At 15.8% G+C, this 129,965-nt stretch overlaps 24 protein-coding genes across 24 annotated transcripts, besides 161 other annotated features; 13 read left to right on the forward strand and 11 right to left on the reverse strand. All coding sequences in view use genetic code 6, as the record gives it.

The window, feature by feature from the left end:
* The first annotated feature begins 238 nt into the window (after nt 1-238).
* Nucleotides 239-267: a microsatellite.
* Nucleotides 268-808: 541 nt separating this feature from the next.
* Nucleotides 809-839: a microsatellite.
* Nucleotides 840-1,032: 193 nt separating this feature from the next.
* Nucleotides 1,033-1,091: a microsatellite.
* Nucleotides 1,092-3,131: 2,040 nt separating this feature from the next.
* Nucleotides 3,132-3,170: a microsatellite.
* Nucleotides 3,161-3,212: a microsatellite.
* A 1,358-nt stretch (nt 3,213-4,570) lies between these two features.
* Nucleotides 4,571-4,671: a microsatellite.
* Nucleotides 4,571-4,673: a microsatellite.
* Nucleotides 4,586-4,673: a microsatellite.
* Nucleotides 4,628-4,697: a microsatellite.
* A 585-nt stretch (nt 4,698-5,282) lies between these two features.
* Nucleotides 5,283-5,338: a microsatellite.
* Nucleotides 5,287-5,425: a microsatellite.
* Nucleotides 5,344-5,428: a microsatellite.
* Nucleotides 5,429-5,565: a microsatellite.
* Nucleotides 5,440-5,516: a microsatellite.
* Nucleotides 5,479-5,575: a microsatellite.
* A 58-nt stretch (nt 5,576-5,633) lies between these two features.
* Nucleotides 5,634-5,670: a microsatellite.
* Nucleotides 5,671-5,784: 114 nt separating this feature from the next.
* Nucleotides 5,785-5,850: a microsatellite.
* Nucleotides 5,851-6,013: 163 nt separating this feature from the next.
* IMG5_194590 (hypothetical protein) lies at nt 6,014-7,725 on the forward strand. Its single transcript, XM_004024867.1, has 3 exons — nt 6,014-6,066; nt 6,113-6,435; nt 6,564-7,725. Exons 2-3 carry the CDS (start codon nt 6,285-6,287, stop codon nt 7,379-7,381), a joined length of 969 nt encoding a protein of 322 aa, XP_004024915.1. The 5' UTR covers nt 6,014-6,066; nt 6,113-6,284; the 3' UTR covers nt 7,382-7,725.
* Nucleotides 6,450-6,552: a microsatellite.
* A 57-nt stretch (nt 7,726-7,782) lies between the features above and the next one.
* Nucleotides 7,783-7,854: a microsatellite.
* A 472-nt stretch (nt 7,855-8,326) lies between these two features.
* IMG5_194600 (hypothetical protein) lies at nt 8,327-9,075 on the forward strand (the record flags this gene model as incomplete). Its single annotated transcript, XM_004024877.1, has 3 exons — nt 8,327-8,689; nt 8,742-8,951; nt 9,046-9,075. Exons 1-3 carry the CDS (start codon nt 8,411-8,413, stop codon nt 9,073-9,075), a joined length of 519 nt encoding a protein of 172 aa, XP_004024923.1. The 5' UTR covers nt 8,327-8,410.
* A 165-nt stretch (nt 9,076-9,240) lies between these two features.
* Nucleotides 9,241-9,540, reverse strand: IMG5_194610 (hypothetical protein; the record flags this gene model as incomplete). The annotated part of the gene is made up of 1 exon (XM_004024885.1): nt 9,241-9,540. The coding sequence occupies one exon, from the start codon at nt 9,538-9,540 to the stop codon at nt 9,241-9,243; it is 300 nt and encodes a 99-aa protein (XP_004024933.1).
* A 1,705-nt stretch (nt 9,541-11,245) lies between these two features.
* On the reverse strand, nt 11,246-20,989 carry IMG5_194620 (hypothetical protein; the record flags this gene model as incomplete). Its single annotated transcript, XM_004024893.1, has 22 exons — nt 11,246-11,544; nt 11,728-12,398; nt 12,491-12,647; nt 12,703-12,908; nt 13,001-13,923; nt 13,980-14,135; nt 14,195-14,500; nt 14,555-14,613; nt 14,663-15,062; nt 15,630-15,734; nt 15,825-15,893; nt 15,945-16,025; nt 17,127-17,208; nt 17,719-17,757; nt 17,869-18,029; nt 18,354-18,361; nt 18,524-18,731; nt 18,990-19,077; nt 19,448-19,512; nt 20,069-20,164; nt 20,208-20,315; nt 20,942-20,989. 22 exons carry the CDS (start codon nt 20,987-20,989, stop codon nt 11,246-11,248), a joined length of 4,335 nt encoding a protein of 1,444 aa, XP_004024941.1.
* Nucleotides 12,427-12,487: a microsatellite.
* Nucleotides 12,924-12,970: a microsatellite.
* Nucleotides 12,929-12,996: a microsatellite.
* Nucleotides 12,951-13,003: a microsatellite.
* Nucleotides 16,440-16,484: a microsatellite.
* Nucleotides 17,665-17,699: a microsatellite.
* Nucleotides 18,175-18,209: a microsatellite.
* Nucleotides 18,288-18,338: a microsatellite.
* Nucleotides 19,874-19,924: a microsatellite.
* Nucleotides 19,879-19,943: a microsatellite.
* Nucleotides 20,166-20,195: a microsatellite.
* Nucleotides 20,167-20,206: a microsatellite.
* Nucleotides 20,169-20,206: a microsatellite.
* Nucleotides 20,453-20,500: a microsatellite.
* Nucleotides 20,801-20,843: a microsatellite.
* A 2,128-nt stretch (nt 20,990-23,117) lies between the features above and the next one.
* Nucleotides 23,118-26,581, reverse strand: IMG5_194630 (hypothetical protein; the record flags this gene model as incomplete). The annotated part of the gene is made up of 10 exons (XM_004024902.1): nt 23,118-23,151; nt 23,711-23,808; nt 23,860-23,993; nt 24,047-24,081; nt 24,460-24,666; nt 24,714-25,449; nt 25,489-25,634; nt 25,777-25,843; nt 25,886-25,956; nt 26,010-26,581. The coding sequence occupies 10 exons, from the start codon at nt 26,579-26,581 to the stop codon at nt 23,118-23,120; spliced, it is 2,100 nt and encodes a 699-aa protein (XP_004024949.1).
* Nucleotides 24,167-24,194: a microsatellite.
* Nucleotides 24,317-24,363: a microsatellite.
* Nucleotides 25,660-25,729: a microsatellite.
* Nucleotides 25,691-25,715: a microsatellite.
* Nucleotides 25,719-25,758: a microsatellite.
* Nucleotides 26,582-26,661: 80 nt separating the features above from the next.
* Nucleotides 26,662-26,698: a microsatellite.
* Nucleotides 26,699-28,633: 1,935 nt separating this feature from the next.
* Nucleotides 28,634-28,722: a microsatellite.
* Nucleotides 28,661-28,742: a microsatellite.
* Nucleotides 28,673-28,743: a microsatellite.
* Nucleotides 28,684-28,722: a microsatellite.
* Nucleotides 28,744-28,937: 194 nt separating the features above from the next.
* Nucleotides 28,938-28,979: a microsatellite.
* A 289-nt stretch (nt 28,980-29,268) lies between these two features.
* Nucleotides 29,269-29,428: a microsatellite.
* A 2,091-nt stretch (nt 29,429-31,519) lies between these two features.
* Nucleotides 31,520-31,595: a microsatellite.
* Nucleotides 31,523-31,552: a microsatellite.
* Nucleotides 31,524-31,596: a microsatellite.
* Nucleotides 31,524-31,621: a microsatellite.
* Nucleotides 31,547-31,596: a microsatellite.
* A 3,065-nt stretch (nt 31,622-34,686) lies between the features above and the next one.
* IMG5_194640 (hypothetical protein) lies at nt 34,687-35,351 on the forward strand. Its single transcript, XM_004024910.1, has 2 exons — nt 34,687-34,841; nt 34,900-35,351. Exon 2 carries the CDS (start codon nt 34,902-34,904, stop codon nt 35,205-35,207), a length of 306 nt encoding a protein of 101 aa, XP_004024958.1. The 5' UTR covers nt 34,687-34,841; nt 34,900-34,901; the 3' UTR covers nt 35,208-35,351.
* Nucleotides 35,352-35,688: 337 nt separating this feature from the next.
* Nucleotides 35,689-35,747: a microsatellite.
* Nucleotides 35,697-35,745: a microsatellite.
* Nucleotides 35,748-35,866: 119 nt separating the features above from the next.
* Nucleotides 35,867-35,910: a microsatellite.
* Nucleotides 35,911-38,153: 2,243 nt separating this feature from the next.
* Nucleotides 38,154-38,192: a microsatellite.
* A 99-nt stretch (nt 38,193-38,291) lies between these two features.
* Nucleotides 38,292-38,329: a microsatellite.
* Nucleotides 38,296-38,338: a microsatellite.
* Nucleotides 38,339-38,502: 164 nt separating this feature from the next.
* Nucleotides 38,503-38,550: a microsatellite.
* A 192-nt stretch (nt 38,551-38,742) lies between these two features.
* Nucleotides 38,743-38,783: a microsatellite.
* Nucleotides 38,784-39,015: 232 nt separating this feature from the next.
* Nucleotides 39,016-39,056: a microsatellite.
* A 2,141-nt stretch (nt 39,057-41,197) lies between these two features.
* Nucleotides 41,198-42,092, forward strand: IMG5_194650 (hypothetical protein). The gene has a single exon (XM_004024918.1). It carries the CDS (start codon nt 41,581-41,583, stop codon nt 41,920-41,922), a length of 342 nt encoding a protein of 113 aa, XP_004024965.1. The 5' UTR covers nt 41,198-41,580; the 3' UTR covers nt 41,923-42,092.
* Nucleotides 42,093-42,744: 652 nt separating this feature from the next.
* Nucleotides 42,745-42,769: a microsatellite.
* Nucleotides 42,770-42,911: 142 nt separating this feature from the next.
* Nucleotides 42,912-42,937: a microsatellite.
* A 1,262-nt stretch (nt 42,938-44,199) lies between these two features.
* Nucleotides 44,200-44,239: a microsatellite.
* Nucleotides 44,240-46,015: 1,776 nt separating this feature from the next.
* On the forward strand, nt 46,016-48,442 carry IMG5_194660 (ubiquitin-conjugating enzyme family protein, putative; the record flags this gene model as incomplete). Its single annotated transcript, XM_004024920.1, has 2 exons — nt 46,016-46,861; nt 47,183-48,442. The coding sequence occupies 2 exons, from the start codon at nt 46,016-46,018 to the stop codon at nt 48,440-48,442; spliced, it is 2,106 nt and encodes a 701-aa protein (XP_004024969.1).
* Nucleotides 46,558-46,583: a microsatellite.
* A 128-nt stretch (nt 48,443-48,570) lies between the features above and the next one.
* IMG5_194670 (zinc c2h2 type family protein, putative) lies at nt 48,571-49,267 on the reverse strand (the record flags this gene model as incomplete). Its single annotated transcript, XM_004024921.1, has 2 exons — nt 48,903-49,267; nt 48,571-48,842 (listed from the first exon to the last, which is right to left on the reverse strand). Exons 1-2 carry the CDS (start codon nt 49,159-49,161, stop codon nt 48,571-48,573), a joined length of 531 nt encoding a protein of 176 aa, XP_004024970.1. The 5' UTR covers nt 49,162-49,267.
* Nucleotides 49,268-49,419: 152 nt separating this feature from the next.
* Nucleotides 49,420-49,472: a microsatellite.
* A 403-nt stretch (nt 49,473-49,875) lies between these two features.
* IMG5_194680 (major facilitator superfamily protein, putative) lies at nt 49,876-51,464 on the forward strand (the record flags this gene model as incomplete). The annotated part of the gene is made up of 3 exons (XM_004024922.1): nt 49,876-50,233; nt 50,288-50,683; nt 50,728-51,464. The coding sequence occupies exons 1-3, from the start codon at nt 49,987-49,989 to the stop codon at nt 51,462-51,464; spliced, it is 1,380 nt and encodes a 459-aa protein (XP_004024971.1). The 5' UTR covers nt 49,876-49,986.
* Nucleotides 51,465-51,667: 203 nt separating this feature from the next.
* Nucleotides 51,668-51,721: a microsatellite.
* A 1,077-nt stretch (nt 51,722-52,798) lies between these two features.
* Nucleotides 52,799-54,950, reverse strand: IMG5_194690 (hypothetical protein; the record flags this gene model as incomplete). Its single annotated transcript, XM_004024923.1, has 5 exons — nt 52,799-53,042; nt 53,083-53,552; nt 53,608-53,871; nt 53,916-54,455; nt 54,639-54,950. 5 exons carry the CDS (start codon nt 54,948-54,950, stop codon nt 52,799-52,801), a joined length of 1,830 nt encoding a protein of 609 aa, XP_004024972.1.
* A 265-nt stretch (nt 54,951-55,215) lies between these two features.
* Nucleotides 55,216-56,219, reverse strand: IMG5_194700 (RNA binding domain protein; the record flags this gene model as incomplete). Its single annotated transcript, XM_004024924.1, has 3 exons — nt 55,216-55,848; nt 55,891-56,105; nt 56,201-56,219. 3 exons carry the CDS (start codon nt 56,217-56,219, stop codon nt 55,216-55,218), a joined length of 867 nt encoding a protein of 288 aa, XP_004024973.1.
* A 702-nt stretch (nt 56,220-56,921) lies between these two features.
* Nucleotides 56,922-56,975: a microsatellite.
* Nucleotides 56,922-56,995: a microsatellite.
* Nucleotides 56,937-57,000: a microsatellite.
* Nucleotides 57,001-57,129: 129 nt separating this feature from the next.
* IMG5_194710 (hypothetical protein) lies at nt 57,130-59,009 on the forward strand (the record flags this gene model as incomplete). The annotated part of the gene is made up of 7 exons (XM_004024925.1): nt 57,130-57,215; nt 57,280-57,336; nt 57,386-57,440; nt 57,824-58,013; nt 58,157-58,410; nt 58,466-58,550; nt 58,606-59,009. The coding sequence occupies 7 exons, from the start codon at nt 57,130-57,132 to the stop codon at nt 59,007-59,009; spliced, it is 1,131 nt and encodes a 376-aa protein (XP_004024974.1).
* Nucleotides 59,010-59,397: 388 nt separating this feature from the next.
* Nucleotides 59,398-59,444: a microsatellite.
* A 222-nt stretch (nt 59,445-59,666) lies between these two features.
* Nucleotides 59,667-59,729: a microsatellite.
* Nucleotides 59,667-59,758: a microsatellite.
* Nucleotides 59,732-59,845: a microsatellite.
* Nucleotides 59,742-59,856: a microsatellite.
* Nucleotides 59,784-59,873: a microsatellite.
* A 110-nt stretch (nt 59,874-59,983) lies between these two features.
* Nucleotides 59,984-60,025: a microsatellite.
* A 29-nt stretch (nt 60,026-60,054) lies between these two features.
* Nucleotides 60,055-60,087: a microsatellite.
* Nucleotides 60,088-60,394: 307 nt separating this feature from the next.
* Nucleotides 60,395-60,445: a microsatellite.
* Nucleotides 60,446-60,514: 69 nt separating this feature from the next.
* Nucleotides 60,515-60,547: a microsatellite.
* Nucleotides 60,548-60,699: 152 nt separating this feature from the next.
* Nucleotides 60,700-62,838, forward strand: IMG5_194720 (hypothetical protein). Its single transcript, XM_004024926.1, has 2 exons — nt 60,700-61,765; nt 61,839-62,838. Exons 1-2 carry the CDS (start codon nt 61,384-61,386, stop codon nt 62,087-62,089), a joined length of 633 nt encoding a protein of 210 aa, XP_004024975.1. The 5' UTR covers nt 60,700-61,383; the 3' UTR covers nt 62,090-62,838.
* Nucleotides 60,702-60,730: a microsatellite.
* Nucleotides 60,955-61,037: a microsatellite.
* Nucleotides 60,972-61,032: a microsatellite.
* Nucleotides 62,343-62,375: a microsatellite.
* A 245-nt stretch (nt 62,839-63,083) lies between the features above and the next one.
* Nucleotides 63,084-63,133: a microsatellite.
* A 4-nt stretch (nt 63,134-63,137) lies between these two features.
* Nucleotides 63,138-63,176: a microsatellite.
* A 1,992-nt stretch (nt 63,177-65,168) lies between these two features.
* Nucleotides 65,169-65,201: a microsatellite.
* A 566-nt stretch (nt 65,202-65,767) lies between these two features.
* Nucleotides 65,768-65,818: a microsatellite.
* Nucleotides 65,819-66,311: 493 nt separating this feature from the next.
* Nucleotides 66,312-66,358: a microsatellite.
* A 424-nt stretch (nt 66,359-66,782) lies between these two features.
* Nucleotides 66,783-66,851: a microsatellite.
* A 139-nt stretch (nt 66,852-66,990) lies between these two features.
* Nucleotides 66,991-67,060: a microsatellite.
* A 1,185-nt stretch (nt 67,061-68,245) lies between these two features.
* Nucleotides 68,246-68,383: a microsatellite.
* Nucleotides 68,384-69,110: 727 nt separating this feature from the next.
* Nucleotides 69,111-69,157: a microsatellite.
* Nucleotides 69,143-69,196: a microsatellite.
* Nucleotides 69,197-69,271: 75 nt separating this feature from the next.
* Nucleotides 69,272-69,322: a microsatellite.
* A 276-nt stretch (nt 69,323-69,598) lies between these two features.
* Nucleotides 69,599-69,728: a microsatellite.
* Nucleotides 69,612-69,718: a microsatellite.
* Nucleotides 69,672-69,766: a microsatellite.
* Nucleotides 69,676-69,761: a microsatellite.
* A 36-nt stretch (nt 69,767-69,802) lies between the features above and the next one.
* Nucleotides 69,803-69,924: a microsatellite.
* Nucleotides 69,812-69,909: a microsatellite.
* Nucleotides 69,867-70,037: a microsatellite.
* Nucleotides 69,868-69,936: a microsatellite.
* Nucleotides 69,889-69,969: a microsatellite.
* Nucleotides 69,889-70,045: a microsatellite.
* Nucleotides 69,904-69,961: a microsatellite.
* Nucleotides 69,910-69,971: a microsatellite.
* Nucleotides 70,046-70,254: 209 nt separating the features above from the next.
* Nucleotides 70,255-70,295: a microsatellite.
* Nucleotides 70,296-72,550: 2,255 nt separating this feature from the next.
* Nucleotides 72,551-72,585: a microsatellite.
* A 1,817-nt stretch (nt 72,586-74,402) lies between these two features.
* Nucleotides 74,403-74,429: a microsatellite.
* A 3,485-nt stretch (nt 74,430-77,914) lies between these two features.
* Nucleotides 77,915-77,944: a microsatellite.
* Nucleotides 77,945-78,491: 547 nt separating this feature from the next.
* Nucleotides 78,492-80,221, forward strand: IMG5_194730 (hypothetical protein; the record flags this gene model as incomplete). The annotated part of the gene is made up of 3 exons (XM_004024927.1): nt 78,492-79,372; nt 79,427-79,818; nt 79,884-80,221. The coding sequence occupies 3 exons, from the start codon at nt 78,492-78,494 to the stop codon at nt 80,219-80,221; spliced, it is 1,611 nt and encodes a 536-aa protein (XP_004024976.1).
* A 209-nt stretch (nt 80,222-80,430) lies between these two features.
* On the forward strand, nt 80,431-81,316 carry IMG5_194740 (Ras-related protein ric2, putative; the record flags this gene model as incomplete). Its single annotated transcript, XM_004024928.1, has 3 exons — nt 80,431-80,561; nt 80,657-81,115; nt 81,157-81,316. Coding segments are annotated over 3 exons (708 nt in total), but the record flags the coding sequence as incomplete, so codon positions are not given.
* Nucleotides 80,437-80,470: a microsatellite.
* A 183-nt stretch (nt 81,317-81,499) lies between the features above and the next one.
* Nucleotides 81,500-81,551: a microsatellite.
* Nucleotides 81,552-86,165: 4,614 nt separating this feature from the next.
* Nucleotides 86,166-86,211: a microsatellite.
* Nucleotides 86,212-86,222: 11 nt separating this feature from the next.
* Nucleotides 86,223-86,514: a microsatellite.
* An 80-nt stretch (nt 86,515-86,594) lies between these two features.
* Nucleotides 86,595-86,653: a microsatellite.
* A 2,018-nt stretch (nt 86,654-88,671) lies between these two features.
* Nucleotides 88,672-88,713: a microsatellite.
* A 2,682-nt stretch (nt 88,714-91,395) lies between these two features.
* Nucleotides 91,396-91,423: a microsatellite.
* Nucleotides 91,424-93,207: 1,784 nt separating this feature from the next.
* Nucleotides 93,208-93,284: a microsatellite.
* Nucleotides 93,236-93,299: a microsatellite.
* A 1,112-nt stretch (nt 93,300-94,411) lies between these two features.
* Nucleotides 94,412-96,033, reverse strand: IMG5_194750 (thioredoxin family protein, putative). The gene is made up of 2 exons (XM_004024929.1): nt 94,569-96,033; nt 94,412-94,513 (listed from the first exon to the last, which is right to left on the reverse strand). Exons 1-2 carry the CDS (start codon nt 95,513-95,515, stop codon nt 94,480-94,482), a joined length of 981 nt encoding a protein of 326 aa, XP_004024978.1. The 5' UTR covers nt 95,516-96,033; the 3' UTR covers nt 94,412-94,479.
* A 176-nt stretch (nt 96,034-96,209) lies between these two features.
* Nucleotides 96,210-96,239: a microsatellite.
* A 167-nt stretch (nt 96,240-96,406) lies between these two features.
* Nucleotides 96,407-96,445: a microsatellite.
* Nucleotides 96,446-96,494: 49 nt separating this feature from the next.
* Nucleotides 96,495-96,546: a microsatellite.
* A 269-nt stretch (nt 96,547-96,815) lies between these two features.
* Nucleotides 96,816-96,874: a microsatellite.
* A 2,473-nt stretch (nt 96,875-99,347) lies between these two features.
* Nucleotides 99,348-99,391: a microsatellite.
* A 2,483-nt stretch (nt 99,392-101,874) lies between these two features.
* Nucleotides 101,875-101,918: a microsatellite.
* A 1,171-nt stretch (nt 101,919-103,089) lies between these two features.
* Nucleotides 103,090-103,235: a microsatellite.
* A 1,832-nt stretch (nt 103,236-105,067) lies between these two features.
* Nucleotides 105,068-105,128: a microsatellite.
* Nucleotides 105,129-105,581: 453 nt separating this feature from the next.
* IMG5_194760 (hypothetical protein) lies at nt 105,582-106,600 on the forward strand (the record flags this gene model as incomplete). The annotated part of the gene is made up of 8 exons (XM_004024930.1): nt 105,582-105,608; nt 105,654-105,696; nt 105,781-105,984; nt 106,031-106,234; nt 106,285-106,380; nt 106,419-106,474; nt 106,521-106,541; nt 106,577-106,600. Exons 1-8 carry the CDS (start codon nt 105,600-105,602, stop codon nt 106,598-106,600), a joined length of 657 nt encoding a protein of 218 aa, XP_004024979.1. The 5' UTR covers nt 105,582-105,599.
* Nucleotides 106,601-106,857: 257 nt separating this feature from the next.
* On the reverse strand, nt 106,858-107,061 carry IMG5_194770 (hypothetical protein; the record flags this gene model as incomplete). Its single annotated transcript, XM_004024931.1, has 1 exon — nt 106,858-107,061. One exon carries the CDS (start codon nt 107,059-107,061, stop codon nt 106,858-106,860), a length of 204 nt encoding a protein of 67 aa, XP_004024980.1.
* Nucleotides 106,936-106,994: a microsatellite.
* Nucleotides 106,945-106,994: a microsatellite.
* A 733-nt stretch (nt 107,062-107,794) lies between the features above and the next one.
* Nucleotides 107,795-107,859: a microsatellite.
* A 43-nt stretch (nt 107,860-107,902) lies between these two features.
* Nucleotides 107,903-107,963: a microsatellite.
* Nucleotides 107,907-107,963: a microsatellite.
* Nucleotides 107,907-107,974: a microsatellite.
* A 3,921-nt stretch (nt 107,975-111,895) lies between these two features.
* Nucleotides 111,896-111,934: a microsatellite.
* A 912-nt stretch (nt 111,935-112,846) lies between these two features.
* IMG5_194780 (peptidyl-prolyl cis-trans cyclophilin-type family protein, putative) lies at nt 112,847-113,436 on the forward strand (the record flags this gene model as incomplete). The annotated part of the gene is made up of 1 exon (XM_004024932.1): nt 112,847-113,436. The coding sequence occupies exon 1, from the start codon at nt 112,852-112,854 to the stop codon at nt 113,434-113,436; it is 585 nt and encodes a 194-aa protein (XP_004024981.1). The 5' UTR covers nt 112,847-112,851.
* Nucleotides 113,437-113,525: 89 nt separating this feature from the next.
* Nucleotides 113,526-113,570: a microsatellite.
* Nucleotides 113,571-114,050: 480 nt separating this feature from the next.
* Nucleotides 114,051-116,292, reverse strand: IMG5_194790 (hypothetical protein; the record flags this gene model as incomplete). The annotated part of the gene is made up of 2 exons (XM_004024933.1): nt 114,051-114,078; nt 115,685-116,292. 2 exons carry the CDS (start codon nt 116,290-116,292, stop codon nt 114,051-114,053), a joined length of 636 nt encoding a protein of 211 aa, XP_004024982.1.
* Nucleotides 114,519-114,566: a microsatellite.
* A 168-nt stretch (nt 116,293-116,460) lies between the features above and the next one.
* Nucleotides 116,461-116,507: a microsatellite.
* Nucleotides 116,491-116,543: a microsatellite.
* Nucleotides 116,541-116,591: a microsatellite.
* Nucleotides 116,592-116,756: 165 nt separating this feature from the next.
* Nucleotides 116,757-116,795: a microsatellite.
* Nucleotides 116,796-116,814: 19 nt separating this feature from the next.
* IMG5_194800 (WD repeat domain phosphoinositide-interacting protein 3) lies at nt 116,815-117,879 on the reverse strand (the record flags this gene model as incomplete). The annotated part of the gene is made up of 1 exon (XM_004024934.1): nt 116,815-117,879. The coding sequence occupies one exon, from the start codon at nt 117,877-117,879 to the stop codon at nt 116,815-116,817; it is 1,065 nt and encodes a 354-aa protein (XP_004024983.1).
* A 20-nt stretch (nt 117,880-117,899) lies between these two features.
* Nucleotides 117,900-117,930: a microsatellite.
* A 532-nt stretch (nt 117,931-118,462) lies between these two features.
* On the reverse strand, nt 118,463-119,525 carry IMG5_194810 (hypothetical protein; the record flags this gene model as incomplete). Its single annotated transcript, XM_004024935.1, has 4 exons — nt 118,463-118,994; nt 119,208-119,305; nt 119,384-119,468; nt 119,515-119,525. The coding sequence occupies 4 exons, from the start codon at nt 119,523-119,525 to the stop codon at nt 118,463-118,465; spliced, it is 726 nt and encodes a 241-aa protein (XP_004024984.1).
* Nucleotides 118,566-118,650: a microsatellite.
* Nucleotides 119,174-119,205: a microsatellite.
* Nucleotides 119,308-119,335: a microsatellite.
* A 328-nt stretch (nt 119,526-119,853) lies between the features above and the next one.
* Nucleotides 119,854-119,887: a microsatellite.
* A 2-nt stretch (nt 119,888-119,889) lies between these two features.
* Nucleotides 119,890-119,942: a microsatellite.
* A 310-nt stretch (nt 119,943-120,252) lies between these two features.
* Nucleotides 120,253-120,293: a microsatellite.
* Nucleotides 120,294-120,722: 429 nt separating this feature from the next.
* Nucleotides 120,723-120,780: a microsatellite.
* Nucleotides 120,781-122,357: 1,577 nt separating this feature from the next.
* Nucleotides 122,358-122,385: a microsatellite.
* A 434-nt stretch (nt 122,386-122,819) lies between these two features.
* IMG5_194820 (hypothetical protein) lies at nt 122,820-124,161 on the forward strand (the record flags this gene model as incomplete). Its single annotated transcript, XM_004024936.1, has 2 exons — nt 122,820-123,415; nt 123,456-124,161. The coding sequence occupies 2 exons, from the start codon at nt 122,820-122,822 to the stop codon at nt 124,159-124,161; spliced, it is 1,302 nt and encodes a 433-aa protein (XP_004024985.1).
* Nucleotides 123,921-123,950: a microsatellite.
* A 231-nt stretch (nt 124,162-124,392) lies between the features above and the next one.
* Nucleotides 124,393-124,454: a microsatellite.
* Nucleotides 124,395-124,444: a microsatellite.
* Nucleotides 124,404-124,454: a microsatellite.
* A 186-nt stretch (nt 124,455-124,640) lies between these two features.
* Nucleotides 124,641-124,742: a microsatellite.
* Nucleotides 124,647-124,733: a microsatellite.
* A 613-nt stretch (nt 124,743-125,355) lies between the features above and the next one.
* Nucleotides 125,356-125,401: a microsatellite.
* A 268-nt stretch (nt 125,402-125,669) lies between these two features.
* Nucleotides 125,670-125,719: a microsatellite.
* Nucleotides 125,720-126,895: 1,176 nt separating this feature from the next.
* Nucleotides 126,896-126,944: a microsatellite.
* Nucleotides 126,945-128,297: 1,353 nt separating this feature from the next.
* Nucleotides 128,298-128,348: a microsatellite.
* Nucleotides 128,349-129,388: 1,040 nt separating this feature from the next.
* Nucleotides 129,389-129,434: a microsatellite.
* A 476-nt stretch (nt 129,435-129,910) lies between these two features.
* Nucleotides 129,911-129,945: a microsatellite.
* Nucleotides 129,946-129,965: the final 20 nt, after the last annotated feature.

Below are 129,965 nucleotides of genomic sequence, written 5' to 3' on the forward strand. Positions count from 1 at the left end.
ATAATTAAATAATTTATATATATCTTTTTTATTAATAAATAAAAAAAATATTTAAAATAATAAATATTTAAAATATGAATTTATTATATATATTAAAATTATTAAAAATATAATATCTTTAAATTTTATTATATGATTAAAAATATAATTTAATTTTAATTTTATAAAAAATTATTATGATTTATAGTCAAAAAATATAGATTATCATTTTAATATCCTTGTCTTTGTAGAAATCAACTAATTTTTACATATAATTTTTAATATAATGTACATGAATAAAAAACAATTTATAAAATATTATATAATTATTTTTATAATAAAATAATTTGTAAAAGAAAATATTTGGTACTATTAAAGATCAAGTAATTTTAATAGATTAAAAACTAACTAAAAGAAATATAATATAATTAAATATATAAATATATATTTTATATATGTATAATTGCAAATACATAATAAATTTAAAATAAAATAAAATTATTTTAATTAAATTAATTATTATTTAAAGTCCATAATAATTATATATAATTATTTTAATTTTATTATAAATTAAAATATTAATTAATTACATAATAAAATAAATAAAAAAATATATCTTACGTATAATTTTATTTCAAAAAAATATTTAAAATATATTTTTATTTTTATTCTATTTAAAAAATTTACAAATCTTTTATATTTTAAAATTTAATTATTATTATATTTTTATATGTATATATAAAAAATAATTATTAAAAATATAAATTCTACTATGTTTTTAAAAATTTATAGTTATTTTTATGTCTTTTAATAGTATTTTAGTTTAGTCTTATATATAATAAATTATATCATAATAAATTTTTATTTAAGTATTTTTTATGTCTTTTTAAAAATAATAAATTTTAATCTTATATTCTATATTGAATTTTTAAATAATTCTAACTTTTTTATTTTTAATTTTTTTTTTTTTTTCTACAATATTTATATAGAAACGCTATAATTTTTTCTTATATGTTGTTATTTATTTATATATATTTTTTCAATAAAATATTAATTATTTATTTAGTAATATTTTTTATTTTTTTTTATTGAATATTTTATTATATTATTTAAAAAATATATATAAAAAAAGAATTTTTTTTTTTTTTTAATTATAATAAAAAAAACTTATCTTTTTTTATACCAAAATGCAAGGGCATATTATTAAATAATTAAAGCAAAAAATTCAGAAACAATTTATTTAAAATAATTTTGTGCAATAAAATCGTATTAATGATTAAAAATAAGATTAATTAGAATAATCAAAATCCCAAAATAAAAATTTACTTGAAAAACTAAATTAAGTATTACAAAAAAATAAAAATTAGCTTTGTGAGATTGATAGAGAGATGAAGTTTTAAAAAAGTACTACTAATAAATAATATAAATTCCCGAGAAAAAATTAATAAAATAAATCTTAATTTTCATCGGATTCTTAAAGTTCTTCATTATTATCTTTAGAAAATATTTTTGTTTATAATTTACACGAATAAAATTTAAAAAATTATTAAAAAGAGTATTTAAAGCATAAAGGTTTGGATAAAAATATTGTACATAAATAATAATATTCAACTGATTAAATAAATATAAGGGAAAACAAAAAAGAAGAGATTAAAAATAAAGAAAATAATAATTTGCAATAGTTAAATTATTCTTTATTATAAAATAATAAAGATATTATATAAAAAAAACACAATTAAGAATCATAAAATTAAAAAATAAACCTAAATAAAAGCTTTGAAGCATTTTAAAAATAAACGAATTAAAATAATTAGAAAAAAATATAAGGGTAATTATTTATATGTATGTATTTTTTTTCTAATTAAATAAAAAGGAAAAACAATGTCCCTATGAATATAAAAAATATACAAAAAATTAATAATAAAACTCATTTTAAAAATTTTTCTAAAAATAGTTCTTCTTAATAAAATAAATAATAAAGGTTTAATAGTTTTCATTAAAAAAATAATTAATTTTTGTAATGTTTTCAAAATTAAAATATTAATAGAATTATTAGTTCTAATGTTTTAAATTATAATAGAAATAAAGATTTTTCGAAATATAAAAATAAAAATCAAGTTATTAAACATCTGAAAATTTATACTGAACCTACAAATGAAGATTTTAATAATCTATCTACTTTTACAAAAATTACTTCTAAAAAAAGGTTTTATTTTAAACAAAAAAATAAATATATTAAATATTAAAAATTAGTTTTGTATATAATAATGAAAAAAATTCAACAAAACCTAAATTATAAATTAATTGTAAAATAAAACGGTAATCTTTAGAAGATAATATGAAGAATTAAAAAAATTATTAAATACAAAATTTCTTAAATAAAAAATAAATTTACTAAAAATAAATTAAAAATAATAATTTAAGTTAATAATCAAAACCAGTGATAAATATGCAGTAAAATAATTAATAATTAGGAAATAATAAGAGCATTTAATAAGTTTAAAGCGTTTAAAAAAAATAAGTAAGGTGAAATAAAATTTATCTAATTAAATAATTTTCTATCATTTTTATACAATTTATTTAATTATATTGTAAGTGTTTTATTTTATTTTGCAAAAATAAATTTGAATTATTACTTTTTTTAAGGTAAATATATTTATGTCTTTTAAAAATTAAATATATATATATATTTTTTTTTTATTATTAATGTGGTGATGTGATTTTTTTAATATTTTTCAAAAATATATACACAATACAAAAATATATATAATAATATCATTTATATTTAAAAAAATATAATAGTATAATAATAATTTAAAAACATTTAATATATTTTTATTTATAGTTAATTTAAGTATATATATTATTATAAAAAAGTTTTATCTAAAATTTTATTATTTATTTAAATTTTAAATATAATTATTCTTTTATAATAAAATATTTAAACATTTTATTATTAAAAAATTATTATTATAACTTAATAATCAATATAATTAATCATAATATTACTTTAGTCCTATTTCATAAAAAATCAATTATATAAGACTTTAAATTTAATATATTATATAAAACATTTTTTGACAAATTTCAAGTTTTATGTAATTAAACAAAAAAATATTATTAATAAAAAAATAAAAATTTAAATGAATTTTAAATTTAATTTAGTAAAAAAATTTAAATTAACAAAAAAAACAATAAACAAACTAAAAAACTAAAAAACAAAAAATACAAAATGAATCGATAAAACAGCTAATAAGATTTATTTTAATAAACTATATAATAAAACATATAAAATCAAAATTATAAGGAATAAATAATAATTTAAAAAGAAAAATAAAAAAAACAAGAATATTAATAAAAAAATTTAATACAAAAACAAACGTAATTAAATTAAGATTAAAAAACTTAACATGTAAAATAAAGAAGTAATTACTCTAATGTATTTAACAGTGCTTCAGATATAAATTAAATGAAAATTAATATAAATATAATAGATACATATATATATTTAATAAAGCAATTAAATTAAGTAAAATATATATTAAATTTTTTTATTTAAAATATAAATTATTTAATAAAAAGGAAAATATTGAAGAATTAAAAAAATTTATACCTATAGAAGAAAAAAAGATTCAATATTAAAATACGAAATTTAATAAATATTAAACTTTATTAAAACTATATTTGATTATTTAATGAAAAAAATAAAGAAATTAAAATTTTTTTTGAAGAAGAAAATAATTGTTAAAATTGTAGTGTATATGAATAATAATTATAAAAACTAGAAAGTGATATTAGACTACACATAAGAGTATTTTTAATTTTTTATATATATTATATGTTTAAGTATAAATGTATTATATTAAATAATAAAAGATTGAATAACAACTAAAAATACATTTAGAAAATTTGGAATAAAAAGTAGAAGAAATAGAAATCGAAAAAAAAAAAATGAAATGAAATTTTAATTAGAAATTAAAGAAAAATTATTGAAATAGAAAATTTTGCAAAAAGTTTGGATGATAAAGAAAAAGAAATTTTAAGAATTAATAACATTAAAACTGAAATTGAAAAAAGATTAGAATCTTTATAGGATAAATTTAAGTTTTTAGATTAGAAATTGAAAAAAAATAGCATTATAGATTAAAAAAGTAATTAGAATTTTCCAAAAAGCTAGTCTAGGTGCCAAACTGCGAGATTAGAAGAGAAAAAAAACAATGATTCTTTTTAAAAAAGCATTATTATGTATGAAAATATAAATTAAAATAATAATTTAGTTAAAAAATTTGAAGAATAAGCTAAAATTGTAAAAAACAAATTGATTTAAAAAAGTTAAATTGAAAAAAAATAAGATTAAACGTATTTATTTTAAAATTATTTTATTTTTTAAAAAATAATAAAATAAAAAAGAAAAGATTATAAAAAAAATTTAAATATTTCTAAAAATCAAGAAAATCTAGATTTTTTATAAAAAAATTATCAAATAGAATAATAAAAAGAAAATTGTAAAAATATGGAAAATTTAAATTAATATTAATAATAATTATTAATTTTTGAAGAAAAAGCCTTAAGTAAATCTAATAGTGGAATAAATAAAAATACTTAAAATAATAAAAATAGTAATAATAATAAAAATAATAATAATAAAAATAATAATAATAATAATAATAATAATAATAATAATAATAATAATAGTTATACTAATTGTAATAGTAATAACAATTGTTTATTAATAAACAAGCTTATTCATAATAAAAATACACATTTATAAACTGAAGGTGTAGCTTAAAAACAGAATTTGTCGTCTTTTAACATAAATTCGAATAATACTTTAACTACTTCAATTAATTCAACTCTTTAAAATACTAAATCTACTTTCGGTTATAATTATAAATCTTTTGAAGTAAATAATTCGTTTGTTATAAATAATATTTCAAATGTTTCAGTCTAAAATAATTTAATAAATAAAGATGTATCACCATTTAAAATTTAAATGAGAGGAATATAAAAATAAAATAATGAAATTATAAAATGTTATGATTAATGCAAAATACCTATAAATGTACTAAATAAAAAAAAATCTAGTGAAAAATTAAAAGAATTTATGAATCTACGAAAAAAAGTTAATGAAGAAGTATTTAAATAATTTTTTTATTAATTTTATATTATTTGATTAAATTTTATTTTTTAAGAAAAATAATAGTTATAGGAATTTAAGTATGGATGAAAAAAATTATAGAAATATAAATAAAAAAATAAATTGAATTTTTAAAAATAATTAAATAGATTTATTGATTAATTAAATTAAAATATATAAAAAATATTAATATATATATATAATATAAAAATTAAAAAAAATGTATGTAAATAAATATATAAATAAATAAATAAATAAATAAATAAATAAATAAATAAATAAATAAATAAATAAATAAATCAATAAATAAATTTTATATAATATTTTTCTTTATTATTTATTTATCAATTTTTTTTTTATTATTATTAATTATCATTTTTTTTTATTATATTATATTTATATTTAATTTATATCATTTATTTAATATAAATATTTTTTTTTTTAATTATATCTTTTTTTCATTTTTAATTTTTTTATTTTATTTATCTATTCTAAATTATTCATAATAATATATTTAATTTTTTATTTTTTATTTTTTCTTTTATTTTTTATTTAAAATTAAAACTAATTATAATATTTTTTTTATAATATTTTATTCAATAAATTATATATATATTTTTTTTTTGATATTTTATTTTTCAAAATTACAAATAATAATTTATTAAGTCTATTTAAATTTCTATTTTATTTAATATATTATTTTTTTATAAATATTTTTTTTATTTAAATATTTTCTAATTTTTTTTTTATATATTTTAATTGATAATTTATTTATATATATATATAAATAATAAAATCATTTAAAAAAAAAAAATTATAACTTTCATTTTGATTTTTAATTATTAATTAAATACAAAAAAAAAAATATCAATATATAAAAATATTAAAATATTTATGATATTAAGAAAGCAACGTTTACATGAAACTGGTAAATCAAATTTAGATTTCAAGTATTAACATAAAGAAATAATAGAATTTTATCAAAAAAAATATAAGATCAATAGACATATAAAGATCTGAATTTCTTCCAAGACTCACATTTTTAGCAACAGCGAAAAGCAAGAATTTAGCCGAAACAATTGCAAGTAAACTAAACAAAAAGCCACCTCCAATATCCCAATCTTAAACAAGTTTCTACTAAAAAAACAATTTATAGATAAAATAAAAAATGCATATATCGAATCAGCGTTTTTCTAACTTAGAAGAAAAAGAATTAAGAAAAAGAGTATTTACAGGAGAATCGAACACTATGTATAGAAAGGATATTTAACCTCAATCTACTTTAGAAAAACGGTCAACAAAATTATTATAAAATGCAAGTAAATTAAAAAAAATATATATATAAATAAATATATATTATATACATATTCATTAAATATATATATATATATATATATATATATATATACATATTTATATATATCTATATATTTATAAATTAAAAAAGCGTTTTAAGAAAAATTAATTGATGAAAAGCATGAAGTTAATGCCACAGCAATAGCTGAAACATAATTTGTAGGTTTTGATTAATATAATAAATAAACATTAGAAGGAAAAGTTGATTTAGAAAAAGTACGAGAAATAAGAAGAGCAATAAGAAGAAGGTATGCAAATAGAACTAATTTTTAAAAAATTTTTAATTATTGGGATTATAATTCTACAGGGAGTATTAATACGAAAAATGCTTATGATATGATAAAAAAGATGGGTATAAAAATTAATTATGACGAATGTAGGGTACTTATTGCCAGTTCTGACTAAGATTAAAGTGGAGATTTGAATTTAAATGAATTTATGGACCTCATATTTAATAGTAATGACACTTTGAACGTAAATTTAAAATCCCTTCCAGTAATTTCGGAAGAAGAATATCCTACTTCGACGGTTGATGATGTACTTGAAAAATTAAATTAGGATGCTTAAAAAACTAGATTGGATAAACATGTGAATTAAATGAATGTTATTTTAAAAAATAAACTTCCGATTTTAAAAATATATGTGCTTTAAGCTGATAGCTTAAATTAAGGTTTTGTTAGTACTGAAAAATATTAAGAAATATTAAAAAAATTAGCCATTCCTGAAAGTATTTTATCAAAAAAGGATATTCAGTATATTTTTGATAGACATAAAATTGATGAATATAAATTTGATTATAAAAATTTTATTGATTATTTGAAAAAATATGAGTTTGTTCCTGAAGATATTTACGTATCTATAAATTTATTTTTTGTTATATATATAAAAAATTAATAAAAATAAGATTGACCCAAGTTTAACTGAAAAAAAAAAGATGAAAAATAAAAATTATTAACTTAATTTAATTATGAAGAAGATAAAAAAGTTCATATTTTTGACTCTAACGACGTTAATTCTTGTCATTTAGAATAAATAAGGAAATAATCAATTAAAGTTTTTAGAATTATAGAAAGATATTTAAATAACAAAGAGGATTTTGATAAATTTTTAATGAATTAAATGAAATCTGATTCTTTATAAAATAAATAAATATCAAAAAAGGAGTTAACGAAAGCAATGTAAAACTTATTTCTTAATGTAGGCGAAAAGGATGTTAAAAAAGAAGAAATATAATCTTTTTTGTCGCTTTTTTCATATAATACACATGATCATACAAACGCATTTGAAATTTCAAAAACAATATACGAGTAATATATATATATATATATATATATATATATATATATATATATATATATATATATATATATATATTTATATATGTTTATTTAATAAAATAATAGGGAAACAGATGGTGATTGGTTCAATAAAATTTAATGGAAATTAAGAAGACCTCCACCTCCTCTATAATATTAATATGATGAAAATTTTTAAAAAGAAAAATAAATACAAGAAATAGAAAATGTTTAATAATAAGAAAGTAATAATAATTAAATAGAATTTCAAGGACTAATAAGAAATTCTACTGCCACTTATTATCCTAAAATGCTTCATTAAGTTTTGGAAAAATTCGAAAACAGAATTTTTTGTGGCAGTAAAAAATCTTACGAAATTTTTAAATAATTTGATATTGATAATGATGGTTTTTTTTTTTCTTAAAATAAAAATAAAAATAGAATAATTTTTTTTTTTAAAAAAAAAATAATAATAATAAAAAAGGATATGTATCTCATAAAGATTTAGTTACAAAAGTTAAAGAACTAAATATTTTAAACAATTAAGAAATTGCATTACTATTGAATTACTTTGATCCAGAAAAAAAAGGCTATGCTGATTTTAGAGAATTTAGTTAAAAGTTAAAAAACGGAATGATAAATAATGATAATATGGGAAGACAATTAGTAATTCCTTTAACAAACCCTTTTAAAGAATAAACTGAAGATATTAAAAAAATGTTACCTGAATTATAACCTAAAGTCGATTCTTTAAGGAAAAGTTATTATCCTTCTGAACGTAAAATATATTTTTTAATATAATAAATATAAAAATAAAATAGACTTAGGTACTTATACAAGATTTAGTTCTACTCCTGCTTTTAAAAATACATTTTAGAATTTTTAAGCTTAATAAAATAGTGCTATGTTTTAAACTTCTATTGTATTTTTTTATTTATAATAAATTTTCTATATTTCACTTTACATTTTTTTAGGATAGATTTAATTTTAGAGATAATCATAGGATATAATTTCAAATAGATGAAAAAAATCTCAAAAAATAATATTAATAAGGTAGAATTAATAGAAAATGTTAGAATTAAACAAGTATAGCAAATAAAGTTTAAAAATAAATTGAAATTGAAGATTTTAAAAGCGAATAAAAAATAAAAGCTAAAGGATTACGTTAATGGACTTATGAGCATGTAATTTAATAAGATTTTATTAAAAATTATTTATTATATTTTTATTTTTATTTAAATAAAATAAAACAAAAAATAAAAACTAAAAACTAAAAAGAGGGCACATTTGTAAAATAATTGGAATTGAATTTTTTTCATATATAAAAATTATAATTAATGCATTTTTTTTTATATATATCGTTTTTATATAAAATTAAATAACTTTTTTTAATTTTTATTTAAAAGAAGAAAATATTCTTTATATTTAAAAAACAAAGAATATGTTTAAATTTATAAAAATATTTCATATATCTCATTTTCTAGTACAATCACAAGGTTCATAATATTCTTTTTCTATTATATTACTACATGAAGCGCATTTTAAGACTTAATCTTTACATCTATTACAGCAAAAAGGTATTAATCCTGGAATAACTGCAATAAAACACCAAATTAAACAGCATAAATATGTTCCTGTTCCTGCTTAATGATATCTTATTGGCTAACCAGATGTGTGGCAATATTTGCATTCGTAATTAATAAGAATAGCTTAATATTTATTTTAATTTTATCCATTTTATAATCCAGTTTATTCACTTGGAGCTGAATTCATTTTTTTATTTTTAAATTGTAAAACTTGAGTAAAAAGATTATTTTTTTTTATATTTATTAAAAAGAAATATTATATATTTTTTTTATATAAATTTAATTATTCTATTTTCGGTTTTTTAAAATATTATTTTTTTTAAAAAACGGATATATGGAAAGCCAAATTCATATATATATATATATGATTGTTTTATCTCGAAAAGAAAAAATATAATAAAAGTTTTTAATAAAAATTAAAAGTTTTAGAAATAAAGATTTACCAAATTTAGACAACTTTATTGATATCTAACTAAAATATGTAATATATTATTTTAATATATATAGCCAAACATATATACTAGCAATAAATATAATTTTTTTTGACTAATTTATAAAGATTTAGTAATTATTTTATTTTTCTATAAAGTTAGATAATTTTCTATATTTAAAAATATAAATATACTTATAATATAAAAAATTAAACTAATATAGTATATTTTTTACCGTAAAAAATATTTATAAAAATAAAATAAAAAAATTAAATAATTAATAAATCACTTCACAATTAAATAAAAATAATATTTATTTAAAAACAATAGATTTATTTCAAAGTGTATTAGAATATTTACAAAACAAACATTAATTTTAATTATTACTATATATATATATAGAGAGAAAGTTCATAATTTTATATATAAAACTAATATATTTATGATAAACAAAACTATAATAATTAAGTATAATATTGTCCTATCTAAAACTATTCTTTTATTTAAAATATTAAGTATCATATTTGATTTTTTTAGTTCTCCTTAAATATCATTAACCTAATAAAAATTAAATTAAATTAAAATTAAATATATAAATTTTTTAAAATATAATTATTAACATATTCTTTATTTCTATTTATTATTTGCCTGTCATCAAGTAACCTTGATTATACATTATAGACTATACTTTCTGTTTCTTCTGCCATTTTTTCTATATTTTCTATTATTTATCCATGTTCTAATAATTAATCTCCCTTTCTTATCATATTTAATTTTTATTAATTTTTTTATTAAATGGAAGACTTTTTATTTTTTATAATTTTAATAAAAAAATAAATGTTTAGATTTACATTATTAGTTTCTTAAAATAAAAGAATTTTTTAAAATTTTTGTAATATTTCATCAAAACTATTTCTATATTTATTTATTAAAGGAGTAAAGTTTTTTTTAATTATGCCTGGCAAACATTATAACTCAAATTCCATTTATTTTAACTTATTTTTTGTTTATTGATCAATTTTAGAAAAAAAACAAAAAATTACGCAATTTTAAGCATCATTTATTTATCTTTTTATTAATCCTGATTAATTATCTTTATTTTTATATTTATATAAATACATTTATATGTTGCTTATTTTATCTTTTTTACTATAATTAATTTATCCTTAAGTAATTTATTTATATTTCTAATTCAAATCTTTAATTATATTTTAAAAATCTTCTTCATAACTTGTAAATAATTCAGATATTTCCAAAGGATATTATTCTTCCATTTTTCTATAAAAAATAATTAAATATAAAACAATAATAATAATATATTTTTTTTAAAAAAAAAAATATAATATACTGAATTCAAACAAAAAATATAATAACAAAATTTTGTATATTTTTAGTTTTTTTGTTAAAAAAAAGTAATATATAATAAAACAAATAATACAAAATAATTCAAATAAAAAAACATCACCAATCATCCCCACAACCAAAGCTAAATTCATTTTTAAAATCTGATTCATCATGAGGGACAGTAACATGCAAACTAGGAGTATTAAGTGAATAAATTTTCTATATAATATCATCTTCAGTAAGATCTTCATTTTTATTAAAATTAATTTACCAATCATTAAGCCATCTGACATATTATTTTCTTAATTCATTAAAATCCTACCAAGATTCAAATAGATATTTTAAAGATTCTCTTGGTATTCTTAATTTTTCTTTTTATTGATCTTATTCATTATAAAACCTATAAATTTTAATTCCTTTAACATTTTAATTTTTTGTAATTTTTTTATTATATTTATGTTTTTCGAATAATTATTTTTATTTCTTTTATATTTCTTCCTAAATTATTTTTTCTAAATTTCTTGCAGGACTTTTTTTTAACGCATTTTAACTTTAGAAGCTTTCACTTCTTTTAAGTTAACTTGTATCTTCTAAATTACCTTATATTAACTAATTATCGATTTTTTATATATTATTATTCTCATTTATTTGGCTTATATGGGGATTTCTAATAAAATTAGCAGAATTTCTCCTTTAAATTCTATTTTTCTTCTTCATTTTTTTCTACTATTCTTTTTATTCTTATTCTAAATTATTCTTAATATCACTCAAAATACTATCAATATTTGAAATACTACTTATTTATAGACTATTACATTCTAGATCCACCATATTTTATTGAATAATTTCATTCTTTTATTCCTTTTAATAATTTTCTGTAAATGAAGAATCTTTCTTTGTGTAAATTTATAACGAATTAGCAGATTGCTTCCTTGAAATAATAGTTAAATTTAAAGATTCTAATAATTAATTGCTTCCATCATAAAAATTATTATTTTCTGAGCTTTCCTCTTAATTATTTATTTATTTTATTTATTTCTTTTTCTATAATATTCGTTTCTAATAAAGTTTAAATTTTAATTTCTTTAAATTCTTCTTTAAAAAATCATTCTTTTTTTTCACTTCCTTGTATCTTTTATAAGCCTCTTCCAATATAGCAATCATTCTTTAATAGTCTTAATAAATTAATTCGTTTGTAAATGATGTTTTATCTTCCTAATTTTCTAAATATTTCTTTTAGTTTAAACTTATAAGTTATTTTTTTAATAAACTATTTATTATAAAATAAAGATAAAGATTATAAATATAATATATATTTAAATAATATATATATATATATATATATATATATGTATATATTACTCAAGTTTATTAACATATCTATGTTATTTATGTAAATGATATATTTTGTATAATAAAAAATTATGGAAAACTTATCTTACACTTCTTGACCAATGCATGAATAATTTAAAAAACATATTAGTGAATATTATTTTGCATAAATATCTTTTTTATTAAACTTATTTTTATTTTTGTTATATATAATTTCACATTAATATTATTTATATAAATACTAGGGAATAAATTATAGCAATAATAAAGCATCCAAATAACTTTTGATAAAGAAATAAAGTTTTCTCCTTCAAGAATAAGTTTGATTCCTCTAAAAAAGAATTCATAATCAAAATTGATAGGAATATTTTTACCCAAAACCTTTAATTTCAAAAAACAAGCACTTAAAATATCAAATGTAAAAAACACATTCTAAGCATCATAAATACTTTTTTTATTTAAAAAAATTATATAAATATATATATGTAAAATATATATATATATATATATACATATATATATACACTTATATATATTTACTTAGTTTTATTATAAAGAATTCTTAAATAAATATTTATGTGATTTTCATTATGTAATAAAGCCAAAATAGTATCTTTTAATGTTTCCGAAAATTATTTAGTTTCCAACTATTGCATTCTAATAAGGAAACTTTTAACAAGAATTTCACATCCGGGTATTATTTCCCAAGGTATAAGATCTTTTTCATCGAATTATTTGTGTACATACCTACACCATTCTCCAAGGAAACTAAAATAGGCCACTCCTACTTTAGAAATTCTTTTTTACCAATTTTATTTTGTTAGTATTTATTATAACTACTATTAATATTCAATATATTTTTAAAACTTCATTAAATAATCATTATAATTTTTTTCCCAAGAGAAAAAGTTTCCAATATAAAGACATTTTGTATTCAAATGACTAAAGTTATTCAAATTAACCATCCATTAATCAATCAAGGTATTTTATTAATCTTGTAAACTAGCCTAAAGACATTCAATGAACTTTTCTTTGAAAGGCTTAATTCTAAAAAACGCCAAGGCACAAAAATTTTCCACGAATTGCCTTTCTTTTTCAGTAATACCTTTCTAATCTAATTTTTATAAAACCAAATCTAAAGTTTCAATCAAATAATTTTCATATTTTAAGCAAATTCTTATTTTTTTTAAAAGTGGTAGTTTTTCTTAATCTAATAAAATTTCTTTTAAATTATGAATTTATTTTCCATATTTCTCCAATTCTTATTTATGACTTTATTAGAATCCCATATGACTTAAATCAAGCTCTTCCCTATTATTTATTAATATTAAAGATTCATAATATAACTCTCTTAATGATTAATCTACTTAGTCTGCATATTCTAACAAATGTTTTGCCAAATCAATCAATATAAACTAGGCTCTTATTAATTCATCTTCGTTACTATATAGATTTTTTTAATACTTTTTTATTTGTTTTTTTTTTAAAAAAAAAAAACTAAAAAAATAATCTTTTTTACTGTTTATGAATGTATGTGTAAATATTCTATTATTTTACTTAATATTTGCCTTATATCATCATTTATTTTTTATCTATCTCTAAATGTTAATGAAATATCATAAAGCTTAAATACAGAACCTTCTAAAGCCAATTTTTAATTAACAATATTTTTAAACTATTTAAAAAAATAAAATAAAAAACATATATACATGATTCAATATAAAAAAAATTAACTTCTCTAGGAATACAAGTCTTTTATGTAAAATTTTCTTTTTTTATATATAAAGATATTGCTTTTACAATACCTTCCTCAGTTCTTACACCTGCTACTAATTATTTCAAAAAAGGCTAATTAGTAACTATAAATTCTCCATTACAAGTACCTACTTATTAACCTTAATACCATAGTTTCATTTCTTACATATGAACTTCACTAATAATGAATTAATCTCGTTCAATTTTCACTTCTACATCTTCAGAAAGAAATCTTATCATTGAAATATATTCACGACCAATTAATTAATATTCAACATAAATTTCCTTATTTTTTTATTTATTTTTACAAAAAACATAATTATAAATTAATTTTTTTACCTTCCCATTTTATTAGCTTTTTTATTTCTTACAATTAGGAATATGATTAATTTAATCTTCTTTTTTTAATTTTTTGTTATTATATTTTTTAAATTAAAAAAATATTACTTTATTATTATCTTTTTTATAAATCATTCGCATCTTGAATAACTTATTCGATTTCCGGATTTTTATGAGCCCAAAGAATAAACTAAAAAGTCGAAGAAGCGAATTCATCTGCATAAATTTCAAAAGAAACACTTGGAGTTTCTATATTTTGAAGATCAATAAATTCCCATTTCATATCTTTATGAGCCTAAAGTTACTCAAAAGTAGTATGTGAATGCATATGATTATGTAAATTATTTTGATTATATGGAATTTCAGTCTCACTTCTAGCAGCGGTTTTATCTTTTCTAATCATACTTTTGGTTTTATCATTTAAATTTAATTTATAGTCTTTAAATTAGAAGGAATCTCCACTAGCAATATGTTTGAGACTTTTTTCAATCTTAATGGAATTATTTTCCTTTATTTTTTTACTTTCAGGATTAAAATTATGTATAATTTTATTCTTTTCTTTCTTTTTTATTGGAAGTGATTTCGGAATAGTATTTTTTTTAGTATACTCAATAGTATTTTTTAATCCGAAATTTTCCTAGCAAGTTTCATCATATTAAGTACCTATATTATGTAAAATATCATGATTCTATTATAATGAAAATGCATATCTTGGATTTAAATAATTTTATGAATGTTCGCTTTCAAAATCTTGATTATAAGTCTTTTTTTTTTTTTTTTTTTTTAAACAACAAAAAAATATTTAACTTTTATTTTTATAGAAAAATTATATGCTTTTTCTTCTAAGTTTTCATCTAGTATGCAATGTATGGATTTACAAGAAATGTTTATTTTTAACATTTATGCCATTTTTATATCAAATGTAACTCTTCCATTTTCTTTTTTCTTTAATTCGTTTTAAAAAGTTTAGAAAAAATAAATGATTATATATTTTATTATTTTTATTAATTTATTGTATATAATAGAATTTTATTCGATTATAATATTACAAAATTTATATTTTATATATAATTACTTCTTTAGTTTCTAAAAAAAAATCATTATGAACAGGTCCTGTACAAATATCATATAAAAGTACTTATACTTAAGAAATTATTTGATTTTAATCATCATAAATTATCTTTTATTATATATATATGTATTTTGTTTCAAATAATGTAAATCAAAAATAAATATGATATATATAAAAATAAATTAATTTTTAAATCACTAATTTAAAATGGCTATTTTTCAAGTCTTCAGCTTCGCAGTTATATACAAATTCTTCAGATATTTTCCACTATAAATATTATAAAAAATAATGTCTTAATTTTTTATAATATGAATATACATGTGGATTATTATTATCCGTAATAAGCTTTGTCTTAAATTATTGTTATATACCAAACATCATAATTAAATATGAAGATTTCTTTATTTAATATAAAAATAAAAATAGCAACATAAAAGAGATTATTACAACTGGCAAATTCTTAGCTTTTATATTTGATATTTTAACATTAAAATATAATCTATTTAAATTTTATTTATTGAATAATAGCTTTTCATGAGCTGTTTGGATAACGTTAGTAGTTTTTTCTACTTTCTTTGTTTTACCTTTGCTTGTACAAATTCCCATTTTTATAATATTTAACTTATTTTAATCTATTTTTGTTGTAATTTAATTTTTTAATTACTTATTAATAGTTATATAGCAAAAATTCGATTATTTTATATATAAAAACATTTAAATTTACTTTTATAAATTTTCGGAAAGCTTAAGATAATAGTTTTATTGAATATTTGATTATTTTTTTATAAAAAAAAGTAAATTTTTATTGATATATAATGTGTTAATATTAATTAATTGTTAATTTTAAATTAATTTTAAAAATAATTCAAAAAATATACTATAAAGTTATTTTTTTGTTATAAAAAATGATTATTTTTATAATATTTTTTTTTTTTTTAAATAATTTAAAAAAATATTTTTTTTTTTTTTTTTCAAAAAATAAATAAATTTATAAAAAAATATTATATAATAATAATTTTTTTTCTAATATATTTATAATAATTTATATTCCAAATTAATTCATTAAATCTATTTTAAAGCAAGTTTTTTAGTTTTTTATTATGATTACATAAGTGTTTCTTAAATTTTTTGATTTAAAATAATTAATCTTTGGTTAACAGCCGAATTTCCAGAGGATACTTTTTAATTATCAGTTCCATTTTTTTTTATATCAGAGGAATTTTTTCCATTCTCATAAACATTTTTTTCTTTGAATCCTTAAAAATTCTCAATCCCTTTCTAAAAATTATTTCTATCTATAAATTATTCCGCATTATCTTTAACTTATTTTTAGTTTTTAAATTATCCGTTTCTATTTTTTCCATTCAATTCCATAAATTATTAATCTTAATTAGTTCCAACTATAATTTCATGTAAATTAGTTAAATCAGTACTAGGATGTAATTAAGTAGGCTCTGTTTAATAAGGAGGAAATTATTAACAAAGAGGTTCATTTTTTACAACAAATTATATTTGTCCCCAATCCAATCTATTCTTGGGGTCAATTTCTAACATTGCTCTAATTAAATTGCAAATATTTGTACTATATTTATTATTTAATTAATTTATAAGATTATTCAAATTTTCTATTTTTAATTTCCCATATTAATAGCATTATGCTTATACATTAACTAAATTTGCACACTCTAATAATGTTATACCGAAATTCCAAACATCAAGCTTATATTTATTTTAATAAGTAGACATTTCTATACATTCAGGCGGCAAAATACCATTATCAAATACAAAGTTTTGATTTTTTTGGATATACATGTAATATTTGTCACTATTTATTAATTAATTATCATATATTCTATATAATAAATATTCATCGTCAAAATAAATATTGTATTTGGTTAAATCGCCATGATGTACATTGTTTTCCATTAAAAATTTTATTCCAGAACTTATTTCTTTTATTAATGCCCATAATTCTATTTCAGGAAATGAATAATCATTTTAAATTCTTTTTTAAAGAAACTTTTTATTCATTTTTTTTTATATATATATAAATATATATTTATATATATATATTTTTTTTTTTTTTTTTTACTGAATCTAAAGATGGGAAATTGTATTCAAAAAAAACTTTCTAAAATTATTATTTAGTTATATTAATATTAGTATTTGCTTTTTTTATATAATAGAACAAGTTTGGATGGTTAAAATTTAATCTCTTATTTATATTTTAAATTAAATATACAGGCAAAAGCTTACAAGCTACATATTTTACATAAGGATGTAACCTATGTAGTTATACTTCATTTAATGAGGAATCATTTATGCTTTCTACAAATTTTACTTCCACATATTTTTCTATTATTTAATTTTTTTAATGTATCGCAGGCGCTTATCCTTAAACTTCTTACATTTTATATTTAAAATATTTTACAAAAAAAGATAATAATAAAATTAAATATATATATTTTTATATAGATTAAAAATTTAATTATAAAATAATTTAAATTTATAAATGTCTTCAAATATTTTTAATAATTTTATAGCATTTTATAAATATATATATATATATATATATATATATATTTCTTATTTTTAAAATAAATTTGCTATTAAATATTTAAATAATAACTATATTTTATAATTTTTTAATAATATAAATTCTCTTTAAATAATTTTAAAAGCATTATCTTTAAATTTTTTAAATAACTTTATTATTTAATTTATTACATTAAATACTAAAATAAAACAAAAATAAAAAAAATTTATATAAAATCATTTTTATTATTTATATATAGTATAATATTTTTTATCTTTTTTAAGTTTTAAAACCAATCTACTTTTTTTAATATACAAATTAAAGCAAAATCCTGAAATTAATAAAAAAATAAAAAATATACAAATTAAAACCGTAACAATAACATTAATATTATTAGAGTCAATAAAACTTTCTTTTGTTTAGAATTATAAATTCATACTAATCTCGCACATATTTAAAAATTTATTTAAATCATTAGAGACTTCTTGGTTTTCTTTTTTATCACAATATTTACTTCTTGCAATAACCTTATACTTTTAATTTACAATTTAATCAGAAGTACAAATAATCTATAAAAAAATAAAATATATAAATATGTTTAAAATAGTCATTTTTATTTTTTTATTTATTTTTTTAAAAAAAACTTTTGTTTCAATATTTTTTAAAGAAAACAAATAGAAATATTTTCTGCCCAAAACAAAAATATGAGTATCATTATTAATTAAATTAATAAACTTAATTTAAAAATCGCCTACAATTTCAAAATTATTTCCAATATAATTTTTATTTCCTTATAAATATTAACTATAAACTCCTAAATAAAAAACTTATTATATATCATCACTAATCCATATTCCAATATTGCTTTATTTATCTAGTTTTACAGACTAAAAATTTAATTCATTATCTTCATATCTAAATATATAAATAATTATTTATTTTTTTTAAAACAATAGTTTACCTATTTATAATATATTAATTTTAATCAAAAAATATTTCGATTCCAAAATTATAAGTTTATGTAGATATTACAGCTGCTAAATAAAAGTTGCAAGCATCAAAATTTTTTATTTAATTAATTTCAATAAAATATTTATAAGTTAATTGCTCGTTTTATAAATGTAAAACATGAATTCCAACATTTTTTTCTTATAAAAGTAATAAAAAAATGTTTCCTTATTAAACTACAACCCCACCTACTATATTAAAATCATATTTTGCAAATTATGTTTAACTATCTTTTTTATAATTTTATTTTAAAACTAAATTGCCATAATTATCTAACTTATAAATATCGATGCCTTATATACCAGAGAATACATATATTTATTAATCATTATATTTATAAACCTTTATTAGATTTTAATTTATAAATTAATCAGATTAATAAAAAAAAATATAAACATTAAAAATTTAATTTCTTTGCTAAAAATCTGTCTATATAATTAAATCAGTAATATCTTCTATTGATTTATCGCCATTAAATTTCAAAGCTCCGTCTTTGCAAATAATGTATCCATTATTAGAATTTTAGAAAGTAAAAATTGTTCCTAAACTAAAATTTAAATTTGATTACCAAAAAATATTTATGATTTATTAAAAATTATCTTTCATTTTTTGTTAAATCTTAATATATAAAATTTCATTATTTTCATTTATTTAATAACTTAACTAAAAAAATATATTAATAGAAATATAAATATATAAAAAAATATATTATATTATATATATATATATTTATATATATTTATATATATAATATTTTTATACTGTATATATTTCGTATGTATTTGTCACTAAAAACATTTTTTAATATTTCTCAAAATTTATTAAATCGTTAAATTTTTCATTTTTTTATGTATTTTGACTAAATTAAGTTGTTAATTTTAGTCTTTAATTTATTTACATCTCCTGTTAAATAGGTATACATCCATTTATATCTTTATATATTTAATTCTATTTAATCATTATTTTCATCTATTTTTCTATTTTTTTCCTAATCCTATTTATTATTTTTTATTTATTATTATTTTTAAATTTATTACATTTTTATGGTATTCAATTAAACTTATAGAATAAATGTTATATTCTTCTTAATTAAAATTATATGTGTATATTTCCTTTGGGTATATTTTTACGTTTTAATCTTATAACTATTTTTTTTAAGATTTAATTTTTATTGTTTTTTCAAGTTAATTAGTAAATATTATATATAAAATGATAAATAATATAAATATTATAGAAAAAGCCATTTATTTTAACTAAATCTAATTAAATAAAAATTAATATAATATTTCTAATATATTTTAATATATTTTGATATTTTTTTTAATATATTAATAAAATAGTTTTTAAAATTTTTTAATAGTAAAGTTTACAAGCTTTTGTTATTTTATTTATATTTCAATCAAAACAAACTTTTTTTTATATATATTTCATTAGTATTTTTATTCTTACTTAATATGAAATGATTTTTATTTTAATTCACAAAACAAAAAATTAAAGTGTTTATAATTGAATATATATTTTTTTTTGTAATTAATTATTTTAGATATTTTACTTTATCAATTTTTTTTTTTAAAAATAATGATATAAGAATATGAATAAACAGACTCAGATGAAATTTTATATTTCGAAAAACAAATAATCAATTTTTAAAATATTCAAGTTTAACAAATATTAGTAGGTTATTATTATTTCGTTATAGTATCATTTAGTGGTTCATTTTACATAAAAAGAAAAAATTTTGAAAGTAAGTAATAAAAATTAAAAGATTTACTATTTTTAGATTTTGAGCACAAAATAGAGCTTCCATTCTGCAAAACATAAATATTAAATGAAACTTTATAAAAAATAACTTTATTAATATGTGGTAAAAAGGCCGAAATAACATAATTAAATATAATATTGGATTAAAATAAAATAATAGATAATTATTAATAAATAATAAGTCAATAATGCAATTTTATTTAGAATTTAAAAAATGCAAAGTTGATTTATAATAATTAAAAATTATTATTAATTTCTTAATTTTAAATATATTTACAAAATATCCATAAATAAAAAAATATTGAATTAATATTTGAAAGTGAAGATGAAATTGATTAAATAGATTATGATAATTAAAACATGATTGCAATTTCTACTTTAAAAAAATATTTTGTTTTTAATTTATTAGAAAGATAATTAATTAAACTTGGATAAAAAGATAAAAATGCATTTCTTGGAATCACATTTTTCCCTTAAAATTAATGTAATTATTTATTTATATATATATATTAATAAGAATTTTATATATAAAAAGCTGAATATGCATTGGCTGCTCGACCAAACGGTTATATGTGGAAAGTAGATGTTTAAACAGGAAATGTATTAAAAACTTATTAATTTAGGGATGAAAATAATTAAACTTTAAATTTTTCAAGACTTTTTTCGTTCGATAAATATATATTATCATCAATTGGTTAGAGTTTATTAATAATAGATATGGATAATAAGTCTTTAATGGTAAAAAACATATAAAATAGTTAATAAATTTAACTTTTACATGATCATTACAGTGAAGAAAAAATATTTTATATCTATTATATCGAAAATAATAAATATTTGATTCTTGAAAAATGTTCTATATAAAACATTTAAAAAAGCTTTAATTAAAGTTTAGATTTAAATTATATTGAATAGTGTATTGATTTGTTCGAAAAACATGAAAATATTTAAAATTTACCAAATGTTAAACTTATTCTTTAAAAATTAAATTAAAATACGACAAACAAAATAAAAATATCAGAAAATTTTAATGATATGGTTAAAAAAGTAAAAAAAATTAATTTTTTTGTTTTAAATGTTTCAAATTTTAGATTGAAAACGATTATTTTAAATGGGAAGTTGAATGTTAATTATAAGAAAATAATATTCCTCTAAAATAAAATAATAGAGGAAAAGAAAAAATTAATAAAACAATATTATCATTAGAAAAATAAGAAAAATAAATATTAGTTTAAGAAATAAATTTAAAAAAATCATTATAAAATTTTAATTATAAATAATAAGATATTTAAAATTAAGAAGAACTTTTGAATATATTAAAGAAAAGAAATATTAATAAAATAAATATATATAATTAGATTATAAAAAAAATTATTAATAGAAATTAAAAACTTATGATAAAGCAAAAATTTATATATATTTTAAAATAAAAATATAATATACAAATTCCTCCCTAATAAAAATAATTGTAGAGTATTTTAATAAACTTAAATTTAAATATTTTAAATGATTTTCTATTGGAACACAAAGATATGATTTGCATCAATTATATTTAAAAACAGATTAGTTTAGTATTATAGTAAAATATAAAACATTCATTATAAAATGATATAGATCTAATAAATTATTATAATAAATTCTTTATTATATAAATTTTATAATATTATTTAGGAGAAATTAATATAGATGAATGTATTTATAATAAAAATATAAATGATATTATTATTTAATTTAATTTTTTATTTATTGAAAATTGAAATTTTTTTAATAAAAAAAAAACCATTAAATTATAATTATAATTATATTTCTAATTAAAAAACAAAACAAAAAATTAATATAAATATAATATTAAAAATCTTCTTTAAAAATACTATATTAAATTTTTTTATAAGTTTTCTTTTTTTAATTTATTTTACATAATTTCTAAAATAAAAGAAATATAAGATTATAGAAAATATTAATATATAATATTTATTTATTTTAAAAAAAATATCTTTATAAGTGTTTAACATAAATGCAATATTTAAATATAATATTTAATTTTTATTTAATATTAAATAAATCATCTTGTTAATATAAAGTTAAAAACTTATAAAATTAAAGGAAGTAGATTTTACATTTTAGATTTACATATAACTTTACAACTTCCGTCTTGAATTGGTTAAACTTCTCCACAAAATTCATGATCACCAATAATTTTACACGAAAAGAAGTAAGATTCTAAAAAATGAACATATAAATATAATAAAAAAAATATAAAAAACTTACACATTTAATTATTTAAAGGAGGCCTCGTAGCTACATAAAAAATATTATTATTTTTAAAATATTTTTTTATTTCAGGTTCATTCAGATATTTTTTATTAAAGTTATTTTTAATTTCAATTTATCCTTCTTAATTAGACGACCAAAATTTTTTAAAAACGTCTTTTTACATTTCTCCATCTTTAACCTTAATTTTATTTTTATTTATTTATTAAATTTTATTTTATAAAACAATAAAAAGTAGAAAAAAACCATAAATATATGAAGTAAGCAAGGTATTTAAAACATAAAAACATCATGAGAGCATTTTAATCCGAAAATAAACATTAAAGGAGGTTAAGGTATATTAATATCTTTTTAAACATTATATTAAAGTTGAACTTTAACCACTATATTACTTTAAGATTATAAACTAATTAGAGGAAATGAATCTTAAGGTTTTAAACCAAAATAATTTTATTTAATTTATAATAAAAAGTTATTTATAACGTGTTAAGTCTAATTAAAAATTTACATATTTATATATATATCATCATTTTCTCTGCTAAAATTAGCTAATATTCTTAAACCGGATTAACCAGATGTTCCTTTTTGATCAAATTTTAAAACTTCCTATATAAATTGTTTGATTATTTAATTATTTTTTTTTAAAAAAATTATTACTTCTGTAGGAATTTCTGTAAATATTTAAGAAAAAGTTTCATTTTTTATAATAGGATCGCCAAACATATCAAACTCTTAATTAAATTAAGGTTATGCTTAAGTAATTTATTATATATTTTAATTATCAACATTATCTATAATTTATGTTTATTATTATTAAGGTAATATATATTCTTCTTTTTAATACATATCATAATGATTATTAAGTTCTTAGTTTTTATTCTATTATAATTAATCAGATTAAGAAACTATATGTTCTTCATTATCATATAAATCAAAAATATTTTTAGATTCTAAATTATTTTTCTATTATTATTATTATTATTATTATTATTCATCTAAATCAAGTAAATCATCTTATTAATATATTAAATTATTTTAATATTATTTATCATTTTACTATATATTAATATCATCGACATCACCAAGTAAATCGATATTTTAATTTTAATCTTACTTATTATTATTATTATTATTATTATTATTATTATTATTATTATTATTTTTGTTTTTTGTAACTTATTATATTTTTTTATTTGTATATATTCTTTTTTTTTTTTATAAAAAATATATTTTTTTATATAAATTATAAAAATATACTTTCTATCAATTATTATTTCATGCTTAAATAATTGTTCAGGATCTTTTTATAAAATAGAACTAACACAAGGAATTGTATGAATCATTTTTTATAAAAAATCAACATCTTTTATAATTTTATTTTCTTCAATTTTCGGTTTACTACACAAGACCGTATCTTTTGTTTTTTAAGGATTTTATGAAAGCATTCTCCAATACATATAAGCTCTTTAATATTTAATAAAAAATAAAATAAAAAAAAAAATTATTAATACCTATCTCTTACATCCGAATTATCAGTTTCTTCAGCCGCTACTTATAAAACATGAATTATAAGATCTTTACATTCATTAGGATATTTTACAAAAATCTTAACAGCAGTACTTAATAAATCAAGTTATACTTTTCTTTGTTCTTATAAAAAGTTTCCGGTCATTTTTTCCAAAATCTATAAGGAATTAGGAATATATTCAGCATATTCACCTAAAATCCAAGCTGCTGCTGCCTTTGCGCTCTAATCAAAAGCCTAAGGAATTATTTTAGTAATTAATTCCATATCGTTTTTATTCTAATTATTAATAACTCTATGTTTTCTAAAAACTTTTTAAAGAGTAATTAAAATTTCCTAAATATATTCACTTCCTGCTGATTTATTAGTGCTTAAAAGAATGTTTTTAATTATATCAATAATAATTTAAAAAGCCTTATTACAAGCCTTATTAAATTTTATAGCGATATTTCCAATTGCAATAATTGATCTTTTCACAAATTCTGTATCCGGTTCAGTTACATAACATTAAAGTTCGTTTAGAAGAATGTCTAAATTTTGTTCATTACATATTTTTACTAAAATACTTAATTTTTCATTCTTAACGTAATAGGGCTCATTGTAAAAGCAAAAAAATGATTTTAATTAATTTTCTAATATTAATGGTCGTTTTTATAAAATATGGATTATAACTTTCAAAATTATGTATTTTACTTCTGGTTTATCCCATGTTAATAAAGAAACTATATTAAAAATAAATATTATTAATATTATAATATTACTTAAAGGTGGAGTTAATTTTTTTTAAATTCCATTTACTATTTAAATATTATCAATTTGATCTAAAAATTTTACAATTACTTTTATAGCACTTAATACAACAGCAGGATTTATATGGTTTAATCTTGGCAATACTCTTTCTATTATTCTGTTATATAATAATAAAAAGAAAAATATAGAAAAAAATATAATTTATATATAAAGAAATATAAATAATAAATATAAATAAATATATATATATATTTTTATATTATATTTATATTTATATTTATTCTTTTTTTTATTATTACTTTTCTGCTTCTTCTTCTGTTGCTTTAAAATCTACTAATTAATCTAGTATTAATATTTATCCCCATTCTTTTTTTATATATTAAACTAAATAAATATTACAAAAATTACCTACACATTCATTTAATGCTAATAGAATTTTTATTAAATTTTCTGAAGTAATCATAACTAATTATTATTTTCTATTTAATAAAAATAAAAAAAAATTAATTCACAAATTCTAATAATATTATACTTTAAAAATGATATTTCCTATAAAGAAATTAATAGATTAGCAAGAACTAGTCCATTAGATTCTTTTTATAATAAACATTACATCATATCAATTAGTCCAGCTTATTCAACAATTTAAGGTGAAACTTCATATACTTTAGGTACACATAAAGCAGCAGTTTTTCTAACATATGGTTCTTGATCATTAAGTGAATTTTTTAAAGGGACAACTAAATATTCATTTAATTTATGTACTCTTAAACATCCAATAGTTCTTACAGCTAAAGCTCTTAATAAAGGATTTGCTTTATTATCCATATCTTTTCTAAATAAATTAATTACCATAATAGCATCATCAGGCTTTTCTCTGGAATAGTTAATAATATATAAATAAACTAATTTTTTTAATTTAATGTCTGGATATTCTAAGCATTTTATGACTGGTTAAAATAATGCTGAAACATCTTTTCCTACTGTCATATTTGCTATTACTTTTTTTATAGCATTTAATTTTACTTAAAAATCATTAGATTTTAATTCGTATTCTAAATCATATAATTCTCCTTTTCCTCCTTCATTATTGAAATAAGACATTTTTTAAATTTTTTCTTTTATTTTGTTGTTTATTTTTTTTTTCTTTTATTTATAAAAAATCTTTTTTTTTTTTTTATTTAATTTTATATATTAATAATTATTTTAAATAATAATAATAAATTAGTATACAATAAAATTATATTTATACATATTTATGAAAAAAAAAAAAGAATACATTTAAACATATTAATTAATCTATTTAAAATTTATATATATATAATATATTATATAAAAAAAAATTAAATTATGGTATTTAGTCATTTAACATATTTTTCAAAATTTTCTCATAATTCCAAGAACTTTTATTTAACAAGACTAATATTTACATTTTATTTTTAGCTTTTAATTAAAATTTATATGATACATATTTCTACTATATACTTTATAGCCTTATTTAAATTTTACATTTCTAAAGGATAATTCTATTCATGATAGATCAAAGCATTAAAATTAACCGGATTCTTTAAAATTTTTGAACAATAATCATGCATTTAATTTTTATTAGGATTTCCAAATACCGCTCTATTAGTGAAAAGTTCCAAAAGTATAATCCCAAAGCTATAAATATCAAATTTTTTACTTAATTTATTATATATAACAGATTTAGGGTGTGCATATTTATGGGTTAAATAGATTTAATTCCTTCGTATAACTTTTTGGTTAAATGAGATTTTAGAAAAGCCTGAGATAAGTAAACTATCATTAAAATCAATTAGTATATTTTACGGTTTTAAATTAATATGTTATATATTATTATTTTCTAAAAATTCTAAAGAGTCAAGAATTTAAAGCATCCAGTTAATTTTTTGTTAATAACTAATTAAAACTTATTAACTTAAAATTACATATTTTAATGTATATTTACACAAACTCATCCAATATCCTATTAATATATTTTGCCGTTACATATCAACATAAAAAGATATTCCTAAAATTGGCATTACATGCTTTAAACTAATAAATTTCTATCTATTATTTGCTTCTTCAAAAATTAACTAAAATTAATCAATATCCATTTTATTTTTATAAATTTTTAATGCATAAAACATTCCTTCAAAACAAATTCTATAAACAGTCGCATTTTTCCCTTTTTTTATTAATATTCTATTATTTAAATACATATTTTGGTGAGCAATTATTTTTATATATCCTCCTTGCTATTATTATGTAAAATATTACTCTATACCTTCTTGAGTAGGAAAAGGTATCTCTTAAGAAACCGAATGTTTATATTCTTAGGATAAATATGATTAATTATTTATTTTACTTTCTTCTGTTTATCATAATTCATCCCTTAAACAACTTACAGCATCTACATATTTATTTGTTTATAATAAAATATTTATTTATTAAAAAACTGTCTAAAAGCTTAAATTCGTATTCTAATATTCTAAAATCATTTTAAATAAAATATCAATTGAAAAATTTTTATAAGAAGAAACAGGAACATACAAAATATTTAATTCCTAACATTTAATTTTTAAATTTTTCTCCTCTTTATAATTCCTTATTTCTCTATCACATTTACATCCCACTAAAATTATTTTAAATCTCTTTTCTGGATTTAAAACTATATATTGTAAAATTATTTCAAAGTAATCATCACAAAAACCATGTATAGTGCATTAACTTGAAAGATCTACACATAATATTATTATATCCTAATAATTAAGAAAATTAATACTGGTTATTCGAAAATAATCTGGGTCACTTTTTGGAAGTCTAATAAATTATATATTGTAATCTTCATATTACATAAGCCTACTTAATTTTGTATCCATTATGCTTTTACCTTTTGTTATTAAGGCTGAAATAAGCAAATCTTTACCAACTTATTTATTACCCAACACTAATACATTAATTTATTTAAATTGATTTTTTTAGTTAGGCAAAATGTTTAGCCCATTTTTATTTTATTATAGAAATATTAAAAATATATTTAAATTAAGTATTATTGGTATAATATAAAAATTACTTCTTTTTATTTATTAAAAAATTGGTTATATAAAATTATTAAATTATATAAGTAAAATTATTATTTACATAATAACATATATATAAATAAATTAATTTATAAAAATATAAATATAAATATAATTTTTTATATATATATATAAATATATTTATATTTATATATATATTATTTTAGTTATATTTATATTTTATATGCTTATAACAATTATAATTATTATTAAATAAAGAATTATTTGAATAATATTAATTATTTTAATTTTCTAATATATATAATTAATATATGAAATTATTTATTTATTTTTTTTATTTATTAAATTAATATTCTTTAAATTAAAAATAAAAATAATATTTTTTATATTAATAATATTTTTGTTTTCATAATAATAAAATACTATTATAAAAAAATATATTATTAAAATAAAATTTAAAAAATAAAGATATTAAATATTTAAATAAATATACTTAATTAAAATAACTAAGAGAGTGATTAAAAATTAAATAAATATTTTAATTATTATTATCATTATTGTTATTTTTTATTTATTATATATATATCACTACTTTTCTATTCTTTGTTAAAATTAATTTCATCAGTTTAATTAAAAAACTCTAATAAGTCAGGTGAGTGTTAAACATAAGATTACTTAATTCCTTTTTAGCCTGGTGAATTTTTCTGATTATGATTATGTATAGGTGATTACAATTTTTTTAATTTATTAATATTTTTATTATTGTTATATTGTTATTATTATTATTATTATTATTATTATTATTATTATTATTTTTGTTATTATTATTATAATTATTGCTACTATTTTTTTAATTATTATTATAATTTTATTAATTATTTATAATTTATGTATTATTATTATTTTTTTCTCATTTTGTACATTTTATTTATTTCTTAGCATAAAGAAATCATTTTTCTGTTTTTCATTACCACTATTTTTCGAATTTTTTTGCTTTTCTTCTTCTTCTTTATCTTCCTCTCTTTCAAATTATTCTTCAATACATAAAACTTTACCCCCATGATTATTTATTTTATAATCATTATTAAGTAAAGCACTTAAATTTCCTATATTTTTTAATGATAAATAATTTATTATTTTTATTATTTAAACTAATAAAAAGTTAAATAAATTTAAACCTCTTTTTGTAAGCATTCCTTTTTTAGTTTGTTTTTATTCTCCTACCTATTACTATTAATTATTTACTACTTTACATTATTATTATTAATTTTTTGTTTCTTCTAAATCTTCTAATTAAGAAAATGGATAAGGCACCCATTAAACATCATACAAATCAGTATGCGAAAAATCGCTACTTTTTAGAAGTTCTCCTTTATAATTAAAAACTCTAAAATTGTTTCCCATTCTAAGCTTTGGGAAAAGAACATTACATAAAATAAAAGCTCCATTCATACTCCATTAACACGCAACTGTGCAATTAGCATTAAATTTACCTACTTACTATTTATCTTAGACATTCCAAACTTCGAAATCTCCACTAAGGTTACCAAAACCTCCTAAAATAATCATATGTGAATAAGGATTCCAAATCACTTTATTTACATGATGTCTCCCAAATTCATAAATAGGTTAGCAAAGCTTTTAATAAATATATAAATATTATTTTTATATTTTATATATTATAACTTTATTAAATAGAACAGAATGAGAAGGCATTCCTCCTCCTATAACGACAAAATATTCTCCATTAGGTGACCATTATACATCATGTATAACTCCTTTGTAAAACTTTATTATTTCTAATTTATTATCTTTAACTTAATAAAGAATATGTTGCCCATAGTAAGTATTTCCTGTTCATCATGTATAGTTTAGCACCACATAAGTAGCTTTTCTCCATTTGGTTACCATTTTGGAACTATTTCTTAACTTTTACTTAATTTTTCGTCTAATATTTATTTAGAATGATCATTTAAATAGAATAATTTTATTTAAGCAGGAATCATTTCATATCCTTTCGTCAACTTTTTGTTTTTATTTTTAAAAATAAAAATAATATTTGTATTATTACTTCTGGTGTAAAAAAAAGCAATTATAAATTTTAATCATTAGGAGAAACATATTAATGTGTATATTTTTCTGCATTTATTTTTTAAACTACTTGAAATTAATTAGTCTCATAAACAATTAGTTATTTTTGCATCCTTACAAACAAAAACTAATCATTTTTATCAAATTATATTAGATTATTTCTAGATTTTTAATAAAAATTAAATTCAAATTACTTGTACTAGAAAAATAGTTTCATCATTAAAAAAGAAAAAATATATAAAAAAAATTACTAATTAAAAATTAAAAGCGTCTATAACTGAACATTCAATTTAGTCTTGCTAGTTTTTGTCTATAATTACAATAAATTTGTTTTATTTAGATAAAAATACATTTTAGATTTCATTTTTTTATAATTAATGAAGTAATATTTTTTTTTAATAGAAAAAATTCCAATATTATTAGTATTTTAAGCCTTGATTTAGAAATATATTTTTTTTAAAAAAAAAAAAATAATAAAATTTTATATATTTTTACAATTAAATAAAATCCATCCTATATTAAAAAATGTTTATCATTCCAAGTTGTAAACAAAAATTAATTTTATAAATTATCATTTTCTTTATAATTTTATATATAAATCCCTTATTTACAACGGATTAAAATTTGACTTTATTCAGATTCATTTTGCTAATTTATTTTTGGAATGCTATTTTTTTAAAATTAATCAAAAAAGGCTTCAATATTAGTTATTTCTTTTTTAATAGGCTATTAGTTTTATTATTTTTCTAATTAACTTGAATCTATTATATTTATTTTTTCATTTGGTTAAGTATTAAATTGATTTTATGCAAAACTATTTATCAATTTTATTGGGTCGTAGCTGGCTAATTAAGGAAAATCTTCTTATTAAATTTATTTTTTATTATTGTTTATTTATTTAATAAATATATTATTTTCATTAATATTATTTTTATTATTGTTAATATTATTATTATTAATGATATTATTATTATTAATATTGCTAATATTTTTATTAACATTATTATTTACATTATTTTTTTTTATTTTATTTTTAGTACGATTGTTTTATTTGTTATTATTATATATATAATTATCCAGTGAAGGGAAATCGTTTTATTAATTTTACTCTTCATCTTTTTTTATTTTAAAAATATAATTTACTTTACTATATTACTTTAGTTAAAAGTGCTATTGCTCATTTTTTTAAATTTTTTTAAGTATATATATATATATATTTTTTTTTGAGTGTTATTTATTGTGATTATAATAATTAATTTACACGTAGTTTTTTAAATATATAATTTTTCTTATTTTTATCTTAAATTAAAAAAAACAAAAAAAAATCAATTTTATTAAAATAATAAAAAAAATATTAGTTAGCATTACTATTTCATTTTAAAAAGGAAAAAATATAATATATAAAATAATTAAAAATTTATTGTTGAATTTAAATTGTAAAAATATTATTTGCTTATATTTTTTTTATTTCAATGAAACAATTAATATAGAGAAATAAATTTTTAATATATTAAATATTTTTGAATTAAATCCATATTATTTTTTTAATTTCATTTATTATATTTATAAATTATGTTATTAAATACTATTATATTTTTTATGGAATTTAATATTTTTTATTTATAAAAAAATATTTATATAATTAATTAATTTGTGGGTTTTTTAATTTTTAATTATTGATTAAATAAAATATTTGTTAAAATTTATTTAATATGAATTACAATTCGAACTAAGATTCACCTTCAGAATTATAATAGTATGATAATTGCGATAATATTTAATATGATTAATAATAACTTAATAATAGTTAAAATATCTATTAAGAAATTCCAAATGAATAATTTGGAAATACATTCAACAGTTCTACTATGAGAAGGAAATACCCAAAAAATAAAAATAATTAAAAAGCTGAATGGATAGGAGTAGAAAAGCATTTACAAGAAGTAAATTAATAAATATCTATTAATGAAAAGGAAATAAATCGTCTCAAACAGAAAGAATTACTGTATTTTCTTTTTTTTAGATAAATATATATAAAAATATTTTATTTATAGAAATGAAATTGAAAAAAAAAATAATGCCAACTTGAATAAAAACAATTTGAACTAAATTAAAAAATAAGAGAATATGAAGAATCTTAATAGAAATTTGCTATTTATTAAGAAGTATAATTTATATATTTTTTTATTATTCCTAATTTAAATATTTTTATGAAAAATAAGGAATAAAATAAAAATAAACTATATAAAAAATTGATGTAATAAAATATGGCTGAATAATATCAAAAACAAAAATAAGAATAGTATGAAAGGCAAAATAATTAAAAGAGTTAAATATAAGATTGGGAAAACAAAGTATATTTTTTTAAAAAAATATACTATCTTAATTTTTTTTTTAAACAAATAGCTTTTAGATTATAATTAACAAAAAATAGAAGAAGAAAAAGTTTATAATAGATAATAAAAGGTATTTTTAATTTTTATAATATTTATAATAAAACATAAAAGGAATATCTAAATCAATTAGCTTAATAAGAACTTTAAAGAAGTTATGACAAAAAAATGTTTGAAAAGAAATAATATTTTTAAAATTAAATTGAGTCTAACGATTTAATGAGAATTAACACAGAAAGAGAAACAAATAAAGAAGAAAATTATAAAAATGTATTATATTGAAACAAATAAATATTTTTATTAAATAAATAAAAAGTTCTATAAGTAAACTTCTTAAAATCAATAAAAATTATAAGATAATTACTAAGATAATGTAATAAAACCATTGAATAAAAAAATATAAATATTAGAATATCAAATAAATTAAAATATTACAGAAGTAGAAAGAAAAAACTTAGAAAAAGAAGTCACAAAATTACAATAGTAAAGAATTGTAAAAAATTAAATAAAAAAAAAAAAATTGAAATTTATATTACTAAAAGGATTTAATAAATACATAATAAACAAACTTAAATTAAATAAAATAAAAATAATAATTATAGTATATAGAAATATAAGATAAACAAAATAATATAAAAGAAAGATTGTAAGATGTAAACATCTAAAAATAAGATATATATTTATAATTTTAAACTATTTTATTAAAAGTTAAAAAATTAGTAATAATTCTAAACTAGTAAAAAATAGTAACTTTTAGAAGAAAAGAATAAATACAAATAATTTTTGGATTTATAAACTAAAGAAAAATAGGAAACTATACAAAATTATTTAAGAATGACTAAAAATGAAAAAGGTTTAAATAAATTAGATTTATAAGTAATTAATAAAATAAAATAAAAAATATGAATTTTAAATAAAAAGGCTTATAAAATAGGAGATAATAAATTGTACACAATGTTGCCTGGTTGGTCTCCTTAAGTAGGATAGCTTCCTCCACGCTAAAAAATTATTTCTTAATATTAAGATAAAGTTATTCATACAATTTCGGGAAAATATACAGATAGTACAGAAAATAGTCCAATCAATAATAGCCTTTAAGCAAACAATCATTCTCCAATTAGCAAATTTAGCAATATAGGTTAATAAAGTTTAAAAAAAATAGGAGAAACATAATAAAAGTTTGAAAATTAAATTAATTATGGAATGTAAAATAATAAAAATTAAATAAATTAAAAACAAAACAATCTCGTCTTTGGACATAATCCTTTAACAAATCCTGTTCCTTTTAATAATTAGAATCCATATATAACAAAAAATTTATAAAAAATCTTAAATTCATGAAAAAGAATAAAATATTATACTTGAAAATTTATAAATATAGTATATATATAATAATAAATCCATTTAAAAAATAAAATAAATAAAAAAATAAATACAATATATATAATCTTTCTAATCAATTTTCTTATTTTATATTATAAATTAAATAAATAATCTAAATATCTGAATAAAAATTTTTAAACATTAAATAAAAAAAAAAATGGACTCCTTTTTAAGCTACATATACAAAAAGGAAAGAAACTTGCGAAAGAAGTTTAATGAAATAAATGATTTAACAATCAAACAATAATAGTTAAAGCCCGAATAAATCCAAAAATTAAAATAAAAATAATAAATTGAATAAGAAATCGAATTCTTTGCAAAAATGAAGGAACATTATCTCAAAAGCAACTCTTAAAATATATAATGCGAATAATTTGCAAATATTTTGCTTTTTTCAAAATTAGCATATGAAAATGTGATAAAAAATAATCACTTATCCTAATTTTATAAGTATTAAATAAAAAATATATGAATTATTTATTATAAATATCTATTTTTTAATTATAAGTAATGTTATATATACTTAACAATAAAAAGAAAATAATTATACATTTAAAACATATAAAGATTAAAGAGATTTTATTAAAAACCAAATAAACTAACTTTATTTAAGAAATTATTTGGAATAAATAGATATTAAAATTCTAGATGAACAAATAAGTGGAAGCCCTGCAAATGACGATGATTATTAAGAAGAGAGTCAAGAGAAAGTTGGCTCAATAGAAGAAATAATTAACAAACCTACAAACATTTAAAATTATGACGGAGATAATGAAAGATCACATACAGAAAGAGAAAGAAAATGCAAAAATTTGAGTAAAAAATATAAATAATACCACAAATTTAAAGATGAGAAATATCAAATATTAAACATTTAATAAAATTAATAAAAGTAAAATTCAATAAATGATGAAAATTAAACAAATAATAGTAATATAGAAAGCAATAATGAGCAATAAGAATAAAATAAAAAAAGAAATTTAATTAAGAGTATAAAAGATAAATTCCTTATAAAAAAGAAAATAACTTTGAAACTGATAAAGAAAGTGTAATTAAATTTATATTCTTTTATTCTAAAAATTATTTAAAATATAAAAATATTAAAGAAAGGGGCTAATTAAAGAAGTTTATATCGTTTTAATAAAAGATGAGAATGAAAAAAATAATTTATTTTAAAAATACATTTAAAAAAAAAGTCTAATAATATAATCAAAAACTATTAAAAATAAACTAAATATTATATTTAAAACAAAACATACAAAAATATAAATAAAATTAGATATAAATTTAATACATTTTTTTTTTAATAAAATTAATTAGTTTTTTAAAAATAATATTTATATATTTTTTTAAATATTTCATAATCTTTAATTACATACAGTTTTTAAAATTAAAAATATATATGATAATATAATATTTTTATATAATTATTAATGGAAAATATTTATAAAAAAATAATTTTACAGAATAAAATAATATATATATATATATATATATATATTTATTTATATATATATATTTTCAATTTTTATTTAATATTTTTTTTTTAATAATATATTATTTAATTCGAATATGAAATCTGTAGAAATATATGGATTTGTTGGATGGGTAAGTTCTATTTGTTTTTATGTTTTATATGTTTGTTGGAGTTGTTTACCTGATTAATTTCTTAACTCTTTAGGATTGCATTTTTATCCAGATAAATAATGGGCAATAGCATTTCCTGCCGTCCTTATAATGTCAATTGTTTATGTACTAATATTTTATTAATTTTTAAATATTTCTTAATGCAAAGATTATAATTCATTTTCAACAATTTAAGGTAATATTTATTAATTTATTATTTAAATTTAATTTTTTTTATAGATAAATATACCAAATTTCATACTAAAAAAACTGAAATTTAAGATGGTTTGCCAGAAATACATGATATACCAATAAATGTTGTAAATAATATAATTTATTATTAAGATTTTTAAGAAAAGAAATTTATTTGAAAAAACTAATTATTTAATATAAATTTTTAATAATAAAAAAATAATTAACAAAAATTAAATTAAGATATCTGTAAAATATAAATAATATAAGCCATTTTTTTAAAAATATGCGAAATATAAATAAAATTATATCTTAACTTTTAAATAGGGATTTTAAAAGATTTTAATCAAGTTTATTAAATTGTTAACTTTTGTTATACCGATATTTTTTAATTGCAATAAATTTCGTTTTATACTTTAAATAAATAATTTTATGTAAAAATTAAAATTACGTAAACATTTTTTATTATCTAATGTTTTTCAAAATTAAAATTTATATTTTTCTTAACAAAAAAAAGTATATAAAATAATAAAATATTTCTTAAATAAAATTTATTATGTGTGTTTTATATAAAAATGCACCAATCTTATTAGTTTATGTTATTAATAGAAACATCTATATATATTATATATATAATTCATTACGTGTATTTTAGATAAAAACAAACCTTTCTTAATAGTTAATGTCATTAATTTAAAAACTTATATTATATATATATATTTTTTAAAAATAAAACATCTTTTATTTTTAAAAGAATATTTAAATAATATTCTAATTATAAATATTTTTAATAATGAAATTTTTTTAACAAAAAAAATAAAAATTTATACGAAACATTTTTATAATTTAAATAAAAGAGGCTGAATAATTACATTTATTATACAATATATAATTAAATATTCTAGTTTTATTTAATAGATATACTTGTTTTTTTAAAATTAAATTTATATATTTTAAGTACAATATTTAATGGTATGTTTAAAATAAGTTCGTCTATTATATCGATCAATATTTTTATTTAAAAAATAGATTTTAAGAAAATTTTATTTGTAAAAAATAATAAATATAGATATACATCTGATTATTTATACAATTATAATTCTTTAATTAATATTTATTATTTATTTTTTAATTAATATTTATTGTTAAAAATAATAAAGTTTTATTTCTCTTATATATAATTACGGTATAATCATAAAATTTAATAATTTATAATTCTAGAGAATTAATTTTTGTATATATATATTTATTATTTATATTTTATATAAGTATTTATATTTTTATGAAAATAAATATTAATTATAAATAGAAATTTTAATATTAAAAAAAATTATAGAAAATATAAAATCCATTTTTTATATATTTTACCGTTCTCTTAAAAATAAAATCCCAAAAAATTTTGTATTCATTTTTAATAAAATAAAGAAAGTAAATATGAAAGCCTATTCTGTTGAATTATAAATTAAATTATTTAAAATATGAAATAATTACACAATTTTTAAACAAATAAAACTTTTTAATAATAATTTAATTTCAGATTTATTTGTTAAAATTAAATAATAAAAGTATTTTTTATATCAGAGTATAATAAAATTAAGAATAAAATATTATCTAGATCACCATAAATATTCCCATATTGGTTTAGCAGATAGAAATATATTAAATCTGAATATTATATAATCCGTGAAATATCCTAATTAAATAAAAAAAAACAATTTAAATTAAAATAAATATTTTTTTTTATACAGAAAAATAATAATATAAATATTTATTTTATTATGTTAATAAACATGCATGTAAAAAATTAAATTGAAATATTTACATTATAATATTTATTTAAAATTAAATAATTAAATTTTATTTTTAATTTTTTTTAATTTATTTTAAAATTAACTATTTTTTAATCTTTTAGTTTACTTATAATAAATAAATTTTTAATTTTATTATATATATATATATATATATATATATATATATATATATTTATTTATTTTCTTTATTTTTTTATTTTAAAATTTGTAATGATTATATATATTTTTAAATATTATTTTTATATTTTGTAAGAAATTATAATTAAAATACTATTTTTTTTATCTATATATTTTTTATTTATATTATTTATTAATATTAAATTTACATATCTTTTAATTTAATTTATAAATAACTATTAATACTCTATTTATTTAATTTTAAATATTAATATTTTATTCATGATTTTTAATTTTATTTTTATATATATCAAAATATAATAGCTTATCATATATTTTATATTAAATTTTTTAAATATTAATTATTTATTTATTTTTGTTTAAATTAATTTTATTTTACTTATTTTTATTTTTGTAATATTAACATTAAATAAATATTGTATTTTTTTAATTTAAAATATAATTTTTTTTTTAAATTTTTTTTTAATATGATTATATACTATTTATCATTTATTTTATTAGTTATTTTTAATTTTTTTATATTATATTCGTGTTTATATTTCATATCTCTAATATCAGAAATATATTATATTTTTTATGAACTGATTATTTTTAATTATTATTTATTTATTATTTTATTATATTTCTATCTAATTTTATTTCTAGTTTAAAATATCTTTATTATTTATTTAATATTTTAGATATATGATTTAATTTTTTCTATAGGTTTTTATTTAATTAAGATTTATAATATTTATATTATTACCTTATTATCAAATAAAAATAGTTTCATATTTTTATATTTATTATTTTTTCGTTAGTTTTATTGCTAAATTCTTGATTTGTATAAAAGTGTCTATACCAATTTTGAAGTATTTAATTTTTTTATATTTATTATCAATTTTATTTATTGTATTATTATTCATTTAAACCCTCTTATTTCTTTATGATAAAACTATTTTAAATAATATTTCTCAAATTGGGGAATCTACTTTACTTTTAATATCATAAAAAGCATTTATAACATATTTTTATTCATCCTAAAATTTTTAAATTGAGAAAATTAAATCTATTAATTTATATTAGTGTAGATTTCTCTTTATGAACTCACATTAATAATGTGGTATTTATTTTATTTATAAATACATTAATAGTTGTTATGTTATTTTTTTTTTATTTACGAAGTATATTGTAATTTTTTAATATGAATATGATTTGTTTTTATTTAATTAAAAATTTATATTTATTAATAATTATTTATGTTTCTTGTCTAATTTAATTATTTTAAATTATTAAATTGTTGTTCATTTTAAATATTAAATGTATATATGATAAATGTAAAATAAACATTTAAATAAACTGTAAAATAAGTAATATTAGGTAAAATCATAATATAATTCAAAAATAGTTTTAACACATAAATTACTAAAATTATAGAATGAGAGTGCGAATATTTTAATTTTATAAAAAAAATTATTGTCGCCAATATGAAATTTTAGTACATTTTGTCCAATTAAAAATTTAATATAGGTGGCCAGTCAACGCTTTCTGGAGTAGGTTACTAGTTTACTAAGGTAATTTATACCTAAATAAACACTCTAGCGGATATTTGAGGACTATGATATTTATTCTATTTTTTATTTATCAATACTATTATATAATCACTTGAATTAAAAGCTACGATTACAAATGATGCATAGTTTAAATATAAAAATACTTTGAGGTCATAATGATTCCAAATTATTCTATCATAAGATATTTAAAATCTATATTTCCAAAACACATTATAATAAACCCTTAAAAATATTAAACCTACCGCAGCTGCATATCCTATATCCATAATATATGTATAGTTAAGTTAAATTAAATTAAATAATATTATATTTAATTTATCTTGAAAATTATATTTAAAAGTAATGATGTCATATGTAATTTATATATATATATATGCGTTTATGATATGAAATTTAGTATCTACATCTAAAACTACTCAATTATTTTAATTAATTTTATTAAGTTCGTTCATTATATATTTATATAATTATTTTTTACCTTTTATTTTAAATAATTTTCAATTTTAAATTGAAAATTTCAAAATAATAATTTTTTAATATATAATATTAAGAATGAAATAAAAAATTCAATACGAAAATACCTAAATATCAACCTAATCCAAAATCCATAAATCTTCACTTGGTCCTTAAATACCTGGATATCAAAATTGGTGGATATTCATGGAGTTAGCGACTAGGTTTAGATTTAAAGGCCTTAAGGACCAGATGTAAATTTATGGACTTTGGATCTATTTTTCCAGATGTATTTTTATCCCACAAATCTAAAGCACATATAATTTTTTAAATAGCATATATAAAAAATTTTTAAAAAAATTTAAAAACTAAAAATTAGTAAGATTTAATTATATTAATTAAAAAAAAATATTAAAATATGATAAATATTTTTAAACAGTGGATAAGATAATAGATATTAATATATATAGCATAAATTTTGTTAATTATTAAATATTTTAAACATTAATTAAATTTATATTATATTATAAAAATTTATATTATGTTTATCTCTTAATTGCAATATTTTTTAAATATTGAGAAATTATAATATTATAATATTATAATTAAAAATTATTTTAATTATTTTTTTAATCAAAAAATTTTAATAAATATTTATATTTAAATATTATTTGCTATAAGAATACAATTTTAATTATTTACATATCTATATCAAAAAAAAATTGTATCGTATTAATCATAGTTTTATAAACAGATTTTTTTTGTTCAACATTTAAAAAAAATTATATTTAATATAACTAGTTTTAAAAAAATAAAATATTTTGATACTTTTACCTAAATCCAACTTCTATAAGTATATCACTAATAGAAAATAATATACATAATTTAAAATTTAATTTACAATTAATAAAAAAAAATAAAAATATAAAAATGTAATAAAAGCAAAGTACGTTTTAAGATTTTGAAATATAAAAAAAACTTGGCTAAGGTTCATTTGGTACCGTATATAAAGTACTTAGAAAAACAGATTAAAAAATATATGTTTTAAAATAAATAAACATATAAAATATGTCCTTAATGTAAAAAAACGAATGCATAAACGAAGCAATATTATTGAATTCATTCTAAAGTGATTATATAGTACAATATTATGACAGCTTTTTTCATGAAAACAGTCTTTCAATTATAATGGAATATTGTCCAGGAGGAGATTTAGAGAATTTCATAAAAAATTAATTACAAAGACCATTAAAAGAAAAATAGATTTGGTAATTCTTTTATTAAATTGCATAAGGAATATAGTAATTACATGAAAAAAAATATTACATAGAGATATTAAAACAATGAATATATTCATTTCATCTAACTAAAAATTAAAAATAGGTGATCTTGGTGTTGCTAAATAACTTTAAAATAATGATAAATTTGCTAGAGCATAAGTAGGAACACCTTATTATATGTCTCCTGAAATTATTAAAGATATTCCTTATAATGAAAAAAGCGATCTTTGGTCTTTCGGATGTGTTCTCTATTAACTTGCTACATATAAAAAACCTTTTGAAGCTGGAAATTATAATTCATTAATGTTTAAAATATAAAAATGTTAGTATGATCCATTACCTGATATATATTCGCTTTCTTTGTCTAATCTAATTTAAAAATGTCTAACAAAAGATCATACAAAAAGGCCTTCTATATTCTAACTTTTGTAAGATAAAGAAATTTTATAGAAATTAAAATGTTAAGATATTATTTTGAATAATGAATAATAATAATTATTGACTAGTAATTTATAATTAAAAATAATACCAATAGAAACATCAAATAAATAATCAAATTAAATATTTATAAAAAAAGTATAAAAAACTGAAGAAGGAGAATAAGAAAAAAAAAAAATACTGATTAAGATATAATAATTAATTTTAGTAGTAGATTTTTATAGAATAAAAATGAGAATGAAATTATTTAAAAAAGTAAAAATTTAAGCAATATAAAAACTCCTAAAAATGTACATGTAAATAATTTTGGAACTCCATAGCCAAAAATTTATAATTATAATTAATATTAAATAAAAAGTGCATTTAATCCAAGTAAAAGTGACAAATAATTTTTCGTTTCTCATCTAAATCAAGATTTTAAAAATTCAAATAATTTTAGTGACTAATTGAAACTTATACAAAAAAAAAACAAATTAATCGCAATTTTAAACTTGAATAAATTACTGAAGATAAATAAATAAACTAATAGCCGTTAAATAAAAAAAGAACATATACAATTAATAAAAATAGAGAAATATCCCCAAAATAAATGTTTAATAAAGTTCAAATAACTAACAAAGTTGAAATATTTTAATAAAAAAAAAAAATATTGACAGAGATATAAGAAAAAAATTAAAATATTATATAATATAAATCAGATAATCCTAAAATTCATAAATTTCAAGAATAATAAAAATATTTGCAAATATAAATCCAATAAAACCGACAAAGATGTATATAAATTTTAGGATAAACTGAATATTATATGATAATAAATAAACTTAAACTATGTATTAACGTAAAAAAGAATCTTCATTTATTTAAATAAAATAAAATAAAATAAAATAGAAAGATGAAGAATTATCAAGATAAGATCTACTTAATATTGATTTGATTATAGATTAATAAGTTAAAACGATAAAGAATGCATCACAAAACTTTACAATATAATTTAATATGAAAACGATTTATAAGAAATATAAAATAAAATAGAATAATTAGAATAATTAGAATAAAAAAAAGTTTTATGTTAATGATAAAATAAAGTTAATAATAAAAGAGTATTTTAATATGAGAAAAATAAAATGTCTAAACTAGATTTTCAATTAAAAAAAATTATTAAAATATAAAATATATATTTAATCAAAGAAAATTAAAAAAAATAATTGAATTTTTTTACTTATCTATTTTTATTTTCATATTTAAAAATTTTTTACAAATATTTATAAAAATTAATAATTTTTTTTAATTTACTTTTGGAATGTATAAACAAAAATCAAATTCATTTAGTGCTTTTTAGTTTTTTGTGTATTTGAATTACCTAATTAAATATATCTTTTAAACAAAAATAAAATTTTAATTAATACAATTTTTTGGACTCTTTCAACTGCTTTTTTATTTTCGCCAATCACATTATCTTTTTAAATAAAATAATTAATAATTAGACATAATAAAAATTAAATACTTTCATTATAAGGAGGTTAAATTGTAACTTTAAGATCATAAATATATATATTTTCATCTTTCCATTCAGAAGAAGAATATGTTTTAAGTAAGATATTAAAAAACCTAATTTTTAATTCCTGTTCACTAGTGGTTGTTTTTTAATTTAAGTTCTCATATACTTGTTCTTCATATTTCAAAACCTAATCAATATCTAATTTTCGAGTATCTATATTTTCCAAAATTTCCTTAAACATAAACATTATTTAATAAAATAATTTTATTTTTGATAATTTTACTTTAATATCACTAAATCTATCAAAAATATTTAACTCTTAAATTATGTTTGCATTAATAAGCCTATAATTAAATTAATCTAAATGATTTCTTTCTTCTATTTTTTTTTTAATAAATATTTTACCATTATATTAATATGTTTTGAGGTTTTTACTCAATATTAATACACCAACTTATGGATTATAATGTACAATTTCTCCTATAAATTCTTCATCTAAAATTTTAATTTAAACCTTATATCCTAAATTTAGTTTTAAAAAAGATTTTAAAAACATAAAAGTATTATTTATACCTAATATAGCTAATTATTACAAATCTTCGATTGATGTTAACTCTTCCATTAAATTAAATTTTAAATTAAAAAATATCTGAATTTATTTATTGTATGTAAATTATATTATATATTAATAAATTAAAAATTTATAATAAATATGTATTACTTATTTATTTTTTTATTTTTATTTTAAAAAGAAAACACAATCGAAAAAAAAAGAAAAAAAGAGATGTTTTCCATTTATTATTATTTTTTCTATTAAGTATATAAAAATATAAAAAATATTAAAAAATAAAATATATAAGTAATTATATATTATTCAATAGACATAAAATTTTAAAATGGAAATGCTATTTTTAATATTGTAATATTTAAATATAATAAATATATTCCACTTTAATTATATTCTTGATTTTATATTTTAAGATTTCGAAATTAAAAATAATGATTTAATTATTCCATTAGCTTACAAATAATATTAAAAAAAAATTAAAAAATATATAATTTATCATAATTATTTAGCCTAAGTTATATATTTTTATAAATCCTAATTGTTATGATTAAATTTAGATATTTTTTAAAAAATCTTCAATGCATCTTTTCCTTTCTTTATTTTTATGAATAGCAATCCACATTATTTTAAAATTTAAATATTATCTTAATCCAAGCTAAGACCTTTTTCATAATATTCTATAGCATCTTCAAACTCCCCCTATTATTAATAAGCCTAAGCTACATTATAATAATATTAAGGGATACTATTTTCTTCATCAAGGGCTTAAAATAGATATTCTAAAGCTTAATCTGGTAATCCTTTTTATAATAAAAACAGGCCATACTAACTAAGTAAATCGCCTTTTATTCCGCAAATTATAATCCTAATTTAATAGCTTCTTCAGCTTAGGAAAATTTATCTTAACTTGCGTAAATATTTGCTTAAAGACTATAATTTTTCCAATAATTATGTACTATTTATAAAGAATTATTTATATATTATTAAGCTTATTAAAAATTTTATTATTAAATTTCGATTTGAGCAAGTTCAGTAAATATATCAAATTAATCTTTTTAACAAGAAATTGAATTTTATAAGTAATTCTTTTTTTATTAAAAATTTATTTTTTAGTTTTTCCCTAATTCATAATATATTTCCCATTAAAATGAAGGACATTCTTTTAAACATTATTCTAATAATTTTTATGCTTCTGAAAATTTATTTTATTGAGCTAATGATTCTTTTAATAATCCAAAAGCAAAAAAACGATCATTTTCATTTTTATAATTAGTTGGATTTTATAAAAGTAATTCAATTTAAATATAATCTCGATCAATCAAACTTAATCCAGCTTATATTAGTTAACTTTCATTTTAATCTTTAAAATTTTCAAGTAATTTATTTTATAATTGTTTTAATTTTTCATCATTTTCTTTCTCTTCTTAACTTAGAGTTATTGCATAAAAAATGTTTGTTTCAATATCTGATGGATTTAAATTTAATGCTACCTCAAAATTTTGAGCACCTTATTATAGCTATCCTAATCCTAATTATGCTTTTGCTAAAGTTTTATATTCGAGGATGGTATTTGGGTTTTAAAGAAGTTCAATTGATTTTTAAAATTCGTTTTGACGTAAAAATGAATTTGCTTTATAGAAATTAGAAAACGAAAATATAGTTTTTTTAATCATTTTTGTTTAAATTATTTAATATTTAAAATATTTGTATATTTTTATATTCAATTTATTTTGATTAAATATTAATAAAAATAATTTTTTATTTTTTAATGTTTATTTTTTTTGATTATTAATTAAACATTATTTTTCATATTGTTAAAAGTTTTTGCATTTGTTTTAATGATGAAAAGGATAAAAATTATTAAATAAATAAACTTAAAAAAAAAAAAAATATTTAAATTTATATTAATTATATTGAAAATATATGTTTAGAGTGTTTAAAGATAAATATAAAAAGTAATTAAGTATATTATTAATAAATAATAAATTTAATTAAATAAATTTTATTTTTAAATAACAATTAAATATTTTGTTTTTAAAAATTACGTTTAATTCAATATAAAAAAATATGATCGGCAACTTTAATTTGAGAAAAATAGATATTTTTGGCAAAAATATAAGCATACGTTTTTAGCAAAAAGAAAAACATCAGACTATATTTGGAGCGACAATAACATTTTTTATTTATATAATTCTTGCTTATTTAATGATTTCATAATTTATTGAATTATTTTAAGGAAATAATCCAAAACTATAATATAGAATATAATATATAGAAGCTAATAGAATATTTAAAATTAAATAAAACGATTTTTACTTTGCACTTGCTCTCCGTAATAATTAAGAACTTCCTGTTTTTGATCAAAAAATATATAATATTACTGCTTAATAAGTTATAGGAAGAAGAACATCTCCAGAAAGTACTTTAACTTATCAATTTTATGATATAGAGATGGAATAATGCAATACAAACTCATTTGGTTATGATAAATTAATAAAACTTTTTAACGTTAATTTTAACAATTTATACTGTATTAAAAATGACTAACCAATTATATACGATATCGAGATTGGAGGTGATATTGACAATACGTATTTTTCCTATATATAAATAAATGTTAATAAATGTTAATAAAATATTAATTGCATTGATAAAAATGATGAAAAATACGATTAATATTTTAAAAATCCATAATTAATGATTTATTTTTCTGATAAATATTTTGACATATAATAAAAAGGATATCCTTTTAAGAATATTAGTAGAAGATTAAAGTTTAATTCAAATGATAATTTATTAAAAGTTATAAACTTATATTTGATTGATAATTATATTGTAAGTGAAGAAGGAATAATAAATAATTTAAAAAAAACAACTTATTAAAATATAACTTATTCATAATATGAAATAAATGTAAATATAATAAGAAATTTTTAAAAAATTATATTTTTTATATATTTATTTTTCATGTTTTTTTTTTTTTTTTTTATAATTTTTTTTTTTAAAACTCAATAATAGAAAAAAAGAAAAAAAAGTAAATTTTTCATTTTTTCTTTCTTTTTTTTTTTTGAGCTTTTAAAAAAAATTACTAATAAAAAAAAATATATTGACTTAACAAAAAATTATAAAACAAATTTTTATTTTATTTAAATAAAATGTGCAATTATTAATTTATTTATTTATAATATACCTTATTTTATCATAATATAATCTTAATTTTAATAGACTTTACAGACAAATAGTAATACATTATTTCAATTAAATATTTAGTTTGAGGATAAATAATTAAACTTTTGGAATAGACGGTATTTAAAAATAGAAGAAGTATTAGGTACACTTGGTGGTAGCTTTTAATCTTTATTCACAATTGGAATAATTTTTTGCTATCCAATTAGTTAATTTGATTTAAACAGAAAATTGATAAACTAGCTTTTTTAATTCCAGATAGAAAAGTTTGGAAAAAAAAGAAAAAAACCGTATCAACAATAAAAAAGTTAAATTTAAAATGCAAAGCTATAAAGCAATTTAAATAATATTTAATAATTTAATTAAGAAAGCCCTAAATAAAACTAATTCGAATAAAAAAGTTCAAATAATTGTTTTAAATATAAAAAATATATAAAAAAAAAATCAATTTAAATAAATTAATAAGAAAATTAGATATAGTAATCTCAATCAATTTTTATCCGTATAAAAAATTATATACAATATTCATTTTCTTTGTTATATTCTAAACAACTAAATATAGAAAATACTATTTAAGCATAAAAGTCAAACTAAAAATAGAATTTAAACTAATTATATTTGAACTCTCTTAAAAGTTAAATTAAAAAAATTAAATTTAAGTTTATTGAATATATTCGTTATTTATATTGCCCTTCTAAATAATTAAAAATAAAAAAATTATAAATATAAAAAGGAAAGTAAATATTGTATAACCATTTAGATATATTTTATATAATAAAAAAAATAACTGAACTCGATAAATTAAAAACGATTTTACTTAATTAAAATTAACTTAAACTTTTTGAATATTTACCTAAACCTATTATTTATTTAAATAAAAATTCTGAAAAAGGAAATTATTAGTTATATTAGGAAAAAAAAACCGAAGAAGAAAAAGCTTTTGAAGCTTTTTAAGCATTTTAAGAAATCAACAAAGATATTCATAAATAAACAGAATTAGATAAAAAAATAATTGAAATTATAGATCCTTAAATTTTAAAATCTTTCGAATAATAAACTATAGATTAAAAAAGAAATAATCATTATTCTCCTAAACTAGTCGAAATTTCACTTAATAATTAACTAAACTCAAAATTTAGTAGATATTAACATAGCTAATTGATTTAATTAGAAGCAGAAAACTAAAAAAAATAAGAAAATGAATAAAATAATATAGATGAACATAAAGCTGGTTATTAAATTGATTTAAAATAGTTAATTTTTACAAATTAATTAGCTTAAAAATTATAAATTTTAAATAAAAAATGAAAAAATAAATAAAAAATTAAATAAATGTATAATAATTTAGTAAAATGTAATATATATACTTATTCAATTCATAAATCTTTAAATAAATAAACATATTAATATATAATATATTTATGTAAAAATTAAACTCATTCAAATCCGAAAACATTTGTTGGTTTTTCTACTTCTCTTTTTTCTTCTGGTTTTTATTTAATTGTTAAACCAAAACTTATTGTATTCATAGGTATAGGAAGTTCTAAAATTTCTTCGTTTTTCTTTAGATCTTTTTTTTATTCGTCTGTAACTTTATTATTAATTTATTATATTCTGTTTTTCTTTTTTAACTCTTTTTCCATTATTTTTTATTCTTTTTTCAATTTCTAATTTTTCTCATTTATTATTTTCTCCCAATATTCTTTCGCTTTATTGAAATAATTAATATTTCTTATTTTTATATATTTAATTTTTTTTTTTAAATTACCTTTTGTTTTTTATCTTTCCTCAATTAAATTTCTTGGAACTCCTTACATTCCAAATATTTTTAATTCAACACTTGATCTATCAGGTAATGCGTTTGAAACTCTATTGTTTAAAATTAATAAAAGATAGTATTTGAATTTCAAATGAAAAAACATTTTAAATAAATAAAAAATAACTTTGTTAAATTCTCCATATGTGCCTAATGTAAATGTGTTTTTATTAAATCTGCTGTACTAAATTTTTTAAAGCATTTTTCGCATGTAAAATGCTTAGCTTTTTAATGTTAATGTAAAATAATTTCATTTTCAAATGTTTTATCACAATAATAACAAAATGGTAATAAGTAGCTTAAATCTCTTTTTTAGCGTCCCATTATTTGTAAATTTTAAATAATTATTTTGTTTTTTACAAGATATAAATCAATAATTTTATTTAATTAATATATAAAAAATTTAGGGAATATTAAATAAAATATTTTTAAATATAATTTGAATCTTTTATATTTAGAAACATAATACAATAATTATATTTTTTTAAATTAAATTAATAATATATTTTTAAAAATATAAATCTAAATTTAATTTAAATTTTATAAAAATTATAAATAAATTCTATTTATATCACTTATTTTATTTTTTAAAGCATTAAACTTTCTTATTAGATCAGTTTAACTTTTTTATTTTATTAACTATTATTTAAAATAAAGTATTTAAACAAAAATATTAACATTTTTTTAACACGTTATAATAAATTAAATTTTTTTGTAATTAATACAATAATATTATTTAAAAAATAAAAATAATGGATCCATTATTATTTGCTTTATACTTAGGTTAATTTATATTAAACTCAGCAAATTCAGCTATATCCCCGTTTTTTCCTTAAAGGGCAATACAATATGGAATATCAATGTCCTACATAGGATTAATTTTTAGTGTTCATCCAGTAGGAAATTTTATAGTAACATTACTTTTAAGTAAATACTTATCAAAGGGAGAAAATAGAAAGCCAGCAACAATAATTGGTGTTTTTTTAACTGGAATAGGAATGATTGGTTTTGGATTTGTATTCATGATAGAGGAAAAATGGCTTTTTATCTGCGCGACTTTACTTTCAAGGCTTTTGTTGGGGATAGGAAATGCTTTATTTAGTACTCCTGCATTTTCATACATTCCATTATTATATAAATCTACTTTCGAAGAAAAATGTGCTTATATGGAATCCTCAGTTGCTTTAGGATTAATGATTGGGCCTATATTAGGAAGTTTACTTTTAGAATTATATGGATATTTTTGTCCATTTATATTTTTTGCAATAATAAGTTTCGCATTAGTAAGAAAGAAAATAAAAACATATATATATTAAAAAAAATATAAAAGATTCCAGCCTTTTAGAAATTAATTCCTTTACAAAGTGAAGTATGTGAAAGAGAAATTCAATCAAAAGTTTAAAAAGCGCAAACCGACGATGAAGAAGATGACGAAGAAGAAGAATTTGAAGTAAATTATCGAGAGATTTTTAAAAATAAAAACATAGTTTTAAATTACATTATTATTTTTCTCCCTTGTTGTGGCTTACTTTTTTTAGATCCAACTATGGGAATATTTTATTCAGAAACCTTTGGATTAAATGATCTATAAATAGGTCTCGTATTTTCAGTAAGTACTATTGTTTATATGATTTTTACTCCTTTTGGAACCCGAATAATGAAATTAACTAATAATTATGAAATGTTATTATTAATAGGAGCTATTATGACAGGAGTATCTTTCTTCTTTTTAGGTATATAAAAATACATTTATTTATTTAAAAAAAAAATTAAAAAGGACCTGATGAACTTACTGGATTGCCTAAAAGTCTTTATATTACATTAGCTGCAGATGGAGTTTAAGGTTTGGCTACTTTATTTATTTATATTCCTGCTTTACCTTAATTATTTAAAATTTTATGTAAAATGTATCCCGATGAAAATTAAGAAATAATGGGAGATATTGCTAGTGCACTTTACAATACAAGCTATGCAGTTGGAGAATTTATAGGACCATTATTAGGAGGTATTTTGTGTGAATATATATCTTTTCCAAGAGCTGCAAGCTTATTTGGGCTTTTTGTTCTTATTTTTTCAGGAATATATATGAAATATGGAGAAGTATTACATTATAAGCCTGGTGAATTAGATGTAAAAATACCTCCTAGTCCAAAACATTTACCTCAAGGTAATATCAAAGCAAGAAATTCTTCACTTAGAGGTATTTATACGGCAGGAAATTCAATTAGTAATTAATTAAAACCTAAATTTTATACACCTTTAGTGCTCGGTAAGCAAAAAAGAGCTAATTTTGTTGTTATAAGAAATCATAAAAAACCTAAATAAGGAAATAATATGAAAATCGAAATTTAAAATGTTAATAAAGAATTTAATATGGCTTATTAAATGGAAGATATAAAATTAGATACTGAATAGGATAATAATTTGCTTAACACTTAAAATATATCTAAATTTATAGCTTATTCAGATAATGATTTAAGATGTCCATTAAAAAGCAATAATATATTATATTGATATCGAAGTAAATTTTTTTTATTTATTCAATTAATTCTAAAATTTTAATAATAAAGTAATTTAAATTATATAAACAGTATAAACTTTAAAATAATAAAAATTCTAGAAACAAATCTCTAATATATTTAATTTTTTAGATATTTATTTTTTTCATTCTATCAATAAATTTTAAAGAAAATAAAAAAAACATATACTTTATTTATTTATTTAAAAAAAATAAAAAAAATATATTAAAAATAAAATAAAAATCATTATTATTAATATCTTTCCTTAAGTTATAAAATAACTTATTTTTAATCAGGAATTTTACTTTCTAATTATTCCAAAGTATCAATAAGCTTAAAAATTTCGATTTCATTATTTCTACCTTCAAATCTTCTATAGATTCTCTTTTCTCTAAAGAATAAAGGATTAATAATTCTGTAAGTAAATCCATCAAATAATTCAGTAAACCAGAATTTCAGTCTATTATAACTTGAATTACTTCCTCCTTTATTCACATATTCTCTAAAATAATTATGATTGCAGCTAAGTACATTCCAATTGCATTTTGAACAGCATTTTTCGTATTAATCTACTGTCCATGCGTGTGTTTTAACATTAACAAATTAATGTTCTCTAGAGTTAAGTTCATTTAGTAATTAAGTGAAAAGAGCATTATCATTAAAATTAAGTTTATTTAAAGAATTAATAATATCTTATAAATTTTAAGATGATGCCCAATGTAATTTTGGACCTTTTAATACTGTAACAAGCTTATCTTATATTATGTCTAATGCATCCTCACGTTATAGAGGTCCATAAGCAAGAACATAAATAATATCAGCTACTGATTAAACTGTTAACTCTTAATCATATTTTAATTAATTAAGTATTGAACTAAAGTAGTTAGTTATTGATATTATGTTTGAGTTCAATCTTTCTTATATTTCTTTTTTTACCTAATTCGATTATTCTAAATTTTTTAATAAATCTAAGTAATCATTTGCTTAATGTGTCAATGCTGCAGTTGTTACTGAAAGTTAAAATATATCCAATCCATGACCTTGTTATAATACTTCTCCATTATAATAATAAGCTGTAGGATGTAATGTTTAGTTGGTTTATCTTAACAAGTAATTATTTGCTTAAGCTAATGTACTTCTACTTACAAAATTGCTGAATGATTTAAATAATCCTGACATTTTTTTTTTTTTTTGAAAAAATATATATTATATTTTTTTCCTGTTTTTTTATCCTTTGTTGTTTTTCTAATATATTTTATTAAATATCAAAAATATATTATTTATTTTTTAAAAAAATAAACAAATATTTTAATATAAATTATTATATTTTCAATCTGCTTTTATTTATGCATATATATAACGTGTAAACAAGCAGGAAGATACAAAACCTACTGAACCACAAAACAAAAACATTGCAATACTTCCTATTGCCATAGTACCAAAATACATTATTGTTGAAGAAAGTCTAGTAATATTAAGATAAAAAAGCCAATAAAAGAAACAATAGGCATATACATAAACTCCACAAAATCCTGTACTATAAAATGAATTCCACCACCATTTATGATTACCACTATATAAATTTTAAATTAAATTTATGCTAAAAAAATTACTTATTTAATTAAACATAGGTTAATAAAATAGAGATTTCAGCACAAGTAATAATCAAAAGCAATACAGCTAATAATAAAAAGCCAAAAAGATAAAAAAATTGATTATTCCAAATAGATTTAACAATATAGGTTAGTTCAAATAGAATACATCCAAAGGGAAGTAAACCTCCAATAATACAAAGCATATGTCTACTTAAGAATATATATTATTTAGGAATAGGCATAGGCACAGGGTTTATTCTGCAAATTTATTAAATTTTTTGTCTTTTAAATCCTAATACTGAACCAAAAAAAACAAGAGGAATCTGTACTAAAAACCAAAAAAAGAATAATTAGAAAATAGTTTTAAATCTTATAGTATATAAAGATTCTTCCAAAAACATTGCAAACTCAATTATAAAATAAATAAATGATATTATTCCTGGAAATATAATAGTGGTTAAAATAGTAGATCTTAACCAATAGCATCCCTTTATAATATAAAACAATAATATGAATTAAATAAAATAATTTAAATTTCTTTACTCCAAGCATTTTGTATATCCTAGCACTATAATAACCAGAAATAAACCCACTTATAATGTAAAATATAATTAATACATTCAAAAAAGATGATGTTCTATATTTTTCAAAATTATACTATATAGCTATAAAAACAATCGATAAAATAATTATAGTTCCTAATTATAATCCAACACCAACAAAAGTAGAAAGTACAATAGGATTACCAGGAGCCCTAAAAACATCAGATTTTAATTATTTCCAACCCATTTCATCATTATCTGTTTCCTATTTATTATATATTTTTTAATTATTAAATTTATTATATTTACTTAATGCTATAATTATGAATATTAGCTTAAATCCTTCATTAATATTCGTCTCAAAATACAATAAATTAATAAAGCTAAAGCCAAATTAACTGTGAAAGAATTAATTAAAGTTCCTTAATGATTTTCTAAATCTTCTTAATTTCTATATCTTTCCCATCGAGAAGTTATTGATTTGGTATTATCCATTATATATTTTACAGAATATGTATAAAATATATTCTTCAAATCTTATTTTTAAACAATTTAATCATTTTTTTAAATTTAACAAAATGGAGTTTTGTAATCAAAAGCTCCTTAGGAACTTGGTATTACTTAAAAAACTGCAATTTTATATTTTTCAAAACTATCTTAATAATAAATTACAGTGAAATCAAAATGATTGTATAAATAAAATTCATTTTATTCCTTTTTTTTATTAATTTAAATAAAATAAAAATTATTGATAGAATATATAAAAATTTATAACATTATAAAATCCAATAGGAATTCCTTCCAATGATTCTTCTAAAACACCTTAACCTAAATCTAATTATGCTATAGCTGGAACATTGTCAACAATTCTTTTTTTATAAAAAAATATATTTTTATATACATAAATATTTTAAAATTAAAATGTACATATCATATTTATATTCTCTTTCTACTAACCATTCAAACTCATCAATTTACTATTTATCATATTATTTTCTACATATAATCTAGCATGTTTAGTCATTTTAAAACTATAAAATAATTATTTCTTAAAATAAAATAATTTAAATTAAATTAAAAAACCTAAAATTAAATCTAAGAAACTTATTTATTTTCCCCTAAAAGTGCTTCAGCTATTGACTCATCAATATCTTACCTTTAATAAGCATCACAAAAATCAAATTCATTATATTTATAAGGTAATTGTGTTTCCAAAGATTTTACTTCCGATACAAGAACTTCTAAAATACTGTTTTTATTATAAGAATTTTCAGAAAATCCAGGAATATTAAATGAACGTATTATGATTAATAAAAAAAGAAGAAAAAAGATAAATACTTTCATTAGTTTTTTTTTAATAATTAAAAATATATATATATAATAATTAATTAAAATAAACTAAAAGGATATTTAAATAATATAAAATTAAATTGGGAAAAAACCTTTTTTTAAAAAATACAATTGATATATAAAAAAAAAGCAGATAAAAAATGGATATTGGCTTCTTTATTTTTTGATTGAATTTTTAAAGATAATTAGATAAGAAATTAAAAAAAAAAAAAGGCTAAAAATAAATATTTAATATAAAAAAAATATATATAATTGAGCTTCACAATTATTCTTTATTTTTTTCTACAATCCATTTACCAAAATCATCAAGTCTTTAATCCTCATCTTCTATTTCATTCTTATCAGTTTTATAATCAGTAACACCATCCCAATATTCACATATCAATTGCTTTTCATCAAAAAACCTTCCATTCATAATTTCAATACATTTCTAAGCAATCTAACTGTTCTTAAATTTAATTTATACCACTCCTTCAGGGTTATTTTCGAAAATTTTGAACCTTTAAACAGGTCCAACAGAATTTTAGATTTCCTAAATAACTTCACTTTGTAGGTCTTCATAGAAAGTATCACTTTTTTCCTAATTTGGATTAAATAAATTTTTAATAGTAACAATTTTTAATCCGGTATCTATTTAATCTTCATCTTCCCATCCCAACTATTATTTGATTTCCGCTTAATTTTAAAGTTTTTTGACTTTATCACAATTATTTTATTTTTCTCCCAATCTTTTCTTATATTATTCTCCATGTTAATTAAACTAGGCTTTTTCAACTTTAATAATATACCCTGGTTCAATTTCTCTTTAATCAAGCATAGTAATAGCCAAATCAATACTTTCAATCATTGTATAACTAATAGCAGCATCTCCTTTAGGACTACCATCTTTATCCTAATTTTTTTTTAAATAATAATAAAAAAAATGAAAAATTACCTTATAAATTTTAATTTTCTTTTCTAATGATACATGATCTTTTCTTATGACTCCGGCTCTGGAAAAGAATTAATCCAATTTTTCAATAGTAATATTTTTTGGTAATCCTGAAATATATATGTATGTGTTATATTTCGGATTATACCATTTTTCTTTCTTTTTTTCATTTTATCTCCTTTATTTTGCTTTTTTTCTTTTTATTTTTCTAATGTCTTCTGCAGTTAATGATTAAGTTTTCTACTATATATCAAATTTTATCATTTATTTCTTTTTTTCTATTATCTCTTCAGGTTTTTCTTTTTAAGTGTACCATTCTTAATTTTCTTCATCAAAAATATGCCATTAATTATCCTTTTAATATACATAATTTTCTAAAAGCTTATTAGCTGAATATTCATAAGCTTCAACTGGATTTTCCTAATAAAGTTTTTAATATTAATCATTCTCTATTTCTTTTTCAATCAACTTTTTATGTTTTTCTTCCTATTTTTACTAATATTTTTATTACTTTTATTGCTTTTAAGCTTATGCATCCGCTTCTATTTTAAAATTTTCTCTTTCATAAAGATCTTATATTTAATCAATTTCTTTTTAATCTTCAAATAACTCTTAAACTTAAAAATATTATTTCCATTCTAACATTGTATTTTTCCATACATATGTAGAGGAGTTAATTAATGAAGTCTTATACATGACGTCTAAATCTCTTTAACAATATGGCCCTATAGGTTATTTTGAATCATCTATATAATACCATACAAATTCTTAAGATTAGTCTTACATTTTATTTTTACAGATATATAATATCTTTTTATAATGAAATTTGTAAAAATAATTAAAAAGAAATATTTATGTTACTTTTTAAAAAATAAATTTTATATTATTCGTATATTAGTATATAATATAAAAAAAAAACAATGGAAAATAAAATAAAAACATTTTTTATATTAAATAGATATTAATAAATAAAAATAAATAAAAAAAGAAATAAAAAAGTAATAATTATCACAATATTTAAATAAAAATGATTAATAATTATATTATATTATTTATAATTATATTTAATTATTTTTAATTATATTTATAAATTAAATTAATTATAATTTAATTTATGTATTTTTTCAATAATTTTATAATTTTTTTAAAATTAAATAAATTATATATTTAATTTTTTTGTTTTTATATATATTTATTAAATTAAATTATTTTTATATATTAATTTTTTTTTTTATATATAATATGTCAAAGAATAAAAAAGCAGATGCTGATAAAGAAGAAAATAAAAATAAGTTTACTGACGCTGAAGAAAAAGCCTTAAATTCATTGTAAAATTTTAATTATTTTTTACTAAAAAATTCAATAAATTTTTTTTTTTAATTTATATTATAGAGACAAAGGTATATGGGAAGATTTACTTATTTAAAAAAAAGTTGAAATTGCTTCTAAGTAAATGATAAATTATAAAATAAAAATCAAATAAAAATATAATATAAAGAGTTTAAGAAATATATGATTTAATTGAATAACTTAGAGTCGATAAAATAGATAATGTATAAAATTTTAAAAAAATAATTAACTATAAAATACGCACAAAAAAATAATTAAATTAAAAATTTACTTCAATTATTGATTTTATAAAATTAATAAACAGGCTAAACTAAATAAAAAAATGATTCATGATATAGAATTCAAAAAAGAATATTTTTTGCAACTTTCATAAAAATATGAAACTGACAAAATAAAATTCGAAAATGAATTGCAGTCTAAAGAAGACAAAAAAAAATAGATTTTGAACAATTAAATACAGATAAACTTAAAGAAGTAAGTGAATTAAAATCTAAAAATGAGGAGATATTATAAGAGATAAATCCTTTAAGACATTATCATGTTATTTTTAAATTATATGTATTGTATTTTATCTTTATAATTTTAGGATAGAGAAAAATAATTATAAGAAAGGATAGAATATTTATTACGTGAAGAGAGAGAAAAAGAACTAGCACATCATGATGAACTATAAAAACAAGAAAAAGACCAATCTTAAAAATTGATACAGATGGATAATATATCTTAAGCTAAAATTGATGACAACAGAAAAAGTGCTTAAAAAGCAGCAGAAAAAGGTAAAATTAAATTAATTTAAAATTGATATTATGAAATCAAAAAAATACTAAATTATTTATTTTTAAATATATAATTATAATTAAATTCAATTGAACATTACTATTATATATATTTCAAAATTTATATTTTTTTTTTATTAAAGATGCAAGAGATAGAGAATTTAAAAAAATATAAGAAAACAAATTGCTTAAATAATAATTAATTATAAAATAAAAAGAAGTTCTAGAAATGAAAAAGGAAAGAGATAATTTATTAAAATTCAATAAGAATTCGAAACTTAATTTATAAGTTAATAAAGAAGGCATTTTAGAATATTAAATAGTTAATCAAAAATAAGAAAATTAAATTAAAAAAATAAAAGATGAAGTAGAAAAACTAAAATAATAAATTTCAGATGTACTATTATTATATTATTAGAAAAGAAAAGATTATATTTATATTATTTTAAAAGGATGTTACTAAATAAACAAAGGAATTAGAATTTATGCGATTATAAGATAAATAAAGAAGAGAAGAGCTGTAATATAAAATTGACTGTAAGTAATTATAGTTTATTAATTAAATTATTTATTTTAAATAAAAATAATTTAGAAATTAAAGCTGAATTAAAAATCAAAAATATTGATCTTAAAAATGTTAAAAATTTAGCTAATTATATTATAGACCAAAGATCACAAATAGAATCTTTTTTTTTAGATTCATTAAATAATATAAAGTAATAGATAAGAGATAAATATAAACTTAAGAAAAACACAAATGTAAGTATTAATAGTAGTTTAAAATTACCTGAAATTACCAATAAATCTTAACCAACAGACTAATAAAACTTTAAAATTAATTTTGAAAATAAAATAAATTTTTCTGATTTAGAATTAGAAGAAAAGGAAAAAATACTAAGAGTTCTATTTAAAAAATTGAACTTCGGATCATAACCTATTTAATGGGATTAAGATATTATTTAATAATAAATAAGCATCAATAACTAAATTAACTGATTTGATTTAAATATTATATCTTATTATAAAAAAATTTATATTAAAAAAAAAAAATTAAGATTAAGAAATAACTATAATATTAAATAATTTGTTTTTTAGTAAAATCATTTTAAAAAATATTTTGGATTCCAATAATTTTATTTAAATAATTTTTATAAAAAAAATATTAATTTAATAAATTAAGAAAATAAATACTTCATATTATTATAAAAATTATTATTTTATAAAATATTTAATTTCAAAATTTAGTAAATATAAAATAAAATTTGTAAGCTTAAATGTTTCTTTAAAATAATTTTATAAATTTAAATAAGTTGATTAATAAATTAAATTGATCAAAACAATTATTTTAAAGCATAGTAAAATTTAATTAATCAAATTTAATAGAATATAATAAAATTAAAAAATATATAAAAAATAAAAATAATTAAAAAACAAATAACTAAATTAAAGTTAATATAAAATAAAATAAAATATATTTGAAACATGATAAAAACAAATAACGAAAAATTATAAGCATAATTATATAAATTGAATACTAATTTATACATAAATAAAATATAAAATAAAAATTTATTTAAAATATTATATTAAAAATATATTTATAAAAAAAGCTATAATTTAAAATAAGTTCACAATATATTATACATAAAAAGGAATTAAAAATATATTAATAAAAATTAAAATCTAAATAATATATTTAAAAACAAAAATTAAATATTTAAATAACTAAATAATAAAAATAAAAAGAATAAAATATGAAAAAAAAAATTAAATAATAATAATAATAATAATAATAATTATTATAATAATAATAATATTAATAATAATAATAATTATAAAAATAGTAATTATAATGATAATGTATTATGATAATAATATATTTAATAATTATTATTGTAAAATTGATAAAATTGATAATCATTGTAAAAATTATGATATAAATGATATAGATATAACTATAAAAATTACAATAAAAATAATTTTAATATTTTAAAAACAATTTATAATTTAAATTTTTTATTATATAAAATATTAAATAATATTAATTTAAAATTTTATTTTAAATTTTAATTTATATTAGGTTGTAAATTTTTTTTTTGATACTATTTGATTATTTTTTTTTATAATTATTTTATTTAAATAATTTTCTTTTTTTTCTCTATATTTAATTAATATTAATATAAATTCTAAATATTATTAAAATATTTAAATAAAGACCAATTTTTTTTTTTTTTTTAAATATAATCTTCTTTTTCTAATATTTTGTTAAAATTTATGCATTAAATATGATTCATGATTCTTAACTAACATATATTTATATTTAAATTAATAATATAATTTTTTTTTAAAAAAAATACTATTATAGTTTAAATTAATCATATAAATATAAATATTTATATATATTTTAAAAATATATTATTTTAGATATTTTATTAAAAAGTATATATATAAATAATTATTAGGTGCATATTAATAAAGCTTTATATCTATATCTAATCATTATTTATTTATTTAATTTATTTATATATAATTTAAAGTGGGAAATTTAATTATTATAAATTATATAATAATTTTATTTAATAGAATTTTTTTGTTTTCGAATAATTTTTTATGAAATAGACAAAAATAAAAAGGGAATTTTTTTTTTTATAATGAAAAAAAATTTAAAAGAATTATAATAATTATTAAATAAAAAAATATAAAAAAAATAAAAAAATCAAAAATTAGAAAAAGTAAATTTTTTTGAATAACATTGGTTTTATAAATAGAGAGCCATGAGATAAGAAAAATCTAAAATCAAAATTCCTTGAACATAATATTTACAAATGTGAAAAACTATATACTTTGAAATAATAAAAAAATTCTTAAAAAAATTAGAAAAGAAGAACAAAGAAGATCTTATGATTTTTCAAGAGAGAAATAAGTAACAAGAAATCCTTCAAAGAAAATAAAAAAAATAAAAAATAATAATTAAAAAAAAAATAAGAAAAAAAAAAAAAAAATAATAATAATAAAATAAAAAAAAATTACTTTTTGATGTCAAGAAAAAGAAACTGAAGAATCTTTTTGAAGTAAATTAAATATAAAATGTGTTTAATAAAAAAGATGGCCAATATAAATGACACTATATAATAAACTAAATCGAAGGAATACACAAAATCTTTGAAGAAAAAGTTGAAAAAGAAAGAAAAGATAAAGTAAAATATATTTCCTTACTATAAAAAAAAAGATTTCACTTCTTTGAGAGATTCTATGATTCAAACAAGGATAAAACACATATAAAATGATATTCAATCTTCTATTGATTTATTCTTTCTAGATGTTAGAGTAATTTAAATAAATTTAAAGGTTTATAAAGGATTCTTGAGTAATGTCAGATTTTTAGAAATTTCCTTTTACACATTTCACAAAAATAAAAATGAATGATTTCAAAAGATTTTAGAACGAATGTAATTTTAATTATAATTAGTTCGGTATTTAAAAAGGTTCCATTCTTTGCAAAATGAAGAGGCACAAAAAAAGAAAGAAGAAAAAGAGAACAAGAAGTAGTTAGGTTTTTTTATGTTCGTCTTTTTACACATTGTCTTTCCACACCTTTGGTTCTTGTTAATGGTTGTATCTTTTTTTTTTTTTTGTTTTAAATTAGTTAGTGGGTCTTTTATAAGAAATAGAAATAGATTTTATAAGAAGTTAAAAATAGGTTAGTCCATCTTATAGTTGTTTCTAGTTTACTTCGATTTCTGTTTTTAAACGTACTAAATATCTCATACAATTCTTTATAGTATATATTTATTAATATTTTTTTAATTCTTAAATTCCTTCAAGACTTATGTGCACACTATTGGTTTAAAGAGAACAACACATACATTCTTTTTGATTCTCCAAAAAAAAAGTAATTATTGATATATTGGTTCACTTTAAATAGTTTAGATAATTCTTAGTCCCGGTGCATTTTCACAAAATCAAGTGTACTCAATAAATAGTTTCTTTATATCTTTTAAAGTCTTTTGACTATAATTTAAAGTTCTTGTTATCTTTTTTTATTATAAATTGGCAAATAATTTGATCTTATCTGAATTTCATTTTAATTAATAAAAATAGAATTCCTGATTTCTTAAAATAATGTTCGAGTTAAGTTACATATTAAAAACTTCCTTTAATAAATTTCCTTTTTGATAGTTCGCTTTAGCATTATTAATTTTTTCATTTAAATTCAATCTTTATTACTTTTTAAAAAAAAATATTTAAAAAAAAAAAAACACAACAAAAAACATCAAAAAAACGAACAATGAATTTATTTTTTGTTCTTTATTTTGTTGTAGTGTATATTAATAATAATAATAATAATAATTAATAATAATATTATATATAAGAATATGGAAAGAATTGATATGAAGAATTGGTAGAATGAAATTTGAAACAAGTATTGTTAAGAAAAAAAAATATAATAAAAAGGAATTAAGGACAAAGAATAATGAAAAACAGTAAAAATATATATATATTTTAAATAATATGAATATGAATACGAATACAAAACGAAATACATTTAATATTGATGTTATTGATTTTTTACATGAAGGTAATTTTTTTATGAATTAGAAAGTCATATAAGAGAAGGAATAGAAAAAAGATTATGATATTATATGTGTTATATTTGTTAATTGTGCTCTTGTTCCCCTCTCTTTTTCTCTTTTTTTATGTGTTTTTTTTATATATATTTATTTAATATTTTATGTTTTTATGTTTAAAATAATATTTAAATATGTATTTTTTATGTTTTTATATTTGTAAAAATCTTTCTTTTTTTTTTTAGAAAAAAGCAAAAGTCCTTTATATATATATATATATATCACTTTTTAATATTTTTTTAATTATTTATATATTTTATTTTAAAAATTCAATTAAAAATATAAAAAAAGACCTGAGAAAAATGGATAATTTCTTTTTTGATTAGCTGATCAAGTTTTTTAATAAGAAATATAAACAACTAATATATAATATTTTTTTTAATTTTCATTATATTTATAGATATTTCATCAAAAATTTAAAGCATTGTTTTTATATTTATTTATAATATTATTATATAATAAAATATTAATATAATAAATATATTAAATAATTTACAAATTATTATTATTGAATAAAAAATTTTATATTAAATAAGTATTTTATACCTTCTTTAATATAAATAAAAGAAATTTTCAATAAAAATTTAAATTGAACAAATTATTATAAATAATATAATTACTGTAAAATTGATTTCATATAATATTATAAGTCATATTATTAATTAATTATTTATAAAGGTATTAAAAATATATATATAACATTATTATTTATTTAAGTTAATTTATAATTTATAATTTTTAAATTTATTAAAATATATTTATGAAATACAATCTATTAAATATTAATATAATTTTCATATATAATAACATTGAAAGATAAAAGAATAAATATTTTTCATTCTTTTATATTATGTTCATTAGATTGTTAAATGGCATCTATTAATTTGGTTTTCGTTTTACTATTTCTATTAGTAATTTATGTTTCTTCTTTTTTCGCAATAGGACTCATATCATAACATGATAAAATTTATTTGCTTTCTTGTCCATTAATATTTTTAACTGAGTTTTTTCTTGATTTAAAATTAATACTATTATTTGTTTTGCTTAACTATTGTGTTTTTTCATAATTTTAAGTATCATCTAATTTAATATCAGTATTCACAATTCCAATTTTTCTTAGATAAGAATTATCATTCATATTTTTTCTTAGTTTCTTTAATTCTTTAGCTAAATTAACACTTCTAGGAGGTAAAGTAGAATTGAAATTAGATTTATTGTTAAATTAGTTAATAATGACTATTTTTTTTCTTTTTTTTATTAATTATATAATAATTAAAAAAACATGCATAATATGTTTACTTAATTATATTTTTTTCTATATTTTTAAGTTCCTGCTTTATTTCTGTTTATGATAAAATATTTTGAGATTTTTATTCCGAAAACTCTTCTTATTCGTTTCTATCAATATTGGCTTAGCTAAAAACTTCTTTATTTTCTTTATTAATTTAATTTAATTATTTAAGCCCTTTAATCGATTAATATTTAACTTTTATAGAGTTAAAATCATTAATAACATTCGTTATAAATCCTGTAAAAGCTTCTTCAGTTTCTTGTTCATCATCTGAAAATTTGTTTTCTTAATTTTATTCATCATCTTCATTCTCTTAAGATTTTATATCTTCTAATTATTATATTTATTCTTATATATCTTAATTTTGATTTTCCTGATTATTTTTTTTCATTTCTTCTCTTACTTCTTTTAATTCTTATTGAAACCTAAAACCTGCATTATGCATTATTTTACCATTAATAACTTCTAAAAGAGGGTTTTTTCTCAAAAAATCTTTCATAAATTATTGCGTTTAAACTAAATTATTTGAAAAATCTATTTCACATAAATTATCAAGTTCAGAAATAAAATCTAACTCATAATCCATAAATATATTATTCTAAGAAATATCTAGAACAAATAAATTTGGAAAAAACTCGCCAAACCTGCTTATTTCACTTAATTTATTTTGGCTTAAATCTAAAAGTTCAAGATTTCTAAGTGAAATTTTTAAATTTATTTTTTCTATTTAATTTTAAGAACAATAAAATTTCTATTTTTGAATATTATAATATTATTTAGTTGTTTTTTTACATCTAAATTAGGTAAACTATTCAAAAAATCTACACTTAATAAACGATTTTTACTCAAGTTTAAAGTTTCTAAACTTGTTAAATTTTCAAATAACTTTTAATGGATAAAATCAATTTAATTTCCACTTAAATTTAATTCTTTTAGCTTTTGTTTGAATAATTTTTTTTTTTTATATATAATTTACATTCTACAGTTAAGGGAAAAAATCAATTTTTTTTATTAAATTGCTTTCTAGATTTAGATAATTTATATCTCTTAAACTCTCTATATTACAAACTAAATCTATAGAATTATAGCTTAAATCTAAATTTTGAAGGCGGACTAAATGATTTAATTTATCTACTAAAGTTATTTTATTATTAGACAAATTTAAGGTTTATAGTAATTTATTTTCATCCAATCCGCCTATTGATGTTATATCATTATTTGCTAATATTAATTATCTTAAATCTTTTAATTTTTAAATGTTTTCAATTTATTTTATGCAGTTAAAACTTAAATTTAATTTTTTTAATTATATTAATTTATCTAGATTTTATATTTTTTCAATTTTATAATCTATTAATTTTAAATTAATAATAGTTGATATTTGCTTTAATGCTTTTTTGGATGTTGCCAAAATAAGGTCTTCATTTATTTCTGTTTTTTAAATATTTTCTAACATTTTAATTTATTTTTAAATAATTGATTATTAAAAATAAATGTTTTGAATAATATTTATTATTTTTTTATAGATTTTATTTAAACAATTTTTTAAATTTATTTATTATTATATTAAAAATAATTTTTTTGTTTTTCAAAATTACTCAAATAAAAAGCATATATAATTTATACTTAAATAATCCATATAAATAATATTTAAAATCTTTTGGTTTTGATTTATAATTTAAATATTTTTTGTATTGTCTTAATTAAATAAATATTAAATATTTTTTTCTATAATGTATATTTTTATTTTGTTTATTATAAATTAAATAATTATACTAAAAACTATATATCAAATAAATATGTTTCTGATAATATTTTATATAAGAAACCATATTATTTTTTATAAAAAATTATTTTTAATTTTTTACTTAAAGTAATTATTTTTATTATGACTGTATATTTTTTTCTACGAATAAATTAATATTTTAGATACAAAAAAAGAAAAAAAAGGTAAAAAGTTAAATAAATGACTAATGTTTTAAATTTATATAATTTTCCTTTATAATTAAATCCAAATAATTTTTATACTTTTAAATACAGAATATATTTTAATGTCATGCAAAAGAAAGTATATAAAAATATATAATAAATTAATAATATTCACTAAAAAAATAATGATATTAAAGATATATTATAAAAATAATAATATTATAAAGATTCTTCAAATGTAAATAAAAATAATGGCAATCAGAAAGATTAAAATACAGATAAACTAAGAATATCGTTTTAATTATTAAATTAAAATATTTATCAATTCAAATAATTTAAATAAATTGAATAAGAAGATTAAAAATATAAAAACTATTCAATTATAAATAAATATAAAAATTATAAATATTTTTATTAAAATAATAAAAGAAATGATATGTGATTTTCAAAGAAAAAAAAATATTTTTAAAATTTGAAATATTAATATTATTTAAAATGATAAAAAGTATTAAACTTAAACACTATAATAAAAAAATTAGGAAAAAAGTTATTTTTCAAGAATTTAATATAATTTAAAGTAATAAATATATTTTTTTTTATCTTAAAAATATAGTAATATATCAAATGATAAAACAAAAATAAAAAAATTAAATAAAAAATAAAATTAAAAATTATATATGATGAATATATAAATACTATAAATAATAAAAATATGATAAAAATTGTAATATATATAATTATATTAGAAAAAAGTATAGGTAAAGATTAAAAATTTATAATATAGTAAGTTAATAAAATTAAAATTAATTAATTTAAATATATAATTAAATAATGAAATATCAAAAATTATAAAAATATAAATAAAAAATAAAAAAAAATATTATAAGATATTAAGTAAAAATAAAAAAAAATATATATAAGTTTATTTATTTATTTATTTATTTATTTATTTATTTATTTATTTATTTATTTATTTATTTATTTATTTATATAAAAAAAATCAATATAATTATATAGGAATATAATATATGATTAATTTAATTATTATTTATTAATATGAATAAATGCAAAATATTTTATAATAATTTGATATTTTATTTATAAATAAAATTTAAATTATTATTTTCTTATAAAAAAAATATTTAAATTGAATTTTTTTTTTTAATAAAAAATAATTTTCAATTATTTTTTTTGTTTAAAGTAATTTAAGAAGATTTTGAAATTTGAAAAAAATTCCAAGTCTTTCAAATAAAAGCACTTAAATTATACTCTAATTCGAATATAGACATTTTTTATGTAATTTTCGACATCTATAAATATATTATATATCTATAAAATTTAATAGACTAATAATAAATCTTTACTATCTACTATGTTTAATATTTAATTTTAAAGACCATAATTTTTTAACAATTAAATAAAAAAATAAATACATTAAATATAATTTTAAATAATATTTAAAAGACAAATAAAAAATATAAGAAAAAATGGATTATGGCTTTTTTTAGATTGTGTTTTTTAATAAAAATTACAGAAAAAATAAAAAATAATATACTAAAAAGTTTAATAGTTTTATATTTTTTTAAAAAAAAAATTCAGATGTCCAAAGCATTAATACTTTAGTTTTTCCTGTAACTTTTTTTAAAATCTTTAGCTACCCATTAATTTCATCTGTATAAATAAAAATAATATATAATTTCTTCTCATTTTCTATATAAATTTTATCTACTTTTAGAAACATAATGCATGCTTGGATAATATAAATGGTCGTTTTAATATTATTTTTTTTAATATAAAGGAACTTTTTCGGATTTAGAGAATGTATATCCTCCATTATTTTATGATTATTTTCCATTAGTTAATACAAAATTTAATTATTATTCATATTATCCAGGTCCGGGTGTAGATTATATTTCATGAAATTTGCGTTGACTTTTGTTGAATGGAATACCTTTAGAATACGAAAATTCGCTATATGGTAAGAAGACTTTAGAATTCGGGGTATTTTTTGATTAAGTGCAGGATAAAGAATTATTAACAAATGAAGAATAATCATTATTATGATTAAAGTTTAAAGATTAGAATTGATCAGGAGTACTATGTGAGTAAAGATTATCGAAATTCTTATTTTAATAATTAAATTGTGTTTATTATAAACAAATTTTATTTCTTGTTTCTTCATTTTAGGCACATTAACTCAAATGAAGATCTTAATATTAATCTTTTTTAAATTATATACTTTAATTTTAAAATTATTATTGCAATTTTTAATAAGAATTATCAATATCAGGATGATAATTATTAATATAATTAAAATTATCATTTAAATTATTTATATTTATATTTTAAGCAAAAAATGATTCTGATTATTGCAATAAAGGTTTTTATTATTATATATTGATTTATTAAATATATTATTATGATAATTATTATTATTATTATTATTATTATTATTATTATTATTATTATTATTATTATTATTATTTTTATTATTGATTTACTTATTCAGTTTATTATTATTACTCTTTATCAATTTATTATAAATTCTATTCCTTTTTACAATTTTCTTCTGATTATTACTAAACTAGTTCTTAATTATTAATTTTTTAAGCTTCTTTTAATATATAATGTGTGTAGTCTTATTATTTTATTGTTTATATGTAAGAAAATTAATTAAATATATCTTCAATTAATATTTATGTAATTAATAAAAAATTATTTTTAAATATTCCAGAGTTCATTTTATAATGTTCCATAAATATAAATTCATCGTTTTAGCTAGTTTATTACATTTATTTTAACGCCTTTATTGTATATTCATGTTCATTAGCAAAAATTTAAAATATTAAATCATGGAATGCTTTGTAAAAGCCATTTTCTTTTATTTTCCTTAATATTGTTATAATATCTTAATACTTAGAAGCTTCTATTTCTAATCTTTAAAAATTTTCATCAAATTAGGCTTTAGACATTATTATTATTTTCTAAAGAAAAATATATTTAAAAAATAATTATTAATTTTATATAAAAATAAAAGATGTTATTTTTTGTATTTAATATTTTTATTATCATTATATTTAATTAATTTTTTTATTTTAATTTATTATAAATCTATCATTTAAAATTGCAAATAATATTTGTTAAAATATTGTAATTATAATATATTTATTTAAATTTTAAATTAAAAATCTTATAAAATTTAAAAAAAAATTAAACTTAAATGTTTAAAAATGTATTAATGTATAAATTTTAAAAAATTTATTTATAAATATAAAATTTATTTGTAATTAAAAAATATTGTAACTTAAATATAGATATTGTATTATAAAAATATTAAAAAATTAAATTAAAGTTCAATATAATGATATTTTAAAGAAGTATAAATCAATATAAACTAAAAGATAGTATTCAAAATAAAAAATTATATATCAAAAATAAATAATTAAAAATTAAAATTAAATTAAAAATTGAAAAAGGCTTCTAGTAAAACTAATTGCTTATTGTAAAAAAAATGAAATATGTATAAATTAAATTTTGATAATATTTTTAAATTATAACCATATATTAAAAAGAATTAAATAGTAATTTTTTAAATTTTTTATAAATTAATTAAAAAAAAATAAATTTAAATGGAATTTAGATAATATATAGAAATTTTAATTAATATTTTATTATTAAAAATACTATTATGATATTATGATTTATTGTTTAAATAATATTATGATTTATGTAGTTTATATTAATATAATTATTATAATTATAATTATAATTATAATTATAATTATAATTATAATTATAATTATAATTATAATTATTATTATTATTATTATTATTATTATTATTATTATTATTATTATTTTTATTATTTTTAATATAATTTTTCTTTTTTTTATTTTTATTTTTATCTTATAAATAATGATATTATGTAATTTATTTTAATTTATTTTTACTTAATTTTTTTTTATATTTTTATATATAAAATTTTTTTTCATTTATTTAAATTAATTTTTATTTTTTTTTTATGAATTTTATTTTTTATATTTTTATAATTTTATTTATATTTAATATTTTATTTCTTTTATATTATATTTTATATTTATTTATTTTAATCTATTTTTTTTTTATTATTTTCATACTTATATCATATGTATTTTATTTTTTATATTTTTTTTTTATTTAATTTTTCTTTAATATAAATAAATATATTCTTTTACTTAAATTTGATTATATCTGTATGTTTTTCTTTAAAACTTAAATATATTCTAGTTATACTTTTTACCCTTTTTTTGAGTTTTATATTAAAATTTTTTATATAAAAAAATATTAGAACACGTAATTTTCCTATTACTATGTATTAAAAAATAATACTTATATATAAAATAAAACTATTTTTAATATTATTTTTTACCAATATTATTTTTACTATATATTATTAAAAATAAATCTTTTATTTTATTAATTTTTTTATTCGTATTTATATTATATTTAATTTATTAACAATCTTTCTGATTCTAACATATTTGAATAATTTAATTTCGGATTCATATCAATTTTTATTATAATTTTCAATATTTGTAGTTTTCTATTTTTTTGACTTTGATTTTAATCATTATTATCCATATTAATTATAATTAATTTTTTAATAATTTTTGTACCATTAAATATTTAAAATTACAGAATATAATAATAATTTTTGTTTTTTTCTTATTAAATTAATTTTAATACGTTTAAAATTTAATTATATGATGAACTAAATATTATAAATTACATAACTTTTTATAAATATTATTATTATTTTATAGATTTTTTTATTTTTCTGTAAGTTTTTATTAATAAATTAATTATTTATTTTTTCCGCATTTTTTTGATAAAATTTAGTATTTAAAAAAAATACAACAAAAATAAATATTTTATATATCAATTAATATATTATTGATAGATGTTATTTATTTTTATTTAATTATTATATAAATAATTATAATAATAATTATTTATTATATGAAATTAATAAAAAATCTATAATTTTAAATTCTTTTTTTTTTAATATTTGTTTATATTATCATGTCAATGTAACTATAAATGTTTATAATAAAATAATTTACATTGAAAAAAATATTAATAGCCAATTCGATGATTTTTTAAAAATATTGCCAGACTAATATATTAAATTTGATTATAAGTCAAACTAATTAATGTAATCATTTATAAAACTTAAGAATATAACTAAAAGTCAATTATATTATAAGGTATACATATTTTTAATAATAAACTAATTACAATAATCTTTTATTTTTTATAATTGTGGAAATAATATTTTACTTAGGTAAAAACTACAAACCCAAAAAATTATAATGTAAAACCATTTAATGGAAAAATTGAATCAGAAGAAGAACTATTAATCGAGATTACTCTTAGTCCAATAGCAAAAGAATAAATAAATTAAATATAAAATGATAAATTTTTAATTATAGCTATCGAAATATAAAACTAATATTCAAAAGTAAATAAAAACATAAATTAATAATATTTTTCTTTTTAATTATCAAAAAAATTAAAAGGAAGAAATGAATTAACTTTTAGAAAAAAATGGATTCAAAAAAAAAATTGATATAAAAGTTAATGTACAAAATGAATAAAAACTAAAGCTTTACTATTCTGCTAATATACAATTAAACTAAGATCCAAAATAAATAACTTAAGTCGAAAATAAAGATGAGGATTGTTATTGTAATTGTAAATTTAAATAAAATTCTTTTAACGAAAAAAAGTAGTTAGTAAAACATAAAATTTATTTTTGATGAATAAAATATAATTTATTAATTATTTAAAAAATTTAAAGCTAGAAAGAATTTAACATCTATAAAGTTAATTAAATTATCAATAAAATCAAATTTAATAAAGTAAAAAGAATATTAATATAGTTCACATTATCGTAGCATTCTTAATAAGCTTATTTTGTGGATACGTATTTAATATTTTTCAAAAATGATGTGAAAGCGCTACCTACATATGATAATAAAATAAATATATTAAATTAAAATACTTATATATTAGTTTATATTATTTTAATATTTTAATAAATTATTCGTTAAAATAATAATTATTTCATTTTTTGATAAAAACTTTTATTATTTATTTTTATATTTTTAAAAATAATTATATTAAGATTAAATAAAATTTAAAAAAAATATATAAAATATTTATTATCAAAAAAATTTAAATGAAATATAAACATTTAAAGATTAAAATTTAACAAATAGGTATTTTGTATAAAATACAAGTAATTGAAAAAAATGAAAATCTTTGATTACAAAAATAAATAAATAAAGTTCTTCTATTATATCTATTAGAATTTTCATATTATATAAACGTGAGAAAATTATTTCTAATTAATACTTTACAGTTAAGGATATATTAAAAAGAAAAAATGAGAATTTCAATTTATTAATACAATAATAATAATTAAATAATTACCATAAATGCGGATTAGAACTTTGAATCCCGAAATTCACAACTAGAAAAGTTTCAAATTCAAAAATTTTTTTATTATCTGCTTAAAATTTTAAATATTAAAATATTGCTTTAAATTTGCATTTTTACATATTTTTTTTTTCTTAAAAAATTAAGGAGTATGAAGCTTTTTGATGGTAAGGAAGATGATAACGGTTTATTAATGATTTTTTTGTTAATATATTAATAATAATAGTATATTAGTAAAATAGTAATTTTAATTTTAAATAACAAATAAACTCCATAATGAAAATAATAAAAAATTGGATAATTAAAATTAAGAAAAATTAATTAAATTTTTAAAATAAATAAATTAGTTATTCAGATAGAAGCTTAAAATGCTAATAATAAGCAGAACTTAAATAATTTAGTACAAAATTAATCTAATAGATCTAATAGTAGTATTTTTAAGTTCAAAGGTCTATTGTGAGTAATACAATTATAATAATTTTATTTAGATAATGGATAAAAATTTAATTAATAATATTAATAATAGAGCTAAATAAATAAATTAAATATTAATATATGTTAATTTTATAATTCAAAATAAATACATGCAAAATGTAATTATAAATTAAAAAATAAGTAATTTGTTTATTAACAAACAAAAATAATAAAAAATTAAATAATTTACATACTTAATTTCTTAAAAAAAATATTTTGCAATAATTATTGTAGTTAATAACATTAAACTTATATATGTTTATATAAAAAAAATAACAAATCATATTATTATGTAATTAGCATATATTATAAAATTATTTTAATAATAAAGATATTATATAATTTTTAATATATTGAAAAATAATATTTAATATAATTTTTTAATAAATCATAAATTAAAATATTCATATATTATTATTTAGGCTAAAATTTTAATAATTATTATTATTTAAAAAATTATCTATACAAATAATCGGTTTAATTTTTTAAAATAATACCCCAAAAATCGAGTATATCTTATTATATATTTCTTTCAATTTACTATTACAAAATTATCTTTTAAAATAATATATATTTTTTATAATTTATATTTAATTAAAAAATTATTAATAAATTAATATTAAATTAAATATTTAAATATTTTGGAAGAAATGCTTTCATAAAATTAAAACTATAAGCAAGAATAACCTAATAATTTATTTATAAATAATAAAGATATTGAACTAGAAATAGGTTAAAAAGAACCAAAATAACTTGAGTAAAATTCATATTTTATTTATAAATCATTATAATAATAAAAAAATAGATCGAACAATTCATTTATGAACAAAGTAATAGAGCAAATAGATATCAAATTACATTAAATTATATAAAATTATTTTTAAAATTTAATTTTTATTTGTAATTTTTATTATTTTAAGGGGTTTGATATGAAAAAATATATATAAAGCCAATAAATAAATTATTAGGAATTTAAAAAGAAAATAGACTAAAATCATATGAGAAAGGTGAAAATTATAAATATATAAAAATAAAGAAAATTTAATAATATTATTATATATCGTTTTTAATAGATTAAAGTTAAAAAAGGATAAACAGAATTTGAGAAGTATAATTGCTATGACGTATGCTGCGATTAAAGTATCGGAAATCATTGCTGTTGGTTTACATCTGAAAATTCATCAGTTGAGTAGTTGGGAGTAGGAATAACATTATATTTTAAAAACCTTAAACATTTAATTTGTAATTACTTCCTATTTTTCCTTTTTTCCTTACCAATTATATTAGTATCAATAAAATGTAAGATATGATAAATACTTCAAATTTACTAAAATAAAATAATATAAAATAAAGGCTCAGTCAATAATAGTGATAAATTAGAAAATTTTTAAAGTGCTCTTTTAATGACTACAGTTGGTGTTATTGGTTTAGGTATTTTTTAAAAATAAAGTAATCATTATCAAAAAAATAGATTCTAAATTTTGTAATTTTGAAATGAATAATGGCTCATTTTTGACATAAAATATAGAATTTAAATGTAAAGCAGGCAAACTTGCTTTTAGAGAATCATTATAATGGGGGATAAGTAAAAAAAAAAAAAAAAAAAAAAAAAAATACAAATAAAGTGAAATCTGATAGCAATAATATAAAAAATTGTGATTATGTTGATAAAAGCAGACTTGAATTAAATTATAACATAAACGTTATAGATGGAAAAACTTATACTTAGGAATATGAAGACTTTATTAATTAAAGTGGTTGTGATAAATAAACAAAATGTTCATTAGAGGCTATTTAATTTTTGAAGCTTTTTAAAGAAAATCCTCCTTTAGACTCTAGAATATATTTAAGTGCATACTGTTATGGCGCTAAAATTTAATTAGCGCCTGGTTTGGAATTCGAAAAGAAATATCTATCTTATTTAGTTAGTGGAATAGATGCGTTTATTGTACTCTGGTACATTATGATGATTTACTTGTAAAATAATAATTTTAATGGTTTTATTTTTATAAAATCTAAAAAAAAGCCAAGAAAAAGCAGAAGAATAAAGCATCAAATATGTTCTGAAACAGTAAAGAACTCCTTCTCATTTTACTTTATAAATAACAAACTTACCTAAAAAATTAAAAAATCAAAGTGAAAGTGATTATATAAATTAATTTTATAGATTTTTTTCACATTTAGTTTAAAGATATGGATTAGATTAAAAAAATAGTAATTTTAAAATGCTTATATATTTAACATTATTATTTAATTAATTTAAAAAATAAATAAAAAAAAGAGAAAATAAATATCGTTGACATAAAAATTAGTGAATTATAAACCGATATAATGTATTCAAGATAAAAAGGAATTTTAATGTAATAAGAAAATAATTTATTTGTATAATATATTAATTAATTCGATCCTAATAATTAATTTCATAAATAATATTCTGTAGTTGAATTTTCAGACTTAGACTAAATACAAACAAAAATAAATTCAAAATAATAAAAAAAAGCTTAAAAATTATTAGAAAAGATAAAAAACATCCGAAAATAAATTCAAAAATGTAATTAAAATATTGTTAAAGTTGAAAATAGTTAAAATGTATTAAATAAATAATTAATTAATTATATTTATCTGTATTTAAAAAAGGATATAAATTACATCTGGATTACATTTGAAACTTTAGAATAAAAAGAAATAATATAATAATATTTTTTTACAACTTTGTTCGATAGATTCATTTAAAATTTATGTATTTGCTTTAAGTGTTGTATGAATTAAGAAAAGTTTTTCAAAAAGAAAATATTAAAGTTTCACCTTCACCAAATCCAGACTGTATAAAATGGGAAAATAATGGTTCTTAAGGAGTTTGGATAAGAAGATTTATAAGTTTCGCTATAACAGCAGCATTATTAGTAGCCTGTAAAAAATAAAAATAAAACATTATATAATCAAATAAAAAGCATATATATTTGTTGTGTGGATTAGAAATAAGAGAGATGCTTTATTAAATAGCTATCCAAAAGTTAACTGCAATGATAACTTATTTGAAAACATCACAATATAATAAGTAACTCTGGAAGATTAAAATTTATAATAGAAAAATTATGGTTTTATAGAATGTTATTGTAAATAAAGAATTAATGAAATATTATCAATTAGTTTACCAATTGAAACCTAAAAAATTTGCAATTAATGGGTTATAAATAAATCTTTAGTAACTTCTCTACCATATTTAATAGTCTTTATAGTCATTATTATTAACTATATTATTTAAATAATCTTCTCTTTATTAAGCAGTTTCGAAAAGTACAAACTTTTAGATGAAGAACTTAATTCTAAGATTATAAAAGTCTTTGCTGCTTAGTTTTTTAATACAGTAAAATCAAAAAAATATTAGTTTATTATAAATTAAATAAAAAATAATAGGGATTAATTATTCTTGTTACAAATATTAATTTTAATATTTAAAATAGTGAAGGATTATATTTTTTATTTGGAGGAATTTATTCTGATTTAAGTCCAGAATGGTTTAAAAATATTGGAACTGTTATAAGTCTTACTTTAATAATTAATATAACAAGTCCAATTATTATATCTATTATATTCACTTTTATTAGAAATTTAAAAAAATGCCTTGATAGAGGATGTTCAACTAATTCTAGAAAAACTAAATAGAAAACACTCAATTAATGGATTGATTTTTACACCGGTCCTGAATTTTTAATAGCATTTAGATACTCTTAAATATTATGTTTTTTAAAAAATTAAAATAAAAATTATCTTTTTTTAAAAAAAATACAGGCATATGCTATGTTGGAATGCTTTATTCTTCAGGCATCCCTTTGTTATATCTTACATCACTTATCCATCTTTTAGTAATATTTTGGATAGATAAAATATATAGTAATTATAATTTCTTATTAAAATTATTTAAAGAAATTTTATTTATTAAAAAGTTTTTAGAGTTCACAAAATACCACCTAATTATGATTCAAAAATGCAGAGAATGTTCAGAAAAATGCTTTATGGTGTTCCGTTTATTCATACTATATTTTCTATTTATATATTCGGAAATACTGATATATTTTTTGAGATATAAACATTTAGTGATCCTTTTTTTAAAATTAAAAGTTAAAATTAATTTTTTCAATAATTTATTGAAAGAGTACTTAATAGAAAGTAAAACTACGCTCATGGAATCATTCTGCTTATCTTAATTTCATTATTTGTAATTTAAAAATTTTTATTGAATCCATTAACCTTATTAGTTAAATGTTGTTTTAAAAAAACTTAAAACTTATTAGGTAATAATTTGAAAAATTATGAAGTAAAGGACAATAATTTATTAAACTCTCAATAATCTTTTTTTTAATGTTATTTTTTAATATTATTTAAATCTAAATTTTATTTTTTATATAGACTTAAGTTAGAATTAAATTAGAGATGAAATAAAATTAGTTGATTATTATAAACTAATTGTATAAGAAGAATAAAAATAATATCAATAATTGCTTAATTACAGAAGGGAATAACTAATAAAATATTTAAGTAAAAATAATGAATAAACTCATATTATTGGTTAATAATCATTTGATATAAGAGTATAATAATTATTATTTATAGCTTTTATTTTTATTTTTAAATATTTTAATTAAATAAAATAGCTCAATCAAGAATACAGAAAATTTTATAAATGGGAAGAAGAATTATATATGCGTTAATAGAATATAAGATGAAAAATAAAATACATATATATATTAAAGTAAATATAATAAATATAATATTTAAAATAATTTGTTTTATTATAAAATATTAATTTAAATCCAATATTATTAAAATATGTGCTATTTAAATATTAATGTTTATCTATTTATATATGTAAATTAATTAAATTAAATATTACTTTTAAAAGTTTATTATATATGTTATTATTAAGACCAAATACAATTATATAATTAGTAAAAATTTTGTTTTATTATTAATCTATTAAATCTATAATTAACAGTCTATATTATTGTATTTTACAAAATTTTAAAATCTTTAAAATATTCTTCTTTTTGTAATAATGATTATTTTAATATATTTGTTTATTTTATTTTATTTTAAAATTAATAATGTTGTTAATAATGTTTGTTAATTTTAACTTTATAATTATTATTTTTTTAATTTCTTATTTATTTTATTAATTTATAATACTATATTAAATTTGTTTGAATATGTTTTAGAATAAAATATATTAATTATTGTCTTTTTAAACTTTTTATAATATTTTTTAATTAAAATAGCTAAAATAATTATATATAAATATAATTTCATAATTTGATATATAGTTTATAAATTATATTTATTTATTATTAATTTTATATTAAATCATATTATATATAATTTTAGAAGTCTTAAACTTTATATCCACTTCCTTTAAGGATTTATAAATAATAGCTAAATTATAATTAAGTTAATAAAATAAAATTATATATATTTATTATATTATAAATTATAAAAATATGAATAAATTATAAGATTAAAAATAAATATGATATAATAAAAAATATATATTTAATTTCTCTATTTTTTTTTTTAAAATAAATCTCATGATTTTTTTAAAATTAATTTTTAATTAATTATAGTATTAATAATCTTATTTTTAGAAACCTGATTAAATTCTTTACATTTTTTTCTTTTAAAATGTAAAATAATTTTTTTATACTTATTTATCTTTATTTTATTTATAACTATATTTTTAATCGAAAAAAATTATTCATTAAAATATATTTATTTTATTATATAAAAAATATATATTTATATTTTTTAATATAAATAATTGATTTATAATTATTTATTTTTAATTTTTTGATATTATCAGTTATATTTATATAAAATATTTTTTTTTTAATTTTAAAATAATGTCAGAAAAACACTAAAACGCTGATTATATAAAGAGTACTTTTAGTTCTATATAAAGAATTAAAAAAATATATTAAATTAAAAATATTAAGACTATAATAAAATATTTAATTTTAATTTAAAATAGAAACTGAAACATTAAAAGCTTAAAAATTTTATATTCCATAAAAAACTTAAAATGAAAAAGATAAAAAGAAGGGTAAGATCAAATATTTTATAAAATAGTAAAAATTATTGTAAATATTAGGTGAAACAACTGGATTTGGTAATATAAAAATTGAAAGTAGTGCAAAAGATTGTGTGTAAAGAGCAAATGAATTAGAATAAATTTTAATAGAATAAAAGAAGCAAAACAAACGTTTAATAGATGAATTAGAAAGCAGAAAAGAAAGATTTAAAAAACGTGAAGTTGAATATAGAAAGATAATATGTGAATTATAAGATGAAATAAAAAATAAAGCAGTTCCAAACACAAATGAATAAAAAAGGCAAGAAGAAATATAATAATTGCATTCATAAATAGTTGAAAACATTGATAATATATAAGTAAAAACTTCAAAAATAATATTAGATTAAGAAAAAGATGTTTTGAGATTTTTCAATAATAAAATAAATGAAATTAAAAAATAGTTTGAAGAAGAAAGAATTAAAAAAAGCAAAAAGTAAATAAATATATATATATATCTAATTTTTATATTTTAAGAAAATAAAAATAGAGACTAAGATTATGTAGAAAAGGAATTAAAGTTAACAAGTAAATTAGAATGGATTAAAAATATTGCCCAAAAAATAGATAATGAAAATCATAATTTAATGAAAAAATATATGGATTTAAAAAGTTAATATTAAACTTAGGAGAATGATAGGGAAATGCTACTTAAAGAATTAATTATGAAAAAAAAAAAATATGCAATCCTCAAAAGTTAGCTCGAATAATATGAGCAACTTTTAAATGAAGCTTCAAAAGAAATAGAACATGCAGATGAAGATTCTTTAAAGAAGAATTCATAATCAAATAATGGTATTTATAGTTTTTATAAATTGTATATATTAAAATATAATTTAAAGATTAATAAAATGATATTAATAATCCTAATATCGCAATAAGGTAATTATATTGTTTTAGTTTTAGTTATCAAGTTAATTTTATTGTATATATATTATATAGAGCAGAAAAAACATTTAAAGTAATTTAAAGCTCTCTACGAAAAGAATAAAAACGAGTAAAAGATTTAAAATAATTATATTTAAAAGAAATTGAATAAAAAAATGAACTAAATAGAATAATTAGTAAATACGTAGAAAATATTAAATAAGATTTCAAATAAAAGCATAAAAGTAAAGATAATAATAGTACTTTTACTTAAGAGATGAGATAAAAATTAATTGAACAAATACTTTCTAATGACACAATATTAACACTTGTTTATGATAAAACATTTTGCCCTGATCTTAAAGATTTAAAAATTAATGAAAATGAGGAAGAATACGAAAATTAATCTTTCACTTGAAATTAATTTAAAAATTATATATATATTAAAAATAATTTTTATATATCTTGTAATAAATAATTCATATAAAAATATTTAATATTTTTTTATTTTATGAAATTACATATTTTTATTTCTAAAAAATTTATATACTAAATATAATTTTATAAAAAACTTTTTATTCTTAAAAATAAATAAAAATTTATTTAAAGTATATATTATATAATTTCGAAAATAAAAATATATATTTATAAAAAAAATATATATATACATATATATAATTTTTAAATATATAAAATGTAAGTACAAGTTTAAGGTTTTTAACCATTATATGACTATTTGATTAAAATAGTTTTAGTAGGTATATAATAATTGATATGAAATATATAAAACATCTTTAATTATTAATTTTTTTTAATTTATTAATTAAAAAATATGTAATATAAAATTATATAGGTGATTCAGGAGTAGGAAAAAGCAATATTTTAAGTAGGTTTACTAGAGATCAATTTTAAATAGATAATTGTTCTACAATAGGAGTGGAATTTGGATAACGTATAATAACAACAGAAAATAAAATAATATAGACATAAATATGGGATACAGCAGGAACTGAAAAATTTCAATCTATAACATAATAGTTTTTTAGAGGTGCTTTAGGAGTACTTTTAATATATGATATTACAAAACAAGCATCATTTTAACAATGTGAAAAACTTTTTTAATAAATAAAAGATAATGTTGAAGATCATACTCAAATATTATTAGTAGGAAATAAAACCGATATTTCAAATTTAAGAACAGTAAGTAAATAAGAAGGATTAGAATTCGCTAAAACGCATAAAATATAATTTATTGAAGTTAGCGCTTTAGAAAATATCAATATTGACTAAGCATTTATGATTGTTGTTTAATGTATTTTTTTTTATTTTTTTTTGAAAATTATAAATAAATAGAAATATATGAACTATGTTAAAAAAGTTATGTAACTGTAGAAACAGATAAAAAAATTTAATTAAAAGATAATGTCGACAAAATAAAAATAGCACATTGTTGCACTAATGGAGTTTCATGATATATTTTTGTTTGTTTGAATTTTAAATATTCATACTATAGTTAGTTTTTTTTATAAAATATATATAGATGTATATAAATAATTTTTTTATAAATTTATAAATATATATAATTATAAATTCTTATATTTGATTAACTTTAATTTTAAAATATATAGATATACCACATACATACACTTTATGATTAAAAATAATTAATTTTTTATAAATTTTATAATATCTAAACAATATAAAAATAATTTTTTTATATAATAAAATATATATTTATTAATATTAAATTAAATATAAATTAACTTTATTTTTTCATTTTTTTTTTTTTTGGTTAAAAGTTTTTTTATTTATTTTTTTATACAGAATCATCATTTTCTTTTTATATTATTTTACTTGCTTTCGAATTTTTTACACTTTCTTCTAGCACTTCCATCTTTTAAACAGAACTTAGTTAAACACTTAGATTTTTCAAACTTTCTTCTTTATCTTATAATAATTCTTATTAATCATCTTCACCACTTAAATGTTAAATACTGATTTCTTAATTTACAACAATAGTATTTTTTAAATAATTTTCATAAGGATCAATATTAAACTAAACGTGTGACCATTCTTAGAGATTTTTAATATATTTATATATAACATTTTTAGTTTATTAGTCGAAAAGAAAATCCATCTGGCTATTTTTGGATATAAATTCATGCACTTTTTTAAGGAAAAGGTTATGATATTTTTTCTTTAATGATTCAGTTTCTTCTTTATTTTATATTCCTTTAAACTTTTATTGTATGAGAAATCCCATATAAATTAAATCATTAAAATTTTTCATTTCATTTGTATTTACCATTTATATTATTTTTGTACAGAAAAAATGAATTTATTTGTCGAAAAAAATTCCATAATCTTACTTATTTTCTACTTGATAATAACTTTTATGCGCAAAATTTATAAATTGTTTCTACTATTCTTCATTTTCTAATTAATGAACAACTTTTTCAAAAAAAGCCCAAAATAATTATATTCCTTATATTTTTTTCTCATCATATTTAACCTTAGATAATGTTTTTTTTAGAATTTCTAAATATTGTTTATTTCCGAAATAATTCTTATAAATAAATATGCTAAAGTCACTCATAATATAACCAGGAACATATTAGATAAGTCGAGAAAATATATAAAATATCAAATCTATATCATTTAATTTTTTTCCGTTAAAAACATTACTTCCTGCGAAAATTCCTTCATTAACATTAAAAATAAGAGTATTGTCACACAACTCACTTGTATTTTCATTAAGTTATTTAAAGAAGTTAATTAAATTTTAAAATATATTATCATTTTCTTTTATTTCTTTATAGATAATTAAATTTTTTATTCTTTAATCGCCCATAAACATCAAAGCTCTCATGGTAAAAATAAATGAATAAAATTAAATTGTATTTTTTTCAATTTTTGTTAAATTCTCTTAATCAATTATTATATATTAAGATATTATATCTAATATTTAATTTCTAAAATTTAAATATTCTTCCATTTTAGGAACTGAATTTTTAGATAGTTTTAACATTTTAGTAAGTGAGTATTCACAAAATTATAAATATGCACCAATTTTTTATTTTTTAAAGTATTTATTTCTAGAATCTTTTTCTAAATTAAATACTTTTTACATAAACTTGGGATTATGTATTTCTTCAAAAGGCTAAGAAAATTAAATTAAGCATCCTAATTTATAGAAAATTTAATCTATTTATATTTCTTCTTAATTGAAATAATTCTATTAGTTTAAGTTTGAGTAAATGCTATCTAGATTTTCTATTATTCCTTCTTAAATAATTTTTTACAAGCAATTCTAAAAACATAAAATATAAATATATAAATATTTTTTAAAAGTAAATATACTTCGAAATTGTAAACGAAAATTCTATTAGTATTCTAAAGTAAATAATTAAGCAACCTAAATATATTTTAATATTAAAAAAATGTTAAATTATTTTCGCTTTTAAGAATAGTTTGTTGAATATTAGCTGAAAGTAGGCAAACAAAAGATTCAAAATGCTTTTCATTAAAGTTTGAGTCTAAATCTTCTTTGGGAATTTTAACAAACATTGAAAATAGAAACTCTTAATAAAACTCGTTTTAATTAATAATATTAAATAACAAATTTTGATTTTTGAGAATAGAAGCGAAAAATTCACTTTTAATAAGAATAAGTTTTTCCTATTAAATTTTAGAATATTTCAGTAAAACTTTTTTTCCATTTTAAATTATAGTCAAAACATTAATTATGCTAATAATTATTTGAACAATTACTTAGAAATAACTCTGAATTTTTTCTTAGCTTTGATTAGATTCTACTAGTTATTAAATAAGCGTAAAAATAGTATCAAAATCATATAAAAAACTTAATTCTAAACTTATAGAATTTACAAGATTTTATATAAGATGAGCTTTACTATGAATATTTTTATCTATAGAAGTAAGCAAAACTATTAATTAATTAAATTAAATTAATGAATATTCTTCCTCTTCTCCTTTATTTTTATAAAAGCTGAAGACTTCTTTTATACTGTCTCCTTCATATTAAATATATTAAAGCTTAATCTTTTTTTTTAAGTTCTAACATTATTTTTCTAAAATTTTATAAAAAAAATATAATCCCTCATTTCTTATTTCCTCATAATTATGAAAAATACTATTTAGTACTTTTAAAAGTTCACCCTAAGTTAAAAAGTTACTTCCTTCTTACTCTCTCATTCTCAAAATCTAGATAGAATTATAACTTTTTATAAATTAATTAGAATTGCTATAATAGATAAGTCTTCCTTTTACTTTTTCATTTTATAAAAATTGTGCAAATATATCTCTTGTATAGGCATCTTATTTCCATTTTATTTTAGATAGCATTATTAATATATTATTAACCATTTCTGAATTATCTTCATTATCTAATAAAATACAAATTTAAAAAAGATATGTTAGCTTTAAATATATTTAGGTAGGTCCTAAATTAATTAAATTTTCAAATATTTAAACGGAAATTTCTTGAATTTTTTCACTCTTATCTAATATTCTTTCAATTATTATGTTTTAAATTATTTAATATATTGTTTTTTCTATTAGTTTTTTAGTTTCATCCTCAGATGTGTCTAATTTACGATTTTCTATTTCTGTTAGGGATTAAAATTTTTTAGCAACTTATTCCAAAATTATATGAGTAAATTTTATACTGTTATATCTTACTTATACTATTTATGAGCTTTATTTAAAAAAAGTAATTATTAATAATAATATATTTTTTTTATTATTACTTTGAAAATATTTCTAACCAATTTATTAAAGTCATCATGAAATCATAATTTTCTTAAAATTAATATTTTTCAAAAAAAGCAGAAAAAAAGCTAATCATATTTACTTTTAAACTTCCGAAATCATTCCTTTTATCATTAAATACTTAATTAAACTAATGAGCTTAATTTATTTTTTATTCGATTTCTTACTTAAAATATTCGCTAGTGAATTAACTTACACCCTTTCCTTCTAATTAAATTACAAAAGCATTTAAACCAACCACCTTAAATAATTTATTATAATTATATTTAAATTTAAAAAGTAAAATAATTTTACTTTTAATGAGAAAATCAAGAAATTTTATAATACATTTTATTACTATTCATTATCTTATATTTCTTTTATTTATTCGAAAATTAGATCCAAATCTAATTCTTTTTCTTATAACTTTTCTTTTTAAAATATTAAATATAAAAATATATTATTTTAATAAAATAATTTTAAAAACCAAATAGTAATAAATCCTAGAATTCTTTTATTGGACTATGGTGAGAATTTTAATTTATTTTTCGTTAAATATTTCTTTTACTCTAATTATTATAATTAAATATAAATTAATTTTAATATATTTTAAAAATAAATTACCATTTTTATTTTTTTTTATTAATATTTTATTAAAAAATAAAATAATTGTATTTTCAATCTTTAAAATATTTATTTAAAATTTGAATTTTTGCTTAAAAAATAATTCTAAATAATTACTAAATTAATAATTAAAAAATGAAAAAAAAATTAATTAAAATTTCTATAAAATTTAATATAAAAAATTAAATAATTAAAAAAATATTTAAAACAATAAAAAAAATATAATAAAATTTTATTACAACAACAGTATAAAAAAAAAAAAAATTATCAAATTGTTTTAATTGCATTAAAATATCTATAGTTAAAAAAAATTCCTTATTAAACATTAATATTTAATATTTTTTAAAAAATTTAACCATAAATAATATAATTATAATATGTTTTTTTATTTAAAAATTTATAAGAAGGATGATGCCAAAATAAGATATAAATTAATCATTTGCGATTATTATAAAATAATCATAAAAATTTATTATAATTTTAATTATTTTTATAATTGCTTTATATTTTTAAACTTAAATCATAAATTTTAGGATTAATTAATAATTTATATTTATTATATATAATTTAATAAATGTTTTTTTAATTAAATATTAAAATAAATATAAAATATTTTAAATTATCATCTTTATTAACAATAAAAATGAGCTAATTACGGTTTGTATAAATATAATAGAAAATATATATGTATATTTTTTTTAAATAATAAAATAATTTAATAAAATAGTTTTATTACTAATAATATAATATATAATCTTTTTTTTATTAAATAATAATAATATTAAAATTAAAATACTATTTTAAATATATATTATATTAATAATATACTTTATTTGAATAATCAATAATAATTTTTATAATAAACGAAGTTATATTTAGATTAAAATATTATTATTAAATTATAATTATATGGTTTTTATAATAATTATATGTATTTTATTTATATTTTTATATAACATTATTATTATTATTATATTTTTTTCTTTATATTATATTTTTTTTTTATATTAATTTAAATTTATCTTATGTAAAATTTAGATATATTATAGTCTTTCTCTATATACAAAATTGGTATAAATATAATATATTTATTTATTTTAGTTTCTTGATAAAAAGCTTTATATTTATTTATATTTATATTAATTTTTTAAAATATTTTTCAATTTTATTTCATGTAAAATTTAGATATATTATAGTCTTTCCTAGTATATATTATTGGTATAAATATAATATATTTAATTATTTTAGTTTCTTGATTTAATGCTTTATATTTATTTATAATAATTTTAATTTTATAAAATATGTTTAATTTAATTTAAGTTTCATTTTCTTTTTAATTTAAAATATTTCAATTTATAAATGTGTTAACATAAAATTTCTAATTTTCATAATCGATTTTTTATATTGAAAATTTTTTTTTATAATTTTATATATAAAAATTAATTTTATTTAATTTCTTATTTTTATTTTATGTATATAATTATATACTGTTTTTAATTTTTTTATTTTATTAAACAAATAAAATAATTAAATTTATTTTATAATATATATATTAATTTATTTTTTAAAAAAAATCACTCTGTATAATTTTTGGTTTATAGAAAATCCAAAAGTATTAAATAAATATTTTTAAAAGACTATTTTTTAAAAAATAAGTATTAAATAAGTAAAATATAATTTGACTTAATCATATATTTAAAATATTATTCTTTTATTTTTATATATATTCCTCAATTTATTTAGCCATATTTTTTTTTCTTTTTTTTTTACTTATTATTTATTTATACTTTTAATTTTACTATTTTAGCCATTGTATTACCTACTCTATTCTCTTTAATATTGCTTACTTTTATATTTTGCTATTTTATGAAATTTCATGGATATTTGACTTTGTAAGTTTAGCTTTTATTCTTAACTTATTTAGAATAATCTCTTTTTCTATTTACTCGAAATTAATTAATGAATTTATATTAATAATTTTTTATACTTATAAATATTTAATATTAATTAACCTTTTTTTTTATAATTTGATTATTATTTTATTTTCTTAAAAAAAATTGTTTTAATTTTAAGAAATTATATAAAAAATTTATTAGTTGTTACTTTTGATGTAGTTTATAAGGCTTATATCCTGAGGATTTTTTACATTGAGATTTTAATTAGTTTTCCTTCTTTTTCGTTTAAAAGTTGAAAAGAATCAATTTGTTAAATTAAATATGGGTTTTCGTTTTTGAGTTCTTATTCATCCTTCAAAAATGATTGAACAAAACTCTTAATCAAAAAATTTTGGTACTGAATCTTAAAAGAGACAACATCATGAGAGCTTTTTGGTTATTATTTATTCTTTCTAAATAAATGTGGTAACCAGTGTTAATTGAACCAATAAAAGTGTTAATATCATCTATTTCTTGCTTATTAATTTATTAAAAACTTTTATTTTTATTAAATGAAATTAATAAAAAAAAAGTATTATTTATAAATAATAAAATATATTTTATAAATAATTGATTTTAAATATCATATGTAATTAATGTTTATATTATAATTAGTTATTTTTTAAAAAGCTAGATTTTATTTTTCAAAAATAAAAAGTTATTTGATATTTTTTAATATTTAATTTTTAAATTTTTAATAAATTTATTTATTTATTCATAACCTACTTATTGTAAAAAATATTTATTTTTCTAAGAATATATGAAATGTGCTTCCCTTCCTTTCCATACAATTAAAAAATATAATATCATTATCATGATTTATAGGATTTATAGCAGCGTTTAAATAAATTTAAGATTTGTTTGAACTAAGCCGAAACATAATGAATCTATTAAAATATATTTTCACTTTGTAGTATATTTCTGAGGTTTTTTTTTTTATATAAATCTTAAAAAAATACTCATAAAAAAATGCTAATTCAATATTATTTATTAGGAAGAATAAAAGCTAAAATAATTTTTTTAAAAAAATAATAATTTAAATATATACTACTATAAAAAATAAAAATTATTATGATAAATTCAAAATATAAAAAAAGGTGAAATCAAATTCAATTTTTTTTATAATCACCTATATTTTTATTATTTTCATGTCATTAGGAGTTTAATTATTTATTTTAATTCCTTCATTTAATATTTTAGTATATTTATTTATAACTCTTTATTCTTTTCTATATTTTCTTTTTTTCTTAAATCATAAGTTTATATTTTTTTTCCCTATTGATATTCTTTTTATTTTTTGATTTTCTTATTCCATTAATTAAATTATTATTAATTTCATTAAAATAATTTTAAAGTTATTTTTTCTTTTGTAAAGAAATTTAAAGTGGTTATTATATAATATACCAATTTCAAAGCTCTAATTTAAATTCTAAACTTTATTAAATTAATAATAAAAAATTAGATTTTATAATATAATATTTTTTACATATTTAAAATCTGATTTAGAATCATATAAATATTAATTAGTAACTAAATATTCTAAATTTTTTTTATTTATTAATTTTATTATTTTTAAATTTTTCTTTTGAAGTATTATTTTCATGAGTTTTTTTAATTTTTATCTAAAAACTAATTTTAGTTATTAAATGTTTGACAAGATTCTACAATTTAATAAAGGTTTAAACTATTTTTTATATTATAGACCTTAATTACTTTAAATATAGTCTTTAGTTAATTAACTGTATCTTTTTAAATAAAAATGTTTTATGTCTTTGTCCTTTCAATTTAAAAGTGATTTGATTTTTAGATATAAAATTTATTATTTATTATTTTATTAACTTTTATCTTGTTAAAAAATTACTTTTTTTTAAGTACTTTATTATTTTTAGCTTTTTTAATATATAAAATTAATATTTAAATACTAAGATGACTTTAGATTCATGACCAAATCAAGTAATTGAATGAAATATTAAAATTATTATATGTATTACTATAAAATTTACATTGATAATATTTGAAAAAAAAATTATTAAATTAAATTAAATTTAATTAATTTTTTGAATATTTTTTTATAAGAATAATATATAAATCAATATTAATTTTAATTCTTATTTTGTATTTTTTTTTTAAATTATAAATTATATATAATATTAATATTTCACAATATTCTCATTTAATTCTTAGATCTGATAAATTTCTTATAGCTTTTGCCCTATTAAATATATTAAAATATATAATAAGTTAATTAAAAAATGTTACTAAATAATCTTATTATTTATAAAATCTCTTTAGTTTACATTATTTATTTATTTATATTGATTATCATTATTATCTAAATAAAATATAAAAATGACAAACTATTAATGTAAAATTACCTATTTCTTTATTATAAGGTGAAAGTATTTAGGAATTATAATAATTATCAGCTTTATAAGCTGAGTAATTTTAATTTAAAGTTTATTTAATATTTGGATTTTTTATTTCGGGAGATAGACTTTAAATTTAACCTATTCTTGTTTAATTAACATCAATTTATTTTTCGATTTATTATAATTATTAGTGATTATTTAAATCAACCATATCTTACGTTTTATATTCTTAAGGATTATATGAAAATGGAGCACCAAAAGGTGTTTTATTTTGTTAATTTTAATTTACTTATTTTAAGCTTTGATAATTTTCTATTTATGGACTATTGTATACAGGTATTTTAGAATTATTTTTTTAATAACAATCTAAATTTTAATGTTAAAGATCATTATTAATTGTATTATTCTTTAAGATACTTTTTTTATTATATTTTTTAAAAATAACATATTTATTTTTGTTATTTTATTTACTTTTCCACTTAATTTTTGGATTAATGTACTTGTAAAGTGTTTAAAGTATTATTTAATGTTTAATTTTTATTTTTAGGATAAGAACTAATTTTGTTTGCAATTATATTGTGTTTAAAGATTATATCTTAATTAGCTAACTCTTTACCTGCATATGAAAAGTTAGTTGGATTCATTCTTTACCCATTTTTAGACAGTTAATATCCTCCTAAGTTATAAACAGGTTAAGGATATTATTTTATTTATTAATACTTTTCTTATTATTAATTCTCCTATAATTAATTTATTTGTTTTTATTGTAGTGGGGTTTGTATATCATCATATTATTATTAATTATAGTCTGAATGTTAGTAATTTTTTTATTCGGTGTAGCTATCATGTTTTTATGAATTATCATTTTATATATTAATTCCATATTAAGATTGCCTTAAATAATGTTATTCGTCTTATAATTATTACATTTAATTTTTATCATGTTCTTATTAATTTGCAGATGTATTTTCTTTTTAATAAACATGTCTTTAAGATTATTAACTTTTTTTACTTAATTCTTCTTTTTCTTACATTTCCTCTATTTTCTTCTTTAATTCAGGATTATATTTAGGATCATTTATTGGTGCATAAGGATTTTCTAAATTTAAATTTTTATAAAAATGCCTATCTTTGTAATCTTGCATTTAGTTTTTCAAAATATCCAATGAATCTTAATAATTTTCTTAGTTCTTATTATTATTATCTTGCGCTTTCTTTTATATCTCTTTATAATTTTAAGTATTTTTTTGAAAATAAAATGTACCTTATTTTTCTTATAATAGTTTATCTGCTAATTATTTATTTTTTACAACTTTACTAACTAAAGTCCCTGGAACTGCTCCATCTATATCTGCTACATTTAAATTTCTAGGATATTCAGACTTTTTTATTGAATTATTTTAAATAAAAATAAATTATTTTTATAACTTTTTCATATTCAACATTTTTAGGTTAATTATATGGGTTTTATAATGATTTTTATTCTTAAATTTCACCTTTAAATATAGTAAAATGCTTTTTACCTCCCAACTAAAAAGCATCTCCTTATGGAATTTATATTTAATTTGGATTACCTTTACATATTTAAGGATTTAATTCATGCCTTGTATGAATTACATAATCTAATTTTTAAGGCCTTGGAATAGGTGGACTATAACTATAAAAAATTTATTTTATCTTTTTATTAGAAATTTTGTATACTCTTTTATGATACGCTCTTTATTTTTTATTTCTTTTTCAATAAATTTTGATCTAGCACCTTTTTTATTATTATAAAAAAGAGAAAAAAAAATATTTTATTTTTTAATTTAAACCAGGGATATCCCAACTAACTAATGATTTATCTGGAAGAGGTTATGGAAATGAGTATTTCATAGTTTAAAAAATTCAAATAATTTATTTTATTTTATTTTATTTTATTTTTTAAGATTATGTATTAATTTTATTGCAGTTTATAATATAACAATAATTTTATTAATTTTATTAAAAATTTTATATTAATTATAAGAGAAAAAAATATTATTTTTATCTGTTTTATAAAATAAAAAATATATAAATATTTATTACTATAATATTATTTAATATATCATTAGTTTCCGGAAAAATATAAATTCTAAACATAATGTTACTATTAATTTTAATCATAATTATGAAATCAATTATTTTATTAAAAATATTTGTTATTAAAATTCTAATCATGGTTACTCAGATTATTATAATTGATATTTAGATTGTTAAAATTTAATTTTTAATTATAAAAATTACAATGTTATTAGTTTTAAATAAAATCGTTTTTAATTATTTACTAATCACTAAAATATTAAATTAATTACAATATTTCTTATTAGTTTAAATAATGAACATATAATTAAGGATTTTCCATAAATTTGTTTATAATAAAATTATGATTGTTTTATTAAAAGTTACCATTATTTATGTAATTTTAAGTATTCAAAGGAAAATTCCCTGTTGGAAAATTATTATCTAATTCTTAATTTGTTTCTTGACTAAATTCTTTTAACCTTTCAGGAGATGCACTTTATAAGGAAGCTATTTAAGTGTTTTTTTATAAAGTTTATGCCAAATTATTATCAAAACTTTCATTAATTACTGAATCTTAATTTATTTAAATGTTAAAGTTATTTGTAATAATCCATTATGTATATTTATTAGAAGCTAAATCGTAGCTTTAAATGCAATTATTAATTTTAATATCACTGTTTTCAGCAAGAGATATAATTTTATTATAAAAATAGTCAAAATTTTATCTTTAAAATTCATCCAAAACCATCATTTCTTCTAAAAAATTACATAAATAGTTAGAATATATATCCATATTTTTCAACTTCTTAAACTAATATTCTAAATTAATCTAAAAATTTTAAAAGTTGAAAATATCTTAAATACTTTCCATTAAGCAGCATTCCAAAACACACAATCCTAGACAAAAAACGTCGTTTTTCTCTAAATCATACTTTATCTTTTGACCTGAAAATTAAATTTATTTGAAAAGTTAAGGAGAAATGTAAATTTATTAACTTTCACAACCCAAAATTAAGCATTCAGTAAAAGAATTAATTCCTTGATTAATAAAGCTATTTGGAATTGCAATTTTTAGTTTATTTTCTTTATCAATAAATATATTTTAAAGTCTAATGTTTCCATGATTTATTTATCTTTCATATAAATAAGATAAACCAGATATTGTGCCAGCTAAAATATACCAAATTTCATTTTCTTCGAAATTTATGTTTTGGTTTTCTTCTAATATTTTTATTGGTAAACTTTTTATTTGCTCTTGAAGAATTTTCCTGTTTTCTATTTATTTACTTAAATCTATATCTGCATATTCAATTAAAGTCTTTACTTTATATATATTTGAACACAAATGTCTTTTTTCTTTCTTTTTTACCCCTATTATTTTCAAAAGTGCTGGATGCTTTAGTAAAGTAAGCTATAATTAATATTAATATTATGTGTAACATAATATTTAATCTTCTAATTTTTTTGTTATTATTGCTGCATTCTTTTAAGAATTTATTTATTTATATATTCTTATATTTTAACCATATCTTTCATCATTTTATTTTACTTCATGTAAGAAATATTGATACTCTTTTGATAAACTTTCATCTGTTTTTGATTATTTTAATTAAGTTGAACCCATTTATTTATTTTATTTCTTTTTAAAAATATTTATTTTGAGGTTAATTTTTATTTTTATATTAATATAAAATTTAATATTATTTTATTATTTATTTAATTTAAATTTATTAATTTTTTAAGTTTTTTTATTATTGGCATTTTTAATTAATAAAGATTATTTTAGAAAACTTTCTTTAAATTTTATTAATAACGATTCTAAGCAAAAATATGAAAATTCATAAATTTAACTAATACTTATTAAAAACTAATTTTTTTGTAACAAAAAATCAACTCAAAATAATATTATATTGATAATTTTTGAAAAAAATAGTAGAAGTAATGCAATTTGAATATAATCAGGATCAAAATAGCTAATCTTTTCATGATTTTTAGCTTTATTTAAATTTAGATGATAGAAAAGAAGATTTAAATTCAAATTTTTATTCTTATAAAGATTAGAAATAGTTTAATTATTATTATGAAAACAGAGAACAAGATGATGTCTTTTTTAACTATTCTTATTTAAATAGTGATAGTATTTGTAAATTAAGCAATAATCTTAGTCAAGAAAAAGTAAAATAATTTATAATATAATTTTAAAATATCATTAAATTTTAGAATACAGAAGTTAATATTACTAAAATAAATCAAAACATAGAATAGATATAGAATTAAAAATAATAAAATTATATATAAGAAATTTTACCAAATAAAATACAGAAATAATAATATTGTTAAAAAAGTACTATATAAAAGTACTAAAATATAAAAAAATACAAAACTTTTAAAAATTTCCATCTGTAATGATGGTAAATGGAAAGAAATAATTTATATGCTTAATATGTAAAAAGCAATTTGAAACAAAATAAAAATTAGGAGGCCATAAAGCTAGATCCCATCCTTTTGCTCCTTGTTAAAGAACTGAAAGAGAAGCAAAAAAATAATAAAAAAAATAAAATTAGCTTTTGAAAAAGTAAAAATATTTAGAAAATATTAAATTCTACCATCTTTAATATTAACAATAATAAAAATAATCAAAGTATAATCAAAAATGTAATTTAAATAGCAAATAGAAAGAAATTTAATCTAAAAAATTGTGTTCTTAAAAAGAATCTAAAGAAATTAAAAGTAGTTTTTTATTTTAGTCTAACTCATAATTATGAAACAAATATTTTTTTTATAAATTTAAAAAATGCATTTATTTTAAATGGAGTATTTAAATAATTGAAATTGCTTGAATACTTATAAAAAAAACATAATTATAAAATTATTACATTAAATAATCTTTTTATTTTCATATAATAAAATAATGAAGATTTAAGTTGTTTAAAAAATCAAAATTCTTCTTTTTATAAAATTAATTGATAACTATAATATCAATAAAAATAATATTTAATTAAATTTATATAAATATAATAATTACTTAATTTTTTCTTTGAGCCAATTAAGAATTTCATCAACTTCCATTTTTCCTTCATATATAAAAGGTTATTATTTATTCAAACTTTAAAATACAAAAAGCGTAGGAAAACCTTTATAATATATTTCGGGAATATCATTTTCGCTTCCTTCAATTTTTGTCAAAGTAAGATTTTTATTTGGTTTTAATAATTTTGCTAATTATTGATATTTAGGTTCGAATTCTTTAGATTTTCCACACCAAGAAGCATAAAATAAGACTAAAAAATCATTTTAATTATCAATTATTTTTTATTTGAAATTTTATCCGACAATAACTTTAATAATATCATTAGCATCTTCATCCGGGATTGGTTAACTTTTATAAAAAGGAACTATTTTTCCTGTTTGAACGCCTTCAATAAACTCTATTATGATTTCTTGATTAATAATTTATTAACTTAAGATATATCTTATTAACTCTTCACCTTTACCAATTGGATGAGCATAGACAATCTAATGTTACTCTTATTATTATAATCCAACAAAATCAATTAATCTTTCAAAATAATCAAACCCATCGTCAATTTTACTAATCATGAATTGAATATTAAATTCTTTATCTTTTCTTTTTGCTAATTATTTGAGTACTTCTTCTTCTTTTTCGCAGTTTATCCAACAAACTAAAATAACTGCATCTTTGTTTCTTTTGTATATAACTTCTACTGCTTTTTCGTTAAAGCCCATAATTAAAGGTAATTCATTTTTTTAAATAAATTATTATAATTAATGAGCTTTGAATTATTAATCTTCAAAAAATATTTTGTTGAACTCTCCATCTTATTTTTTATACATTATAATTAATAAATTTTCTTAATCCTCATCTACTTATTTTTTTTCTGTCTTTGAGCATTCTTATAGTCTAATTTTTTTATCAAATATATGACCAAATCTTATATCTTATGTTTACATCGCAACTTCCTTAAAATCATTGAAACTTTTGTCGTTTTCGTTATTTCCTATTTATAAATAATTTAACTTGAAATAAAAATAATTTAATATTTACCAAAATAAACTAAAAAAATATCATTTTTTTGTTTGAATTCTTACAATTGACTTTCGGTTATTATTAAAGTAGAAATTGGTCCTGATTTATTTTAAACCCAATTTATAATTTCACTTTCTGTTCTTCCTCCTGTGTAATTTATAGGATTTCCCCTAATAAAAAATTTAAACGTTGGAAATCCATTTATTTAATATTAAATTGAAAGTATTTCATTTTATGTTGCATCAACTTTTGATAAATATATATTATTATTTATTTGATTATGTATTTTTTCTGCTGCTTTAGAGTATTCAGGAGCTAACATTTTGCAATGTCCACACCATGGAGCATAAAATTCAACCAAAACAAAGTCTTTATTTTATATAAATTTATTAAAGTTATTATCATTTAAGACGAAAACATTATCTTCCTAGATTACATCATCTGATTGTTTTTATATTATTTTACTTTAATTTTGTTAATTTTCTAAATACTGAATATAACTTGATAAATACAAAGTTCCGAAAGATATAAAAATAATTAAAATTGAAATTATTATAATTTTTCTCATTATTTTTAAATATATAATTATGCTTTTTATGTTGATATCTTTTTTTTTAATAATAAATATATTTAATAAATTATATTTAAATTGATTACTTTAAATTTATAAATTATTTAAAACAATATAAAATTAATCTTTCTAATATTGATAAGTATTTTTAATTCTTCTTTTTGTATGTTAATAATAAATAAAAAGATAATATTTTTAAACAAAATTTAGTAATCCGATTTCTTATGTTAATGCAATAATTTATATAAATTATTTAAAAATATATTATTTACAAATAAATTATAAATAAATAAAGTTTTTGTTGTTGTTTAAAATGCCTTGAATGTAGATGTAATATAAAAAAATATATCAATAAATATAAATAAAGAGATAAGAAATATAAAATAACAGTGGAGATATTTTATAAACACGTATTATTTAAATAGATAATAATTTAATATTAAATGACTAAGTATTTCATAACATGATTTTATTTTATGATTAAAATTCAGAAAAACATTTTTTATTTAAAAGCCAATACAAAATAAAATTTTTTCTGATCGACATTATAAAATATTAATTGTCCTGAAAGACCTACAAAAAAAGTGAAATAAGATAAAGATAAACAAATTAAGAAAATTAGATTAATTTATAATAAAATTAAAAAAGTTTAAATAAGTAATAGGATATAATAATTTAAAATATCAATTAATAGATTTAATAATTATAAAATTATATTATAAAATAATAATAAAATCAAAATTAGAAAAGTAATTTTATTAAAGTGGCCAATTTGAAGTATAGCAAAGAAAAATATTTAAAACTTCTCTTTTTTAATTATTAAAATTTATGTTATTTGACATTTACTTAATATTAACTTTTTATATAGAAATATTTATTATATTAATTATTTTCATTATCTTTTGCTTTTATACTTCATTTAATTTATATTTAAATTTATTAATTCAAAGTTTTTTACCAAATTATTAAATTTAGTTTGAGGGCTAGAAAACTTAACAAAAAAATAATAACAATTTAATAATATTTATTTTAAAGTTAAAAAATTAGTATAAATTTAGTTATTTTGCTTTATTTCTATTTGAAAATTTTTAATTATAAATTCAGCTATTTATATTAGTATTCTGCTTGTATTTATTATTATTATGGATATTTTTTACAAGAAAATAAATATTTTGTATAACCAAATTCATTATTGTTTTACTTCAAATTTTTTTTTTATTTCTCAAATATTCATTTTTTTGTTTAATATAATTAATTAATTTATTTATTAATAATTGACATCTATATAACTTTCTTCATTAATATTTGTTAGTATAATTGATTAACTAATTTTTTCCTAATAATAATTAAGATAATAAATATATTAAAATCATTATTTTTATTTTTAAGTTAAATGTTAAATTTAGTGTCTTTTTTATAATTTATATATATGGCTACAAGTTATTTTTATAATATTTTTGAATTGAAATTTATAGAATTTAACTTTTAAATTAAGTTTATTTAATGTTATCAATACACATTATATATATGCAAAAAAATATTTAATGTGTTTTTAATTTTTTCTAAAATTATTAATTATTTTTAAGGAAATTAAAAAAGATACAAGTTTTATATGTTCATATTAAAATACTGTAACCGCTTTTTATATTAATCTAAATGTAGACAAGTCTTACTTAAATAGAGTTAATTATTAAAAAAAAAAAAATTATAAATTAGTTTTATATAATTATAATAAATGTAACATTTTTTTAAAACTGATTTGTATAAAAAAAAATATAAATTATGATTTATTTTTAGTTTATTATATATTAATTAGTTTGATTATCAATTATATTTTCAAATATCCCTAGAGTGAAAAGCTGAGATTATTAACTTTTAAATTGGAAAATTTTTGTTGAAATACTAATTGCTTAAATTATTTATTAAAAGTTATTATAGATAAAGCTAATTTTTTTTTATATTCTTTTACACATTATTTAGTTTAATTGATTATTTTATTTTTTTAAAATTTAACTTGTTTTTTAATTTAACTGCGCAATCTGGCTAAAATCTTAAATTAAAATATATTTTATATATTACTATTATATTTAAATAATTAATAAATAAATATATAAATAAAAAGGGAAATATTATATATACTTAAACTTATTTTTTTATAGCTGTTTTTACTTTATATTTTTTTAAAAAATATTTTTTTGTTATGCAAAATATTATTTTTTTTAAATACATTGCTTTTTTAGGTACCCTATAATATATTAAAAAATCATCATTTATTAGCCTTTTTTCAATTGATTAAAAATATATACTAATAATATATTATTTAAATTATAAATAACAACAAAATTTATACATGTGAGACAAATAAAATGACACCTTCACTTTTTGCAAATAAATTTTATTATTATATTCTTAAAATTATTTGAAAAATATAAAATTTAACTTTTACTTATAGTATTAGTTTGCTATATATTGTATTTTGGTATTATATATATTATAAACTTAATTTTTATAGATATGAATTTAATAATAATGTAAAGATTATTACATTATTATTCTTTTTGTTTTATCTATATTTTATTTATAAATTTACTTAAAAAATATAGTTTACTATATAATATTTGATTAATTTTATAGTTGTAAATTAATTATTTTTACTTTTTTACTATATTAAAAAATTTTCTATTAATAAAAATATTTACGTTTTAGTATTTACTTTCACATTAAAAATACATAATTATTATATTTCTCATTTATTAAAAATATCAAATTAATTTTGAAATAATTAAAATTATCGGCATTAAGATTTTTATATCAAGATCTTATTACATTTTAATTTGAATATTTTTACTACACTCCCTAACTTTGTTTTATAATTTTTTTTGGCCATAATTTTTTAAAATATAATAATGACTAAATATTAGTATAATCTATAAAATTAATTAAATATTATTTAAAATTCCAAGAAAAAATTATTTGAGTACCAGAAAAAAAGTTTAGTCTTCATGTCGACAAATTTTTTTTCAATTTTTGCAAATATTTCTCAATATATTTTTTCATACTAATTTTGGATATTCAAATATATTAAAATATAAAGATATATAATTATAAAAGATATTTTATAAAAAAATAAATATAAAAATATTATTTTATAAATTTCAATATTAATAAAAATATTTTTCATTATTTTTTAAAATTTAAATATTTAATTTTAAAATATAATAGTATTTAAGCCATATTTTTTAATAGTTTAACTTATATAATTTATGATTTTTCATATTAATTTTTATTTTTAAAAAAACTCAATAAAAAAAAGTGGGATAACAGGCTTTCTTTTTAATTGAATTTTAGTATAAAATTACAGAAAAAAAAATATGAACAAGTAGTATATAAATCAAGTCAAATTAAATTAATGTAACGATAATATCAGTGATTATATTAAAATACGCATTAAATAAAGTCTCAAGCTTATATATTATATTAAAATAATATTTTTATATAATGTTTTTTTTAAAAACGAAAATTTATATAAATCATTTTTTTTTTTTTTGTTTAAGAGATAAAATTTTATTCTCATTATTTTTCTCTTCATTTTTTGAAACTTTTTTCTTATTTCCTTATAAAATTTCATTAATTTGATTTTACTTAAATTATGGAAGTTCTGCTGCAAAAACAATTTGTTAAGCCCATCCTGGATAATTATCCCATAGACATCTAAAAAATTCATTAATATTTTCATATTTATCATTATTCCCTTTCTTTTTATAAACATTTTTATATATTTAAAAAACATGGGTATCAACTGGTATAACATTAAAATCATCTAAACTAAATAAAGAAATGCAATCAGCAACTTTTTTTCCTATGCCATGAAATTAAATAAGTTTTTATTATTTATCTTTATCTCCTCTTAGCCCAAATAAATATTCTTCTCCTCCTTTTTCTTCTAATAATTCTATAGTTTTTACTATATATTTTGCTCTATATCCTAATCCAAGCTCTCTAAGAGTATTTTCATTTGCTTTTTTTAATTAATATAGATTTGGAAAACTAAAATATTTCTCATTTTGGGGATTTTCAAATGTTATTTCTTATCCAAAATTTTCCCTTAATCTTTTTAAAATTGATGTTATTCTTGGAATATTATTATTTTACGAACATAAAAAACTTATTAAACATTCAAAAGGGTTTTACCTGAGGATTCTTATACCTTTTAAACCTTTTATTTAATAACAGCTTTTAAAGTATGAATCGTTTTCACACCATTTTTCACATAATTTTTCCAAATCTATATTCAAATTTAAATAGTCTGCTAATAATTCATCTATTTTATCATTTTTGGGATATTCTTAAAATAATATTTAGTCATCTTAATTTACTTTAAAATCTATTATATTATTTCCTAATATTCCTCGATATTCTATTGAGTTTGAAATGTCTTTTCTAAACCAATTAAAGGCTTGACCATTTATTAATGTGTTTTTTAAGTTAAATTATTATTATGTAATTGGATTTTTAGTTAATGGACATATTAAAGTTTTCATACTTTTATATATATATCTTATTTATAAAATTATATCTATTATTTTTTTAAATAAATTAGTTTTATATATTAAACAACAGTTTATTTATTGTTTTCTTAATCAGATAAAATAATTTAAAAAATGTTAGCATTATTATTTATTATTTTTTAATAATATTTTAATAATAAACCAAATGAAAAAAAATATATTATATAAAAGATGAACGTAATAAACTTGCTAGTTTTTTAATATTTTTAAAAATCAACAATAATATTCACACATGTACAAAGGTTAACATAATTAATTGTCTAAACTAACAAAAATATCATTTTTTTGGAAATAAATAGAAGAATATCCTTATCTTATAAAAATGAATTAAATATAATATATAATTTATTTTTTAAAAAAAAACTTTTAAAGATTTTTAAAAAGCTAAATATTTTGTTCTTATTAATTAAAATAATTTTTATTTTCAATAAAACATCTTCCTAAAAATACATAACATAACAAAATTCTCCATTTAAAGGTTTAATTCACCTTATGTAAATTATTAAACATAATATTTGATTTCTTTTACTAATAATATCTAATAAATAAATAAAAATTATGAAATATATATAAAATAAATTTACAAATCCTTTTATTTAATGGCATAGTTAATCTTTAACGAAAAAACAATATGTTATTCTTTAAAGACATTACTAAATGAAGATTACTCAAAAAATTTAACCTAAATTCTAAATATTAGACGAATAAAAAAGCAACAAAGGCTGATAAAATAAAATGCAAAATTCTGATTAATATATTCCTACATTAAAGTTTTGAATTTATGCTAAATATTAATTGTTCTCATTTAAATTTTCTGCTGAAATTTATTTTATTTTTTATTGAAAAATAATTAATTCTTAAAAGTTTATACTTTTGGCTAATTTTATTAACTAAAAGTTGAACTTTTATAATAAATTATATACTAAAAAATGTTCTTCTTAATTTTAATATACATGTTCAATTAAATTTAAAGAGTTAAAATTTTAATTTATTTTTTATATATAAAAAGTATTTTCTTTCCATTAAATATATAATTTAATTAAATTTAAAATTATTTCACTATCTTAATCATATATATCATTCAAATGTATTAGATTTTGGCAAATATAAATATTGCTTTAATCATCACTAATATTAAAAAAGATATTTTAATAATTTTCATTACTTTTAATAAATTTTTATTATTTTTTTTGTAAAAAGTTTAAAATTTTATTATCTGTAAAATTTGAAAAAAATGAATTATCATTATCATTAATATTATTGTTAATGTTTTCTTCATCTTAAAAAATTGAAATTTTGTTATTATTATTAATATGGTTTATTTAACTAAATTTTAATTATAACTAATTATTATTATTATTATTAATATTTATAATTCTGCTTTTTTATTCATTACATATTTAATTATCTTCATCATTTTTATTACAATTAATTTTTTTTTCATTATATTTTATTTTATTTACTGCTTAATTACATTTTGAACCTATTATTTTTATATTATCATTATTATTTATTTTTTAATTAATGTAATAATTTTTATTTTGTAATTCTAATGATTTACATCTGCTTTCTTACCTTAAATTTATTTTTTATTTATTAAATTCGTCTATATCATCACTCTAAGTATTATTTTTTAAAATACTTTATTAATCGTAAATAAATTTAATCACTATATTGTAAAATTAAGAAAAATTAGTTAAAGTTTATAGTTTTTATTGATAAATGAAATCTTCTATGTTTTAAATACTATATTAGAATTCTTATAAGTTGAAAACTTCATTAATCATATTAGTTAAGTATTTAGATTATATTTTATGTTCTATATTGTTATTTTTATTATTATTATAGTTTTTGACATATTAATTAAATATTTTTAAACATTAAATTTTTAAATCTTATTATTAGTTTTCTTCTATATTTATTTTCAAATTTAGACTCTTACTATTTTATGCACTATTATGGTAATTTATATTATTTTTAACTTCATTTTTTTAAATAAAATTTTAATTTTTTAATATTATATCATTTTCTTTTTATAATTATGGTTAAATCTAGTTATTCATAATATATATTTACTATGTTTATTATTCCTCTAAATTTTTATCTCTCAAAGTTTATGACTATGATTAATATGGCTAGAAAGTTTCGTAATTTGAGTTCAATAATTACTAAGCTTTTATAAAATATTTATTTTCATAAACATTATTTGAGTATTTTATTTAAAATTATTTTATAATAAATTAATTCATTAGTAATAAAAGACTATTATCTTTTTCAATTATTAAATTAAAATTGGAATTTCTTAAATAATTTTCTAATAAAGATAAATTTTGTTTACAAGTATATTATAAGTCGTTTAAAATTTTATTAAAAATTATTTCTTCATTTTCATTTATTTCATTGTCATTTTACATAGAAAAATTTAATTTATTATTAAAAATTATATCTTCATTTTCATTTATTTCATTGTCATTTTACATAGAAAAATCCAATTTATTATTAAAAGCCATTTAATTAGAGTTTGATAAGAATATTTTAATTTTTTAACAATTAAATTCGTTTTCTGAAATAGGATTATTAGAATAAAATATATCCTTTAAATTTATCAGTTTTTAAATATGCAAAATAAAAAAATCGATATTTGAAATCAAATTGTATTCTAAATTCAAATAATTTAGGTTAATTAAATTTTCAGAAACAAAAGAAATGTCACAAATATTATTATAAGAAATATTTAGATAAGAAATTTAATTTTTTTTATTTATTTTTAAACTACTTATTTAATTATGAGAACAATTTATTATTTATAAATTCTCGTTTTATAAATAAACTAATCCTTTTAATTTATTTTAACTAATATTTATTTCTTTAAGATTATTTAAAGAACTTATTTCGATTTATTATATTTAATTTTATTAAAGATTTAACTTTTGGATTTTGTTTACGAATTAATTATTTGAAAAAATAAAAGAAGTAATTTTATTCTCGGATAAATCTAAATTCTCAATATAAAGCATCTAATTCTAAAAATCTATTTCTTTTATATTATTTTATTGTGCTTCTAAAATCATTAAATTATTGTTTCCTTTAAAAAATTCTAAGAATTCCTTTCCTTTAAAATTATTATGCCTTAAATTTAATACTGTTAATTATTTAAATTTTTTAAATATATTCAATTAATAATCTCCAATTAAATTAAAACTTAAATTTAATTCTTCTAAATTATTGCATTCTTATGTTAATCCTTCTATATTAATTAATCTGTTATGACTTAAATTAAGTTTTTTTATATTTCTTCCAGTTATATTTGTTAGAAATACAAACTTATTAAAACTCAAATCTATTTCAAGTACATTTTCTGAAAACTATAGATTAAATTTATTTAAATTATTATTTCTATAATCTAGTATTAATTCCGAAGAGTTTGTATCTTTTAAATAAGGAAAAATTTCAAGATCTTTTTTTGAAAAATATATTTTTAATTTTACTATTTTTATTACTTTTTTTTGAAAAATCATACTTTTATTATATTTTATTAATATTATTCAATTCTTATTACTATTTTGTATTGGTTTTTTTAGTGCTTGAAAAAGAACTTTATTATTAAAAAAAAGAATTATTTTATTCTGAATGGTATTCTTCTTATTAATCATCTTCTTCATTTGAACTTAATGATAATTTATCGTTAAATAAGTTAATACTCATTTCTTTGAATTTTGTTTATTTATATTAATAATTTATTATTATTATTTAATTGATTTAAATTTATTTTCATTCAAAAATTTTAATTTACTAAATTTGTATTTTTTATTATTATTATAAATAATTACTTTTTTAAAACAATTTTTTAATGAAATACTATTAATTTTTTTATAGATTAAGTCATTTTTTATTAATTTTTTTTTAAAATAAATGTTTATTTTACTAAGTTTTTGATAATTATGATAAGCTTAGTTAATCACAATTTGTTTAAAAAAAAAAAAAAAATTACAATGAAATATAATATTTAAGACAATTAGAATAAATACCGAATATAATTTTCAAAATTTTATTGCTATTAATGAATACTAAAAGGCGATATTTAAACTATTATTTTTTAAAGTTTTTATTAGCATTTTTAAATTAAATTATACAAAATTTTATTGATTTACAGAATTTTTTTTAGACAAGAAAAAAAATATACAAAATAATAATTAAAAAATTAAATTTTTTCAACTACATAAAAATTTGTGCTATTAAAATTCATATATCAATATATTATAAATGTTAAAAGCTTTGAACTAGTTTTATAGTAATTTAAGTAAAAAATATTTAAAAAATAATCTAATATGTAGCAGATTATTTATAAATATAATATGTATTATTAAAAAATTATTTATATATATAATAGTATTATTATATTACTTGTATATAGATTTTTTCTGTAATCTATTTTTAAAAATTCGAAAAATAGGAAATTATTTATTCTATTTACTCTTTTTTGTTGATTAAAGTTTATAAAAAAATTCTATAAAAAATATACAATTTATAAACAAGGATATATTTAGCAATTCAAAAATATAAAAATAAACAAAATAAATAAAGTGTATGTTAAATATTTTAATAACATTTTTATTTGTTTTAATTAATGTAAGAATATATTTTTAAGTTAATTAAATATATTAATATTTTTTCTATGAATTTCAATAATTTATATTGATTTTTATTTAAAGGTTTTATTATTATTTTTATTTTATATTAAAAAAATAATTAGATTTTATTTGTTTTTATTAATTAATAATTATAGAATTATATGGTTTTGTTTTTTAAACAATTTCTTTTTTATACATATACTTTTTATTAAAAATTAAATAAAAAAAAATCTTAAATATGAACCAAGTAATAATAATAAAAGTTAATCAAAATAAATAAAAAAATATTTAGTAATTTACAGAATAAGATATTATTGATTTAATAAACACAAGAAGTTTAATATAAAAATATATATAAATCATATATTTATATTAATACTCTTGAAATTTATATATTTTTTACTGATTTATATATAAAGATTTATAAAAGCCCTCTTATGAAGAATTGTTATAAGAAAAAAAATAAAGAATAAAAGATTTTAAAGAAAATAATAAAAAGTTGAAAGAAAGTGAAATAAGAAAATGGTTGATAAAAAGAGATTTAAAAAAATATATTGATTTTGATGATAAAGAACGCTTCAAATTAAAATAATATTTTAAATCTTTGGATGGAGATGGTTCTGGTAATAATTATTATTTTTAAAGTTTATAAAATTATAATTAAAAAAGGTAGTATTGGATTAAAAGAATTGGAAGATCCCTTGATTTCTTTAGGTATTGCTGAATCTAAAGAAGAAGTAAAAAAAATAATAGACTAAGTAGATAAAGATCATTCTAATGAAATCGAATTTCAAGAGTTTTTAGATATAATAAAATCATAAAAAGGAAATGGCAGATAAACAAAAAATAATGCAATTATAAAATTTTTTAAAGGTTTTTTTATTTTTTATTAAACTTTTTATGTGATTAATTATGCCTTCTAGATATGATCAATGATTCTTTAGGGGAAAAAACAATTTAAACTGCAAATTTACCTTTTTAATTAATTATTTCTACAATCAGAAGAAAAAAGCTATTAGGTTTTTTTCAATTCATATTTTATTTTATCAAAAAAAAGATGCAATAATGAGTGATGATATTTAAAAAAAAATAGAAGGTGAAAAAATAATGACTGTAAAATTTAAAATTAATTTTTATAATTTTATATTTATTTATTTAGGCCTATGGAAAATTAGTTTAAGTAAATAATTAATAAAAAAGTATAAAAAACAATAGACTTAAAAATATTTAAATAGCTGATTATGTATTTTTAATTTAAACAAAAAAATATTATCCTTTATTGGAATTATATATAATTTATTTTTATATATTTCTAACTAATTTTAATTTTAATATTTAAAATGTAAAATATTACTAAATTGAATAAATAATATAATTTAAATTCTAAAGTTTTTTTTTTAGTTTTAATTATAAAAAAATTATTTTTATCGTATATGTTAAAAATAAAAAAATGACAAAATAATATTATATTTTATTTTTAATTTAAATAAAAATCATCATTCTACGTCCATATCATTTGCATTTTAATTCTCTTTATCAAATTATTAATTATTATCCTCTTAATTTTCATAATATTCTTCATTATCTTCTTCATCATCTTCATCTTCATCTTCATCTTCATCTTCATCATCATTTTAATCATTGTTTAGATTTTTTTTAATTAATTAATTATTATCATCAATATCTTTAGCAGTAATCATAGAATCAAAGTCAAATCCAGTATTAACCTCTCCTTCCCCAAAAAGTATATTTGCCAATGGATTTATTTAGTTTTCGTCTTCAGGATCTGGATTAAGAGAAGAACATTTGGAAAAAGCTTAAAATCCATTTTATAAAAATGGAAAAATATTTTTTTCTTCAAAAGAAAAATTTAATTGAAAATCCCCTTAAATATTTACTAATTAATTTTTTTGATTTATTAAAAATTAAAAATATTAATTTTCTTCGTTTTCATCAACTTCTTCATCTTCCTCTATGTTGTAATCTTAATTATTATCGTGCAAATAACACACTAATAAAGAATCTTATATTCCATGCGAAATTACTGTTTAATAATCTAATTAAAATATATATCCATCTTAGTTAGTAAATATTACACGCTAAGCCGTTATATATAATTATCCAGGATTAAAGTTTATTCCTTTTTCAGTTTTATTACTTATTAAATATAAATGTATGTTTTCTCCTTTAAAATGGACTTATTCGTCATTATTTAATATTTGTTAATCAATCATTTATTTAATTAATGTTTATTTTGTATTTATTTTTTTAATAAATATTATTTAAGATTTTTTAGACACAAACTATTTTTTTATAATTTTATATGCAAATTTATATTATTTTATTTTAAAAACAATATTTAAAAACATCATCAATTTATAATTAAAATTTATTATATTTATAATAAAAAAATATATAAAATATTAATTGTTTAGTAAAATTAAATTAAAATATTCTATATAAGATAAAATAAATTAACTTTTCTATAAAAAGTAAAAATAATGTTATACCTTAAAACAAATTCAGAAAATAATTCTAATAATATTATATATTAATATATAAATATATATTAATATATATATAAATATATATTTATATATATCTTAATTATAATTCATATTTATATATATTAATGAAAATAATAATTTATTTATTTATAATAGTTTTAAATTAGATTCTTTAAAAGTCTTTTTATTTGCTTGTAAACATATTTATTTTTATTTATATTAAAATTTTTAATTTTGTATTTACTCATTATTAAATTTTACACGGATGACAATTTTTTTTTAGAATAAAAAAGAAAAATAAGTAAAATAGTCATATTATTAAAAATATATTATTTTTAATGATAGTTTAAATAAATAAAAAATATGATTATTAAATACCTATTAATTTTAATATAATTAATTTTTTAAAAACAAGAATTTAAATTTTTTTTTAGTCTTCAATCCGAATTAGAAAACACATATATATAATATATTTTATAGACACTAATTGATATATAAATAATTTCCATAAATTCTATCTATAAAATATGAATAATTTAAGAGAGCATTAACATTTTCTTTATTTAATTATTTGAAATAAATTAAAAATGTTTATGTAATTTATAAATTATCCCCTAAATTTATTAATTTTTTTAGATAGTAGGGCATTGAATAATGTTTTGAAAACGACTATTTTATCAATTTCTTTTGAAAAGATCTTATGTATAATCTTTTTCAAAAAATTTATATTTAAAGTATTACTTTTAAAATTTCGAGTATCTAATATACTTAATGATGATAACAACTCTTTATAAAGACAATTTTGTGTCTGCTTTAAAAGCTATTGAGTTAGTTTGTTATTTATAGGTTATTTGAACTGCTAAATATGATATTATAATAATGGAAGTTAATTTTACAGTAAAAACAATTGCTAATATTATAAATAAACTACTATATAATATTTTTCAAAAATATTTATAGATAAAATAGCCTTTATATATGGAACTTATTAGTTTAAATATTAATATAATTTCTTGTAAAACAAAGAAATAAAATTAAAAATATTACTATAAATATAATAAATTTTATATATAGAAGGCATAATTTAAAATAATATTAAGGAAAAATATATAGTTAATATTTTTTATTTCAAATCATATATCTTTAATTTTTTAGCATGGCATAAAATATTAATCTATAATTATAGTTAATAGTTTTTATATCAAAATTAATTTAAAACTTACATAAAATAAAACTTTAAAACAAATTATCTACATTTTTTATTATCCTTAATAATATTATATATTACAAATTAAAACTTATAAAAATATAAACTTATACTTAAAAAATAATTATTTGGTATAAATATTTTATTATAAAATAATTGTTTACATTAAAATATTATATGTTTTCAAATTCTTTTTTTATTTATATAAATTATATCAAAATATTTTTATGAAAAAAACAAAAAAATCAAAATAGATATAAAAAAATAAATATAATTATTAGTTAAAAAAAATTGCTATAAATAATATTAGATAAAATAAAAAATTATAAAATTAATAATACAATATATAAAATAAAAAATATTATAATTTTTTATGTTCATTATAATTATATTTAACAAAAAAACTAAAGGTAAACATATAAAATTTTTAGTATATTAAAATCTGAAAAAAATATATTTTGTTATTTATGTTTAATACAATAAAAATATATTTTATTTTAATTTTTTTAATTAATTATTATTTCACGTGAAATTAATAAATAAGTAATTAAAGATTTTTTTTTATTTTATATTCATATTTTTAAAAAAGAATAAAAAAAAAATTAAAGTAAAAATAGCAAATAAAATATTATATGATAAGGAAAAAATATTTTACAAATAATATATTTATTCGAAAAGAAATAAAAAAAACTTCTATTGAAATATTATATATATGACTCATATAAATTAAAAATTAACAAAAATATTCGTATTATATATTAAAAAAAATAGGTTAGCTATATAAACAATTTATATATTAATATATAATTGAATTTTTTTTTTCAAATATATAAATAAAGATACAACATTTTATAAAAGAAAATTATTAAAATTAAAATTTATTTTAAAAATCACAATTAAAATGAAATCATTATTAATTATGTAAAAATAAATTGTTTTTATAATATTGCAAAAAATTTATTAATAATTCAAATTTTTAATAAAATATTTTATTATAAAATAATGCAAAAAGTAACAAAAACACAAAATGTAATAATTTTAAAAATTCAGCATATTCACTCTTTAATTAATTCTTCTAATTAATTATTTTTTTCAAATATTAATTATTATCTATAAATATCTCTTTTACCACTACAGAAATACCACATAACACCGAAAAAAACCACATAAACTATAAAGATAACTAAATTAAAAATCATATTTTCATGATATCCTTTTTAATTATTTCCTGTGTCACTTGTTGTCCATTTAGTTAATCCCCATAATAGTAAAAGCATTAAAATATAAGTGGAAAAAACTAAGGAAATCAATCCTATTATATCCAATATACTAATTTTGTGTTTCATTTCTATTAGATCATCATTTGTGTTTGAAGCTTTAATTTTTGAATCTATCAATTATTAATTTAAGCTTCTAATTTACATTTTTTTATTTTTTTAATAATTTTTTATTTATTTATTGATTAAGTTTTAATATATTTCTAGTGATGGTATTAATAAATTTTTATATTTATTTTTATAAAAAAAATATTTAATTATAAAATTTTGATAAATTTTATTATTATTTTTTAGTTTAAATTAAATTATAAAAAGTTTAAGAATATGATAATATTTATTATTTGGATATAGAGAATTTCTTTAAAAATTATGCAATAAATATAATTTTTGAATGAATTTCTTATTAAATTATAATCTATATTTTTTTAATAAAATCTATTATATACTACAAAAATGATATTTAACTAATTTAATATTATGAGCTATTTTAAATTTTAATTATAAAATTTTTAGTTATTAATAATTAGCTTATTGTACCATTATTTATAAATTTTATTGATAAAATCTTTTATTTAAGTTAAAAAGAAATTTAATAATTTAAATTTCAGATTCATATATATTCTTATTATCCTCAATCACAAAAAAATAATTCTCTAGTCTTCGAACATATTCATCTCCATAATCACAAAAAAAAATTAGTTTATGTCAAATAATACAGCCTAAAATATTTTATAATTTATATGATGGATTTCTATATTATAATTTATCCACACTTTTTTCACCAAAAGTTTTTTTTTAAAGTCCTTTTAAACCATACCATATTTATTTGATTAGATTTAATTAAAAAAAAAAATATGACTTAAGTTTAAATAAAATAACTATGAAAATTATAATAAAATTTTGCTTTTAAATTAATATTTTTTAATTCTTTTTTTTGCTTAAAAAGTAAAAAGATTTTTTTTTTTAATAAAATTTATTTTAAAATATTTTAAGTTAAATTCACAAACATAAAATCAATTATCTTTTTAAATATTTTTTATTTTATTTTATTCATTACTGCACTTTTTTGAGGGTGTAATTTAATTCTTAATTAATGAAAGCTTATATTATATATATATATTAATTAATATTTAATTAAAAATATTAAAAAACATCTCCTTATTAAAAAAAAATTATGTAACAAAAACGGCATATTTTAAAAATCAACTTTGTAAAATAGAAACATTTAATGATATAAGTAAGTATTATATTTTTATTTTCAAAATCTTGATTTTTAAATATTATGAGCAATAGGTAAGATTAAAAAAGTAATTGTATTTTATTTAACCTTTTTGTGACAAAAGAATTATTATTTAAAGAAAATATTTAATTTAAGGTGAAAATCCCACTCATAATATTTTAAATAGGAAGTTAGTAATATAAAAAAGGTAGAAATAATTATTAAATAACTCTTATTATTTTGATTAACTAAAAAAATAGATTATAAAATAGAATTCATATATAATTAATCACCAATATATGAAAAAAAAAAAATGTTTAATTGAATTATTAATTTATTAATATATTGAATTTTTTAATTATTTACAAATTAATTTTATTTAATTTATTAATTCAATTAAATAGTTATTGCTATCTTAAGTAAATATTATTATTTTATATTTTGTTTTATTAATCTTTTATAAATTATATATTATATATATATTTTTTTTTTAATAATAAATTAAACTTTTATATTATTTATTTTAAAATTTAAAAGATTTAATTCATAAAAATTAATCTAAAAATATTATAATTAACTTAACTTACATAAACAAACTTAAAAAATTAAATAATTTATTATGATATTTATTTATATAGCTAATAATATTTGATATTATGATAAAATAAAAAAAGTTATTGAAAATACTAAAAATAAATATTGATAATTTTTATTTTCTATAAATAAATAATTAAAATATATTTAAAACATATTAAATTTTATATTAATACAATTATTTTTATTTTAATGTATATTTCATACTTTTTAATTAATAGAATAAACAAAACATAATTAAATTTAATATTTGAAATATTATAATTTTTTTAATAACTCTTTTTTTAAAAAAATATTAAAAATTACTTATATGTATTTTTACAATATTTAAAAATTACTATGTTTAAATTAAATATTTTATAAATTTCCTAAAATTTATTGTTACTAATTTAAATATTTGAATTTATATTTTATTTATTATTATTGTTATTCACACGTGTCTAAAAATTAAAATAAATTATTTGTTTATAAATTTTATGTTTTTTTTTATATATAAAAAAAAAATATTGTAAAATAATAATCAATTAATCTAAAACAAAAATAAATAATATTTGTTTTTTTAATAAATAATTATTAAGTTAACTTATTTAATTAATTATATATAAAATATTATATATCAAATTAAATAAATTTAAAATTAATTTTTTACAATAAAATAAAGATTTTTTTAGAAAAAAAAAAAAAAAATGTAAAAAAAATTAATAATAATTTTTGTATTATCTTCAATAATTCTTGCTTAATTAAGTAAGGAAAAAGTAACTAACTAATTAAATCTAACAATTTCTTTTGACGGGAAGGAAGAAGGTCATATAGTATTAGGTTTATTCGGAGATGTTGTGCCTAAAACAGTTGAAAATTTCAGAGCTTTATGTACTGGTGAAAATGGTGAAGTAAACGGTAAAAAATTGCATTACAAAGGTTCTAAATTTCACAGAATTATCCCCTAATTCATGATCTAAGGAGGAGATTTTACTAATGGAGATGGAACTGGTGGATTATCTATTTATGGACATAAATTTAATGATGAAAACTTTTAATTAAGACATGAACCTTTTTGCATTTCGATGGCTAATGCTGGCCCTAACACTAATGGATCTCAATTTTTCATTACAACTGCTCAAACAAGTTGGCTTGATTCCAGACATGTCGTCTTTGGTAGAGTTTTAGAAGGTTAAGATCTTATTAAAAAAATTGAAGCTGCTGGAAGCTCTTCTGGAAAGCCTTCTAAAGATGTTAGAATTGCTAATTGTGAAGAAGTTTCTGTTAATTGAAAGAATATATATATATTTAATTTTATATGAAAATAAAATAATGAAATTTTATTAATTTTTTATTTACTTTATGAAAAAAAAAAAAAAATTAATAAATATTTATTTAATAATATTTTTATAATAAATATTTTTATGTCTGTTGTAAAATCAATATCGGTTACCTGTTCTTAAAATAGGTATACACCTCAAATATCTGCGTATGGTTCATTTTATGGATCTCCTAAGGCTTCTCATTAGAAATAAATACAATAAATAAGTAAAGAAGAACAGATAAAAAATATTTTAAAAAAACCTTTTGATTAGAGGAATGTATAAGACATAATATTATTATCATAACATATAGAAGTAAATAAATAATTGAAAAAAAAAAAAAACAAATAATACTAAAAAAGGATGTAAATTTCCTTAAATAATTTATAGGGACAAAAACACCAGAATTTTTAGAAATGTGTAAATATTTATACTTAGAATCATATGATTAAGGTCATGTATTGTTTCGTTAAGGAGAATACGGAGATAAATATTATATAATATTATAAGGATAAGTAAGCGTTCATATAAATATGCTGAATGAAAAAACAGGGAAAATGTAAGAGCAGGAAGTAAGTAGATTATCAAAAGGAATATCTTTTGGAGACTTAGCTTTATTATTTAATTCAATAAGAAATGCAACAATAAAAATAATAGAAGTATGTGATTTTATAGTTCTTACAAAAGAAATTTTCTAAAAATATATAAAATATAAAACAGCTTCTAATGCACATGAAATTTTACAATTTTACGAAAGTTATATTTTTTCAGGATATAAAATTGATTTGCCAGAAAAAATATAAATTTTATCTAAATCGGAATAGGTTAATTTTGCTTCTAATTCAATTATTATTAAATAAGGATAGATTGTTGATTCTTTGTATTTTTTGAAAAAAGGAGTACTTAAAGTTATGAAAGAAGTAAAATTTAAAATTGATAAAAAAACAAATAAATTATTTAAGATGATAAGTATATTTTTGATTTTCAAAATAACACTAATAATGATAATTTTAAAAATGTTATATTAGAAATTGATGAACTATGTACGCATTTTTATTTATTTTTTCTTTTAAAATATTTATTTATTATTTAATTTAAAAATAAGATGAAGGGTGTGTATTTGCAGATTATGAACTTTTTGCAAATAAAAAAAGTACAGTAAATATAGTTTCATACACTCCAGCAGAAATAATAAAAATATAAAAAAAAGATTTAGTTGTTCTACCTGAATCAATGTATTAATAATTCTATTAAAACTCTAAGCCATATCCAGAAGATTATAAACTTCGAAGAATTTATTTTGAAAGTTTGTAGTGGTAAAAATATAAAAGCTGTGTTTTAAAATCAGTTAAATTAGATTTAAAAACAAGTTAATTAAAAAGGAAGCAACATAACTATATAGTACAGAAATTTTAATGAAATTTATCCTCGTGATGTTTTTTTAAAAAATTTTGAAGATTCATATACTAAAGATTATTAATAAGAAGGGAAAGAGTAATAATTAAATAAATAATTTTTTGAATAATTTGAAGACGATTATGATAATAATTAAAAATTATGTGGAGATTAGAAAAAAGGTAATGATGAATTTTTAAATAATAATGGAACGAATTCTTTTAATTCTGATAATGTTTCAAAATAAAGCTTTTTTAGTAAAAATGGAAAAGATTAAGAATTAGATATATTTAATAATTTTGAATTTTTGGAAAAATTAAAATAATTTGTAATAAAATTTAAGTAATATTTAAAAAAGCAATATAGTTTCAGGTTAGGTTTAATAAAAAAATAAGTAAAAAGCTTTGGCAGAAAAATCCTTTAAAAAAAATATTAAATTAAATTAAATAAATAAATATTGCCTAAAATTAACAAAAATAAAAATTATTATTTAAATTAAAATGATGATATGATTTGTTAGAAAAATAATAAGAATAATAAATATAAAAATTGAATAATAATTAATATGATATATACTTTAATTAATAAAGAAACTGATAATTTTTTAATTTTAAATAATAAAAATTAAATTTTATTTTAATAAAATTTTATTATAAAAATTAAAAATTAACAATAATATAAAATCATAAAAATAATAACTATTTTTATATATATAACAAAAAAAACAACAAAAATTTTCATTTTTTTTTCTTTTTTTTTTTTTTGTCTCGCTAAAAATACTTCTTTTTTAATTTTATCAAATATTTTCTATTATTTATTTTACTCTTCCTACATTTCTTTTTGCCATTTTTCTTCCTTTTCTTATCTTAAAGCTTCGATCCTAACATTAATATTTTCATTGATCATTTTTCTGCTTTCATGCTCAATGTGTTAAATATTTTACATTTCTTCTTCATGACTTCTCAATTTTCTTTCACAAAATTCCCTTAATCTTTCTTCATCGTAAATTTTTTTATTAGCTTAAATTTTATCTTGTATTTTTCTGACTTATTCAATATTTATTTTGACATTTTAATCTATTTCTAAGCTAATTAAATTCTCATTTCCATAAATTAAACTAAGCAAAAATTCTCCACATTTTTCATTCAAGCAGCAATTAGTAAAATTTATACAAAGAAGGTTTTCATTTTCTTTAATACTTTCACATAAAGCTTCGAAACCGGCAACATCTTTTCCTTAATTTGTAAGATTATTTCCTTCTAAATCTAAAACTCTTAAACTTTAATTATTTTTTAATAACTCAGCTAATCCTATACATGTTTTAGGTCCTAATTCGTTTCCTTCTAATTCTAATCGTTCCAAAACAATGTTTTTTTTTAAACTTTTCGTTATTTCTACTCCTTCAAAATCTGTGAGTTTTTTCCTTGACATATTTAAACCTTTTAAAGACAAGTTTTTTTCTAAAGCCTTCAATAATATTCGTATCTGAGCTGGATGTAAATCTAAACCACTTAATGTATAATCTAATTGTGATTAATTTTATTTTAACTTGCTTATCATTTAACCAAACTTTCCTGAAAGTGTTGAGATTTACTGTTTTTCTTCCTATTTTCTTTTCTCTTCTTCCTTTTTTTTTATTTCTTCTTAAAGTTTTTGCTTTTTTTTTTCTTCAAATAGTTTTTTTAATTGTATGTCTTTTTCATATTTTTACTTTTATTCTTTTTCTTATTCAGCCAACCTTTTTTATTCTTCGGCGAATTTCTTCGCATTTAGTTCTTTTGTTCTTTTTGTATTTGGTAATATTTCTGTTATTTTGATTTTGAATTTTTCTCTATCTTCAAACATTTTTTTTTTTATATTAAATTTTATTTTTATTTTGCGTTTTTTGTTAAAAGTAAAAATATAAATTATATAAAAATAAAAATAATTAAAAAAATTAAACATAAATATATCTCATTATTAATCTTATTTATTCATTGAAAAACACTAAGGAACAAATTCACCTCCATTTTCCACGTTAAACTTTCCTTAATAAACTTAGCCTTAATAAGTAATAGCAATTATTCCATTATTTTAATCAAAAGTTATTTTTGATTTATATTCTCCAATTTTACATTATGCAAAACTTCTTTCATTATCAAAATATGGGACAATAAATTTCAAAAATTTTAAAGTTGATTTTGGGTTTTGTTTCACTTCTTAATTATTTTCTTCAACATCATCGACTATTCCTTATTATTGTAACAACATAAAAATATGTATTGTGCCTGAATCGCTAGAACAAGCTACATATTTTCCTTTAGGATGAAAAGCAATTGAATAAATTTATGCATATTCGCTTCCTCTTCTTAATTCTTGCAGAATTTCTCCTTTTTAAGTATTATAAATTCTAATAAGAGTCCCTTTTTACGAAGCAGTTGCTAGTTTTGAACCATTATGGTTTAATTATAAACAATTTAATGCACTTTAATGAGCTTTGATTACCACTGTACGATCTTCTTCATAGAATTTAACATTAACTTCTCCTACATTTTTATGTGGACTTGCTAAAATCATAAAATTGCCTTTTGTATTAATAGAACATAAACCAAGTGGGTTGGGACAGGTATTAATAGTGTCAAATAATCTCAAATCTGAGAAATTATGTGCATATATTTTTGTTTCTAAAACCACAATAATACATGTTTCTCTCAATTTGACACCTTTTACTTCGCTTCTAAAGTTCATTTCGGCAATTCTTTTTAATTAATTATCATCCCATAATTGAACTTTTGTTGGAGCAAATTTAGGTTACTTTCCACCTCCTACTAGTGCTATTATATTACACCGATTTAACATTTCCACTATGCCTATTCCACCTCCGAAATCGCGGTTGTATATGTGCTAGAATGGATCTGTGTTATATATGACAAATCCTTATTCAGTTCCACAGGAAAAACACTCTTGGTCTTGATTAAATGATAAGTATAATATTTCTTCGTTTTGCTGTTGAGATTGAGGGTTTTGATATTATTCCATTTTTTTATTTTTGAATTATTTTTTTATATAATTTTATTTTTATTAATTTTAAAAAACTTTTTTATATATTATTATTTATTTAATTAAATTTTTTTATTATAGTTTATATGAAACTTTTAAATATAATTAATTCTTGTATTATTTATTTTTATATTTTTAATATTAGTAATTATTAAATTAAAAAAAATTGAAAGAAAACAATTTTAGATAACTAAAAATCTAATTTTCTGATTTTAAGAAATAAATTATAAAAATAATGTTATTAATTACCGTATAAGATTATATTTTTAATATTTAAAAGTATTATAAAATTGTTATTAATTTTTTTAGAAAAATACTACAATTTTTATATTAAATATTTATTATATGATAAAAAAATATAAAATATTTATTTTATATTTTATAATACCACAAATATAATATAAATACATATAAATCATTATTAAATTATTATAATAAAAATAAAATAAAATTGATTAAAAAATAAAATCAAATCAAATTATTAACTTATTTTTGATTTGTATTATTTTTCAAAGAAAAATTTTTATCATATTTAATTTGTCTTTAACTATAAAATATATTTTCATTTTCTAGTTAACTATTAAATTTAATAGTTTTTTAACTTAGGGCTTTTAATTCTTTAGAAGTTTAAATATTAAATTTATACTTCCTTGATAATTAGATTAATTATTATTATTATTATTATTATTATTATTATTATTATTATTATTATTATTATAACTCTATTTTTTTTATTATTTTTTTATTATTGGAATATTATTTTCATATATTTTACTTTAAGCGACTGGAGATTATGAGTGTAATTTTAGGTTATCTAAATAAGTATTTTAAATAAATTTTTTATTTAAATTTAGAAAGTTATCTTCTTAATTTCCTGTTATTTAGTTAATTTTTTTGGAGATTTTTAAATCATATTTTTTTTTATTTAATCTATTTCAAATTCTTTTTATTATACTAATAAGTTTAACTTTTCACATTCTTTGTTTTTTTCTGTTATTTAATTATTCTTTTAAATAATTGTCTAATACGTTTCTTATAAATACTTATCTTTTTATTCTAATTCTTATTAAAGTTATTTTTACTGTTATTCTAATCTATATTTTATAAAAAAAAAAAAATATGTAAAAAATAATTTATTTAAAATCTAATAAATTTATGTTAGCCTTTATTTACTATTTTTTTTTATTTATAAATCAAAATAATAATAAAAATATGAGTGATAGATAATAATAAATTATTTTATACCAATTAACAATATAAGAAAAGCTAAACATAATATTTTATTTTTTTAATAATTTATTTTTTACTAACAAATATGTTTTCTAGTTAATATTGAATTTTCACTAAATTAAAAATCTTTTTCTAAAGCTAATTTTTACTCACTAAGTTTTTATTATAAAATATTCTTTTTAATTTTAATTTTAATTTTAATTTTTAAAAATTTATTATTTTTTATTTAATAAAAATAAATTATAAAAATTACTGCAAAATATGCTTTAAATTTACAGATTAAATTTTGAATTTCTAAATAATGGTTATCTTTAACTTTTTACAAAATATTATGTAATCTTTTATATAAAATTTAATAAATATATTTCAAAAGTAATAAAGTACTTATTGTTCATTTCTTGTATATCACTTTATCTTAACTAATAAAATTTATTTATAAGCATTATAGATAATTAATTATCTGTAAATTTCATTTATTTATCGACAATTTATTAAAGTTCTTCTTCTATATTTAATGTTTGTTCTTTATATTATTCTACTTCTATTTGAAATTATTTCTCTATTTTCTCATATCTTGATATTGAAAAATTAATATGATTTTTCACTAATAATTTTAAAATATCTTCCAATTCTAAATTCCTTATTTTATCAAAATCTTCTATTTTATCAAGTTTCTCATGCTAACTATTTTATTTAAAATGGTTTAAAGCAATAGGTTTTTCCATTTAATAAATTTTATATTTAATAATTTTTTATTAAAAATATATATTTATGGTAAATATATAAATATATCTTTATTATAAAATTAAATAAAATAAAATTATATCATTTTATTTAAAAAAAAAATACAATAATATAAATTATCTGTATTACTTTATAAAAGAATTAACTGAATATTATAAAGTATTATGTTGTAAATATATAAAAACAATAATTTTAAATAAATATTTATAGTATTATATTTATAAGTGATTTAATTTTATTTATCATGGGGTTTATAAATTTTAATGATAATGTGTTTAATAGATATTTTAATCATTTTATGGTTAAAACTTATAAATGACAGCCATAAAAATATCATAAATTTATAAAGGTAAATATAATGTTAATTATTTATTTATTATTTTTATAACTATATAAAATTTTTATAGACTAAATAAAATAAAAATATTAATAATATAATGAAATAAATAAATAATTTTTTTTACATAAAATTAATATATATATATTATTAAAAAAAAAAAAAATTATCCATCATATCATACTTGTATAAAAATAATAATATTAATTAATTCAATTTATATAGCTAAGAGTGTAATTTAATTACATAATATAAATATTTATTATTTTAATTATTATTATATATGATCTAAAAAATTTGCTTTTTTTTTTGTACTTATTTATTACTTGAAGATGTTCTCATAAATTATTTTAAAAATAATAATACTTGTGGAATTAAATTTAATACTATTATTTTATAAACTTTTGAAATAATAATAAATATAATAATGATATATGTAAATTAAAATATTTAAAATATGAAAAAAAACACTATTTAGGTAATAAGAATATATAAGGTACTTTAATATAAAATTTATAACTTTAAAAACTTTATTATAGTTATAATTTAAAAAATTACTTTATTTATAAAAGAAAAAAGTTTATGATGATATACAAAATTTTAAAATAAACTATTATTTTTTTAAAAAAATTATTGTTTATATTTTATAAAATCAAAATTTAATAATTAATAAAAATTTATAAATATATATTTAAATGTATATTATAAAAATAATAATGAAGTTACTATAATTATTAATTTATAATTTGTTACTAATCTTAAAGATTAGTAGAATTTTTAAAACACATTATTTTAACCAAATAATCATTTTTTAAAAAAACTAGATATTAACTGCTTAATTTTTAAATAATTTAAATTTAATATATTCAAAAAATTATAATTGAAGTTTATTTTTATAATATTAATAAATTAAGAGTTGACCATATGTTTATAAAGTACCTTATAAAAATATTTTTTCAAAAAAAAATTATGTTTACAGTATCGTATATAATATATTTAATTTTTTATTTTAATAATAATTATAAACAATATTTATTAAATATCTCTGGATATAATAATTAAATTATTTTATGGTTAAAAAAATTTATTAATCCAAATTTAAATAATACTTTAATTATATTATTTTTATAAATTGCTTTTAGAAAATTTATATCCAATTTAGTTCTTACATATTAAATTAATAATGGTGATAAAATAATAAATTTTCTACAATTTTAAATTTTTTATTTTCTAAATATCAAATTAATTTAAAAGTACAAAAATATTATTTTTTATCCAAACATCAAATTCTTTCTTTATATGTTTTTTTAAAAAAATCGTTATATTTTGTATTTACAAAAAAATTAATGAATATTTATTAAAAAAATGAAATTGTTAATTTGCTATTAATTTAATATTTTTTTTTTTTTATGAATAAATATTAACTTTAATCACTTTGTATACTCTAATCAGTTATTTCCCAAAATAAACTTAAGTTAAGCCAATGACATTACTAAGATAGAATTTCATTTAGATGGTTCTTAATGGTGAAATTAAGTTTAGCTAAAGGGTATGCTAAATCGATAGGTGTTAGAATGGGATAGATCACAGATAGCTCCGACAAAGGATAGGTAAAGTCGAGTCACATATCATATTGTGGTGATAAACTACTGATAACCCTCTTTTTTAAAGACAGAGTAAGTCTAACTGACCACTATGAATCTTTGGGAGGTTTAGTTTTCCGTTTGAATGTATAAATACAGAAAATTTGATACTGAAAATGGGCTTAAATGCATAAAAGAATCTATTCTGAAGGTATTAATTTCCAAAATAAATATGTCAATAGAAATTATTTTTGCATTTCAGCCTTTTTGAATAAAATTAATAAATATATTTCATTACAAAATGTTGCAAAAATTAATATTATAATATTTTTCACAATTTAGAATTTATTTAATATATTAATATATGATTCTATTTTAAATAAATTATCAGTTTTAACAAATATTATTACTTTACACATAATATATAAATTGGCGATGATCTCAAAGCACATGGATGGCTTATTTATAGATAAAATGGATGAAAATCAAATTAAAAAGTACTTTTTTCTATTAATCTTTTCATATTTTTGAATTTGATTTTTTTTATCATTGGTTTTATAATTTAAATATAAAGAATAAATATAAAGAATAGACTATTAGTTTGAGAATATATTATAATTATATTAATTTCATCGTATTATAAAGAATAGTAAATATCAAAATTTTTTTTATAAAGATGATATGGCGCTGCGAGATTTTATATTTACGGTAGTTGTTATGGATTTCGATATTTTATTTTTAAATTATAATCGCACAATTGAGATTTTGATTAATGTAAATAAAAATTATATCAAAAAATTTTTAAATCTATGTTAAACAATTATCTTTAATTTAAATTAATATTTTATAACAAAAATATATAAATAAATCATACATATGATTATTTTAAAATATTTTTTTAATATTATATATTTTATGGCTATAAATTTATAAATATATTTTATGATTAAATTAGTAATCACAATCACAATCACAAAAAATTCTATAAATACATTAATAAAATATAAATACTTTTTTTAAAAAAAATGATTTATCCTAAAAATCATAACAATTAATCAAAACTATAAAACAAAATAAATTTCTCATACCTTTAGAGAGAATAATTAAAGGAAGTATTATAATAAAAATTTGAAATGAAATATAATAAGTAAAACAGAGAAATAATTAAATAATAATTAGATAATTATATTAAGCATACCTAAAATATAAACTCCAAAGGAATAAATTTATTAGAAGAAATAATAATGAAATAAATTAACTAAAAAAAATATAATTCTAATCATATTCAAAATAATGAAAAAGAAAAAAAATTGATTTCGTAAAAAGAAGAAAATCAAATGGAATTAACAAAAACTAAAATTAAAACAAAAAGTGAAGAATTAGACAAATATTAAACATAATTAGAATTATAAAATAATAACTCAAATAATAATATTTAATAACCCAAACTAGAAAATATAGACTTAAAAAAATTAAAGAGGGAAGAAAATGAATTTTTAGATATAAATAAATATAATAAATATTTAAATGAAAAACAATAAGAATTATTAAAATTAAAAAAGTATTAATAAATATAAAAATTTAAGGAAGATTTAGACAATTAAATAAAAGAAAAAAATATGTAAAAAAAATTTAATATATATATATAAATAAAAACAAAGTCAAAAAGAGTAAAATAAAATTGAAGATCTAATATATTTTGAAAATTTAAAACTTTAAATAGCAAAATATGATGAAAAATAATTAGAAAGATTAAAGAAAATTTAAGAACTGAAAACTAATGAAAATTTATTCAGATCTTAATAAATATAAGACATTAAGAAATCTAAAAAACAAAATTATAAAGAAAAAAGAATTTTAGATGGCTTATTTATTTAAAAAGCAAAAGATGAATTAGAATATGAATTACAATGTATAAAATAAAAAAAGGAAAGTAATAAAAAAAATGGTGAGAAATTATAATAAGAAAATATAGAAAAATAAATAAAATTAAAAGAAAAAATTAAACAAGAAAAATTATAAAGTATTTAATAAATGAAAGATCATTAAAAAAAATTGGAAAATCAAGAAACTAAAAGATAAAAAGAAATATAAGATAGAGATGAAAAAATAAAAAAATATTAATAAGAAAATAAAAGGATAGAAAATTAAAAGGAAAAAAAAATATGGGCAATATATGAAAGATAATAAAAATATATATTAAGAAATGAAAAAAAAATTTTGTAAGATATGATAGAGCAGAAAATTAAAAAAAAGAATAAAAAAAATCAATGTGTGATTATTTATAAAATTAAATATATGAAAAAAATTTATATCTTTAAAAAATTAAAATAAAAAATAAGAGATTGCTTAAGATTTAAAAAATGATAATGAGTTGTTTTAGATAAAAATATAGGACAAAAAAAGAGATATACGTTTAAAAAAATTTATGTATGCATAAGAATTAAATTAACAAATTAATTAAAAAAACAATTGTAATTATTATAAAGATATAAATTTGATGAAATCTAATATTAATAAAAATTTTATATAAGAAATTAAAATAATAGAAAATATACATACTTGAAAAATTATAAAAACTTATTATATATTAGTTAAAAATAAATAAGTATATAAATATATATATATATATTTATATATATATATATATTTATAAATATTTTTATATTAAATTTTTATTTTTTGTTTATGTTAAAATCATAAATTATTATTAATATATTTTCATATATAATTTTACATTAATTTAAATTCTATTTATTTATTATTTTATATATATAATAATTTATTTTTAAAAATTTAATTATTTCTTGTATAACTATTATAAAATATTATTTTTATTTAAAGGATATATAATAAAAATTTTATATATAAAAATAATTAATTTTATAAAATTTTTTTATATAAAAATTTTAATTTATAAATAAAATATATATATAAAATTTTAATATTATTTATGTTTATTATTTATATTTTTTAATATAATAATTTATTTAATTATATTTTAAAATTATTTTTACAAGATAAATAAAATGAATATAAATTAAAAAATTATATATTTTTTGTAAGTCTGAATATATATGCTTCTAATTTAAAAATAAATTTATAATAGAAATTTAAAATTTATATTTCAACTATATAAAATATTGAAAAATATATCATTCATAATAATTGTAATTATTAAAAATTTTTTTAAAAATAAAAGTTATATATATAAACTTTTATCTATAACTTTGAACTAATAAAATATAATATTTAAACAATTAAATTTAATTTAATTATTTTAGTCAAATTAAATATTAAAAAATATAAATTTTCTTAAAAAAGTCTAAAAAATATTTTATTTAGTATTAAATTAATCATAATCGATAATATTAAAATAAAATGAATGTGAAAAATAAGTATTATAAATTTAAAATTTTGTATAATTTTAAATTAATAATAATAATCAAATAATGAATAGTGCAAATTAAAAATCTAATAATAATTTAAAAAAAAATTATAAAAATCTAAAAAAATATTTCTTTTTTATAAAAGTTAAATAATTTGATAAGCAATACTGTATTTTAAAAAAGAATATTAAATATTTTTTAAAAATAGTATTTAAATAAATAAAAAATTAGAATTTTTTATATCATGTTTAATACGAATAAGATATCAAATATCTTTAAAAAAAATAATAAAATAATTTGAATAAAAAACTAATTATTAAAGGTTTCACTTTTAATGATACATTTGATAGTGAATCTAAATAAACTTCTAATTATGCTATTTTTAATGTCATAAATTCTTTAAATAATAAAAAAATAAAAATTATACATAAATAAATAATAAAAATTACTGAAAATAATTTTAATTATTAAAAGGTCAATAAATAGAAAAATAATTAGAATAAACAATATATTAAAAAAAAAATATATTAAGAAAATAATTTGATAATTAAAAACTATTGTTTTAATAAAAAGAATATATAGAAATTAGTTAAATATTAAGATATTTATTTAATAAAAAAATAAAAATAAGTTTAAATTAACGAAATGAGCTCTTGTGAATATTTTTGGTAGTTCCACTTATGCTTTAACAATAAATAAATGATAAATTTTTTCATATTTTGGATTAATAATTTAATTTATTAATATTAGTATTTTATTTTTAATATAAAAAAATGTATTATTATAAAATAATTTTAAAATTGAAATAATTATATTTTTATATATTTTATTTTTTAAAAATAATTTCTTTTTTAAAAAAGGTTTTTAATATTTTAATTAAGTTTCATCCTCTCATTCTTTTACTGGTTCTAGATAATTAAGTCTACACCTATTTCTACATAAAGGACATGTCAACTAATTTTATAGCCAATTTTACCAACAACTATAACATGCTTTATGCCCACAATGAGTACTTCTTTAAATATTTTAAGGAATTTCCCAGCAAACGCAACATAAGTTTTCGTTTTATTAGTTTTAATTTTATAAATCTTATGAATTTAAGACTGAAATATGAGAACTTTTTTCGATGCTACTCAAACTATTGTTCATATTTTTATCTTATTTTTTTAGTAAATTATTTTTATTTTTTTATTTAAAAGTAAGTTTCGAAACTGTTCCTGTATTAAAGTCTATTAATTAACGATACGTATTAGACATTTTTATTTTTTGATAAGTTTTTGTATTATCTTCATTTATATCTTTCATTTTTTTTTTTTCCAATAAATTAATTTTTTACTTTTTTTAAAAAAACTAATTATTATAAAATTGAATTTTTTAATTATGTTTTTAATTTTAATTTAATAATAATGATTATTTCTTACTTTGTTAAATTAAAAAAATTATAGAAATATATTTTAAAGAGCGATAATTTATAAAAATAATATAAAAAATTAGAAAATAAATTATTGAATATTTTTAAAATAAACCGCCATAAATAGACGTAAGGTTTTAGGGATAAAACTACGTTAAAAAAAATTGACTATTGATTATTTGAATGTGAGAATCAAATATATATATTTCTCAAATAAAAATCCTACAAAAATAGTTTTAAAATTTAAAATTTAATTTATTTGCATTTTTATTTTTTATTAAATAAAGAAAAATTTATTTAAAAATTTTAGAAAAAAAAAATTAAATTTTAGAAAAAAAAAATTAAATTTTTGTAGGTTTATAGGTTTATATATAAAATTTTATATTATTATTACAAATATTTAAAATTTATATATATTTTTGTTTAAATAATCATCTATTATTATTTATAATTAATTACTTATAAAAATAATAATAAAAACTATTTTTTTAAAATTGAAATTTTAACTTTTATAATTATGAGTATCTATACTTATAATTAAAGGTTTATTAATATTATAATAAATTTTTAATAAAAGCAAATATTTTATTAAATCAAAAAAAATCAAAATATAAATATTATTTAAATATTTTTTATTTTTTATAAAAAGAAAAAAAAATTGTAAAAATGGAAAATTAATAATATGAAACAATAAAAAAAATGAAACAATAATCTTTATAATAATAAACACCATAAAAAATATCAAACTCAATATGTAATTATTAAAATATATATTTTTTAATCAATTTTTTTAAGATGATATAAAAAAAGAATAATAAAACAAAAATTTAAAACTAAAGTAAAATCAATAAATAAAAGAGAATTCAAATTTAGAAATATTTGAAATATAAAAATGTTCATAATTTTGTCAACAATATATACATCTATTGAATCATTCATAAATTAATTAAAATTTAAATTAAATTGCTGAAGTTTCTTTGAACTTTTCATCAATAGAAAGTCTTAAATAAATTTATACTTAATCATTTACATATTTATAAAAAGAAAACATTTTTAAAGAAAATAATTCATAATATTAAGAATAATTAAGATTATATAAAAAATCATGTTTATATTTAGACTTTTTCGAAAAAATAAAAGAAATTCGGAGCAATAGTAATAAATAAAATAATCGTTCATTAATAAAAATGAATACATACTAAGAAAATTTTAATATATTAAATAAATAATAATCTTTTATAAATGAAGTTTTTTTAAAAAAAGTCAATACAAGTAAAATTATAAGAATTGATTAAGTAAACAACGAAAGTAAGAAATTAACTTTGACAAAAAAAAACTCTTCAAATATAAAATTACTAAATTAATCTTAAAAAAACTTTGACTTATATTAAGATGCATCAAAAAGAATTAAGAATAAAAATATTAATATGGAAATTAGATCGCTTACAAAATAAAAATAAATATAAGAAAAAGTTATTAACATTAAAGAAAATTATAATAAATCTATTTAACAATTTTAAAAGTCTATGTCTTTGCAAAGATCTAATAGTTAACTTTAAAATAATTAATAAGTAAAATATCTATATGAAAAAAGTTAAATTTTTAATAATACTAATTTTATTTAAGATGAAGAAAATAATTATAGCTAAAGCAATTATTTTTTACCAAATTGGATTTAAAGTTCTGTTTAGATTTGAAAATTAATTAGTTTTTTGTAATTTATTTGTTATTAGTTATTGTTTATTTTATTTGTTTTCTTATTTTGCTTTTTTATTTTTAAACGTGTAAAGTTTTTATATTTAATAATTTTAAATTTATATCAATATATTATTTTTATGTAAAATAAAAATATTTTTTTTCTAAAAAAAATTCATTATATATATAATTTTTAATAGCAAAAAAAAAAAAAAAAAAAATAGTTTTTTGATGATAATAAAAGTAAAACTAATATTTTTATATTGAATAGTAAAACAAATTTATATTTTTTTTTTTTTCAGAATTAGGATTAGGTCTTTTAATTTTAGGCCTAAGCTGTTATTTATTAGGAATTATATTTTTATTTGATAGAGCATTATTTATAATTGCAAATGTATAAAAAATATAAAAAATAAAATAATTTTAATAAATATAGTTGAGCTTTATTATTGGAATGATTATGATGGTTGGAGTTAAATAGTGTTTATAATTTTTTATAAAAAGAAGTATTTTATTAAAAAATTTATAATTTGATAAATTATTTTGTTTTAAAATTAGCTAATATTAAAGGATCATTATTTTTTTTCTTGGATTTTTAGTTATTTTATTTAGATTCTCTTTTATTGGTTTTTGTTTATAAATGTATGGACTTTTCTTACTTTTTAAAACATTCTTCCCTTTGCTCTACGATTCAATATGCAGATTACCTTTTATTGGAAGATACTTAAGTAAAATATCTAAAATATGCAACTTTTATTTAATTATTATTTTATTAGGAAGTGATAGTGTAAGAAATACAATTGACAATATTGCTTAAAAAGGTCCAAGGGTATGATTATTAGTCTTTGAAAATATAAAAATGTTTTTTTATAAATTTTGTGTATTATTTTAAATTTGTTAAATTAATTAAATATTAAATGAAAAATAAAATATAATTTTAATATTTATTATTTTTAGTTTAAGTAAATTTGCTTTTTAAATGGATATTTTAAATAATTACAGACTAACCCAAAATACCTGCAACAAAAATACAGAATTTTTATATAATTGTATTTTTAAAGTTTTACATATTAAAAAAAAAAACCATTATCTTCTTTTAATTTATTTATTATATAAAGATATATTTATTTATTATATAAAGATATTTGTATGTTTATAAATTATCTAGAAAAATATTAAATATATAAATAAATTTTAAAATTTGTTTCAAGTATTATGTTATAATAAATATATATATCTTTATATTTAATTTTGGATATAATTTGTTTTTTTAGTTTTTTATACAAAAAATTACATTAATAAATCAAAATATAAAAAAAAAAATTACAAATAATTATTTTAAATTATTAAGTAAATATTTTACATTTAAATAATAATGTTTATTTAATATCTATGTATTATAAAAGAATTAATTCTATGTTATATTATTTAATCATTTACAATATTTATTCTATATAAATTTTTGTATATATTGTTTAGCGTATCTTATGTTAAGATAACTCAAACATTTATTATAATAAAAATAAAAATTAATAAATGAAAGGAACTATCGCTTATTTTATATTAAAAATATATAATATTTATGTTATAATAAATAAAGTTTAATATTTTAAGCCCTTAGTAAAATAATGATATTTTATAAAAAATTATATTTTAAATAGTTAAAAATTTTATTT

This window comes from Ichthyophthirius multifiliis (genome assembly GCF_000220395.1).
Source record: "Ichthyophthirius multifiliis unplaced genomic scaffold scaff_1120509251394, whole genome shotgun sequence".
In the NCBI taxonomy this organism is placed as follows: domain Eukaryota; phylum Ciliophora; class Oligohymenophorea; order Hymenostomatida; genus Ichthyophthirius; species Ichthyophthirius multifiliis.